The sequence below is a fragment of the Somniosus microcephalus genome, chromosome 19 (genome assembly GCF_052327205.1).
Source record: "Somniosus microcephalus isolate GS21.2 chromosome 19, FLI_Smic_1.0, whole genome shotgun sequence".
NCBI classification, from domain to species: Eukaryota; Metazoa; Chordata; class Chondrichthyes; order Squaliformes; family Somniosidae; genus Somniosus; species Somniosus microcephalus.
This window is the reverse complement of record NC_141005.1, coordinates 73,599,728-73,743,906: the sequence shown is the minus strand read 5'-3', so window position 1 is coordinate 73,743,906 and position 144,179 is coordinate 73,599,728. Positions and strand designations below refer to the sequence as shown.

At 46.5% G+C, this 144,179-nt stretch overlaps 2 protein-coding genes across 2 annotated transcripts; one reads left to right on the top strand and one right to left on the bottom strand.

Annotated features, from left to right (window-relative positions):
• Positions 1–44,688: 44,688 nt before the first annotated feature.
• LOC147104906 (uncharacterized) lies at positions 44,689–126,518 on the top strand (the record flags this gene model as incomplete). The annotated part of the gene is made up of 3 exons (XM_085962194.1): positions 44,689–44,884; positions 50,737–51,106; positions 126,476–126,518. Coding segments are annotated over 3 exons (609 nt in total), but the record flags the coding sequence as incomplete, so codon positions are not given.
• Positions 126,519–127,901: 1,383 nt separating this feature from the next.
• On the bottom strand, positions 127,902–130,009 carry LOC147104905 (glutathione S-transferase theta-1-like). Its single transcript, XM_085962193.1, has 2 exons — positions 129,878–130,009; positions 127,902–128,105 (listed from the first exon to the last, which is right to left on the bottom strand). Exons 1-2 carry the CDS (start codon positions 130,007–130,009, stop codon positions 127,902–127,904), a joined length of 336 nt encoding a protein of 111 aa, XP_085818319.1.
• Positions 130,010–144,179: the final 14,170 nt, after the last annotated feature.

Below are 144,179 nucleotides of genomic sequence, written 5' to 3'. Positions count from 1 at the left end.
GAGTGTGTGTGTGTGAGGAGTGTGTGTGTGTGTGAGGAGTGTGTGTGTGAGTGTGTCTGAGGAGTGTGTGTGAGTGTGAGGAGTGTGTGTGTGTGTGAGGGGTGTGTGTGTGTGAGGGGTGTGTGTGTGTGAGGAGTGTGTGTGTGTGAGGAGTGTGTGTGTGTGAGGAGTGTGTGTGTGTGTGAGGAGTGTGTGTGTGTGAGGAGTGTGTGTGTGTGTGTGAGGAGTGTGTGTGTGTGTGAGGAGTGTGTGTGTGTGTGGGGGTGTGTGTGTGTGAGGGGTGTGTGTGTGTGAGGAGTGTGTGTGTGTGTGAGGATGTGTGTGTGAGTGTGAGGAGTGTGTGTGTGTGTGAGGAGTGTGTGTGTGTGAGGAGTGTGTGTGAGTGTGAGGAGTGTGTGTGTGTGTGAGGGGTGTGTGTGTGTGAGGGGTGTGTGTGTGTGAGGAGTGTGTGTGTGTGTGAGGAATGTGTGTGTGAGTGTGAGGAGTGTGTGTGTGTGTGAGGGGTGTGTGTGTGTGAGGAGTGTGTGTGTGTGAGGAGTGTGTGTGAGTGTGAGGAGTGTGTGTGTGTGTGAGGGGTGTGTGTGTGTGAGGGGTGTGTGTGTGTGAGGAGTGTGTGTGTGTGTGAGGAGTGTGTGTGTGAGTGTGAGGAGTGTGTGTGTGTGTGAGGGGTGTGTGTGTGTGAGGAGTGTGTGTGTGAGGAGTGTGTGTGTGTGGTGAGGAGGTGTGTGTGTGTGAGGAGTGTGTGTGTGTGTGAGGAGTGTGTGTGTGTGAGGAGTGTGTGTGTGTGTGTGAGGAGTGTGTGTGTGTGAGGAGTGTGTGTGTGTGTGAGGAGTGTGTGTGTGATTGTGAGGAGTGTGTGTGTGTGTGAGGGGTGTGTGTGTGTGAGGGGTGTGTGTGTGTGTGAGGAGTGTGTGTGTGTGAGGAGTGTGTGTGTGTGTGAGGAGTGTGTGTGTGAGTGTGTCTGAGGAGTGTGTGTGTGTGTGAGGAGTGTGTGTGTGTGTGAGGAGTGTGTGTGTGTGTGAGGGGTGTGTGTGAGTGTGGGGTGTGTGTGTGTGAGGAGTGTGTGTGTGTGAGGAGTGTGTGTGTGTGTGAGGAGTGTGTGTGTGAGTGTGTATGAGGAGTGTGTGTGATTGTGAGGAGTGGGTGTGAGTGTGAGGAGTGTGTGTGTGAGTGTGAGGGGTGTGTGTGTGAGGGGTGTGTGTGTGTGTGAGGAGTGTGTGTGTGTGTGAGGAGTGTGTGTGTGTGTGAGGAGTGTGTGTGTGTGTGAGGGGTGTGTGTGTGTGTGAGGGGTGTGTGTGTGTGTGAGGTGTGTGTGTGTGTGTGAGGAGTGTGTGTGTGTGTGAGGAGTGTGTGTGTGTGTGTGTGAGGAGTGTGTGTGTGTGTGAGGAGTGTGTGTGTGTGTGAGGAGTGTGTGTGTGTGTGAGGAGTGTGTGTGTGTGTGAGGGGTGTGTGTGTGTGAGGAGTGTGTGTGTGTGTGAGGAGTGTGTGTGTGTGTGAGGAGTGTGTGTGTGTGTGAGGAGTGTGTGTGTGTGTGAGGGGTGTGTGTGTGTGTGAGGGGTGTGTGTGTGTGTGAGGAGTGTGTGTGTGTGTGAGGGGTGTGTGTGTGTGTGAGGGGTGTGTGTGTGTGTGAGGAGTGTGTGTGTGTGTGAGGAGTGTGTGTGTGTGTGAGGAGTGTGTGTGTGTGTGAGGAGTGTGTGTGTGTGAGGAGTGTGTGTGTGTGTGAGGAGTGTGTGTGTGTGTGAGGAGTGTGTGTGTGTGAGGAGTGTGTGTGTGTGAGGAGTGTGTGTGTGTGAGGGGTGTGTGTGTGTGTGAGGAGTGTGTGTGTGTGAGGAGTGTGTGTGAGTGTGAGGAGTGTGTGTGTGTGAGGGGTGTGTGTGTGTGAGGAGTGTGTGTGTGTGTGAGGAGTGTGTGTGAGTGTGAGGAGTGTGTGTGTGTGTGAGGGGTGTGTGTGTGTGAGGGGTGTGTGTGTGTGAGGAGTGTGTGTGTGTGAGGAGTGTGTGTGTGTGTGAGGAGTGTGTGTGTGAGTGTGTCTGAGGAGTGTGTGTGAGTGTGAGGAGTGTGTGTGTGTGTGAGGGGTGTGTGTGTGTGAGGGGTGTGTGTGTGTGAGGAGTGTGTGTGTGTGAGGAGTGTGTGTGTGTGTGAGGAGTGTGTGTGTGTGTGAGGAGTGTGTGTGTGTGAGGAGTGTGTGTGTGTGTGTGAGGAGTGTGTGTGTGTGAGGAGTGTGTGTGTGTGTGAGGAGTGTGTGTGTGAGTGTGAGGAGTGTGTGTGTGTGTGAGGGGTGTGTGTGTGTGAGGAGTGTGTGTGTGTGTGAGGAATGTGTGTGTGAGTGTGAGGAGTGTGTGTGTGTGTGAGGGGTGTGTGTGTGTGAGGAGTGTGTGTGTGTGAGGAGTGTGTGTGTGTGTGTGAGGAGTGTGTGTGTGTGAGGAGTGTGTGTGTGTGTGAGGAGTGTGTGTGTGTGAGGAGTGTGTGTGTGTGTGTGAGGAGTGTGTGTGTGTGAGGAGTGTGTGTGTGTGTGAGGAGTGTGTGTGTGAGTGTGAGGAGTGTGTGTGTGTGTGAGGGGTGTGTGTGTGAGTGTGAGGAGTGTGTGTGTGTGTGAGGGGTGTGTGTGTGTGAGGGGTGTGTGTGTGTGTGAGGAGTGTGTGTGTGTGTGAGGAGTGTGTGTGTGAGTGTGAGGAGTGTGTGTGTGTGTGAGGGGTGTGTGTGTGTGAGGGGTGTGTGTGTGTGAGGAGTGTGTGTGTGTGAGGAGTGTGTGTGTGTGTGAGGAGTGTGTGTGTGAGTGTGTATGAGGAGTGTGTGTGATTGTGAGGAGTGGGTGTGAGTGTGAGGAGTGTGTGTGTGAGTGTGAGGAGTGTGTGTGAGTAGTGTGTGTGTGTGAGGAGTGTGTGTGTGTGAGGAGTGTGTGTGTGCGAGGAGCCATTGAGTCATACGGCACAGAAGGAGGCCAATCAGCCCATCGAGTCCGTGCCGGCTCTCTGTAGAGCAATCCAGTCAGCCCCATTCCCCCGCTCTATCCCCGTAGCCCTGCAAGTTTATTTCCCTCGAGTGCCTATCCAGTCTCCCCTTGAAAACATTGAGTGTCTCCGCTTCCACCACTTCCGTCGGCAGCGAGTTCCAGGTCCTCACCACTCGCTACATAAAAAAGTTTTTCCTCACATCCCCCCTGTATCTCTTGCCCAAAACCTTAAATCTGTGTCTCCTAGTCCTTGTACCATCAACTAATGGGAACAACCTTTCCCCGTCTAGCCTAGCCAAAGCCGTCATAATCTTGTACAACTCGATCAAATCACCCCTCAACCTCCTTTGCTCTAATGAAAACAAATCCAGCTTCTCCAACCTGTCCTTGTAGCTAAGATCCCCATCCCCGGAACCATTCTGGTAAATCTCCTCTGCACCCTCTCAAGGTGCAGCACGGTGGCATAGTGGTTAGCACTGTTGCCTCACAACGCCAGGGACCCGGGTTCGAATCCGGCCTGGGGCGACTGTCTGTGTGGAGTTTGCACATTCTCCCCGTGTTTGCGTGGGTTTCCTCCGGGTGCTCCGGTTTCCTCCCACAGTCCAAAGATGTGCAGGTTAGGTTGATTGGCTATGATAAATTGACCCTTAGTGTTAGGGGGGTTAAATACGTGGGGTTACGGGGATAGAGTGCGATATGTGTTGGTGTAGGGGTTACGGGGATCAGGTGGGATATGTGTCGGTGCAGGCTCGATGGGCCGAAATGGCCTCTATCTGCACTGTGGGGATTCTGTGATTCTGTGATTCTGTGAAGGGCCTTCACATCCTTCCTAAAGTGTAGTGACCAGAACTGGATGCAATACTCCAGTTGTGGCCTAACCAGAGCTTTATAAAGGTTCAGCATAACTGTGAGTGACAGGATTGGCCCCCCCCATGAGTGACAGGATTGAGCCACTCCCCCTCTGACAGAATTGAGCCCCTCCCCCTGAGTGACAGGATTGGCCCCTCCCCCTCTGACAGAATTGAGCCCCTCCCCCTGTGTGTGACAGGATTGGGCCCTCCCCCTGTGAGTGACAGGATTGGCCCCTCCCCCTATGAGTGACAGGATTGGCCCCTCCCCCTGTGAGTGACAGGATTGGCCCCACCCCCTGTGAGTGACAGGATTGGCCCCGCCCCCTGTGAGTGACAGGATTGGCCTCTCCCCTGTGAGTGACAGGATTGGCCCTCCCCCTGTGAGTGACAGGATTGGCCCCGCCCCCTGTGAGTGACAGGATTGGCCCCTCCCCCTGTGAGTGACAGGATTGGCCCTCCCCCTGTGAGTGACAGGATTGGCCCCGCCCCCTGTGAGTGACAGGATTGGCTCCGCCCCCTGTGAGTGACAGGATTGGCCCCTCCCCTGTGAGTGACAGGATTGGCCCCTCCCCTGTGAGTGACAGGATTGGCCCCTCCCCTGTGAGTGACAGGATTGGCCTCAGTCCCTCACTGAGCTCCTGTGTAACGCCTCGAATGGAGTCACTATGTGAGGCCCTCAGTCTAACCACAATGTGACCTGTGATGGAGTGTCTGTTCCAGCTGGGGCCTGAGAGAGTGTGGAAACTACATCAGAGAACAGAGATGGCAACAGAAAATGATGGAAAAACTCAGCAGGTCAGGCAACATCCGTGGAGAGAAACTTGAGTTGACGTTTCGGGTCGAACCCTTCAGAGAACAGATATTGGACAACCAAGGTGAACAGGGAGTCTGCATCTCCCTCTAGTGAGCAGACTCTGCTTTACAGCTGCTCCTGGTCATTGCAGGTCAGTCAGCGAACTCAGGGCCGGAATTTTCTGTACCTGGGTGGGTCGGGTGTGGGCGGGTCACGACCCTGTTGTCGCTTTCATCCCGCTGCAGAAATCAACTTCGCGCTAATGGGGCCTATTAAGCCCACCCTGCGCTTTACCCGGCCCTATTAAATGGTGCAGGTTTGATGACGTCATTGATGATATGTTTTCATCTGGGACATTTAAAGGAGCCACTGTGAGGGTGCCGGTTAGTTCTCCTAGTAACCCCTAGGTGGCACCTTCATGAGTGGTTACCCCTCTCTTTTAATCAACCAAAAACAAGTTCACCAATAAACTGACAAAAAACCAATGACCCTTTTAAACAACCCTCCACCAATCAAATTAAAATTTGGTTGTCCAGATTAATTATGCACTCCAGTCCCCGCGGCGCCCACCGGTCACGAAAAAGCTCGAGCGTGCCGGCGGACACCGCGTGCTCCATCTCTAGGGCCACCCGGGCGCGAACATGGCCACGGAAGAGGGGGAGGCAATCCGGTCGGACGACCCATGAGTGGTTACCCCTGTGTTAATCCTTAATTGCTTCTTTGTGTTAAACAAACAACAAATTAACAAAATAAACTAACTAAAATCCAGTACCCCTTTAAATAAAACCTTAACCCCTCAAATTAAAATTTGATTATTTAAACTAATTATGCACTCCAGTCCCCGCGGCGCCCACCGGTCACGCAAAAGCTCGAGCGCGCCGGCGGACACCGCGTGCTCCATCTCTAGGGCCACCCGGGCGCGAACATGGCCACGGAAGAGGGGGAGGCAATCTGGTCGGACGACCCATGAGTGGTTACCCCTCTCTTTTCATTGGACCCAAATAAAAAAGAAACAATTTCACAAATAAGGTGACAACAACCCAATTACCCTTTTAAATAACCCTCCACCAATCAAATTAAAATTTGGTTGTCCCGATTAACAATGCACTCCAGTCCCCGCGGCGCCCACCGGTCACGAAAGAGCTCGAGCGTGCCGGCGGACACCGCGTGCTCCATCTCTAGGGCCACCCGGGCGCGAACATGGCCACGGAAGAGGGGGAGGCAATCCGGTCGGACGACCCCCTCGCTCGCCCGCTGCCAGGACCAATTGATGGCTTTCTTGGCCAGGCCCAGGAGCAGGCCCACGAGGAGGTCCTCCGACCCGCCCGCTCCCCTCCGCACAGGGTGACCGTAGATCAGGAGCGTGGGACTGAAGTGCAACCAAAATTTGAGGAGCAGCCCCCTCAAAAAATGGAAGAGGGGCTGCAACCTCTCACACCCCGTGTAGACGTGAAAGACGGACTCCTCCAGACCGCAAAACAAACAGGCGGTCTGGGAGTCCGTAAACCTATTTAAAAATCTATTGCACGGAACTGCTCTGTGCAACACCCTCCAGGCCAAATCCCCGATAGAACAAGGGAGGACTCCCGCATAGAGAGCCCCCCATTGGGGACCTCCGCCTCCGTCCGGAGGTAAAACGGCACGCCACGGCGTGTCCGGACGGCAGGCGAAGATATGAGTGGTTACCCCTGTGTTAATCCTTAATTGACTGTTATTGGGCTTATGAGTTTCACCTGTGATTTGTAGTATATAAGTTCTGTTTTCCCCCTTCTCTGCGCTCAGTCTTGACAAGGCTTTGGGTCAAGTGGTTGCTTGTCAGAGCTTCTAAAGTGTAATTGTCTCTTTGTGTTTATTAAGTAAAGTACTTTGTTTGAACTTTATACCTGCCTCTAGCCTTGTCTTTGCACTTGGGTCCAGAACCAGCCTCGCCCTGACAGCAAGACTGAGCCATTATGGACCCAGCAGTGATGGAGGAGCTTCGTTCTATTCTCTCCCATCAAGGTGCTTTCCTCGGCTGCCTTGAGCAACTTCTCCAAAGCATTTCGGACAAGGTAGATACGTGGACTCCGACCATTCAACACCTAGCTGCTGTGGCTTCTGCTCAGGATGTTCCTCGTCAGTCAGTTCCTTTGGGTGCTACCCCACCGGTCGCCGATCGCCGGACTTACCGAGAGCCTCGCCTACCTGCGCCAGAGTGCTATGATGGTGATCCAGGCAAGTGTCGTGGTTTCCTGACCCAGTGCTTCCTGGTTTTTGAACTTCAACCTTCCATGTTCCATTCACCTCGCTCTAAGGTAGAATTCATTATTTCACTACTCTCGGGAAAAGCTCTCGCCTAGGCTACCGCTATCTGGGAGCAGCAATCTTCGGTCTGCTTTGACGTTGTCGATTTCACCAAAGAGATGGGCAAGGTCTTTGACCATCCTGTGAGTGGACGGGTGGCAGCTAAGAGACTTTTGAATCTCTGCCAGGGCGGCTGCAGCGTAGCCGACTTCGCCATTGAGTTCCGCACACTCGCTGTGGAGAGTCGCTGGAACACCGAGGCCCTTCTTTCCATGTTTTTTTATGGCCTTTCCGGAACTATCAAGGATGAACTAGCGTCCAGAGAGATCCCGGAGGACCTTGACCCGCTCATCTCCCTTGCTGTCAGAGTGGATAACTGCCTCCGGGAGCATGCTAGAGAGAGGAGATTCACTACTTCCACAGGGGTGAGATTGTCCGGTGTTCCGGATCTGACCAGGAGTTTCCAAGTACCCCCGAGTCCACCTGTTAGCACGGAAGAGACACCTATGCAACTCGGCAGAACTTGGCTCTCCCAGGTTGAGAGAGGGGTGTTGTCTTTACTGTGGCCTGTCTGGTCATTTCAGAGCCACATGCCCAGAGCTCCAGGAACAAGCCAGGAGGATTGGGGAGATACGGACTGATCAAACCCCTTCTCCCACCTGTGGAAGTACAGTTTCTCACTTAGACACAAAATGGCTTCCTAGGCATAGAATAAAAACTCAAATGGCCGACAGCATGATTCACTAAAGGCAAGGGGATGAGACATACATAGTCCTTATCTGTGACAAGCTTAACAAGGAGCCTCAGTTACCAAACAAACAGCCAAGGACATGATAAGGTAAACATCGGCCCACAGGTCCAGTTGGTACAGTGAGAGAACAGAGGGAACAGAGAGATCCCATAATAAAGGATTAGTTAATCTTATCCAAAGGTATTTCTGTTCGTTATTCTAACGCAGCCCGGAATACGTTGTTTCAATAATTCGCAAGGTCTGTGCCTTTGTAATCAGTTATGATTCAATACTATGTCATGTGGCATAGAAAGCCTGTTTTGCTTTTTACTGTATAAATATGTTACAATTTCTGTATTACTTTGAAGAGGTCTGATGTAGCCCTTGTCTACACAACTCTTCCCTTGCAAGCAAATAAAGCCTGTCTTTAACGATACTTTGTGTTTAAGAGTCTTACTAGGGAGTCGAGACTTCGACAGTTACTTGGAGGTTCCACCGAGATCGCTTGCTGCCTTTCGGTAAGTCACGGACAAGGACATCGTGAATCTCTAATGACAGATCCTGAATGGCCACAGTGATGCTTTATCACATAAAAGGATTTCTCATTAGATATTAAGTTGGTGTGGTCTGTTTCTTCTGACGGGAGTACTGCGATCTAGTTAAGACTCATGTTTTAGACTTGAGTTGAATCCTGTAACTTTTGCTTCTTTTATTGTTGACCACTGAAAGGAGGAGAATACTGACAACTCAAGTCTTTAAAGAAAAAAGTATCGGGCAAAGAAGGCAAGAGGAAAGTCGACAGGGCTGAGTCCCATAAGGTACCAAGTTCAAACTGCAGTATCAAGGGTGGGTCCCTTGATCAAGGGTGGGTCCCTTGAGCCGGGGCTGAGTCCCGTGGCAGAAAGTATCGTTTGAGAATTGTCACTAATTTTTTTAAGATCTGTATTATCAGGTCCAGGATTATTCTCCGTTGAGATACCTTCTACGAGGGTTCAAGCCCCTTGCATTAAAGCATAAGGATTTTATATGACTATAGAGGTTAAGAATTATTGCAACCATTGTTTTCCGTTTTGTTTGTTGATTATTGACAACGTTAAGACAGAAGACTCTCACATAAAGTATAAGTTAAATGTTAAGGACTCAGCTTGTAGTGGCGTACAACGCAAACTGAGAATTGATTATTTGTTTAGTTTAGAGTATAGAGAATGTCTGAATATTTGGTCTGTTTGCCTGTTTTGGCAGCTGCATTGCTTATCATTTTTTTGACTTGTTATTACTTGTTATTTTTCATCACTTGTGGTCCTTTGGACAGTCAGTAATAATCGTAAGGGGGTAAGGGGTGAAACTTGCGATCTAGAAGAAGAGAGACTAGTTTAAAAAAAAAACAAAAAAAGACATACAAACTAAGATGGGAGCTACACAGAGCAAGATCCCAGGAAAAAACAGGAACTCCCGCTTCTTATGTCTTTACCTACTATGGTCAGATATCTACAAATGATTTACCTAAGTGGGCTAAATGGACAAAGAAAGACAGACACCCTTTCCCCTTGGATGGTACATTCAATCTAGATAGAATCACGTGTCTAGAAAACTGCCTAGCAGGCAGAGACCCACATAGAAGGGGTGCAAAATCAGTAAATTGGTCTGCCTTCTCAGACTGGAAAAGGGAAGCAGAAAAACGTAAGGAACGCAGCATATTAACTAGCAAAATTGAGAACAAAAATAAGAAAAGAGATCTGATGAATAAATTGATTAAACAAGAAAAGGTTACGCTAATGCCTTTAAGACAAAACCCGAAGCCTACCGCTCCTCCCTGTGAATATCCTCCCATGCCCACGACTCATTCCAGTGATGACGAGGATCAGGGATGGTTCAGAAGACCAGCCCCGCCTCCTGAATACGAAGTGCAACAACAAGGCGCAGCAGGTGGTGAATCACCCGACCCCAGTGCTGTAAGTCAGGAGAATATAATCAACACTAGATAAGATAATTGAGACAATTCAGAAAAGGGATGAAGACGTTGAGGATTATATAGAAAGAATGGAAACAGTTATGGGACAGCATTCGGGTATGACAAAAGAAAATTACCAAATCCCTTTAATTAACGCCCTTGTAAACGGCCTGAGAACAGAACTTAAGGAACCGTTGACTTTAGTTTGCCTTGACTGGAGACATAAAACCATTCCTGAATTGACACAAATCTTGAAATGAATACAGGAAAGGAATAAAGATCAAAAGAGTAAAATTTCTTTGTTAATGGAGCAGGCAGCTTCTCCAGCCCCGACCGCCCAGACTACTATTTACTACCAGGGTCAAAACAGGGTACGAGGTAGAGGATATAACAGAGGCAGATTCAGAGGCAGGAGTAGAGGAGGTGGTGGCAGGGGCCAGTGGAACGGAGGAGGAAATACAAGCTCATGTGTTAATTGTGGTCTGATCGGCCACTGGAAAGCCAATTGCCCTTACCCAAAACCGCACAATCAAGGTTGGGAAGGTGCACCCAACAATGCAAATACCCAAGCCCAGGTTCACACTCGTCCACAAGCAGGCTTTACAACAGGGGATCCTTGGGGAGGTCAGATTACGGAAGGACAATCCGGAATGCCAGTGCAAAATTATTCAGCATGACGCAGAGACGCAGCCTCCGACGTTACCCACCTCCTGCAGTTACCCTTAGTATCACTAAATTCTAGAGATGAGCCGTATCTATCCATAAATATGCAAGGCAAGAAAGTCCCTTTTCTCGTTGACACAGGAGCCACAACCTCACTATTGACAAAACAATACGCTACAGGAATTCCATGCACTGACAAGGATGTTACCTGCATAGGACTTTCTGGTGTCTCACAGACTCTGACATGGTCACAACCGTTACAAATACGAGCAGATAATTTTTCTGGCCAACATGCTTTTTTGTTATCAGACGACGCCCCCATGAACCTTTTAGGGAGAGACTTGTTGTGCAAAATGCAGGCAACAATAATTTGTTCAGAAAAGGGACTGCAGATACACGTTCCGACCGATAGATGTACTATGTGCCTTTTACAAGAACAGCTGGCACATGAATCTGCATTGCACTGCTTTTTTATGAAGGCACGGGAAAAGACACGACTATAAAAGACAGTTACTCAATTGGATCCCGTTGCATGCGGCCTGCCTGGATGCCTGCCAATTCTAACTGCTGCCTATTACGCTGTACAACAGGCTCAAGGCATCACGCTTAATCACCGAACTGTTTTGTTTGTACCACATTCAGTGGAAGTTCTGTTATCAAAATACGCCACTCAGCATCTAACGTCAGCCCGTAGCAGTAAATATGAGGTTGAGTTATTATCCAACTCTAATCTTCTAATTCAAAGATGTTCGGCCTTGAATCCAGCCACGCTGCTACCCACAGAAGAAGACGGAACTCCACATTGCTGCGAAATGATCACCCAATTGGTGACTAAGCCCCGAACAAATTTATCAGAAACTCCTATCTCCAATAGTGACTTAGCGTACTACGTAGACAGGTCAGCCCTTAGGGATGACAAGGGATCACCTAGGGCTGGATATGCCATATCAGATGATCACTCGATTGTGGAGGCACTCTCTCACTACCTCAATCCTTTTCAGCGCAACAAGCAGAACTCTTCGCTCTTACCAGAGCTTGTATATTGGCTACTGATCAAACTGTTAACATTTATACTGACTCCAGGTATGCTTTTGGAGTTGCTCATGATTATGGACAGATCTGGAAATTAAGGGGGTTTCTAACTTCCTCAGGATCAACTATTGAGAATGCTGAGCAAATCAATAATCTTTTAAAGGCTCTAGTGTGTCCCACTAAGATTTCAGTTATTAAATGTCAGGCTCATATAGGTAGTCAGGATCAGATATCCTTGGGTAACGAGCGATCAGATAGAGCTGCTAAATCAGCTGCTCTGTCAGATACAGGGCCAATGGTCTCAGCCTTTGTTTTGCGTCAACAAAAATCAGATAATGACCCACCTTCTATTAATGATGTTTTAGCCTTTCAGTCACAGGCTAACCCGGACGAAGTGTTAGCTTGGGCAAGGGATTCTTGCTTTAAAACGCCTGAAGGGGTATGGGTTCACCATGACGGCCGCATGGTGGCGCCTAAATCTTTACTCCCATGGATTGCCCGATGCGTTCATGTGTTCACGCATGTGGGCAAAGGGGGGATGGCAGACTATATTAATCAAACATGGTATGCACCAGGTATTTCGGCAATTGCAAAACAAATTAGTGAAAGGTGCACCATTTGCCAGGAAATGAATCCAGGCAAGACCAAGAAAGTACAGGCTGCCTCCCACCCGAATCCATCAGGCCCTTTCGTACATTTACAAATGGATTTTATTGAATTACCTCCATGTTTAGGATTTAAGTATGTGTTAGTAATTATAGATATGTTTTCAAGATGGGTTGAAGCTTTCCCATGTAAAAAGAATGATGCTGTAACAGTAGCAAAGTGCTTGTTAAAAGAAATCATACCAAGGTTTGGAATACCTATGCCGCTTTCAAGCGACAGAGGATCGCATTTCACTGGAGCAATTATAAAAGAACTATGTAAAGCTTTGCAGATTAACCAGCATCTTCACTGCAGTTATCAGCCACAATCTGCAGGACTGGTGGAAAGACATAATGGAGTGCTGAAGAATAAACTTTCTAAACTTTGCAGTGAAACTGGACTTAAATGGGTCGAACTATTACCCTTAGCATTGATGATAATGCGAGCAGCAACTAACAGGACCAATGGACTGTCTCCACATGAGATTGTTATGGGACGACCCCTAAGACTGCCATTCTCAGCACCATTTACGGTGAAACAAATGGACATTCATAAAATGGACGAGGCTATGCTAAACTATTGCATTGCATTAACTAAATGTATTTCCAGCTTTCACCAACAGGTAAAGGAAGCTCTAACGAGTCCAGCAGAGGGAAAGTGCCACGACTTGGAACCAGGAGATGACGTCTACGTGAAGGTTTTTAAAAAGAACGGTCTACAACCACGCTTCGAAGGACCATATCAAGTGCTCCTAACAACAAACACAGCCGTAAAAGTCAAGGAAAGATCTTCCTGGATTCACGCAGCCCACTGCAAGAAGGCACCGAATAGAGACAATTGAATTTTGAAAGACTCTAACAATGAAGACGTTACTTATATTTTGTATACTAATCAGACTACTGAGTCTAATATGCCAAGGAGATGGGGAAAGATCCCGAAAGAAACGAGAATTACACGTGAATACTTTTTTGTACATGTCTTACGAATATGCTAGACGCAGTAAGTCAGTATGAAAACCCAAAGAACCAAGGCTGGGCTGACTGGATATTGGGAGGATGGCTGGGATCAGTAGGACAAATATTATTGCATGGACTGTAGTAGTAATAGCCCTGATTGTATGCATTGCTCTGTTTGTCACAACGATTAAGTGTTGTTGCAATAGGTTGGGCAAGGCAGTCTTGCCTGCGATGAATATGATGATACAGAGAGAAGTAAAGTCAGTAGAGGAAAAGAATGGTCCCCTGGATGAGGAACTGAAACGATTGAATAAAATACAATTATAGGGATTAGAAAACTTAGACAAATATATACATATATATATATATATATATTCCACATGCTCTCCTCTTTCTGCAAAACACATTTTCCATTTCAAATGGGAACTGCAGGCTAGGAAAAAGAGAGAGGACTCCCTTCAACAACAAGCCAGTGTCGTCGACTTTGTATATCACTTGGTCCGCACTTTGGGGGCTTACATAGAAGCACTTGTGCTTAGGAGAACCCCACAGGTTAGTTATAAACTGTGTGGGCCATGAATTAGTCCTCCTCTATAAGCTGCTGTTCCCTGTCTTTTAGAAAGTGCATAGTGGCACTAGAACTGCAGGCTAATATAAGCTGCAGGGAAATATAAGCTGCAGGGAAATTAGAACACTGCAGGCTAATATAAGCTGCAGGGAAATTAGAACACTGCAGGCTAATATAAGCTGCAGGGAAATTAGAACACTGCAGGCTAATATAAGCTGCAGAAATACAAAGACATAAACCTGAAATCAAATCAAACATAATTAAACCCTACAAAAACACACGCCCAAACACTAAGAATAGACAGAGAAGAAAGACGATCTTAAACAAGGTCAACCATCAATACAGGTAAATCCCGGGGATGGTTCCAAACGGAAAAGAAGTCGGTATCCTTGGCTAAAATTTAAATTTAGTACGAGGACCGATAAGAAGAGGTTAATTTCAGTTATGTTGTCCTAGTAAGGACAAAAGGGAAGAATGTGGAAGTACAGTTTCTCACTTAGACACAAAATGGCTTCCTAGGCATAGAATAAAAACTCAAATGGCCGACAGCATGATTCACTAAAGGCAAGGGGATGAGACATACATACTCCTTATCTGTGACAAGCTTAACAAGGAGCCTCAGTTACCAAACAAACAGCCAAGGACATGATAAGGTAAATATTGGCCCACGGGTCCAGTTGGTACAGTGAGAGAACAGAGGGAACAGAGAGATCCCATAATAAAGGATTAGTTAATCTTATCCAAAGGTATTTCTGTTCGTTATTCTAACGCAGCCCGGAATACGTTGTTTCAATAATTCACAAGGTCTGTGCCTTTGTAATCAGTTATGATTCAATACTATGTCATGTGGCATAGAAAGCCTGTTTTGCTTTTTACTGTATAAATATGTTACAATTTCTGTATTACTTTGAAGAGGTCTGATGTAGCCCTTGTCTACACAACTCTTCCCTTGCAAGCAAATAAAGCCTGTCTTTAACGATACTTTGTGTTTAAGAGTCTTACTAGGGAGTCGAGACTTCGACACACCCCTTCAATCTTCCAAACCCTGATTCCTGCTCGTCTCTCTTGGGAGGGAAAGCAGTTCAATCTGCAGGCGTTCATTGACTCCGGGGCCGCGGGTTGTTTTATTGACCGTACCCTGGTGCACAGGCTGAAAATTCCTTTCTCCCGCCTGGACAAGCCTTTACAAGTCACCACCCTCGATGGCAGGCCCCTTGGTTCTGGGCACGTTCATCATATCACGAGTGTTACAGGTCCAAGTGGGGGAGAGACATCAAGAGTTGTTGCAGTTTCACCTGATAGATTCCCCTGAGCTCCCTCTCGTTCTTGGACACCCGTGGCTCTTTCTCCACAACCCTCATATTGACTGGACTACTGGGACGGTGCTGGAGTGGGGCCCTTCATGTTCAACTAACTGTCTCAAGGTCTTCCCTAGTCTGCCTCGTCCTTCCTCTCCCGAGCCAGCCGATCAGCTGGACCTTGCTCGTGTGCCTCCTGAGTATTCGGACCTCCATGCGGTATTTAGTAAAGGGCGGTCCTCTACACTCCCCCCACACCGGCCCTACGACTGTGCGATTGATCTCCTGCCTGGCACTAGCCCCCCTCGGGGTCGGCTCTACACTCTCTCTGGCCCTGAGAATGTTTCGATGGAGGAATATATCAAAGAAGCCCTCGCCACAGGTTTCATTCGTCCTTCCACCTCCCCAGCGAGTGCAGGTTTCTTTTTTTGTAAAAAAGAAGGATGGTGGTCTCGGACCTTGTATAGGACTATCGGGGGCTTAACAAAATTACGATTAAGAACCGCTATCCTCTCCCTTTGATGTCTTCAGCGTTTGAGCAGCTACAGGGAGCTACCATCTTCTCCAAACTTGACCTCCGCAACGCATATAACCTGGTCCGCATTAGGGAGGGGGATGAATGGAAAACTGCCTTTATCACCCCGAGCAGTCACTAGGAATACCTTGCCATGCCCTTTGGTCTCACTAAAGCTCCTGCTGTCTTCCAGGCTCTGGTCAATGACGTGCTCCGGGACCTGCTGAATCAGTTCGTGTTTGTTTATTTGGATGACATTCTCATCTTCTCGAAGTCCCCCCAGCAGCATGTCCAACACGTCAGGCGGGTGTTGCAGAGGCTCTTGGAGAGCCGTCTCTTTGTCAAACCCGAGAAGTGTGAATTCCACGTCACTAAGGTCACCTTCCTGGGCTACGTTATCTCTGGTGGAAGCGTCCAGATGGATCCGAGTAAGGTTCAAGCCGTCCTGAACTGGCCGAGTCCCACGTCGGTTAAGCCGATTCAGCGGTTCCTGGGATTCGCCAACTTTTACAGACGCTTCATCCGTAACTTCAGCTCCCTTGCCGCTCCCCTCTCTGCATTGACCAAGGGCTCGCCTGTACGGTTCAGCTGGTGTTCTGAAGCAGAACGGGCATTCCAGGAGCTCAAACAGCGCTTCACCTCCGCCCCCATTCTGATGCATCCCGATCCCACCCTGCCCTTCATCATAGAGGTGGATGCCTTGGATATTGGAGTTGGGGCTGTCCTGTCCCAGCGCTCCCCCAAGGACCAAAAACTTCATCCCTGTGCCGCCTTCTCCTGTCACCTGAAGCCAGCTGAGTGTAACTATGATGTCGGCAACAGGGAGCTTTTGGCAGTTAAGTTGGCCTTGGAGGAGTGGAGACACTGGTTGGAGGGAGCGGAACATCCTTTTGTCGTCTGGACCGACCATAAGAACCTGATATATATTCAGGACGCTAAGCGCCTCAACCCCTGGCAGGCCAGGTGGGCACTCTTCTTTAACCGGTTCAACTTTCTCCTGTCGTACCGCCCAGGGTCTAAGAACCTCAAACCGGATGCCCTTTCTCGCCAGTTTGACCCCTCGGAAAAGGACCGGATTCCGGAACCTATCGTCCCTAGTTCCTGCATCGTGGCTCCCGTCGCGTGGGAGATTGAGACTGTGGTGCGAAGGGCCCAACGTCAGGAGGCCGATCCCGGAGGAGGCCCTCCTAATAAACTATATGTTCCCAGTCGAGTGCGCGCCCAGGTCCTTCAATGGGGCCATTCTTCTCGATTGACGGGTCATCCTGGGATCCATCAGACTCTCGAGTTTCTTAAAAGGAGGTTCTGGTGGCCCGCTATGGAAGCCGACACCCGGGCCTTTGTCTCCGCTTGTCCTGTCTGTGCCCAGAACAAGACATCCCGACAACTTCCGCTTGGTCTCCTGCATCCCTTGCCTATTCCCAGCCGTCCCTGGTCTCACATCGCCCTGGATTTCATCGCCGGGCTACCTCCATCTGAAGGATTCACCACCATCCTAGTTGTGGTTGATCGCTTTTCAAAGGCTGCTCACTTCGTTCCTCTTATCAAGCTTCCCTCTGCCAGGGAGACCGCCCAGCTGGTTGTCCAACACGTCTTCCGCCTCCATGGCTTGCCCCTGGATGTTGTCTCTGACCGGGGTCCTCAGTTATCATATCGGTTTTGGAAGTCCTTTTGTTCCCTCCTGGGGGCTTCCGGCAGTCTCTCTTCGGGGTTCCACCCTCAATCTAACGGCCAGACTGAGAGAACTAATCAGGATCTGGAGAGGGTGCTACGAAGCTTTGTGTCCTCCAATCCTTCCTCCTGGAGCAAGTACCTGGTCTGGGCAGAGTATGCACATAATACCCTTCAGAGCTCCTCCACTGGTCTTTCGCCTTTTGAGTGCCAATATGGCTTCCAACCGCCACTCTTCCCGGAACAGGAGAGGGAGGTAGGAGTGCCGGCTGCCCAGGGGTTAGTCCAACGCTGCCGTCGTACCTGGAGGAGGGTCCGATCCGCCTTGCAGCTTGCCTCATCTCGGCAGAAGGTACAAGCCGACCGTCACCGTCGCCCAGCTCCTCGGTTCCGGACCGGACAGAAGGTCTGGCTGTCTACCAAGAATCTTCTGCTCCATGTGGAGTCCCGCAAGTTGGCTCCCGGGTTCATAGGACCTTTTAGGATTTTGGAGCAAGTAAACCCTGTGGCCTACCGGCTCTTCCTTCCTCGATCGATGAGGATACATCCCACATTTCATGTCTCTCACCTCAAGCTGGTACTTACTAGTCCCTTGGTTCCTGCGGCTAGACCCCCTCCCCCCGCCCCGTATGATCGACGGCCAGCAAGCCTTCACGGTCCGTCGCCTCCTTGATTGTCGCCGGGTCAGGAGGAGCATCCAATACCTGGTTGACTGGGAGGGTTTCGGTCCTGAAGAGCATTCCTGGGTTCCGGCCTGGGGCATTTTGGATCCGGAACTCATAAGGGATTTTCGCCGTCGCCACCCGGCTCGTCCAGGAGGAACGTCGGGAGCCGTTCCTAGGGGAGGGGGTCCTGTGAGGGTGCCGGTTAGTTCTCCTAGTAACCCCTGGGTGGCACCTTCATGAGTGGTTACCCCTGTGTTAATCCTTAATTGACTGTTATTGGGCTTATGAGTTTCACCTGTGATTTGTAGTATATAAGTTCTGTTTTCCCCCTTCTCTGTGCTCAGTCTTGACAAGCCTTTGTGCCAAGTGGTTGCTTGTCAGAGCTTCTAAAGTGTAATTGTATCTTTGTGTTTATTAAGTAAAGTACTTTGTTTGAACTTTATACCTGCCTCTAGCCTCGTCTCTCCACTTGGGTCCAGAACCAGCCTCGCCCTGACAGCCACATTGCATTTGAAGGTTCATCTAGGAGTGTGCACTGGAGGCTTTGATTGCTCCAAACAGTTGGAGAGATGACTGTGTGGCGGAGCCACCAAAGGACTCGGATCGTTTGTATATAATTCCTTTAACAACATGTTAGCTACAGTCTGAGTCTGTACCTTTATTTATGCTGTTTAACTGTACAGAGCGTGGTTACTTTAACAGCGTGGCTAAAACGTAATGACGTCACGCCGTTCATCACATGATCCCCCACTGGCAGGAAAAACGTGATGACGTCATGACAGCCTCCAAAGAGAGCAGATCTACATTCGATGTTATCCTGCAGTTTTTTGTTAAAACCTGTTTGTTTCATTAAAGTTCGTTTTGTTTGATCGCCTGAGTAGAACTCAGTCTTTTAGTTAGGAACCCACATTCCTACATTGGTGACCCCAACTTTCGCGAACGGTTTTCGCGGAAGATCTTCAGCATGGACACGAACGCCGTGACTCTGAAACTGCCACAGTTCTGGGAGCAACCAGCCGCGTGGTTCATCCAGGCTGAAGCCTGGTTCGCCATCAGGAACATCGTCGCGGATCAGACCCGTTATTACTACGTGGTCTCCGCCCTCAATAGTGGCACTGCCTCGCGGATCGTCAGCCTACTCGGTAGTCCACATACTGACCGCAAGTATGATACGTTAAAGGCGCGGTTGCTACAAGTCTTCGGGCTCTCTAAGTCAGAACGCGCTCGCCGGCTTCTCGCTATGCCCGGCCTCGGGGACTCCAAACCGTCCGAGCTCATGAGCCAAATGCTCACGCTCTTAGGTGCCGAACCGGAATACTTCCTCTTCCGGGAGCTTTTCCTCTGCCAACTGCTGGAGCAGGTGTAGGCTGCCCTAGCCAGGGCCAAGGTCACAGACTGCGCAGAGCTTGCTGCCGAAGCAGATAAGATTTTCACAGTAACCCAGCAGTGCTGCGCTGCCACGAGATGCCCTTCCCCCACAGACGCGGCTCCAGCTCCTCTTGCAGCGGGCTGGTGCTCCTACCACGCCCGTTTTGGCACGAAAGCACAACACTGCCGCTCTCCCTGCAGCTTTTCGCCCCAAAAAAAACAAAGCTCCTGCAGCGTTCCTGGCGAAGGAGGACCAGGTCTAATGGGCGCTCCGCGGCTGCGATGGCCATCGGATCTTCGGGGAAACTTCTTTTCACCACCGACTCCCTATCGGGTCGGCGTTTCCTTTGCGACACCGGGGCGCAGTGTAGCATCCTACCTGCGTCGAATCTCGATATTCAAGCTGGGGGCCACGGCCTTTCCCTCAAGGCGACTAATGGCGCAGCCATTCGAATTTTCGGAAAACGGCGGGTCCAGTTGTGTTTCGGCGGTCAGCGCTTCCACTGGGAATTCGTCACGGCCAAAGTCTCGCAGGCCATCCTAGGGGCGGATTTTCTGTGTGCCAACGGCCTCCTCGTCTATGTCCGGCACCGCCGGTTGATCAACGCGGCCACGTTCCACTCGATTCCATGCCACCGCAGTAACGCCGTGTCGCGCTCTATCGCCTGTGCGTTCCCATCTCCGGATGACTTCACTCGGCTCCTCAGAGTTCCTGGAGCTGACCGGCCCACTTTCTCCTCCTCGGCCACGAAGCATGGTGTTGAACATCATATCACCACTGCTGGCTTCCCGGTTTATGCATGGGCTCGAAGGCTTGAACGGGGAAGCTCGCGGCTGCGAAAGCGGAGTTCGACACGATGGAGAGGCTGGGGATTATTCGCCGGTCGAATAGTCCCTGGTCTTCGCCTCTCCACATTGTTCAGAAACCGGGCGGCGGCTGGCGGCCATGCGGCGACTACCGACGCCTGAACGACGCCACTACTCCTGATCGGTACCCGATCCCGCATATTCAGGATTTCTCGGCCCAGTTGGCGGGAAATTCCATCTTTTCAAAAGTCGACCTCGTCCGTGGGTATCACCAGGTTCCCGTGCACCCACAAGACGTCCCAAAAACTGCAGTCATCACCCCGTTCGGCCTTTTTGAGTACCTACGGATGCCGTTTGGCTTCAAGAACACGGCACAGGCTTTCCAGCGCTTGATGGACTCCGTGCTCCGAGACCTAAACACATTCACTCCCACTTTCTCACAGACTCACTTTCACATGATTACTCACACTTTCACATGCTCACTCACGCTTTCTCACACACTCACACTTTCACTCACTCACACTTTCACACACACTCTCACTTTCTCACATTCACTCACACTTTCACATACACTCACTTTCACACACTCATGCACACTTTCTCACACACACACACACACATGCTCCTTCACACTTTCACACTTTCTTTCACTTTCACACTCGCTTACTTTCACACACACTCACTTTCACACACTCGCTCACACATTCTCACGCTCACTCACACTTTCTCACTCTCAATTTCACACTCATGCACACTTTCTCACACACACACTTTCAATTACTCACTTTCACACACACTCACACTTTCTCACATTCTCAATTTCACTCTCTCTTTCACATGCTCACTCTCTCTTTCACACACACTCTCACTTTCACACTCACTCACACTTTCATACACACTCTCTCTTTCTCTCTCACACTTTCACATACAATCACTTTCACACACTCGCACGCTTTCTCACACACTCTCTTTCTCACACACATGCGCACTCACACTTTGACACACACTCTCTCTTTCACACACTCGCTCACTCACTCACTCTCTTTCACACACGCACACTTTCACACACTCTCTTTCACACACTCACTCAAACTTTCACACTCACTTTCACACACTTGTGCACACTTTTGCACACTTTCACACACGCACGTTCACACACACTCACTCGTGCTTTCACACACTCACACTTTCACACACTCACACTTATACACTCAAACTCACTCACACACTCACTCTCACTTTCACAAATGCACTCACACTTTCACACACACTCACTTCCACACATTCACTCACACTTTCACATGCACACTCTCACTTTCATGCACACTCACACTTTCACACACTCAAGCACACTTTTGCACACTCACACTTTCACACACTCACACTTTCACACACACTTTTTCACACACTCTCTCACACACACTTTCACACACTCACACTTTCACATACACACATGCTCCTTCACACTTTCACACATTCACACATTCACACATTCACACACTCACACACTCACACACTCACACTCACTTACTTTCACACGCTCACTCACACTTTCACACACTCACACGCTCACTCACACTCTCTCACTCTCTCACTCTCTCACTCTCACTCAATTTCACACACTCACTTACACTTTCACATACACTCACTTTCACACACTCATGCACTTTCACACACACTCACACTTTCACACACACACTCACATTCACAGACTCACGCAAACTTCCACACACTCACACTTTCACACACACACTCACGCTTTCACACTCACTCACTTTCACATGCTCACTCACGCTTTCACACACTCACTCACGCTTTCACACACTCACTTTCACAAACATATGCACACTTTCATGCACTCACACTTTCACACTCATGCACTCTTTCACACACACGCTCACACTTTCACACACTTACACTTCCACACACTCACTCACACTTTCACACACTCATGCACACTTTCACAAACATATGCACACGTTCATGCACTCACACTTTCACACACTCACATTCACACACACACTCAGTTACACACTCACTCACACTCACTTTCACACACACTCACTTTCACACTCATGCACACTTTCACACACTCACTCTCACTTTCACACTCTCACTCTCTCACTTTCACACACTCACGCACACTTTCACACGCTCACTTTCACACGCTCACTTTCACACGCTCCTTCACACTTTCACACTATCACACTCATTCACATGTTCACACTCACTTACTTTCACACACACTCACCCACACTTTCTCACACACACACTCACACATTCACTCACTCACACTTTCACACACTCACTTTCACACACACTCACTTTCTCACACTCATGCGCACATTCACACACACACTCACACACTCACACACTCACACACACACTCACACTCACACACACTCACACACTCACACACTTACTTTCATATGAACACACTCACACACTGACTCACACACTCACACTTTCATACACACACACACACACACTGACTCACACACTTTCATACACTCATGCACACTTTCACATGCACACCTTCTCACACTCACTCACACTTTCACACATACATTCACACTTTCACACACACTCACTTTCACACACTCATGCACCCTTCCACACACACTCCCTTTCACACACTCACTCACGCTTTCACAAATGCACTAACACTTTCACACACTCACTTTCACACACTCACACACTCATGCACACTTTCTCACAAACTCACTTTCAAACACTCATGCACACTTTCACATGCACACTCACACTTTCACACACACTCACCCACAGGTTCACACACACTCACCCTTTCACTCACCAACTCACACTTTCACAAACATACGCACACTTTCACACTCACTCTTTCATACATTCACCTTCACACACTCATGCACACTTTCACACATGCACTCTCACTTTCACTCACTCGCACTTTCACACACACGCACTCAATTTCACACACTCACACTCACTCAATTTCACACACTCACACTCACTCACACTTTCAACACACACATTCACATGCTCACTCACACTTTCACACTCACTTTCACTCACTCACACTTTAACCACACTCACTTTCACACACACACACTTTCACACACACTCACTCACACTTTCACACACACTCACTCACACTTTCACAGACACTCACTCACACTTTCACACACACTCCCTTTCACATACTCACTCATGCTTTTACACACTCACTTTCACACACACCCACACTTTCACAAATGCACTAACACTTTCACACACACTCTCACATACTCACTTTCACACACTCACGCACACGTTCACACACTCTCTTTCTCACACTCTCACACTTTCACATGCTCACTCACACTTTCTCACACTTTCACACAGCCTCACTTTCACATGATCACTCACCCTTTCACACTCACTTTCACATGCTCACTCACACTTTCACGCACACTCACACTTTCACACTCGCTCACACTTTCACACACTCACTCACGCTTTCACACTCACTCGCTTTCACAAACATACGCACACTTTCATGCACTCACACTTTCACACACACTCACTTTCACACACTCATGCACACTTTCACACTCACATTTACACACTCACGCGCACTTGCACACTCACTTTCACTCACACACTCTCACTCACACTTTCACATGCACACGCACACTCACGCTCACTTTCACACATATGCTCACACTTTCACACACTCACTTTCACACACTCACTCACAATTTCACACTCACTTACACTTTCACACACCCACTCACTTTCACACACCCACTTTCACATGCTCCTTCACACTTTCACACATTCACACTATCACACGTTCACTCACTTACTTTCACACACACTCACTTTCACACACTCACCCACACATTCACACAATTGCACTCTCTTTCACACACTCACTCACACTTTCACATACACTCACTTTCACACACTCATGCACATTTTCACACACACACTCACACTTTCACTCACTCACACTTTCTCACACTCACTCATACTTTCACACACTCACATTCACACACTCATGCACACTTTTGCATGCTCACTTTCTCACACTCTCTCACACTTCCACACTCACTCTCTCTTTCACACGCTCACTCACACTTTCACACACACATTCAGTCTTTCACACACTCACACTTTCACACACTCATGCACTTTCACACACACACTTTCACACATTCAAACTATTACTCATTCAAACATTCACACTCATTTTCTCACAAACTCACTTTCACACACTCACTCACACATTCACACGCTCACTCACACTTTCAAACACTCACTCACACTTACACTCTCTCTCTTTCACACACTCACTTTCACACACGCACACTTACTCACTCACTCACACTCACTTTCTCACACACACTCGCACTTTCACACACACTCACTCACACTTTCAAACACTCACTCACACTTACACTCTCTCTCTCTCTTTCACACACTCACTTTCACACACGCACACTTACTCACTCACTCACACTCACTTTCACACACGCACTCGCACTTTCACACACACTCACTTTCACACACTCATGCACACTTTCTCACACTCACAATTTCACACACTCACTTACACTTTCTCACACACGCTCACTCACTTTCACACACTCACGCGCACTTTCACACACTTTCACACTCACTTTCACATGCTCCTTCACACTTTCACACTATCACACTCGTTCACACTCTCTTTCACACGCACTCAATTTCACACACTCATCCACACATTCACACAATTACTCACACTTTCACACACTCACTCCCACTTTCACACAGACTCACTTTCACACAATTACTCACACTTTCACACTCTCTTTCACATGCTCACTCACGCTTTCACACACTCACACTTTCACACATGCACACTTTCACACACACACACACACTTTCACTCACTCATGCTTTCACACACACTCACACTATCACACGTTCACTCACACTTTCACATTCACTTTGGCATGCTCACTCACACACACTTTCACACTCACTCACACTTTCATACACACTCACACTTTCACACACATTCACATGTTCACACACTCACACACTCACTCTCACTTTCACACTCACTCACTTTCACATGCCCTTTCACACACCCACTCACACTTTCACACATACATTCACACTTCCACACACACTCCCTTTCACACACTTACTCACACTTTCACACACACTCACTTTCACATGCTCATTCACACTTTCGCACACACACTCAAACACATTCACCTTCTTACACTTTCACACACTCACACTTTCACACACTCACTCACACTTTCACACACTCATGCGCACTTTCACACAAACTCACTTTCAAACACTCATGCACACTTTCACATACACACACACTCAATTTCACACACACCCACTCACACTTTTACACACACTCACCCTTTCACACACCCACTCACACTTTCACAAACATACGCACACTTTCATGCACTCACACTTTCATACATTCACTTTCACACACTCATGCACACTTTCGCACCTGCACTCACACTTTCACTCACTCGCACTTTCACACACTCACACGTTCACACACTCACTCACACTTTCAACACACACACATTCACATGCTCACTCACACACTCACTCACACTTTCTCACACACTCCCTTTCACACACTCACTCATGCTTTCACACACTCACTTTCACACTCACTCTCACTTTCACAAATGCACTAACACTTTCACACACACTCTCACACAATCACTTTCACACACTCATGCACACTTTCACACTCTCTTGCACACGTTCACACACTCACACTTTCACACACTCACTGTCACACACACACTTTCACACACACTCACATATTCACATGCTCACACACACTTTCACACACACATTCACACTTTCACACAGCCTCACTTTCACATGATCACTCACTTTCACACTCACTTTCACATGCTCACTCACACTTTCACACACTCTCATACTTTCACACTCACTCTCACTTTCATGCACACTCACTTTCATACACTCATGCACACTTTTTCACACACACTTTCACACACTCACTCTTTCACACACTCACTCATACTTTCACACACACTCACATTCACACACTCATGCACACTTTCACACACTCACACTTTCACACACACTCACACTTTTACACTCACACCTTCATACACTCACGCACTTTCACACACTCACACACTTTCACACGCTCACACTTTCACATGCTCCTTCACACTTTCACACATTCACACTATCACACTATCACACTCTTTCACATATTCACACTCACTTACTTTCACACACACTCTCTTTCACACACACGCTCACACATTCACACGCTCACTCACACTTTCAATTACTCACACTTTCACACACACTCACACTTTCACACATTCTCAATTTCACACTCACTTTCACATGCTCACTCACTTTCACACACTCACGCTTTCACACTCTCTCTCACTTTCATACACACTCACACTTTCTCACACTCACTCACACTTTCACACACTCATGCACACTTTCACGCACACTTTCACATACAATCACTTTCACACACTCGCACGCTTTCTCACTCACTTTCACACTCACTCTTTCACACTCACTCACACTTTCACACACTCACGCACACTTTCTCACACTCTCACTTTCACACACATGCACATTTTCACACACTCACTCAAACTTTCGCACAAACTCACTTTCACTCACTTGTGCACTTTCACACACTTGTGCACACTTTCACACACACTTACATTCACACACTCACGCACGTTCACACACTCACTCACGCTTTCACACACTCACACTTTCACACACTCACACTTATACACTCAAACTCACTTTCACACACTCACACTTTCACAAATGCACGCACACTTTCACACACACTCACTTTCACATGCTCACTCACACTTTCAGACACTCACACTTTCACACACTCATGCACACATTCACACACACTCACTTCCACACATTCACTCACACTTTCACATGCACACTCGCACTTTCACACACACTCACACTTTCACACGTACACTCACACCTTCACACACTCAAGCACACTTTTGCACACTCACACTTTCACACACTCACACTTTCACACACTCACACCTTCTCACACACTCACACTCACTTACTTTCACACACACTCACTTTCACACACTCACTCACACATTCACACGCTCACTCACACTTTCACACGCTCACTCACACTTTCACACGCTCACTCACACTTTAACACACACACACACACTTTCACTCACTCTCACTTTCACACACACTCACATTCACACACTCGCTCACACTTTCACACCCACTCACTTTCACACACTCATGCACACTTTCACACACACTCACTTTCACATGCTCACTCATGCTTTCACACTCACTCTCTTTCACATGCTCACTCACGCTTTCACACACACTCACTTTCACAAACTCACTCTCTTTCACACACTCACACTCACTTTCACAAACATACGCACACGTTCATGCACTCACACTTTCACACACATTCACTTTCACACACTCATGCACTCTTTCACACATGCACTCACACTTTCACTCACACTCATGCACACTTTCACGCACACACTTTCACATGTACACTCACACTTCCACACACACTCTATCAAGCACCCACTCACACACTCACACTTTCACACTCACTCACTCACTCACTCACACTTTCACACTCACTTTCACACACTCACTCACACTTTCACACATACATTCACACTTTCTCACACACTCACTTTCACACACTCATGTACCCTTCTTCACACTCACTCACACTTTCACAAATGCACTAACACTTTCACACACACTCACTCACACACATTTTCACACACTCATGCACACTTTCACATGCACACTCGCACTTTCACACACACTCACACTTTCACACGTACACTCACACCTTCACACTCAAGCACACTTTTGCACACTCACACTTTCACACACTCACACTTTCACACACTCACACCTTCTCACACACTCACACTCACTTACTTTCACACACTCACTCACACATTCACACGCTCACTCACACTTTCACACGCTCACTCACACTTTAACACACACACACACACTTTCACTCACTCTCACTTTCACACACACTCACATTCACACACTCGCTCACACTTTCACACCCACCCACTTTCACACACTCATGCACACTTTCACACACACTCACTTTCACATGCTCACTCACGCTTTCACACACACTCACTTTCACAAACTCACTCTCTTTCACACACTCACACTTTCACACACTCACTCACACTTTCACACACTCATGCGCACTTTCACACAAACTCACTTTCAAACACTCATGCACACTTTCACATACACACACACTCAATTTCACACACACCCACTCACACTTTTACACACACTCACCCTTTCACACACCCACTCACACTTTCACAAACATACGCACACTTTCATGCACTCACACTTTCATACATTCAGTTTCACACACTCATGCACACTTTCGCACCTGCACTCACACTTTCACTCACTCGCACTTTCACACACTCACACTCACTCACACTTTCAACACACACATTCACATGCTCACTCACACTTTCACACTCACTTTCACTCACTCACACTTTAACCACACTCACTTTCACACACACACACTTTCACACACACTCACTCACACTTTCACACACACTCACTCACACTTTCACAGACACTCACTCACACTTTCACACACACTCCCTTTCACATACTCACTCATGCTTTTACACACTCACTTTCACACACACCCACACTTTCACAAATGCACTAACACTTTCACACACACTCTCACATACTCACTTTCACACACTCACGCACACGTTCACACACTCTCTTTCTCACACTCTCACACTTTCACATGCTCACTCACACTTTCTCACACTTTCACACAGCCTCACTTTCACATGATCACTCACCCTTTCACACTCACTTTCACATGCTCACTCACACTTTCACGCACACTCACACTTTCACACTCGCTCACACTTTCACACACTCACTCACGCTTTCACACTCACTCGCTTTCACAAACATACGCACACTTTCATGCACTCACACTTTCACACACACTCACTTTCACACACTCATGCACACTTTCACACTCACATTTACACACTCACGCGCACTTGCACACTCACTTTCACTCACACACTCTCACTCACACTTTCACATGCACACGCACACTCACGCTCACTTTCACACATATGCTCACACTTTCACACACTCACTTTCACACACTCACTCACAATTTCACACTCACTTACACTTTCACACACCCACTCACTTTCACACACCCACTTTCACATGCTCCTTCACACTTTCACACATTCACACTATCACACGTTCACTCACTTACTTTCACACACACTCACTTTCACACACTCACCCACACATTCACACAATTGCACTCTCTTTCACACACTCACTCACACTTTCACATACACTCACTTTCACACACTCATGCACATTTTCACACACACACTCACACTTTCACTCACTCACACTTTCTCACACTCACTCATACTTTCACACACTCACATTCACACACTCATGCACACTTTTGCATGCTCACTTTCTCACACTCTCTCACACTTCCACACCCACTCTCTCTTTCACACGCTCACTCACACTTTCACACACACATTCAGTCTTTCACACACTCACACTTTCACACACTCATGCACTTTCACACACACACTTTCACATGCTCCTTCACACTTTCACACATTCAAACTATTACTCATTCAAACATTCACACTCATTTTCTCACAAACTCACTTTCACACACTCACTCACACATTCACACGCTCACTCACACTTTCAAACACTCACTCACACTTACACTCTCTCTCTCTCTCTTTCACACACTCACTTTCACACACGCACACTTACTCACTCACTCACACTCACTTTCTCACACACACTCGCAGTTTCACACACACTCACTCACACTTTCAAACACTCACTCACACTTACACTCTCTCTCTCTCTTTCACACACTCACTTTCACACACGCACACTTACTCACTCACTCACACTCACTTTCACACACGCACTCGCACTTTCACACACACTCACTTTCACACACTCATGCACACTTTCTCACACTCACAATTTCACACACTCACACTTATACACTCAAACTCACTTTCACACACTCACACTTTCACAAATGCACGCACACTTTCACACACACTCACTTTCACATGCTCACTCACACTTTCAGACACTCACACTTTCACACACTCATGCACACATTCACACACACTCACTTCCACACATTCACTCACACTTTCACATGCACACTCGCACTTTCACACACACTCACACTTTCACACGTACACTCACACCTTCACACACTCAAGCACACTTTTGCACACTCACACTTTCACACACTCACACTTTCACACACTCACACCTTCTCACACACTCACACTCACTTACTTTCACACACACTCACTTTCACACACTCACTCACACATTCACACGCTCACTCACACTTTCACACGCTCACTCACACTTTCACACGCTCACTCACACTTTAACACACACACACACACTTTCACTCACTCTCACTTTCACACACACTCACATTCACACACTCGCTCACACTTTCACACCCACTCACTTTCACACACTCATGCACACTTTCACACACACTCACTTTCACATGCTCACTCATGCTTTCACACTCACTCTCTTTCACATGCTCACTCACGCTTTCACACACACTCACTTTCACAAACTCACTCTCTTTCACACACTCACACTCACTTTCACAAACATACGCACACGTTCATGCACTCACACTTTCACACACATTCACTTTCACACACTCATGCACTCTTTCACACATGCACTCACACTTTCACTCACACTCATGCACACTTTCACGCACACACTTTCACATGTACACTCACACTTCCACACACACTCTATCAAGCACCCACTCACACACTCACACTTTCACACTCACTCACTCACTCACTCACACTTTCACACTCACTTTCACACACTCACTCACACTTTCACACATACATTCACACTTTCTCACACACTCACTTTCACACACTCATGTACCCTTCTTCACACTCACTCACACTTTCACAAATGCACTAACACTTTCACACACACTCACTCACACACATTTTCACACACTCATGCACACTTTCACATGCACACTCGCACTTTCACACACACTCACACTTTCACACGTACACTCACACCTTCACACTCAAGCACACTTTTGCACACTCACACTTTCACACACTCACACTTTCACACACTCACACCTTCTCACACACTCACACTCACTTACTTTCACACACTCACTCACACATTCACACGCTCACTCACACTTTCACACGCTCACTCACACTTTAACACACACACACACACTTTCACTCACTCTCACTTTCACACACACTCACATTCACACACTCGCTCACACTTTCACACCCACCCACTTTCACACACTCATGCACACTTTCACACACACTCACTTTCACATGCTCACTCACGCTTTCACACACACTCACTTTCACAAACTCACTCTCTTTCACACACTCACACTTTCACACACTCACTCACACTTTCACACACTCATGCGCACTTTCACACAAACTCACTTTCAAACACTCATGCACACTTTCACATACACACACACTCAATTTCACACACACCCACTCACACTTTTACACACACTCACCCTTTCACACACCCACTCACACTTTCACAAACATACGCACACTTTCATGCACTCACACTTTCATACATTCAGTTTCACACACTCATGCACACTTTCGCACCTGCACTCACACTTTCACTCACTCGCACTTTCACACACTCACACTCACTCACACTTTCAACACACACATTCACATGCTCACTCACACTTTCACACTCACTTTCACTCACTCACACTTTAACCACACTCACTTTCACACACACACACTTTCACACACACTCACTCACACTTTCACACACACTCACTCACACTTTCACAGACACTCACTCACACTTTCACACACACTCCCTTTCACATACTCACTCATGCTTTTACACACTCACTTTCACACACACCCACACTTTCACAAATGCACTAACACTTTCACACACACTCTCACATACTCACTTTCACACACTCACGCACACGTTCACACACTCTCTTTCTCACACTCTCACACTTTCACATGCTCACTCACACTTTCTCACACTTTCACACAGCCTCACTTTCACATGATCACTCACCCTTTCACACTCACTTTCACATGCTCACTCACACTTTCACGCACACTCACACTTTCACACTCGCTCACACTTTCACACACTCACTCACGCTTTCACACTCACTCGCTTTCACAAACATACGCACACTTTCATGCACTCACACTTTCACACACACTCACTTTCACACACTCATGCACACTTTCACACTCACATTTACACACTCACGCGCACTTGCACACTCACTTTCACTCACACACTCTCACTCACACTTTCACATGCACACGCACACTCACGCTCACTTTCACACATATGCTCACACTTTCACACACTCACTTTCACACACTCACTCACAATTTCACACTCACTTACACTTTCACACACCCACTCACTTTCACACACCCACTTTCACATGCTCCTTCACACTTTCACACATTCACACTATCACACGTTCACTCACTTACTTTCACACACACTCACTTTCACACACTCACCCACACATTCACACAATTGCACTCTCTTTCACACACTCACTCACACTTTCACATACACTCACTTTCACACACTCATGCACATTTTCACACACACACTCACACTTTCACTCACTCACACTTTCTCACACTCACTCATACTTTCACACACTCACATTCACACACTCATGCACACTTTTGCATGCTCACTTTCTCACACTCTCTCACACTTCCACACCCACTCTCTCTTTCACACGCTCACTCACACTTTCACACACACATTCAGTCTTTCACACACTCACACTTTCACACACTCATGCACTTTCACACACACACTTTCACATGCTCCTTCACACTTTCACACATTCAAACTATTACTCATTCAAACATTCACACTCATTTTCTCACAAACTCACTTTCACACACTCACTCACACATTCACACGCTCACTCACACTTTCAAACACTCACTCACACTTACACTCTCTCTCTCTCTCTTTCACACACTCACTTTCACACACGCACACTTACTCACTCACTCACACTCACTTTCTCACACACACTCGCAGTTTCACACACACTCACTCACACTTTCAAACACTCACTCACACTTACACTCTCTCTCTCTCTTTCACACACTCACTTTCACACACGCACACTTACTCACTCACTCACACTCACTTTCACACACGCACTCGCACTTTCACACACACTCACTTTCACACACTCATGCACACTTTCTCACACTCACAATTTCACACACTCACTTACACTTTCTCACACACGCTCACTCACTTTCACACACTCACGCGCACTTTCACACACTTTCACACTCACTTTCACATGCTCCTTCACACTTTCACACTATCACACTCGTTCACACTCTCTTTCACACGCACTCAATTTCACACACTCATCCACACATTCACACAATTACTCACACTTTCACACACTCACTCCCACTTTCACACAGACTCACTTTCACACAATTACTCACACTTTCACACTCTCTTTCACATGCTCACTCACGCTTTCACACACTCACACTTTCACACATGCACACTTTCACACACACACACACACTTTCACTCACTCATGCTTTCACACACACTCACACTATCACACGTTCACTCACACTTTCACATTCACTTTGGCATGCTCACTCACACACACTTTCACACTCACTCACACTTTCATACACACTCACACTTTCACACACATTCACATGTTCACACACTCACACACTCACTCTCACTTTCACACTCACTCACTTTCACATGCCCTTTCACACACCCACTCACACTTTCACACATACATTCACACTTCCACACACACTCCCTTTCACACACTTACTCACACTTTCACACACACTCACTTTCACATGCTCATTCACACTTTCGCACACACACTCAAACACATTCACCTTCTTACACTTTCACACACTCACACTTTCACACACTCACTCACACTTTCACACACTCATGCGCACTTTCACACAAACTCACTTTCAAACACTCATGCACACTTTCACATACACACACACTCAATTTCACACACACCCACTCACACTTTTACACACACTCACCCTTTCACACACCCACTCACACTTTCACAAACATACGCACACTTTCATGCACTCACACTTTCATACATTCACTTTCACACACTCATGCACACTTTCGCACCTGCACTCACACTTTCACTCACTCGCACTTTCACACACTCACACGTTCACACACTCACTCACACTTTCAACACACACACATTCACATGCTCACTCACACACTCACTCACACTTTCTCACACACTCCCTTTCACACACTCACTCATGCTTTCACACACTCACTTTCACACTCACTCTCACTTTCACAAATGCACTAACACTTTCACACACACTCTCACACAATCACTTTCACACACTCATGCACACTTTCACACTCTCTTGCACACGTTCACACACTCACACTTTCACACACTCACTGTCACACACACACTTTCACACACACTCACATATTCACATGCTCACTCACACTTTCACACACACATTCACACTTTCACACAGCCTCACTTTCACATGATCACTCACTTTCACACTCACTTTCACATGCTCACTCACACTTTCACACACACTCATACTTTCACACTCACTCTCACTTTCATGCACACTCACTTTCATACACTCATGCACACTTTTTCACACACACTTTCACACACTCACTCTTTCACACACTCACTCATACTTTCACACACACTCACATTCACACACTCATGCACACTTTCACACACTCACACTTTCACACACTCACACTTTTACACTCACACCTTCATACACTCACGCACTTTCACACACTCACACACTTTCACACGCTCACACTTTCACATGCTCCTTCACACTTTCACACATTCACACTATCACACTATCACACTCTTTCACATATTCACACTCACTTACTTTCACACACACTCTCTTTCACACACACGCTCACACATTCACACGCTCACTCACACTTTCAATTACTCACACTTTCACACACACTCACACTTTCACACATTCTCAATTTCACACTCACTTTCACATGCTCACTCACTTTCACACACTCACGCTTTCACACTCTCTCTCACTTTCATACACACTCACACTTTCTCACACTCACTCACACTTTCACACACTCATGCACACTTTCACGCACACTTTCACATACAATCACTTTCACACACTCGCACGCTTTCTCACTCACTTTCACACTCACTCTTTCACACTCACTCACACTTTCACACACTCACGCACACTTTCTCACACTCTCACTTTCACACACATGCACATTTTCACACACTCACTCAAACTTTCGCACAAACTCACTTTCACTCACTTGTGCACTTTCACACACTTGTGCACACTTTCACACACACTTACATTCACACACTCACGCACGTTCACACACTCACTCACGCTTTCACACACTCACACTTTCACACACTCACACTTATACACTCAAACTCACTTTCACACACTCACACTTTCACAAATGCACGCACACTTTCACACACACTCACTTTCACATGCTCACTCACACTTTCAGACACTCACACTTTCACACACTCATGCACACATTCACACACACTCACTTCCACACATTCACTCACACTTTCACATGCACACTCGCACTTTCACACACACTCACACTTTCACACGTACACTCACACCTTCACACACTCAAGCACACTTTTGCACACTCACACTTTCACACACTCACACTTTCACACACTCACACCTTCTCACACACTCACACTCACTTACTTTCACACACACTCACTTTCACACACTCACTCACACATTCACACGCTCACTCACACTTTCACACGCTCACTCACACTTTCACATGCTCACTCACACTTTAACACACACACACACACTTTCACTCACTCTCACTTTCACACACACTCACATTCACACACTCGCTCACACTTTCACACCCACTCACTTTCACACACTCATGCACACTTTCACACACACTCACTTTCACATGCTCACTCATGCTTTCACACTCACTCTCTTTCACATGCTCACTCACGCTTTCACACACACTCACTTTCACAAACTCACTCTCTTTCACACACTCACACTCACTTTCACAAACATACGCACACGTTCATGCACTCACACTTTCACACACATTCACTTTCACACACTCATGCACTCTTTCACACATGCACTCACACTTTCACTCACACTCATGCACACTTTCACGCACACACTTTCACATGTACACTCACACTTCCACACACACTCTATCAAACACCCACTCACACACTCACACTTTCACACTCACTCACTCACTCACTCACACTTTCACACTCACTTTCACACACTCACTCACACTTTCACACATACATTCACACTTTCTCACACACTCACTTTCACACACTCATGTACCCTTCTTCACACTCACTCACACTTTCACAAATGCACTAACACTTTCACACACACTCACTCACACACATTTTCACACACTCATGCACACTTTCACATGCACACTCGCACTTTCACACACACTCACACTTTCACACGTACACTCACACCTTCACACTCAAGCACACTTTTGCACACTCACACTTTCACACACTCACACTTTCACACACTCACACCTTCTCACACACTCACACTCACTTACTTTCACACACTCACTTTCACACACTCACTCACACATTCACACGCTCACTCACACTTTCACACGCTCACTCACACTTTAACACACACACACACACTTTCACTCACTCTCACTTTCACACACACTCACATTCACACACTCGCTCACACTTTCACACCCACTCACTTTCACACACTCATGCACACTTTCACACACACTCACTTTCACATGCTCACTCACGCTTTCACACACACTCACTTTCACAAACTCACTCTCTTTCACACACTCACACTTTCACACACTCACTCACACTTTCACACACTCATGCGCACTTTCACACAAACTCACTTTCAAACACTCATGCACACTTTCACATACACACACACTCAATTTCACACACACCCACTCACACTTTTACACACACTCACCCTTTCACACACCCACTCACACTTTCACAAACATACGCACACTTTCATGCACTCACACTTTCATACATTCACTTTCACGCACTCATGCACACTTTCGCACCTGCACTCACACTTTCACTCACTCGCACTTTCACACACTCACACGTTCACACACTCACTCACACTTTCAACACACACACATTCACATGCTCACTCACACACTCACTCACACTTTCTCACACACTCCCTTTCACACACTCACTCATGCTTTCACACACTCACTTTCACACTCACTCTCACTTTCACAAATGCACTAACACTTTCACACACACTCTCACACAATCACTTTCACACACTCATGCACACTTTCACACTCTCTTGCACACGTTCACACACTCACACTTTCACACACTCACTGTCACACACACACTTTCACACACACTCACATATTCACATGCTCACTCACACTTTCACACACACATTCACACTTTCACACAGCCTCACTTTCACATGATCACTCACTTTCACACTCACTTTCACATGCTCACTCACACTTTCACACACACTCATACTTTCACACTCACTCTCACTTTCATGCACACTCACTTTCATACACTCATGCACACTTTTTCACACACACTTTCACACACTCACTCTTTCACACACTCACTCATACTTTCACACACACTCACATTCACACACTCATGCACACTTTCACACACTCACACTTTCACACACACTCACACTTTTACACTCACACCTTCATACACTCACGCACTTTCACACACTCACACACTTTCACACGCTCACACTTTCACATGCTCCTTCACACTTTCACACATTCACACTATCACACTATCACACTCTTTCACATATTCACACTCACTTACTTTCACACACACTCTCTTTCACACACACGCTCACACATTCACACGCTCACTCACACTTTCAATTACTCACACTTTCACACACACTCACACTTTCACACATTCTCAATTTCACACTCACTTTCACATGCTCACTCACTTTCACACACTCACGCTTTCACACTCTCTCTCACTTTCATACACACTCACACTTTCTCACACTCACTCACACTTTCACACACTCATGCACACTTTCACGCACACTTTCACATACAATCACTTTCACACACTCGCACGCTTTCTCACTCACTTTCACACTCACTCTTTCACACTCACTCACACTTTCACACACTCACGCACACTTTCTCACACTCTCACTTTCACACACATGCACATTTTCACACACTCACTCAAACTTTCGCACAAACTCACTTTCACTCACTTGTGCACTTTCACACACTTGTGCACACTTTCACACACACTTACATTCACACACTCACGCACGTTCACACACTCACTCACGCTTTCACACACTCACACTTTCACACACTCACACTTATACACTCAAACTCACTTTCACACACTCACACTTTCACAAATGCACGCACACTTTCACACACACTCACTTTCACATGCTCACTCACACTTTCAGACACTCACACTTTCACACACTCATGCACACATTCACACACACTCACTTCCACACATTCACTCACACTTTCACATGCACACTCGCACTTTCACACACACTCACACTTTCACACGTACACTCACACCTTCACACACTCAAGCACACTTTTGCACACTCACACTTTCACACACTCACACCTTCTCACACACTCACACTCACTTACTTTCACACACACTCACTTTCACACACTCACTCACACATTCACACGCTCACTCACACTTTCACACGCTCACTCACACTTTCACACGCTCACTCACACTTTAACACACACACACACACTTTCACTCACTCTCACTTTCACACACACTCACATTCACACACTCGCTCACACTTTCACACCCACTCACTTTCACACACTCATGCACACTTTCACACACACTCACTTTCACATGCTCACTCATGCTTTCACACTCACTCTCTTTCACATGCTCACTCACGCTTTCACACACACTCACTTTCACAAACTCACTCTCTTTCACACACTCACACTCACTTTCACAAACATACGCACACGTTCATGCACTCACACTTTCACACACATTCACTTTCACACACTCATGCACTCTTTCACACATGCACTCACACTTTCACTCACACTCATGCACACTTTCACGCACACACTTTCACATGTACACTCACACTTCCACACACACTCTATCAAACACCCACTCACACACTCACACTTTCACACTCACTCACTCACTCACTCACACTTTCACACTCACTTTCACACACTCACTCACACTTTCACACATACATTCACACTTTCTCACACACTCACTTTCACACACTCATGTACCCTTCTTCACACTCACTCACACTTTCACAAATGCACTAACACTTTCACACACACTCACTCACACACATTTTCACACACTCATGCACACTTTCACATGCACACTCGCACTTTCACACACACTCACACTTTCACACGTACACTCACACCTTCACACTCAAGCACACTTTTGCACACTCACACTTTCACACACTCACACTTTCACACACTCACACCTTCTCACACACTCACACTCACTTACTTTCACACACTCACTCACACATTCACACGCTCACTCACACTTTCACACGCTCACTCACACTTTAACACACACACACACACTTTCACTCACTCTCACTTTCACACACACTCACATTCACACACTCGCTCACACTTTCACACCCACTCACTTTCACACACTCATGCACACTTTCACACACACTCACTTTCACATGCTCACTCACGCTTTCACACACACTCACTTTCACAAACTCACTCTCTTTCACACACTCACACTTTCACACACTCACTCACACTTTCACACACTCATGCGCACTTTCACACAAACTCACTTTCAAACACTCATGCACACTTTCACATACACACACACTCAATTTCACACACACCCACTCACACTTTTACACACACTCACCCTTTCACACACCCACTCACACTTTCACAAACATACGCACACTTTCATGCACTCACACTTTCATACATTCACTTTCACGCACTCATGCACACTTTCGCACCTGCACTCACACTTTCACTCACTCGCACTTTCACACACTCACACGTTCACACACTCACTCACACTTTCAACACACACACATTCACATGCTCACTCACACACTCACTCACACTTTCTCACACACTCCCTTTCACACACTCACTCATGCTTTCACACACTCACTTTCACACTCACTCTCACTTTCACAAATGCACTAACACTTTCACACACACTCTCACACAATCACTTTCACACACTCATGCACACTTTCACACTCTCTTGCACACGTTCACACACTCACACTTTCACACACTCACTGTCACACACACACTTTCACACACACTCACATATTCACATGCTCACTCACACTTTCACACACACATTCACACTTTCACACAGCCTCACTTTCACATGATCACTCACTTTCACACTCACTTTCACATGCTCACTCACACTTTCACACACACTCATACTTTCACACTCACTCTCACTTTCATGCACACTCACTTTCATACACTCATGCACACTTTTTCACACACACTTTCACACACTCACTCTTTCACACACTCACTCATACTTTCACACACACTCACATTCACACACTCATGCACACTTTCACACACTCACACTTTCACACACACTCACACTTTTACACTCACACCTTCATACACTCACGCACTTTCACACACTCACACACTTTCACACGCTCACACTTTCACATGCTCCTTCACACTTTCACACATTCACACTATCACACTATCACACTCTTTCACATATTCACACTCACTTACTTTCACACACACTCTCTTTCACACACACGCTCACACATTCACACGCTCACTCACACTTTCAATTACTCACACTTTCACACACACTCACACTTTCACACATTCTCAATTTCACACTCACTTTCACATGCTCACTCACTTTCACACACTCACGCTTTCACACTCTCTCTCACTTTCATACACACTCACACTTTCTCACACTCACTCACACTTTCACACACTCATGCACACTTTCACGCACACTTTCACATACAATCACTTTCACACACTCGCACGCTTTCTCACTCACTTTCACACTCACTCTTTCACACTCACTCACACTTTCACACACTCACGCACACTTTCTCACACTCTCACTTTCACACACATGCACATTTTCACACACTCACTCAAACTTTCGCACAAACTCACTTTCACTCACTTGTGCACTTTCACACACTTGTGCACACTTTCACACACACTTACATTCACACACTCACGCACGTTCACACACTCACTCACGCTTTCACACACTCACACTTTCACACACTCACACTTATACACTCAAACTCACTTTCACACACTCACACTTTCACAAATGCACGCACACTTTCACACACACTCACTTTCACATGCTCACTCACACTTTCAGACACTCACACTTTCACACACTCATGCACACATTCACACACACTCACTTCCACACATTCACTCACACTTTCACATGCACACTCGCACTTTCACACACACTCACACTTTCACACGTACACTCACACCTTCACACACTCAAGCACACTTTTGCACACTCACACTTTCACACACTCACACCTTCTCACACACTCACACTCACTTACTTTCACACACACTCACTTTCACACACTCACTCACACATTCACACGCTCACTCACACTTTCACATGCTCACTCACACTTTCACACGCTCACTCACACTTTAACACACACACACACACTTTCACTCACTCTCACTTTCACACACACTCACATTCACACACTCGCTCACACTTTCACACCCACTCACTTTCACACACTCATGCACACTTTCACACACACTCACTTTCACATGCTCACTCATGCTTTCACACTCACTCTCTTTCACATGCTCACTCACGCTTTCACACACACTCACTTTCACAAACTCACTCTCTTTCACACACTCACACTCACTTTCACAAACATACGCACACGTTCATGCACTCACACTTTCACACACATTCACTTTCACACACTCATGCACTCTTTCACACATGCACTCACACTTTCACTCACACTCATGCACACTTTCACGCACACACTTTCACATGTACACTCACACTTCCACACACTCTATCAAACACCCACTCACACACTCACACTTTCACACTCACTCACTCACTCACTCACACTTTCACACTCACTTTCACACACTCACTCACACTTTCACACATACATTCACACTTTCTCACACACTCACTTTCACACACTCATGTACCCTTCTTCACACTCACTCACACTTTCACAAATGCACTAACACTTTCACACACACTCACTCACACACATTTTCACACACTCATGCACACTTTCACATGCACACTCGCACTTTCACACACACTCACACTTTCACACGTACACTCACACCTTCACACTCAAGCACACTTTTGCACACTCACACTTTCACACACTCACACTTTCACACACTCACACCTTCTCACACACTCACACTCACTTACTTTCACACACTCACTTTCACACACTCACTCACACATTCACACGCTCACTCACACTTTCACACGCTCACTCACACTTTAACACACACACACACACTTTCACTCACTCTCACTTTCACACACACTCACATTCACACACTCGCTCACACTTTCACACCCACTCACTTTCACACACTCATGCACACTTTCACACACACTCACTTTCACATGCTCACTCACGCTTTCACACACACTCACTTTCACAAACTCACTCTCTTTCACACACTCACACTTTCACACACTCACTCACACTTTCACACACTCATGCGCACTTTCACACAAACTCACTTTCAAACACTCATGCACACTTTCACATACACACACACTCAATTTCACACACACCCACTCACACTTTTACACACACTCACCCTTTCACACACCCACTCACACTTTCACAAACATACGCACACTTTCATGCACTCACACTTTCATACATTCACTTTCACGCACTCATGCACACTTTCGCACCTGCACTCACACTTTCACTCACTCGCACTTTCACACACTCACACGTTCACACACTCACTCACACTTTCAACACACACACATTCACATGCTCACTCACACACTCACTCACACTTTCTCACACACTCCCTTTCACACACTCACTCATGCTTTCACACACTCACTTTCACACTCACTCTCACTTTCACAAATGCACTAACACTTTCACACACACTCTCACACAATCACTTTCACACACTCATGCACACTTTCACACTCTCTTGCACACGTTCACACACTCACACTTTCACACACTCACTGTCACACACACACTTTCACACACACTCACATATTCACATGCTCACTCACACTTTCACACACACATTCACACTTTCACACAGCCTCACTTTCACATGATCACTCACTTTCACACTCACTTTCACATGCTCACTCACACTTTCACACACACTCATACTTTCACACTCACTCTCACTTTCATGCACACTCACTTTCATACACTCATGCACACTTTTTCACACACACTTTCACACACTCACTCTTTCACACACTCACTCATACTTTCACACACACTCACATTCACACACTCATGCACACTTTCACACACTCACACTTTCACACACACTCACACTTTTACACTCACACCTTCATACACTCACGCACTTTCACACACTCACACACTTTCACACGCTCACACTTTCACATGCTCCTTCACACTTTCACACATTCACACTATCACACTATCACACTCTTTCACATATTCACACTCACTTACTTTCACACACACTCTCTTTCACACACACGCTCACACATTCACACGCTCACTCACACTTTCAATTACTCACACTTTCACACACACTCACACTTTCACACATTCTCAATTTCACACTCACTTTCACATGCTCACTCACTTTCACACACTCACGCTTTCACACTCTCTCTCACTTTCATACACACTCACACTTTCTCACACTCACTCACACTTTCACACACTCATGCACACTTTCACGCACACTTTCACATACAATCACTTTCACACACTTGCACGCTTTCTCACTCACTTTCACACTCACTCTTTCACACTCACTCACACTTTCACACACTCACGCACACTTTCTCACACTCTCACTTTCACACACATGCACATTTTCACACACTCACTCAAACTTTCGCACAAACTCACTTTCACTCACTTGTGCACTTTCACACACTTGTGCACACTTTCACACACACTTACATTCACACACTCACGCACGTTCACACACTCACTCACGCTTTCACACACTCACACTTTCACACACTCACACTTATACACTCAAACTCACTTTCACACACTCACACTTTCACAAATGCACGCACACTTTCACACACACTCACTTTCACATGCTCACTCACACTTTCAGACACTCACACTTTCACACACTCATGCACACATTCACACACACTCACTTCCACACATTCACTCACACTTTCACATGCACACTCGCACTTTCACACACACTCACACTTTCACACGTACACTCACACCTTCACACACTCAAGCACACTTTTGCACACTCACACTTTCACACACTCACACTTTCACACACTCACACCTTCTCACACACTCACACTCACTTACTTTCACACACACTCACTTTCACACACTCACTCACACATTCACACGCTCACTCACACTTTCACACGCTCACTCACACTTTAACACACACACACACTTTCACTCACTCTCACTTTCACACACACTCACATTCACACACTCGCTCACACTTTCACACCCACTCACTTTCACACACTCATGCACACTTTCACACACACTCACTTTCACATGCTCACTCATGCTTTCACACTCACTCTCTTTCACATGCTCACTCACGCTTTCACACACACTCACTTTCACAAACTCACTCTCTTTCACACACTCACACTCACTTTCACAAACATACGCACACGTTCATGCACTCACACTTTCACACACATTCACTTTCACACACTCATGCACTCTTTCACACATGCACTCACACTTTCACTCACACTCATGCACACTTTCACGCACACACTTTCACATGTACACTCACACTTCCACACACACTCTATCAAACACCCACTCACACACTCACACTTTCACACTCACTCACTCACTCACTCACACTTTCACACTCACTTTCACACACTCACTCACACTTTCACACATACATTCACACTTTCTCACACACTCACTTTCACACACTCATGTACCCTTCTTCACACTCACTCACACTTTCACAAATGCACTAACACTTTCACACACACTCACTCACACACATTTTCACACACTCATGCACACTTTCACATGCACACTCGCACTTTCACACACACTCACACTTTCACACGTACACTCACACCTTCACACTCAAGCACACTTTTGCACACTCACACTTTCACACACTCACACTTTCACACACTCACACCTTCTCACACACTCACACTCACTTACTTTCACACACTCACTCACACATTCACACGCTCACTCACACTTTCACACGCTCACTCACACTTTAACACACACACACACACTTTCACTCACTCTCACTTTCACACACACTCACATTCACACACTCGCTCACACTTTCACACCCACTCACTTTCACACACTCATGCACACTTTCACACACACTCACTTTCACATGCTCACTCACGCTTTCACACACACTCACTTTCACAAACTCACTCTCTTTCACACACTCACACTTTCACACACTCACTCACACTTTCACACACTCATGCGCACTTTCACACAAACTCACTTTCAAACACTCATGCACACTTTCACATACACACACACTCAATTTCACACACACCCACTCACACTTTTACACACACTCACCCTTTCACACACCCACTCACACTTTCACAAACATACGCACACTTTCATGCACTCACACTTTCATACATTCACTTTCACACACTCATGCACACTTTCGCACCTGCACTCACACTTTCACTCACTCGCACTTTCACACACTCACACGTTCACACACTCACTCACACTTTCAACACACACACATTCACATGCTCACTCACACACTCACTCACACTTTCTCACACACTCCCTTTCACACACTCACTCATGCTTTCACACACTCACTTTCACACTCACTCTCACTTTCACAAATGCACTAACACTTTCACACACACTCTCACACAATCACTTTCACACACTCATGCACACTTTCACACTCTCTTGCACACGTTCACACACTCACACTTTCACACACTCACTGTCACACACACACTTTCACACACACTCACATATTCACATGCTCACTCACACTTTCACACACACATTCACACTTTCACACAGCCTCACTTTCACATGATCACTCACTTTCACACTCACTTTCACATGCTCACTCACACTTTCACACACACTCATACTTTCACACTCACTCTCACTTTCATGCACACTCACTTTCATACACTCATGCACACTTTTTCACACACACTTTCACACACTCACTCTTTCACACACTCACTCATACTTTCACACACACTCACATTCACACACTCATGCACACTTTCACACACTCACACTTTCACACACACTCACACTTTTACACTCACACCTTCATACACTCACGCACTTTCACACACTCACACACTTTCACACGCTCACACTTTCACATGCTCCTTCACACTTTCACACATTCACACTATCACACTATCACACTCTTTCACATATTCACACTCACTTACTTTCACACACACTCTCTTTCACACACACGCTCACACATTCACACGCTCACTCACACTTTCAATTACTCACACTTTCACACACACTCACACTTTCACACATTCTCAATTTCACACTCACTTTCACATGCTCACTCACTTTCACACACTCACGCTCACACTTTCACACACACTCACTCACACTTTCACAGACACTCACTCACACTTTCACACACACTCCCTTTCACATACTCACTCATGCTTTTACACACTCACTTTCACACACACCCACACTTTCACAAATGCACTAACACTTTCACACACACTCTCACATACTCACTTTCACACACTCACGCACACGTTCACACACTCTCTTTCTCACACTCTCACACTTTCACATGCTCACTCACACTTTCTCACACTTTCACACAGCCTCACTTTCACATGATCACTCACCCTTTCACACTCACTTTCACATGCTCACTCACACTTTCACGCACACTCACACTTTCACACTCGCTCACACTTTCACACACTCACTCACGCTTTCACACTCACTCGCTTTCACAAACATACGCACACTTTCATGCACTCACACTTTCACACACACTCACTTTCACACACTCATGCACACTTTCACACTCACATTTACACACTCACGCGCACTTGCACACTCACTTTCACTCACACACTCTCACTCACACTTTCACATGCACACGCACACTCACGCTCACTTTCACACATATGCTCACACTTTCACACACTCACTTTCACACACTCACTCACAATTTCACACTCACTTACACTTTCACACACCCACTCACTTTCACACACCCACTTTCACATGCTCCTTCACACTTTCACACATTCACACTATCACACGTTCACTCACTTACTTTCACACACACTCACTTTCACACACTCACCCACACATTCACACAATTGCACTCTCTTTCACACACTCACTCACACTTTCACATACACTCACTTTCACACACTCATGCACATTTTCACACACACACTCACACTTTCACTCACTCACACTTTCTCACACTCACTCATACTTTCACACACTCACATTCACACACTCATGCACACTTTTGCATGCTCACTTTCTCACACTCTCTCACACTTCCACACTCACTCTCTCTTTCACACGCTCACTCACACTTTCACACACACATTCAGTCTTTCACACACTCACACTTTCACACACTCATGCACTTTCACACACACACTTTCACATGCTCCTTCACACTTTCACACATTCAAACTATTACTCATTCAAACATTCACACTCATTTTCTCACAAACTCACTTTCACACACTCACTCACACATTCACACGCTCACTCACACTTTCAAACACTCACTCACACTTACACTCTCTCTCTCTCTCTTTCACACACTCACTTTCACACACGCACACTTACTCACTCACTCACACTCACTTTCTCACACACACTCGCACTTTCACACACACTCACTCACACTTTCAAACACTCACTCACACTTACACTCTCTCTCTCTCTTTCACACACTCACTTTCACACACGCACACTTACTCACTCACTCACACTCACTTTCACACACGCACTCGCACTTTCACACACACTCACTTTCACACACTCATGCACACTTTCTCACACTCACAATTTCACACACTCACTTACACTTTCTCACACATGCTCACTCACTTTCACACACTCACGCGCACTTTCACACACTTTCACACTCACTTTCACATGCTCCTTCACACTTTCACACTATCACACTCGTTCACACTCTCTTTCACACGCACTCAATTTCACACACTCATCCACACATTCACACAATTACTCACACTTTCACACACTCACTCCCACTTTCACACAGACTCACTTTCACACAATTACTCACACTTTCACACTCTCTTTCACATGCTCACTCACGCTTTCACACACTCACACTTTCACACATGCACACTTTCACACACACACACACACTTTCACTCACTCATGCTTTCACACACACTCACACTATCACACGTTCACTCACACTTTCACATTCACTTTGGCATGCTCACTCACACACACTTTCACACTCACTCACACTTTCATACACACTCACACTTTCACACACATTCACATGTTCACACACTCACACACTCACTCTCACTTTCACACTCACTCACTTTCACATGCCCTTTCACACACCCACTCACACTTTCACACATACATTCACACTTCCACACACACTCCCTTTCACACACTTACTCACACTTTCACACACACTCACTTTCACATGCTCATTCACACTTTCGCACACACACTCAAACACATTCACCTTCTTACACTTTCACACACTCACACTTTCACACACTCACTCACACTTTCACACACGCATGCGCACTTTCACACAAACTCACTTTCAAACACTCATGCACACTTTCACATACACACACTCAATTTCACACACACCCACTCACACTTTTACACACACTCACCCTTTCACACACCCACTCACACTTTCACAAACATACGCACACTTTCATGCACTCACACTTTCATACATTCACTTTCACACACTCATGCACACTTTCGCACCTGCACTCACACTTTCACTCACTCGCACTTTCACACACTCACACGTTCACACACTCACTCACACTTTCAACACACACACATTCACATGCTCACTCACACACTCACTCACACTTTCTCACACACTCCCTTTCACACACTCACTCATGCTTTCACACACTCACTTTCACACTCACTCTCACTTTCACAAATGCACTAACACTTTCACACACACTCTCACACAATCACTTTCACACACTCATGCACACTTTCACACTCTCTTGCACACGTTCACACACTCACACTTTCACACACTCACTGTCACACACACACTTTCACACACACTCACATATTCACATGCTCACTCACACTTTCACACACACATTCACACTTTCACACAGCCTCACTTTCACATGATCACTCACTTTCACACTCACTTTCACATGCTCACTCACACTTTCACACACACTCATACTTTCACACTCACTCTCACTTTCATGCACACTCACTTTCATACACTCATGCACACTTTTTCACACACACTTTCACACACTCACTCTTTCACACACTCACTCATACTTTCACACACACTCACATTCACACACTCATGCACACTTTCACACACTCACACTTTCACACACACTCACACTTTTACACTCACACCTTCATACACTCACGCACTTTCACACACTCACACACTTTCACACGCTCACACTTTCACATGCTCCTTCACACTTTCACACATTCACACTATCACACTATCACACTCTTTCACATATTCACACTCACTTACTTTCACACACACTCTCTTTCACACACACGCTCACACATTCACACGCTCACTCACACTTTCAATTACTCACACTTTCACACACACTCACACTTTCACACATTCTCAATTTCACACTCACTTTCACATGCTCACTCACTTTCACACACTCATGCTTTCACACTCTCTCTCACTTTCATACACACTCACACTTTCTCACACTCACTCACACTTTCACACACTCATGCACACTTTCACGCACACTTTCACATACAATCACTTTCACACACTTGCACGCTTTCTCACTCACTTTCACACTCACTCTTTCACACTCACTCACACTTTCACACACTCACGCACACTTTCTCACACTCTCACTTTCACACACATGCACATTTTCACACACTCACTCAAACTTTCGCACAAACTCACTTTCACTCACTTGTGCACTTTCACACACTTGTGCACACTTTCACACACACTTACATTCACACACTCACGCACGTTCACACACTCACTCACGCTTTCACACACTCACACTTTCACACACTCACACTTATACACTCAAACTCACTTTCACACACTCACACTTTCACAAATGCACGCACACTTTCACACACACTCACTTTCACATGCTCACTCACACTTTCAGACACTCACACTTTCACACACTCATGCACACATTCACACACACTCACTTCCACACATTCACTCACACTTTCACATGCACACTCGCACTTTCACACACACTCACACTTTCACACGTACACTCACACCTTCACACACTCAAGCACACTTTTGCACACTCACACTTTCACACACTCACACCTTCTCACACACTCACACTCACTTACTTTCACACACACTCACTTTCACACACTCACTCACACATTCACACGCTCACTCACACTTTCACATGCTCACTCACACTTTCACACGCTCACTCACACTTTAACACACACACACACACTTTCACTCACTCTCACTTTCACACACACTCACATTCACACACTCGCTCACACGTTCACACCCACTCACTTTCACACACTCATGCACACTTTCACACACACTCACTTTCACATGCTCACTCATGCTTTCACACTCACTCTCTTTCACATGCTCACTCACGCTTTCACACACACTCACTTTCACAAACTCACTCTCTTTCACACACTCACACTCACTTTCACAAACATACGCACACGTTCATGCACTCACACTTTCACACACATTCACTTTCACACACTCATGCACTCTTTCACACATGCACTCACACTTTCACTCACACTCATGCACACTTTCACGCACACACTTTCACATGTACACTCACACTTCCACACACACTCTATCAAACACCCACTCACACACTCACACTTTCACACTCACTCACTCACTCACTCACACTTTCACACTCACTTTCACACACTCACTCACACTTTCACACATACATTCACACTTTCTCACACACTCACTTTCACACACTCATGTACCCTTCTTCACACTCACTCACACTTTCACAAATGCACTAACACTTTCACACACACTCACTCACACACATTTTCACACACTCATGCACACTTTCACATGCACACTCGCACTTTCACACACACTCACACTTTCACACGTACACTCACACCTTCACACTCAAGCACACTTTTGCACACTCACACTTTCACACACTCACACTTTCACACACTCACACCTTCTCACACACTCACACTCACTTACTTTCACACACTCACTCACACATTCACACGCTCACTCACACTTTCACACGCTCACTCACACTTTAACACACACACACACACTTTCACTCACTCTCACTTTCACACACACTCACATTCACACACTCGCTCACACTTTCACACCCACTCACTTTCACACACTCATGCACACTTTCACACACACTCACTTTCACATGCTCACTCACGCTTTCACACACACTCACTTTCACAAACTCACTCTCTTTCACACACTCACACTTTCACACACTCACTCACACTTTCACACACTCATGCGCACTTTCACACAAACTCACTTTCAAACACTCATGCACACTTTCACATACACACACACTCAATTTCACACACACCCACTCACACTTTTACACACACTCACCCTTTCACACACCCACTCACACTTTCACAAACATACGCACACTTTCATGCACTCACACTTTCATACATTCACTTTCACGCACTCATGCACACTTTCGCACCTGCACTCACACTTTCACTCACTCGCACTTTCACACACTCACACGTTCACACACTCACTCACACTTTCAACACACACACATTCACATGCTCACTCACACACTCACTCACACTTTCTCACACACTCCCTTTCACACACTCACTCATGCTTTCACACACTCACTTTCACACTCACTCTCACTTTCACAAATGCACTAACACTTTCACACACACTCTCACACAATCACTTTCACACACTCATGCACACTTTCACACTCTCTTGCACACGTTCACACACTCACACTTTCACACACTCACTGTCACACACACACTTTCACACACACTCACATATTCACATGCTCACTCACACTTTCACACACACATTCACACTTTCACACAGCCTCACTTTCACATGATCACTCACTTTCACACTCACTTTCACATGCTCACTCACACTTTCACACACACTCATACTTTCACACTCACTCTCACTTTCATGCACACTCACTTTCATACACTCATGCACACTTTTTCACACACACTTTCACACACTCACTCTTTCACACACTCACTCATACTTTCACACACACTCACATTCACACACTCATGCACACTTTCACACACTCACACTTTCACACACACTCACACTTTTACACTCACACCTTCATACACTCACGCACTTTCACACACTCACACACTTTCACACGCTCACACTTTCACATGCTCCTTCACACTTTCACACATTCACACTATCACACTATCACACTCTTTCACATATTCACACTCACTTACTTTCACACACACTCTCTTTCACACACACGCTCACACATTCACACGCTCACTCACACGTTCAATTACTCACACTTTCACACACACTCACACTTTCACACATTCTCAATTTCACACTCACTTTCACATGCTCACTCACTTTCACACACTCACGCTTTCACACTCTCTCTCACTTTCATACACACTCACACTTTCTCACACTCACTCACACTTTCACACACTCATGCACACTTTCACGCACACTTTCACATACAATCACTTTCACACACTCGCACGCTTTCTCACTCACTTTCACACTCACTCTTTCACACTCACTCACACTTTCACACACTCACGCACACTTTCTCACACTCTCACTTTCACACACATGCACATTTTCACACACTCACTCAAACTTTCGCACAAACTCACTTTCACTCACTTGTGCACTTTCACACACTTGTGCACACTTTCACACACACTTACATTCACACACTCACGCACGTTCACACACTCACTCACGCTTTCACACACTCACACTTTCACACACTCACACTTATACACTCAAACTCACTTTCACACACTCACACTTTCACAAATGCACGCACACTTTCACACACACTCACTTTCACATGCTCACTCACACTTTCACACACTCATGCACACATTCACACACACTCACTTCCACACATTCACTCACACTTTCACATGCACACTCGCACTTTCACACACACTCACACTTTCACACGTACACTCACACCTTCACACACTCAAGCACACTTTTGCACACTCACACTTTCACACACTCACACCTTCTCACACACTCACACTCACTTACTTTCACACACACTCACTTTCACACACTCACTCACACATTCACACGCTCACTCACACTTTCACATGCTCACTCACACTTTCACACGCTCACTCACACTTTAACACACACACACACACTTTCACTCACTCTCACTTTCACACACACTCACATTCACACACTCGCTCACACTTTCACACCCACTCACTTTCACACACTCATGCACACTTTCACACACACTCACTTTCACATGCTCACTCATGCTTTCACACTCACTCTCTTTCACATGCTCACTCACGCTTTCACACACACTCACTTTCACAAACTCACTCTCTTTCACACACTCACACTCACTTTCACAAACATACGCACACGTTCATGCACTCACACTTTCACACACATTCACTTTCACACACTCATGCACTCTTTCACACATGCACTCACACTTTCACTCACACTCATGCACACTTTCACGCACACACTTTCACATGTACACTCACACTTCCACACACACTCTATCAAACACCCACTCACACACTCACACTTTCACACTCACTCACTCACTCACTCACACTTTCACACTCACTTTCACACACTCACTCACACTTTCACACATACATTCACACTTTCTCACACACTCACTTTCACACACTCATGTACCCTTCTTCACACTCACTCACACTTTCACAAATGCACTAACACTTTCACACACACTCACTCACACACATTTTCACACACTCATGCACACTTTCACATGCACACTCGCACTTTCACACACACTCACACTTTCACACGTACACTCACACCTTCACACTCAAGCACACTTTTGCACACTCACACTTTCACACACTCACACTTTCACACACTCACACCTTCTCACACACTCACACTCACTTACTTTCACACACTCACTCACACATTCACACGCTCACTCACACTTTCACACGCTCACTCACACTTTAACACACACACACACACTTTCACTCACTCTCACTTTCACACACACTCACATTCACACACTCGCTCACACTTTCACACCCACTCACTTTCACACACTCATGCACACTTTCACACACACTCACTTTCACATGCTCACTCACGCTTTCACACACACTCACTTTCACAAACTCACTCTCTTTCACACACTCACACTTTCACACACTCACTCACACTTTCACACACTCATGCGCACTTTCACACAAACTCACTTTCAAACACTCATGCACACTTTCACATACACACACACTCAATTTCACACACACCCACTCACACTTTTACACACACTCACCCTTTCACACACCCACTCACACTTTCACAAACATACGCACACTTTCATGCACTCACACTTTCATACATTCACTTTCACGCACTCATGCACACTTTCGCACCTGCACTCACACTTTCACTCACTCGCACTTTCACACACTCACACGTTCACACACTCACTCACACTTTCAACACACACACATTCACATGCTCACTCACACACTCACTCACACTTTCTCACACACTCCCTTTCACACACTCACTCATGCTTTCACACACTCACTTTCACACTCACTCTCACTTTCACAAATGCACTAACACTTTCACACACACTCTCACACAATCACTTTCACACACTCATGCACACTTTCACACTCTCTTGCACACGTTCACACACTCACACTTTCACACACTCACTGTCACACACACACTTTCACACACACTCACATATTCACATGCTCACTCACACTTTCACACACACATTCACACTTTCACACAGCCTCACTTTCACATGATCACTCACTTTCACACTCACTTTCACATGCTCACTCACACTTTCACACACACTCATACTTTCACACTCACTCTCACTTTCATGCACACTCACTTTCATACACTCATGCACACTTTTTCACACACACTTTCACACACTCACTCTTTCACACACTCACTCATACTTTCACACACACTCACATTCACACACTCATGCACACTTTCACACACTCACACTTTCACACACACTCACACTTTTACACTCACACCTTCATACACTCACGCACTTTCACACACTCACACACTTTCACACGCTCACACTTTCACATGCTCCTTCACACTTTCACACATTCACACTATCACACTATCACACTCTTTCACATATTCACACTCACTTACTTTCACACACACTCTCTTTCACACACACGCTCACACATTCACACGCTCACTCACACTTTCAATTACTCACACTTTCACACACACTCACACTTTCACACATTCTCAATTTCACACTCACTTTCACATGCTCACTCACTTTCACACACTCACGCTTTCACACTCTCTCTCACTTTCATACACACTCACACTTTCTCACACTCACTCACACTTTCACACACTCATGCACACTTTCACGCACACTTTCACATACAATCACTTTCACACACTTGCACGCTTTCTCACTCACTTTCACACTCACTCTTTCACACTCACTCACACTTTCACACACTCACGCACACTTTCTCACACTCTCACTTTCACACACATGCACATTTTCACACACTCACTCAAACTTTCGCACAAACTCACTTTCACTCACTTGTGCACTTTCACACACTTGTGCACACTTTCACACACACTTACATTCACACACTCACGCACGTTCACACACTCACTCACGCTTTCACACACTCACACTTTCACACACTCACACTTATACACTCAAACTCACTTTCACACACTCACACTTTCACAAATGCACGCACACTTTCACACACACTCACTTTCACATGCTCACTCACACTTTCACACACTCATGCACACATTCACACACACTCACTTCCACACATTCACTCACACTTTCACATGCACACTCGCACTTTCACACACACTCACACTTTCACACGTACACTCACACCTTCACACACTCAAGCACACTTTTGCACACTCACACTTTCACACACTCACACCTTCTCACACACTCACACTCACTTACTTTCACACACACTCACTTTCACACACTCACTCACACATTCACACGCTCACTCACACTTTCACATGCTCACTCACACTTTCACACGCTCACTCACACTTTAACACACACACACACACTTTCACTCACTCTCACTTTCACACACACTCACATTCACACACTCGCTCACACTTTCACACCCACTCACTTTCACACACTCATGCACACTTTCACACACACTCACTTTCACATGCTCACTCATGCTTTCACACTCACTCTCTTTCACATGCTCACTCACGCTTTCACACACACTCACTTTCACAAACTCACTCTCTTTCACACACTCACACTCACTTTCACAAACATACGCACACGTTCATGCACTCACACTTTCACACACATTCACTTTCACACACTCATGCACTCTTTCACACATGCACTCACACTTTCACTCACACTCATGCACACTTTCACGCACACACTTTCACATGTACACTCACACTTCCACACACACTCTATCAAACACCCACTCACACACTCACACTTTCACACTCACTCACTCACTCACTCACACTTTCACACTCACTTTCACACACTCACTCACACTTTCACACATACATTCACACTTTCTCACACACTCACTTTCACACACTCATGTACCCTTCTTCACACTCACTCACACTTTCACAAATGCACTAACACTTTCACACACACTCACTCACACACATTTTCACACACTCATGCACACTTTCACATGCACACTCACACTTTCACACACACTCACACTTTCACACGTACACTCACACCTTCACACTCAAGCACACTTTTGCACACTCACACTTTCACACACTCACACTTTCACACACTCACACCTTCTCACACACTCACACTCACTTACTTTCACACACTCACTTTCACACACTCACTCACACATTCACACGCTCACTCACACTTTCACACGCTCACTCACACTTTAACACACACACACACACTTTCACTCACTCTCACTTTCACACACACTCACATTCACACACTCGCTCACACTTTCACACCCACTCACTTTCACACACTCATGCACACTTTCACACACACTCACTTTCACATGCTCACTCACGCTTTCACACACACTCACTTTCACAAACTCACTCTCTTTCACACACACACTCACTTTCACAAACATACGCACACGTTCATGCACTCACACTTTCACACACATTCACTTTCACACACTCATGCACTCTTTCACACATGCACTCACACTTTCACTCACACTCATGCACACTTTCACGCACACACTTTCACATGTACACTCACACTTCCACACACACTCTATCAAACACTCACTCACACACTCACACTTTCACACTCACTCACTCACTCACTCACACTTTCACACTCACTTTCACACACTCACTCACACTTTCACACATACATTCACACTTTCACACACACTCACTTTCACACACTCATGTACCCTTCTTCACACACTCACTCACACTTTCACAAATGCACTAACACTTTCACACACACTCACTCACACACATTTTCACACACTCATGCACACTTTCACATGCACACTCACACTTTCACACACACTCACTCACACTTTCACACACACTCACTCACACTTTCACACACACTCACTCACACTTTCACACACCAACTCACACTTTCACAAACATATGCACACTTTCACACTCACTCTTTCATACATTCACTTTCACACACTCATGCACACTTTCACACATGCACTCACACTTTCACTCACTCGCACTTTCACACACACTCACTCAATTTCACACACTCACACGTTCACACACTCACTCACACTTTCAACACACACACTTTCACATGCTCACTCTCTCTTTCACACTCACTTTCACACACACACACTCACACACTTTCACACACACTCCCTTTCACATACTCACTCATGCTTTTACACACTCACTTTCACACACTCACTCACTCTTTCACAAATGCACTAACACTTTCACACTCTCTCTCATACTCACTTTCACACACTCACGCACACTTTCACACACTCACTTTCACATGCTCCTTCACACTTTCATACATTCACACTCACTTACTTTCACACACACTCACTTTCACACACTCACCCACACATTCTCACAATTACTCTCACTTTCACACACTCACTCACACTTTCATACACACACACACACTCACACTTTCACACACTCACTTTCACACACTCATGCGCACTTTCTCACACACTCCCTTTCACACATTCACTCATGCTTTCACACACTCACTTTCACACTCACTCACACACACACACTCACTTTCACACACCCACGCACACTTTCACGTGGTCACTCACACTTTCTCACATACATTCACACTTTCACACAGCCTCACTTTCACATGATCACTCACACTTTCACACTCACTTCCACATGCTCACTCACACTTTCACACACACTCACACTTTCACACACTCACTCACACTTTCACACACACTCACTTTCATACACTCATGCACACTTTTTCACACACTCGCTCTTTCACACACACTCTCACTTTCACACTCTCTCTCACACTTTCACATACACTCACTTTCACACACTCATGCACATTTTCACACATTCACTTTCACACTCACTCACACTTCCACACTCACTCTCTTTCACACACTCATTCAGTCTTTCACACACTCACACTTTCACACAATCATGCACTTTCTCACACACACTTTCACATGCTCCTTCACATTTTCACACATTCACACTATTACACTCATTCAAACATTCACACTCACTTATTTTCACAGACTCACTTTCACACCATCACTCTCACTTTCACACTCATTTTCACATGCTCACTCACTCTTTCACACACACTCACACTTTCACTCATTCACACACTCATGCACACTTTCGCACACTCACTTTCACACACTCACTCACATTCACACACCCCTTCAGTCTTTCACACACTCATGCACACCTTCACACATACACTTTCACATGCACAATCACACTTTCACACTCACTCACTCACACATTCACACGCTCACTCACACTTTCACACACTCACTTACTCACCCTTTCACACACACTCACTGTTTCACACTCACTCACACTTTCATACTCACTCTCTTTCCCTAACTCACTCACACTTTCACACACCCATTCAGTCTTTTACACACTCACACTTTCACACACTCTCTTTCACACACTCACTCACACACTCACACTTTCTCACACTCACTTTCACATACACTCACACTCATGCACACTTTCTCACACTCACTCACACTTTCACACACCCATTCAGTCTTTCACACTCACACTTTCACACATGCATGCACACTTTCACACACACTTTTACATGCACACTCTCACTTTCTCACACACACACACACACTTTCACACACACTCACACTTTCACACACTCACTTTCACACTCTCACTTTCACACACTCACACTTTCACACACACTCACTTTCACACACTCATGCACACTTCCACACACACTCCCTTTCACACACTCACTCACGCTTTCACAAATGCACTAACACTTTCAAACACACTCACTTTCACACGCTCATTCACACTTTCGCACACACTCAAACACGCACACTTTCTCACACTCATGCACACTTTCACACAAACTCACTTTCAAACACGCATGCACACTTTCACATGAACACTCACACTTTCACACACTCTCACTTTCACACACACACATTCACATGCTCACTCACACATTCACACTCTCTTTCACACACTCCTTCACACTTTCACACACACTCACTTTCAAACACGCATGCACACTTTCTCACAAACTCACTTTCAAACACTCATGCATGCTTTCACTCACTCACACTTCACACACACACACACCCACATGTTCACACACACTCACCCTTTCACACACTCACTCACACTTTCGTGCACTCACACTTTCACACATTCACTTTCACACACTCATGCACACATTCACACATGCACTCACACTTTCACTCACTCACACTTTCACTCACTCACACTTTCACTCACTCACACTTTCACTCACTCACACGTTCACACACTCACTCACACTTTCAACACTCACACACATTCACACACTCACTCACACTCTCACACTCACACTCACTTTCACACACTCATGCACACTTTCACACACTCACACTTTCACACACTCACTTTCACATGCTCCTTCACACTTTCACACATTCACACTATCAAACGCATTCACACGATCACACCCACTTACTTTCACACACACTCACTTTCATACACTCACTGACACATTCAGACGCTCACTCACACTTTCTCACACACTCACACTTTCACACACTCACTCACACTTCCACACACACTCACATTCACACACTCATGCACACTTTCTCACTCACTTTCACACACTCACTCACATTTCCACACTCGCTCACTTTCACACGCTCACTCACACTTTCACACGCTCACTCACATTTCACACACACTCTCATTCACACACTCATGCACACTTCCACACACACTCCCTTTCACACACTCACTCACGCTTTCACACACTCACTTTCACACAGTCACTCACACTTTCACAAATGCACTAACACTTTCAAACACACTCTCTTTCACACGCTCATTCACACTTTCGCACACACACTCAAACACACTCACTTTCACACACTCACGCACACTTTCACACAAACTCACTTTCAAACGCTCATGCACACTTTCTCACATGCACAATCTCACTTTCACTCACTCTCACTTTCACTCACACACTCACACTTTCACACACTCATGCACACTTTCACACACTCATGCTCACATTCACATGCACACTCACACTTTCACACTCACTCACACTTTCACACACACTCACCCTTTCACACACTCACTCTCAATTTCACACACTCACACTCACTTTCACAAACATTTGCACAATTTCATGCACTCACACTTTCACCCACATTCACTTTCATGCACTCATGCACACTTTCACACACACTCACTGTGGTAAACCACTGTTATACCTGCCTGTGTGGGTGTTTGTATTCCACTGTGTACATGTCTGTACATGCCTCGGCTGACTCCTCCCACGAGTCCAGGTACAAAGGTGACTGCTCCACAGTCCCTCGGTATTCTGGACTGGTCGACCACTCGAGTCACACCTTCATTCTCTTGCTAATAAAAGCCTGTTAGTTACTCGCTTAACCTCAGTCTTTTGAGTAATTGATAGCGCATCAATTTTATTACCAAGATTTTTTTATAATGGAGAAGAGCCTCACACCAGCATGCCTGGACTTAGACCATCGGGAGGCGGACGCATCCACCAAGTTTGCTCACTGGCTTAGGTGCTTTGAAAGATTCCTGATCGCCTCCGCTGCAACGGTCAAATTGGATGTGGACAAACTGGATGTCCTGACCTCCAAAGTGAACCACCGAGCGTACTCGGTCATCCAGGATGCGACCTCGTACACGGCTGCTCTCAAGCTCCTCAAGGACCAGTACACGCGCCCAGTGAATGAGGTGTACGCCAGGCACCTCCTGGGGAGTCGTAAACAACAACCTGGGGAATCGACCGAGGAATACCTTCAGGCACTGTCTGTGCTTGGCCGGGCCTGTGGTTGTAAGGATGTAAAGGCCGCCGTGTACACAGAGGAACTTATCCGGGACGCTTTTGTAGCAGGCCACAGGTCCAATTACACCCAACAGCGACTGTTGGAGCAGAGTGACCTCGACCTCAACAAGGCCTCTGAACTCGCACTATCATTGGATGCAGCCTACCGGGGCATGGATGCCTACTCCTCTGCACCGTGGACGCCGCGGGGAATGACAGCCTGGGACACGGTAGGACCGTCTCATAGCGCCGTGCCACCCCAGCCACATCCCAGCAACGGCCCAACTACCGCAGCAGTGTCCCAAGGCCAGAAATGCTACTTCTGTGGCCAGGCCAAACACCCCAGAGCGCGCTGCCCGGTGAAAAATGCGATCTGCTCGGGCTGCGGGAAGAAGGGACACTACGCCAGCGTCTGCAGGGCCAAAGCCACCCCGAACCCCAGCAGCGCTGCATGTGGGCCGTGCGGGCCGTCATCTTGGGCCTCCCCAGCCATGTGTGAACCACCGGAACAGCAGCCATTTTGGACGCCTCCAGCCACATGGGGATCATGGACGCTGCCATCTTGGACGCAGCAGGCCCCCAACACCACCTCATCTGATACAAGCAGCGACAAACCGACCCCTACGCTGGCCTCCGTTATGCTGGACCAAGCGAGACCGCACCAACTGGCCCGGTCCACAATGGACATTAAGGTAAATGGTCACGAAACAACCTGCCTTTTTGACTCTGGGAGCACGGAGAGCTTCATCCACCCCGACATGGTGCGGCGTTGCTCTCTCCCAGTCCTGCCTGCGCACCAGCGGATTTCTATGGCCTCCGAGACCCAGTCGGCGGACATTGGCGGCTACTGCGTGGTGACACTCTTAGTAGACGGGACTGTGTACGATAATTTTAAACTTCTGGTCCTGCCCCACCTCTGCGCTGCCGTTCTACTGGGGTTAGATTTTCAGTGCCACCTTAAAAGTGTTACGATGGCGTACGGTGGACCCCTCCCCCCACTCATAGTCCGCAGCCAGCAGCTTCCAAACTGCCCACCGCGCACCAGGTGCAACCTCTCCACACTCAGAGTTACCCCCCCCCACTGTTTGCTAACCTCACCCCCGACTGTAAGCCCATCGCCACAAAGAGCAGGCGATACAGTGCCGGGGACAGGGTTTTCATTAAAACCGAAGTGGAGCGGCTCCTGAAGGAAGGGATTATTGAGGGCAGCACCAGCCCCTGGCGAGCCCAGGTTGTGGTCGTTAAGACCGGCGAGAAGCAGTGCCTGGTCATCGACTACAGCCAGACAATAAATCGCTACACCCTGCTGGGCACTTACCCACTCCCCCGCATAGCTGATATGGTCAACCAGATCGCGCAGTACCGCGTCTTCTCGACCATTGACCTGAAATCAGCATACTACCAGCTCCCTATCCGCCCTGAGGACCGCCAGTATACTGCCTTTGAGGCAAACGGCCGCCTCTATCACTTCCTTAGGGTTCCCTTTGGCGTCACCAACGGGGTCTCCGTCTTCCAAAGGGAGATGGACCGGATGGTCGATCAAAATGCGTTGCAGGCCACTTTCCCATATCTGGACAATGTGATTGTTGTGTATGTAATATGTGTGCTACTTTGAACCTATGGACAGGACTGCACTACTTGTAGGGCGTAGTGATACGCAGTACCACTCCTGGCCATAGGGGTATAAATAGTACTGTGGGTACTGATCTCCCCTCAGTTCCCGCCTGTGGGCATGAAGTAAAGACCTACGTATAGTCCCTACCTCCAACCAGTAAAGACCTGTTTGAGTTATACGTTTAAGTCTTTGTGTTAATTGTTCAATACAATACACATACTTAACACTGGCGATGAGTCAGGTTCTTACCCTGCAGCAGTTGAAGAGAGGTTTCAAACATCACCACCCCACTAGAAGCGACAGGCTTTAGGACTCTGAAGCCTCCATCAGCGACTGAGCACTGGAGTGCAGCAGCCATCCTGACAGCTTCCAGCGACTGACAGAAGTCTTTCTGCAGTTTCCTTGTTCAACCTAGGTGGTGGGGTAAGCCGTGCAGCGTTGGCTGCAAAGACAGGGCTGGGGAAGTTGGAGAAGATAAGGGCGATCGCAATCCCTGATAAGAGCCGCGGTGAAACGCGCGAGCGGGTAAGCCAGAGCCCGGGAGGGAGCGAGCAAGAGCCGCTTCGGTCGGGAGCCACTTTGCGATCCAGCGATCGCATCCTCTGATAAGGGCCGCACTCGGGCGATCGCGGCGAAGATAAGGGCCGCACTCGGGGGCTGAAGGGAGACGGCGTCGGGGGACGGGTGAAGACCGCCAAGCGCGGGAAAACCGCCATTTTGTGGGCGGAGGACGACGGCAAGAGCGGGAAGCCGCCATCTTTGATAACAAGTAAACAAAATAAAATCTGAGAAATTGCAAATCTACAATGCCTAAACACGGGAATATTAGTACCTTTGATAGTGACCTCGAAGATTGGGCCATATATGTTGAAAGAGTAAAAAATTATTGTAAGGCCAATAAAATTCGTGACCAAGATAAAGCTCTAACATTATTAAATTTAATGGGTGCGAAGACATACGGGCATTTGAAACACCTGTTATCACCAGATGAACCGGCGGATAAGACGTTCGATGAGATTGTTACTGTCCTGAAAGATCATCTAAACCCCACGCCGCTGATGCTAGCGGAACGATTTAAATTTTACGACAGAAGGCAGCTACAGCATGAAAGCAATGCTGAATATTTGCTGGAATTGCGTAAATTAGCGAAATATTGCCAGTTTGGAACGGGACTGACAGATGCACTACGAGACAAATTTGTGTGTGGTTTATTTAAACAGGATACACAAAAGCGACTGCTCAAGGAGAATGAGCTGACGCTTGAGAAGGTGGTCACTATGGCAGCAGCACACAAAGCCGCAGCGAGAGGCACGGCAGTAATGCAGCTATGGTCACCGGAGCTCAGTGCACACAAATTGGGTGTGAGTTCTGGCAAATGTTATCGTTGTGGAAAGACAACGCATGATCAGAACCAGTGTTGGTTTAAAAACCAAGAATGTAGAACTTGTGGTAGGCTTGGACATATAGCTAGAGTATGCAGGTCAGGGAAGAAGACCAGCAACAAGAAGTCACCGCAAGGAAAATACGCAAAGGTACACAAGGTGACCGAACAGGAGTCCGATTCAGACGCTAGCAGTAATGAACTGGCTAGCTTAAGCTGTAATGAACTGGCTAGCTTAAGAGTACTCAACGCTGGTAAGGGTGCAGACCTCCAGACAATTTGGGTCACTCTTCAGATAGAAGGAGTCCAAGTAAAACTGGAATTGGACACTGGATCGGCATTGACGGTCATAAATAAGAAAGATTACGGAAAGTTATTCCAACATATTCCCCTACAGGATACGGGGATTATATTGAAAACATACACGGGGCAAAGAGTGTACCCCATCGGGAAAATAGAGGTTGCAGTGGTCCACAAGGGCGAAGACAGTCAAATAATGGACTTATATGTGATATCTGAAGGAGGTTCTCCACTACTAGGACGGGAGTGGATTAGGAAAATGAATATGGACTGGCATTTCCTACAAACAATAACGAGTGAGAACTCGGTGAAGATAGTCGGCCCAGACTCTGGAACGGATGATGGTAAGCCCAACTCAGGTGCAAAAGACAAAGTTTCAGCACAGAATTCCACTGAGCAACAACAACATAGTTTAACTGTGGATTCTGAGTCTGGCAAGTCTACTGATGTGCCCATTTCTGAGGGACACCGGGCTCAAACTCAACTCCATTTCAAACTACAACAGCAATTAGAACAAATGCTTCGCCGTTTTGAGCAAGAGTTGAATGCAACGAAAGAGTTCTTTGATATAGAGTTGGAGAATCTGGAAAGACAACAGAAGCAGCTGATGGAGAAAATGGAGCAGGAGCACACAAAACGTCTGATGTCAGAGGAGTTAACGGTCAGCCAACTCCTGCATATGCTGAAGGACAGGACTCTGAAATGGGAAAAACTTGAACACGAACTTCAATATTCAAACGAAAGGGGTTCGGAGCTCTCAAAGGTTATTGGAAGAGCTGAGGTGGCAACACAGACTGAGATGACTGCAACAGAGCAGCCCTTGGATGCCAAAAGTACGCTGACTCACGTCAACGTAGAACAACAGACCGCTGAAACAGCTGCTCCGGTAGAGGGATTGAATAGTCCGATCAATCAATCTCCAAAAGAAGTTGAAGTAGTAAAATCTCAAATGAGGTCATTAGTAAACGACTTGCTGAAAGCCCAGAAAAAGCTGGATGAAGAGGTACGCATGAAGAAGTCTCTTCAGGAAAGATGTCTGGACTTGGAACAAAAGCTGGCTAACGCCCAGCTGGGTATGGAGGAAATAGAAGACCCTCTCGCTGGCCTAGATCAGGACGACACCGAATATTACTATGTCCTGTCCTGCCCAACTTGTAACTTCGACTCCCACCATACAGAAATCATGGAGGAGCACCGAAAGTCTACGGAACATCGGGAGAAGGTGGCTCTACTACGGAAAAAGGAGGAAGAGAAGGAGGAACTGCGCATGCAGCTGGCAGCTGACAGTGGAGCCCAGAGAGTCTCCAAGAAGCAGAAAAGGAAAAGTCGAAACAGAAGATGACCCATCTGAACCATTATTACCTCTACCAGATCACACACGTGGTCCCTCCGAACGGAGCCAATTCAGTTCGGAAGTTCAAACTGTTAAATCCATGGAAGGACTATTGAATGAGTCACTCCAGCAACGTGAACCGACTACACCACAGAGATTGAATCTGTGAACTGTTTTCCGCAGAGACTGAATCTGTGATCTGTTTTGACATGAAGTTATCTATGTATCTATGTTATTCTGTTATGTAAGCCTGAAGTTATATATGTATATATGTTATTACGTTATGTTAAATGGGGAGATGACTGTAAAGCTAGGAAGGGAGGAATGTTGTGTATGTAATATGTGTGCTACTTTGAACCTATGGACAGGACTGCACTACTTGTAGGGCGTAGCGATACGCAGTACCACTCCTGGCCATAGGGGTATAAATAGTACTGTGGGTACTGATCTCCCCTCAGTTCCTGCCTGTGGGCATGAAGTAAAGACCTACGTATAGTCCCTACCTCCAACCAGTAAAGACCTGTTTGAGTTATACGTTTAAGTCTTTGTGTTAATTGTTCAATACAATACACATACTTAACAGTGACCATCTGCGGCCATGACTTGCAGGACCAAGACGCAAACCTCGAAAAATTCCTCTGCACCGCCCAACTCCTGAACCTGACGTGTAACGAGGAGAAGTGCATATTCCGCACAACCCGCCTCGCCATCCTTGGCTGTGTTGTGGAACACGGAGTCATCGGTCCCGACCCCGACCGGATGCGTCCCCTTATGGAACTCCCACTGCCTCAAGGCCCTGAAGAGGTGCCTAGGGTTTTTCTCCTATTACGCCCAGTGGGTCCCCTACTATGCGGACAAGGCCCGTCCGCTGATCAAGTCCACCTCTTTTTTTTCCCTTGACGGCAGAGGCCCGCTTAGCCTTCCACCGTATCAAGGAAGACATTGCCAAAGCCACCATGCACGCAGTGGACGAATCCATCCCCTTCCAGGTGGAAAGCGACGTGTCCGACTTTGCCCTGGCTGCTACCCTTAATCAGGCGGGGAGACCCGTGGCCTTCTTTTCACGAACCCTCCAGGGCCCGGAGACCAGACACTCCGCTGTTGAGAAGGAGGCCCAGGCTATTGTGGAGGCTGTGCGTCATTGGAGGCACTACCTGGCCGGAAAACGATTTACCCTGCTCACTGACCAGCGTTCAGTTGCTTTTATGTTTAACAACAAGCAGAGGGGCAAAATCAAAAACGACAAGATCTTGAGGTGGAGAATCGAACTTTCCACCTACAATTACGAGATCTTGTACCGGCCCGGGAAGCTCAATGAACCCCCGGATGCTCTATCGCGTGGCACCTGCGCCAGCACGCAGATCGATAGACTGCGGGCCCTCCACAATGACCTCTGCCACCTGGGGGTCACCAGGTTCTTCCACTTCATCAAGGCCCGCAACCTGCCTTACTCCATTGAGGAGGTCAGGACCATGACCAGGAACTGCCAAGTCTGCACTGAGTGCAAACCGCACTTTTATAGACCAGACAGGGCTCACCTGATAAAAGCCACTCGCCCCTTCGAGCGCCTGAGCGTTGATTTTAAAGGTCCTCTCCCCTCCTCCGACCGCAATGTGTACTTCCTCAACATTATTGATGAGTACTCTCGTTTCCCGTTCGCCATTCCCTGCCTGGACATGACCAGTACCACGGTCATTAAATGTCTGAACGACCTCTTCACCCTGTTCGGTTTCCCCAGCTATATCCATAGCGACCGGGGCTCATCGTTTATGAGCGACGAACTCCGCCAGTACCTGCTCGCTAGGGGTATTGCCACAAGCAGGACTACCAGTTACAACCCCCGGGGGAACGGACAGGTGGAAAGAGAGAATGCGACAGTTTGGAAGGCCGCCCTGCTAGCCTTAAAGTCAAGGGGCCTTCCGACCTCCCGCTGGCAGGATGTGCTCCCCGATGCGCTCCACTCTATTCGGTCACTGCTCTGCACTGCCACTAACGCCACCCCTCATGAGAAAATGTTTGTCTTCCCAAGGAAGTCCACATCGGGGATGTTAAGTCTGTGTGTTATATTGAGAATTACTACACAGACCACAAGAGTAAAAATTAACAGGTCTTTACTAGTCGAAGGTCAGGGCGGAACTGCCCAATAAATCATTACACAGCACTTATATACTGGTGTGGTCACCACCGGTATTACAGTATACAGCAGCCAAGATAAAGTAGTGCAACTCTTAAAATAGTTCTCTTAAAGGTGGAACGGTTCTCTTAAAGGTGGAACGGTTACATACACTACAATCCTCCCTTTTTAGCTTAACAGTATATGTTTCCCATTAAACATAACATCATAACATATATACACAACTTCATGTAAAAACAGTTCACAGATTCAGTCTCTGCGGTGGCGCCTCCTGCGCTTCCTGACTTGGTCCGGATAACGCCTCGGTGGTGTAGTAGTTTTCGATGGTGTAGTAGGTTCTTGTTGCTGGGGTGACTCATCTAATAGTCCTTCACTGGACTTAACAGCTTGAACTTCCGTAGCTTCAGAACCAGCTTGAACTTCCGTAACTTCAGAACCAGCATTGCTGACTTCTAAAAGCTCGAGTACCTTGGGAAGTTTTTCTACTTCCAGACTGATTTGACTCAGTTTGGAGGGACCACGTGCATGACCTGGCAGGGGTGATAATAGTTCAGATGAGTCATCATCTTCTGCTTCTTTTCTATTGTCTTTTATTTCCTCCATGCCCAGCTGGACGTTAGCCAGCTTTTGTTCCCAATCCAGACATCTCTCCTGAAGAGACTTCTTCATGTGTTCAGCTTCATCCAGCTTTTTCTGGGCTTCCTGCAAGTCTTTTACTAATGACATCACTTGTGATTTCAATACTTCAACTTCATTCGGAGATTGATTGTTCGGACTATTCAATCCCTCTACTGGAGCAGCTGTTTCAGCGTTCTGTTGTTCTACATTGACGTGAGTCAGCGTACTCTTGGCATCCAAGGGCTGCTCTGCTGCAATCTTCTCAGTCTGTGTTGCAACCTCAGCTGTTTCAATAACTTTTGAGAGCTCCGAAACCCTTTCCTTGGAAGATTGAAGCTCGTGTTCAAGTTTTTCCAATTTCAGAGTCTTGTCCCTCAGCATATGAAGGAGTTGGCTGACCGTTAACTCTTCTGACATCAGACGTTTCCCAGTATCGTCGTCATGTGTTTTTGACGTATAGGCTGCAGGGCTGTTTGTAACCTTGCACTTTGTTGCTTTTAATTCGCCATCATCCGCAGCCTCCACCGTTCGAATTTCAACAAATGAATCGTCCGGTGATGCTGCACCCAACTTCAGTAGGAGCTCGGAATTCATGGCAACCACATCAGCCTTTCCTGCCTGCAACCTGCTAACAAGCGCCTTCAGTTGCTGAACATCCTGCTCCACCAGATTAGAGCACGCACCTTCAGCAACTGAATCAGCTTTGATTCGTTTGGCCTCCTCGCGCAGACGGTTTGTGTGTTCCTGCTCCATTTTCTCCATCAGCTGCTTCTGCTGTCTTCCCAGATTCTCCAACTCTGTGTCAAAGAACTTTTTCTTTGCATTCATCTCTTGCTCAAAACGGCGAATCATTTGTTCTAATTGCTGTTGTAGTTTGAGATTGAGTTGAGTTCGAGCCCCGGGTTCCTCAGAAATGTGCATGTCTGTAGACTGGACAGACTCAGAATTCTCTGTCAAACTATGTTGTTGTTCAGTGGAATTCTGTTCTGATACTTTGTTCTCTCCTGAAGCATTTATACACTCCTTTGTTTTTCCATCATTAGTCTGCAAGTCCATTTTAGACTTGTCTTTTGCACATGGGCTGGTCTTACCATCATCAGTTCCAGGGTCTGAGCTGATTGTCTTCCCCGAGTTCTCACTCTCTGCTTTGTCACTGTCACTGCTGCATATGCCCTCATCCAATATTCTGGACAATCGTGCAGGTTTGACATCTTTTCTTTTTCCGGAATCTCCCGTTATTGCTTTTAGGGAGTGCCAGTCCATCTTTATTTTCCTGATCCACTCCCGTCCCAGAAGTGGTGGACCTCCCTCAGGTAGTACATATAAGTCCATTCCTTGGTGTTCTTTGCCCTTGTGTCTCACCTTGACTTTTATCTTTCCGATGGGGTATACTCTTTGCCCCGTGTATGTCTTCAAGACAATCTCGGTATCTCTCAAGGGTATATGTGAGAATAGCCGCTTGTAGTCCCTTCGGTTTATGACTGTTAGGGCTGATCCTGTGTCCAATTCCATTTTCACTTGGACTCCGGCTATCTTGAGCGTGACCCAGATAGTTTGTAGGTCAGCTTCCTTACTCACATTGTGAATTCTCAGACTACCCAGTTCCTGGTTGTTGGAGTCTGAATCCGAATTCTGTTCATCCGAACTCTTCTCAGCCACCTTATGTACCTTTCTGCACTTTTCCTGCGGTGACTTTTTGTTGTTGGTCTTCTTTCCTGACCGGCATACTTTAGCTATGTGACCAAGCTTGCCACATTTTCTACATTCCTGGTTTTTAAACCAGCATTGGTTCTGATCGTGTGTTGTCTTCCCACAACGATAACATTTCGTTGTACCCGAAGCCATTTGATCTACGCTGAGTACCGCTGCTTTCAGCTGCATTTCCGCAGTGCCTCTCGCTGCGGCTTCGTGCGATGCTGCAATAGTGACAGCCTTATCAAGTGTAAGATCATTCTCTTCAAGTAGCCGCTTTTGTGTTCCTTCTTTCGACAACCCACACACGAATTTGTCTCTCAGTGCCTCTGTCAGATTTTCCCCAAACTGACAGTATTTCGCTAGCTTACGCAGTTCAATTAAGTACTCCGCGTTGCTTTCCTCTTTCAGTTGCGTTCTCGCATAAAATTTAAATAGTTCCGCTAACATCAGCGGTGTAGGGTTCAAATGATCCTTCAGGACAGCAACAATATTAGCGAAAGTCTGATCCGCCGGTTTAGCTGGTGATAGAAGATGCTTCAATAGCCCGTATGTCTTTGCACCCATTGAGTTTAGTAAGGTTAGTGCTTTATCTTCATTTGATATTTTATTTGCCTTACAATATATCTCTATGCGTTCTACATACGTGGCCCAATCTTCAACATCGGGATCGAAATCGTTGATGTTACCACGCTTAGGCATCCTCGCAATCTTCTTGAGAACAAAAAGAAATTTTTCTTTAACTTTTTTTTTAAATGGCGGTTTCCCGCGCTTGTCTTCTTCCCCGCCTACTTTCAAAATGGTGGTTTCCCACGCTTGTCTTCTTCCCCGCCTCTGAAAATGGCGGCTTCCCGCGTTTGCCTTTCTCCCCCGCTGGCTGTCTCTTGTCACTCCCGCTCGCTCGGTCTCGGTCTCCCTCGCTCGGTCTCATTCTCCCTCGCTCGGTCTCATTCTCCCTCGCTCGGTCTCATTCTCCCTCGCTCGGTCTCATTCTCCCTCGCTCGGTCTCCCTCGCTCGCACGGTCTCCCTCGCTCGCTCGGTCTCGTTCCCCCTCGCTCGCTCGGTCTCCCTCGCTCGGTCTCGGTCTCCCTCGCTCGCTCGCTCGGTCTCTTCTCTCTCCCGCTCGCTCGCTCGCTCGGGCTCTGTCTCTCCCGCTCGCTCGGCTCTGTCTCTCCCGCTCGCTCGGGCTCTGTCTCTCCCGCTGGCTGTAACGGCGATTGCCGTATTGCAGTGTTCGCCCTCCCCAGCGGTTTTCAATCGTGCCTCCCAGCCCCTCTTGCAGTCCGGCCCTTTCCCCCCCGGCTGCGGCTGAGTTCTCCGCGGTTTTTAAAAAAAATTTTTTTTATTTTCTCCCGCGCCTTGCTGTCCCGGTCACTGCGCCTCGCGGCCTCGGTAGCTGCCCGGCCTTTTTCACCAGTCGCGGTCGAGCTCTCTCTCGACGCTGTTGCGTCTCCCAGCCCGCTTGCAGCCCGGTCTCTCACACCTGCTGCGTTTGCATTCGCTGCGGTCTCTCACACCGGCTGCGTTTGCATTCACCGCAGCTTCCGTGCCTTACGCTGCCCCAGTCTCAGCGCCTCTGGCCCCGACTTCTGTCCGGCTCTTTTCCCCGGCCGTGGTCGAGTTCTCCGCCCTTATATCCTCCGATCTTCCCTCCCCTACTTCACAGTCAATGTGGCCGACTCGCTGTTCGTCGCTGATTGGCTTACCCACCACCGTGATAGAAGGGATGACCCTGCCTGTTGCTGATGGAAGGCTTCGTGTTAGAATTCTTCCGTTGCTCTGCAGACTCGAGTCTTTTCTCAGCAGAATGATGAGGGCGGATGCCTCTTCTCGATGCCCGTTAAACTGCCTTGGATAATCTCTGCCGCAGGGTAAGATCGTACTCGTCGCCACTGTTAAGTCTGTGTGTTATATTGAGAATTACTACACAGACCACAAGAGTAAAAATTAACAGGTCTTTACTAGTCGAAGGTCAATAAATCATTACACAGCACTTATATACTGGTGTGGTCACCACCGGTATTACAGTATACAGCAGCCAAGATAAAGTAGTGCAACTCTTAAAATAGTTCTCTTAAAGGTGGAACGGTTACATACACTACAGGGGACATCGCTACCGCCATGGCTGATGTCCCCAGGGCCGGTCCTACTGAGAAGACACGTGAGGACCCATAAAATGGACCCCCTGGTCGAGAGGGTCGACCTCCTCCACGCCAACCCCCAGTATGCTTAAATTGCGTACCTGGACAGGCGGGAGGACACAGTCTCCATACGAGACCTCGCACCCTCGGGGGCCCCAGTTACCCACTACCACCCCCCCCCCCACGATCCAATATCCAACCCCAGCAGACGGCACGCCTGGGCCCCGGGCCCCGCGACCCGCTCGACACCCACGAGGACTACACACCAGTGCCCCAGCCTACGCGGGACTCGACGCCGGAAGCTTCACTACCCCTGCCGTCGCCACGTCGATCACAGCGGCAGACAAGACCTCCGGAGAGACTCCAATACATAAACTTTTAGTACACTTCACCCCGCCGGACTCATTTTTAAACAAGGGGTGAATGTGGTAAACCACTGTTATACCTGCCTGTGTGGGTGTTTGTATTCCACTGTGTACATGTCTGTACATGCCTCGGCTGACTCCTCCCACGAGTCCAGGTATAAAGGTGACTGCTCCACAGTCCCTCGGTATTCTGGACTGGTCGACCACTCGAGGCACACCTTCATTCTCTTGTTAATAAAAGCCTGTTAGTTACTCGCTTAACCTCAGTCTTTTGAGTAATTGATAGCGCATCACTCACATTCACACACTCATGCACACTTTCACACTTTCACTTTCACACACTCACTCACACTTTCACACATGCACTCACACTTTTACTCACTCGCACTTTCACACACTCACTCACTTTCACACACACACACATTCACACACTCACGCTTTCACAAATGCACTAACACTTTCACACACACACTCACTTTCACATGCTCATTCACACTTTCACACACACACTCAAACACACTCACTTTCTTACACTCACACACACTTTCACACACTCATGCACACTTTCTCACAAACTCACTTTCAAACACTCATGCACACTTTCACATGCACGCTCACACTTTCACACACACTCACCCACAGGTTCACACACACTCACCCTTTCACACACCCACTCACACTTTCACAAACAAACGCACACTTTCGTGCACTCACACTTTCATACATTCACTTTCACACACTCATGCACACTTTCACACATGCACTCACACATTTACTCACTCGCACTTTCACACACTCACTCACTTTCTCACACACACACGTTCACACACTCACTCACACTTTCAACGCACACATTCACATGCTCACTCACACTTTCACACACTCACTCACACTTTCACACACACTCGCTTTCACACACACTTTTACACACTCACACTTTCACACACACTCACTCACACTTTCACACACTCACTCACACTTTCACACATACACTCACACTTTCACACACTCACTTTCACACACTCATGCACACTTTCACACACACTCTCTTTCACACACTCACTCATGCTTTCACACTCACTTTCACACACTCACTCACACTTTCACAAATGCACTAACACTTTTACACACACTCACACACACACACACGTTCACACTCACGCACACGTTCACACACTCTCGCACACGTTCACACACTCACGCACACTTTCACACGCACACACACTTTCACACACTCACTCACACTTTCACACACACACTTTCACACACACACACTCACACATTCACATGCTCACTCACACTTTCACACACACTCACTTTCACACTCATGCACACTTTTACACACACACTTTCACACACTCACTCACACTTCCACACTCACTCTCTTTCACATGCTCACTCTCACTTTCACACACCCAGTCTTTCACACACTCATGCACTTTCACACACACACTTTCACATGCTCCTTCACACTTTCACACATTCACACTATTACACTCATTCACACATTCACACTCACTTATTTCCACACAAACTCACTTTCACACACTCACTCACACATTCACATGCTCACTCACACTTTCACACACTCACTCACACTTTCACACAGACTCACTTTCACACCATCACTCACACTTTCACACTCATTTTCACATGCTCACTCACACTTTCACACTCACTCACTTTCACACACTCATGCACACGTTCACACACACACTCACACTTTCACTCACTCACACTTTCACACACACTCACATTCACACACTCATGCACACTTTCACACACTCACTTTCACACACTCACTCACATTCACACACTCACTCTCTTTCACACGCTCACTCACACTTTCACACACCCAGTCTTTCACACACTCATGCACACCTTCACACACACACTTTCACATGCACAATCACACTTTCACACACTCTCTTTCACACACTCACACACACACTCACACTTTCACACACTCACTCACACTTACACACTCACTCACACGTTTACACACACACTCACACATTAACACACTCACTTTCACACTCACGCACACTTTCACACACTCACACTTTCACACACTCACTTTCACATGCTCCTTCACACTTTCACACATTCACACTATCAAACTCATTCACACGTTCACACTCACTTACTTTCACACACACTCACTTTCATACACTCACTCACACATTCACACGCTCACTCACACTTTCACACACTCACTTACTCACACTTTCACACTCACACTTTCACACACTCACTCACACTTTCACACACTCATGCACACTTTCACACACACACTCACACTTTCACCCACTCACACTTTCACACACACTCACCCTTTCACACATTCACTCACACTTTCACACTGACGTTCACATGCTCACTCACATTTTCACACTCACCCTTTCACACTCAATCACACTTCCATACACACTCACACTTTCACACACTCACTCACACTTTCACACACACTCACTTTCACACACTCATGCACACTTTCATACACACTCACACTTTCACACACTCACTCACACTTTCACACACACTCACTTTCACACACTCATGCACACTTTCATACACACTCACACTTTCACACACTGACTCACACTTCCACACTCTCTCTCTTTCACAAGCTCACTCACACATTCACACACACTCTCTTTCACACACTCACTCACACACTCACACTTTCACTCACTCACACTTTCACACACACACTCACTCACACTTTCACACACTCACTTTCACATACACACTCACACTTTCACACATACACTCACACTTTCACACATACACTCACACATTCACACACTCATGCACACTTTCACACACTCACTTTCACACACTCACTCACACTTTCACACACCCATTCAGTCTTTCACACACACACAATTTCACACACGCATGCACACTTTCACACACGCACTTTTACATGCACACTCACACTTTCACACACACACTCTTTCACTCACTCACTCACACTTTCACACACTCACTTTCACACACTCACTCACACTTTCACACATACACTCACACTTTCACACACACTCACTTTCACACACTCATGCACACTTCCACACACACTCCCTTTCACAGACTCACTCACGCTTTCACAAATGCACTAACACTTTCAAACACACTCACTTTCACACACTCTTTCACACTTTCGCACACACACTCAAACACACTCACTGTCACACACTCACGCACACTTTCACACACTCACTCACACACTTTCACACACTCATGCACACTTTCACATGCACACTCACACTTTCACCCATACACATTCACATGCTCACTCACACTTTCACACTCTCTTTCACACACTCATTCACACTTCCACACACACTCACTTTCACACACTCATTCACACTTTCTCACACACTCTCACTTTCACACATTCGCTCACACTTTCACACTGACGTTCACATGCTCACTCACACTTTCACACACACTCACCGTTTCACACTCACTCACACTATCATACACACTCTCACTTTCACACAATCACTTACACTTTCACACGCACTCATTTTCACACACTCACACTTTCACACACACTCACATTCACACACTCATGCACACTTTTACACACTCACTTTCACACACTCACTCACACTTCCATACTCACTCTCTTTCACAAGCTAACTCACACTTTCACACACCCATTCAGTCTTTTACACACTCACACTTTCACACACACACTTTCACATGCACACTCACACTTTCACACACACTCTCTCACACACTCACACACTCACACTTTCACACACACACTCACTCGCACTTTCACACACTCACTTTCACATACACACTCACACTTTCACACACACTCACATTCACACACTCATGCACACTTTCACACACTCACTCACACTTTCACACACCCATTCAGTCTTTCACACACTCACACTTTCACACACGCATGCACACTTTCACACACACACTTTTACATGCACACTTTCACACATACACTCTCACTTTCCCACACACTCACTGTCACACACTCATGCACACTTTCACACACTCACACTTTCACACATTCACACTTTCACACATTCACTCACACTTTCACACACTCATGCACACTTTCACATGCACACTCACACTTTCACACACACTCACTCACACTTTCACACATACACATTCACATGCTCACTCACACTTTCACTCACTTTCACACACTCATTCACACTTCCACACACACTCACACTTTGACACACTCACTTTGAAACACTCACTCACACTTTGACACACTCACTTTGAAACACTCACTCACACTTTGACACATACACTCACACTTTCACACACACTCACTGTCACACACTCATGCAAACTTTCACACACTCACACTTTCACACATTCACTCACACTTTCACACACTCATGCACACTTTCACACAAACTCACTTTCAAACACTCATGCACACTTTCACATGCACACTCACACTTTCACACACACTCACTCACACTTTCACAAACATACACACACTTTCATGCACTCACACTTTCACACATTCACTTTCACACACTCATGCACACTTTCACACATGCACTCACTTTCACTCACTCACACTTTCACACACACTCTCACTTTCACACACTCGCTCACACTTTCACACACTCACTTTCACACACTCATGCACACTTACACACACACACACACATTCACACTCACACACACTTTAACACACTCATACTTTCACACACTCACTCACACTTTCACACTTACTCACTTTCACATGCTCACTCACACTTTCACACACTCACACTTTCACACACTCACTTTCACAAATACACTCACACTTTCACACACTCACTCACACTTTCACACTCACTCACATTCACACACTCATGCACACTTCCACACACACTCCCTTTCACAGACTCACTCACGCTTTCACACACTCACTTTCACACACTCACTCACACTTTCACAAATGCACTAACACTTTCAAACACACTCACTTTCACACACTCATTCACACTTTTGCACACACACTCAAACACACTCACTTTCACACACTCACGCACACTTTCACACACTCACACTTTCACACACTCACTCACAATTTCACACACTCATGCACACTTTCACATGCACACTCACACATTCACACACACTCACTCACACTTTCACACATACACATTCACATGCTCACTCACACTTTCACACTCACTTTCACACACACATTCACACTTCCACACACACTCACTTTCACACACACACTTTTACACACTCACTCACACTTTCTCACACACTCACACTTTGACACACTCACTTTGAAACACTCACTCACACTTTCACACATACACTCACACTTTCACACACACTCACTCACACTTCCACACTCACTCTCTTTCACAAGCTCACTCACACTTTCACACACCCATTAAGTCTTTTACACAGTCACACTTTCACACACACACTTTCACATGCACACTCACACTTTCACACACTCACTCACACTTACACACTCACTCACACTTTCACACACTCACTCACACTTTCACACACTCACGCACACTTTCACACACTCACGCACACTTTCACACACTCACACTTTCACACACTCACTTTCACATGCTCCTTCACACATTCACACATTCACACTATCAAACTCATTCACACGTTCACACTCACTTACTTTCACACACACTCACTTTCATCCACTCACACTCACTTTCACATGCTCACTCCCACTTTCACACACACACACTTTCACACTTACTCACGCTTTCATACACACTCACTTTCACACACTCATGCACACTTTCACACACACACTCACACTTTCACTCACTCACACTTTCACACACACATTCACACATTCACTCACACTTTCACACTGACGTTCACATGCTCACTCACACTTTCACACACACACTCTTTCACTCACTCACTCACACTTTCACACATACACTCACATTTCACACACACTCACTTTCACACACTCATGCACACTTCCACACACACTCCCTTTCACACACTCTCACTTTCACACACTCACTTTCACACACTCATTCACACTTTCACAAATGCACTAACACGTTCAAACACACTCACTTTCACACGCTCATTCATACTTTCGTGCACACACTCAAACACACTCACTTTCACACACTCATGCACTCTTTCACACACTCACACTTTCACACTCTCACTCACACTTTCACACACTCATGCACACTTTCACACAAACTCGCTTTCAAAGACTCATGCACACTTTCACATGCACACTCACTTTCACACACATTCACTCACACTTTTACACACTCACACACACTCTCACTCACACGTTGACACACTCACTTTGACACACTCACTTTGACACACTCACTCACACCTTCACACATACACTCACACTTTCACACACACACACTGTCTCACACTCATGCACACTTTCACACTCACACTTTCACACATTCACTCACACTTTCACACACTCATGCACACTTACACACAAACTCACTTTCAAACACTCATGCACACTTTCACATGCACACTCACACTTTCACACACACTCACTCACACTTTCACACACACACATTCACACACTAACTCACACATTCACTTTCACACACTCATGCACACTTTCACACATGCACTCACACTTTCACTCACTCACACTTTCACAGACACACTCACTTTCACACACTCGCACGTTCACACACTCACTCACACGTTCAACACTCACACTTTCACACACTCACTCACACTTTCACACACTCACTCACACTTTCACACACTCACTCACACTTTCACACACACTCACTTTCACACACTCATGCACACTTTCACATGCTCACTCACACTTTCACATACCCATTCAGTCTTTCACACACTCACTTACACTTTCACACACTCACACTTTCACACACTCACTCACTCTTTCACACACACTCACTTTCACACACTCATGCACACTTCCACACACTCACTTTCACATGCTCACTCACACTTTCACACACTCATGCACACTTTCACACGCTCACTCTCACTTTCACACACCCATTCAGTCTTTCTCACACTCACTTACACTTTCACACACACTCACTTTCGCACACTCATGCACACTTTCTGACACACACTCACATTTTCACTCACTCACTCACACTTTCACACTCACTCGCTTTCACATGCTCACTCACACTTTAACACACTCACTCAAACTTTCTCACACTCACACTTCCACAAGCTCACTCACATTTTCACACACTCATGCACTCTTTCACACATACTCACTTTCACACACTCATGCTCACATTCACATGCACACTCACACTTTCACACACACTCACCCTTTCACACACTCACTCATAATTTCACACACTCACACTCACTTTCACAAACATTTGCACAATTTCATGCACTCACACTTTCACCCACATTCACTTTCATGCACTCATGCACACTTTCACACACTCATGCACACTTTCACACTCACTCACTTTCACAAGCACACTCATACTTTCACACATTCACTGTCTTTCAAACACTCACACTTTCACACACTCACACTTTCACACACTCACTCACACTTTCACACACACTCACTTTAACACACTCACTCACACTGTCACACACTCACACTTCCACACACTCACTCACATTTTCACACACTCATGCACATGTTCACACACACTCACTTTCACACACTCATGCTCACATTCACATGCAGCCTCACACTTTCACTCACTCACACTTTCACACACACTCACCCTTTCACACACTCACTCACACTTTCACACACTCACACTCACTTTCACAAACATTGCACAAATTCATGCACTCTCACTTTCACCCACATTCACTTTCATGCACTCATGCACACTTTCACACACACTCACATTCACACGCACACTCATTCTTTCACACACTCACTCAGTCTTTCAAACACTCACACTTTCACACACTCACCCACACTTTCACACACACACTCACTTTAACACACTCATTCACACGTTCACACACTCACACTTTCACATGCTCACTCACACTTTCACACACTCACACTTCCACACACTCACTCACACTTTCACACACTCATGCACATGTTCACACACACTCACTTTCACACACATGCACACTTTCACATGCATACTCACACTTTTGCACACTCACCCTTTCACACACTCACTCACACTTTCACACACTCACACTCACTTTCACAAACATTTGCACACCTTCATGTATGCACACTTTCACACACATTCACTTTTACACAGACATGCACACTTTCACACACTCACTTTCACACACACACACTCACACTTTCACCCACTCACTCACACTTTCACACACACTCACTTTCACACACTCATGCACACTTTCACACACACACACTCACACTTTCACACACTCCCTTTCACACACACTCACTCACACTTTCACACACTCACTTTCACACACTCACTTTCACATGCTCACTGACACTTCCACACACTCACTCACACCTTCACACACGTTCACACACACTCACTTTCACACACTAATGCACACTTTCACATGCACACTCACACTTTCACACACTCACTCACACTTTCACACACACTCACCCTTTCACACACACACTCACACTTACACATACTCACACTCACTTTCACAAACATTTGCACACCTTCATGCACTCACACTTTCACACAGTCACTTTCACACAGGCATGCACACTTTCACACATTCACTTTCACACGCACATTCACACTTTTACACACTCACTTAGTCTTTCACATACTCACTTGCACACACTCACGCACACTTTCACACACTCACTTTCACACACTCATGCACACTTTCACACACACTCTCTTTCACGCACTCTTTTACACACTCACTCAAACTTTCACACACACTCACTTTCACACTCGTGCACACATTCACACACACTCACATTCACACACTCATGCGCTTTCACACACTCACGCTTTCACACACTCACGCTTTCACACACTCACGCTTTCACACACGCTCACTATCACACTCAAACTCCCTTTCACACACTCACTTTCACAAACTCACTCACACTTTCACACACTCACTTTCACACACTCACTCATACTTTCACACATACACTCACACTTAAACACTCACTTTCACACACACGCTCCCTTTTACAAACTCACTCACACTTTCACACACTCACTTTCACACACTCACTCACACTCACACTTTCACAAATGCAGTCACACTTTCACACACACTCACTTTCCCATGCTCACTCACACTTTTGCAAACTTTCACACACACTCACTTTCACAAACTCATGCACACTTTCACACAAACTCACTTCCACACATTCACTCACACTTTCACATGCACACTCACACTTTCACACACACTCACTCACTTTAACACACTCATTCACACGTTCACACACACACACTTTCACACTCACTCACTTTCACATCCTCACTCACACTTTCACACACTCATTCACACTTTCACACACTCATGCACATGTTCACACACACCCACTTTCACACACTCATGCACTCTTTCACACACACTCACTTTCACACACTCATGCTCACATTCACATGCACCCTCACACTTTCACACACTCACTCACTCTTTCGCGCATACACTCACTCACACTTTCACACATACACTCACACTTTCACACACACTCACTTACAAACACTTTCACACTCACTCACTTTCTCACACTCACTCACACTTTCACACACCCATTCAGTCTTTCACACACTCACACTTTCACACACGCATGCACACTTTCACACACACACTTTTACATGCACACTCACACTTTCACATGCACACTCTTTCACGCACTCACTCACTCACTCACACACTCACTCACTCACACTTTCACACACTCACTTTCACACACTCACTCACACTTTCACACATACACTCACATTTCACACACACTCACTTTAACACACTCATGCACACTTCCACACACACTCCCTTTCACACACTCACTCATGCTTTCACACACTCACTTTCACACACTCACTCACACTTTCACAAATGCACTAACACTTTCAAACACACTCACTTTCACATGCTCATTCACACTTTCACACACACACTTTCACACAGTCACTCACACTTTCACACACACACATTCAACATGCTCACTCACACTTTCACACTCACTTTCACACACTCATTCACACTTTCACACACTCTCTTTCACACACTCACTCTTTTACACACTCACTCAAACTTTCAAACACACTCACTTTCACACACTCGTGCACACTTTCACACACACTCATATTCACACACGCATGCACTTTCACACACACTCACTCACGCTTTCACACACTCACACTTTCACACACTCACACTTTCTCACAAACTCCCTTTCACACACTCACTTTCACACACTCACTCACACTGTCACACACTCACTTTCACACTCACTCATACTTTCACACATACACTCACACTTACACACTCACTTTCACACACACGCTCCCTTTCACACACTCACTCACACTTTCACATACTCACTTTCACACACTCACTCACACTTTCACAAATGCACTCACACTTTCACACACACTCACTTTCACATGCTCACTCACACTTTCACACTCACTCAGTTTCACATGCACACTCACACATTCATACACTCATGCACACTTTCACACACTCACACTTTCACACACTCACTTTCACTTTCACACAGCCTCACTTTCACATGATCACTCACACTTTCACACACACTCACACTTTCACACTCACTCACACTTTCATACACACTCACACTTTCACACACTCACTGACACTTTCACATACACTCACTTTCACACACACACACTTTCACACTCACTCACACTTTCATACACACTCACACTTTCACACACTCACTGACACTTTCACATACACTCACTTTCACACACACACACTTTCACACACACACTTTCACTCACTCACACTTTCACACACTCACTCACACTTCCACACTCACTCTCTTTCACACGCTCACTTACACTTTCTCACACCCATTCAGTCTTTCACACACTCACACTTTCAGACACTCATGCACAATTTCACACACACACTCACTTTCACTCACTCACACTTTCACTCACTCACACTTTCACACACTCACACTTTCACACATTCACTCATACTTTCACACTGACATTCACATGCTCACTCACACTTTCACACACACACTCACACTTTCACACGCTCACTCACACTTTCACACACTCACATTCACACTCTCATGCACACTTTCACACCCTCACTTTCTCACACTCACTCACACTTCCACACTCACTCTCTTTCACAAGCTCACTCACACTTTCACACACCCATTCAGTCTTTTACACACTCACACTTTCACACACACTTTCACATGCACACTCACACTTTCACACACTTTCTTTCACACACTCACTCACACACTCACACTTTCACACACTCACACTTTCACACACACACTCTCTCTTTCATACTCACTTTCACATGCTCACTCACACTTTCACACACTCACATTCACACTCTCATGCACACTTTCACACCCTCACTTTCTCACACTCACTCACACTTCCACACTCACTCTCTTTCACAAGCTCACTCACACTTTCACACACCCATTCAGTCTTTTACACACTCACACTTTCACACACACTTTCACATGCACACTCACACTTTCACACACACTTTCTTTCACACACTCACTCACACACTCACACTTTCACACACTCACACTTTCACACACACACTCTCTCTTTCGAACTCACTTTCACATGCTCACTCACACTTTCACACACCCATTCAGTCTTTCACACACACACTTTTACATGCACACTCACACTTTCACACACTCACTTTCACACACTCACTCACACTTTCACACACACACTCACACTTTCACACTCACTCACTTTCACACACTCACTCATACTTTCACACATACACTCACACTTACACATTTACTTTCACACACATGCTCCCTTTCACACACTCACTCACACGTTCACACACTCACTTTCTCACACTCACTCACACTCACACTTTCACAAATGCACTCACACTTTCACACACACTCAGTTTCACATGCACACTCACACACTCGTGCACACTTTCACACACACTCACTTTCACAAACTCATGCACACTTTCACACACACTCACTTCCACACACTCACTCACACATTCACATGCTCACTCACACTTTCACACACTCATTCACACTTTCACAAAGCCTCACTTTCACATGATCACTCACACTTTCACACTCTCTTTCACATGCTCACTCACACTGTCACACACACTCACACTTTCACACTCACTCAAACTTTCACACACACACACTTTCACACATACCTTTACACACACACTTTCACACACTCACTCTTTCACACACACACTCACACTTTCACACACACACTCACACTTTCACTCACTGACACTTTCACATACACTCACTTTCACACACATGCACACTTTCACACACACACTCACACTTTCACTCACTCACACTTTCACATACTCACTCATACTTTCACACACACTCACATTCACACACTCATGCACACTTTCACACACTCACGTTCACACACACTCACACTTCCACACTCACTCTCTTTCACACACTCAATCACACTTTCACACACCCATTCAGTCTTTCACACATTCAGACTTTCAGACACTCATGCACTTTCACACACACACTTTCACATGCTCCTTCACACTTTCACACATTCACACTATTACACTCATTCACACTCACTTATTTTCACACAAACTCACTTTCACACACTCACGCACACTTTCACGCACTCACACTTTCACACACTCACTTTCACATGCTCCTTCACACTTTCACACATTCACACTATCAAACTCATTCACACGTTCACACTCACTTACTTTCACACACAATCACTTTCATACACTCACTCACACATTCACACGCTCACTCACACTTTCACACACTCACTTACTTACACTTTCACACTCACTTTCACATGCTCACTCACTTTCACACACTCACCCTTTCACACTCACTCACACTTTCACACTCTCACTCACACTTTCACACACACTCACTTTCACACACTCATGCACACTTTCACACACACACTCACACTTTCACTCACTCACACTTTCACACACACTCACACTTTCACACATTCACTCACACTTTCACACTGACATTCACATGCTCACTCACACTTTCACACACACTCACACTTTCACTCACTCACACTTTCACACACACTCACACTTTCACACGCTCACGCACACTTTCACACACTCACTTTCACACACTCACTCACACTTCCACACTCACTCTCTTTCACAAGCTCACTCACACTTTCACACACCCATTCAGTCTTTTACACACTCACACTTTCACATGCACAGTCACACTTTCACACACACACTCACTTTCACTCACTCACACTTTCACACACACTCACTTTCACACACTCATGCGCACTTTCACACACTCACATTCACACACTCATGCACACGTTCACAGACTCACTTTCAAACACTCACTCACACTTTCACACTCTCTCCCTTCCACACGCTCACTCACACTCTCACACACTCACTCACACTTTCATACACACTCTTTCACATGCACACTCACACTTTCACACACACTCTTTCACACACTCACTCAGACACTCACTCACTTTCACATGCTCACTCACACTTTCACACATTCACTCACACTTTCACACACTCACTCACATTTTCACACACACTCACTTTCACACACTCGTGCACACTTTCACACACACTCACGCATAATTTCACACACATTCATTCATGCTTTCCAACACTCTCACTTTCACACACACTCACACTTTCACACACTCACATTCACACACTCACGCACACTTTCACACACTCACTTTCACACACACACACACTTTCACACACTCACACTTTCACACACTCACTTTCACTTTCACACAGCCTCACTTTCACATGATCACTCACACTTTCACACACACTCACACTTTCACACTCACTCACACTTTCATACACACTTACACTTTCACACACTCACTGACACTTTCACATACACTCACTTTCACACACGCACACTTTCACACACACACTCATACTTTCACTCACTCACACTTTCACACACTCACTCACACTTCCACACTCACTCTCTTTCACACGCTCACTTACACTTTCACACACCCATTCAGTCTTTCACACACTCACACTTTCAGACACTCATGCACAATTTCACACACACACTCACTTTCACTCACTCACACTTTCACTCACTCACACTTTCACACACTCACACTTTCACACATTCACTCATACTTTCACACTGACATTCACATGCTCACTCACACTTTCACACACACACTCACACTTTCACACACTCACTCACACTTTCACACACACTCACACTTTCACACGCTCACTCACACTTTCACACACTCACATTCACACTCTCATGCACACTTTCACACCCTCACTTTCTCACACTCACTCACACTTCCACACTCACTCTCTTTCACAAGCTCACTCACACTTTCACACACCCATTCAGTCTTTTACACACTCACACTTTCACACACACTTTCACATGCACACTCACACTTTCACACACACTTTCTTTCACACACTCACTCACACACTCACACTTTCACACACTCACACTTTCACACACACACTCTCTCTTTCGTACTCACTTTCACATGCTCACTCACACTTTCACACACCCATTCAGTCTTTCACACACACACTTTTACATGCACACTCACACTTTCACACACTCACTTTCACACACTCACTCACACTTTCACACACACACTCACACTTTCACACACACTCACTTTCACACACTCACTCATACTTTCACACATACACTCACACTTACACATTTACTTTCACACACATGCTCCCTTTCACACACTCACTCACACGTTCACACACTCACTTTCTCACACTCACTCACACTCACACTTTCACAAATGCACTCACACTTTCACACACACTCAGTTTCACATGCACACTCACACATTCACACACTCGTGCACACTTTCACACACACTCACTTTCACAAACTCATGCACACTTTCACACACACTCACTTCCACACACTCACTCACACATTCACATGCTCACTCACACTTTCACACACTCATTCACACTTTCACACAGCCTCACTTTCACATGATCACTCACACTTTCACACTCTCTTTCACATGCTCACTCACACTGTCACACACACTCACACTTTCACACACACACACTTTCACACATACCTTTACACACACACTTTCACACACTCACTCTTTCACACACACACTCACACTTTCACACACACACTCACACTTTCACTCACTGACACTTTCACATACACTCACTTTCACACACATGCACACTTTCACACACACACTCACACTTTCACTCACTCACACTTTCACATACTCACTCATACTTTCACACACACTCACATTCACACACTCATGCACACTTTCACACACTCACGTTCACACACACTCACACTTCCACACTCACTCTCTTTCACACACTCAATCACACTTTCACACACCCATTCAGTCTTTCACACATTCAGACTTTCAGACACTCATGCACTTTCACACACACACTTTCACATGCTCCTTCACACTTTCACACATTCACACTATTACACTCATTCACACTCACTTATTTTCACACAAACTCACTTTCACACACTCACTCACACATTCACATGCTCACTCACACTTTCACACACTCACTCACACTCACACACTCACTTTCACACACTCACTCACACTTTCACACACTCACACTTTCACACACTCACTCACACTTTCACACACTCATGCACACTTTCTCACAAACTCACTTTCAAACACTCATGCACACTTTCACATGCACACTCACACTTTCACACACACTCACTCACTTTCTCACACACACATTCACCTGCTCACTCACACTATCACATTCACTTTCACACACTCATTCACACTTTCACACACACTCTCTTTCACACACTCACTCTTTTACACACTCACTCAAACTTTCACACACACTCACACTTTCACACACTCACTCACACTTTCACATGCACTCACTTTCACAAACACACTCACACTTTCACACACTCACACTTTCACACACTCATGCACAATTTTACACACACACTCACACTTTCAAACTCACTCACTTTCACACACTCACTCACAATTTCACACACTCATGCACACTTTCACACACTCATGTTCACACACACACTTTCACACACTCACACTCACTTTCACACACTCACACTTTCACACACTCACACTTTCACATGTACATTCACACCTTCACACACTCACTTTCACATACTCATGCACACATTCACACACACACTCAAACTTTCACACCCACTCACACTTGCACACACACTCAGTTTCACACACTCATTCACACTTTTGCACTCACTCACTTTCACAAACACACTCACACTTTCACACACTCACGCTTTCACACACACACACTTTCACATGCTCATGCACAATTTCACACACTCTCACATTCACACACTCACACACTTTCACACACATACTCACACTTTCAAACTCACTCACTTTCACAAACTCACTCACAATTTCACACACTCATGCACACTTTCACACACACTCACTTTCACACACACACTCACAATTTCACACGCACACTCACACTTTCTCACACACTCAAACTGTCACACACTCACTCACACTTTCACACACTCATGCACTTTCACACACACTCATACTTTCACACACTCATGTACACTTTCAGCCACTCATATTCACACACTCACTCATGCTTTCACACAAACTCACTTGCACACACTCACTCACACTTTCACACACTCACTTTCACATCCTCACTTTCACACACTCATGCACACTTTCACACCCACTCACACGTGCACACTCACTCACTTTCACACACACTCACTTTCACACACTCATTCACACTTTTGCACTCACTCACTTTCACAAACACACTCACACTTTCACACACACTCACATTCACACACTCACAGACACTTTCACTCTCACACTCACACTTTCAAACTCACTCACTTTCACACGCTCACTCACAATTTCACACACTCATGCACACTTTCACACACACTCATGCGCACTTTCACACACACTCACTTTCACACACATACTCACACTTTCACATGCACACTCACACTTTCACACACACTCTCACTTTCACACACTCATGAACACTTTCACCCACTCATATTCACACACTCACTCACACTTTCACACACACTCACTTTCACACACTCACACTTTCACTCACTCACACTTTCACACACACTCACACTTTCACACGCTCACGCACACTTTCACACACTCACTTTCACACACTCACTCACACTTCCACACTCACTCTCTTTCACAAGCTCACTCACACTTTCACACACCCATTCAGTCTTTTACACACTCACACTTTCACATGCACAGTCACACTTTCACACACACACTCACTTCCACTCACTCACACTTTCACACACACTCACATTCACACACTCATGCACACTTTCACAGACTCACTTTCAAACACTCACTCACACTTTCACACTCTCTCCCTTCCACACGCTCACTCACACTCTCACACACTCACTCACACTTTCATACACACTCTTTCACATGCACACTCACACTTTCACACATTCACTCACATTTTCACACACTCACTCACACTTTCACACACTCACACTTTCACACACACTCACTTTCACTCACACACTCACACTTTCACTCACTCACACTTTCACACACTCATGCACACTTTCACACACTCACTTTCACACACTCACTCACACTTCCACACTCTCTCACTTTCACACGGTCACTCACACTTTCACACACCCATTCAATCTTTCACACACTCACACTTTCAGACACTCATGCACTTTCACATGCTCCTTCACACAGTCACACACACTCATACTTTCAAACTCACTCACACGTTCACACACTCACTCACACTTTCACACACACACTCATACTTTCAAACTCACTCACTTTCACACACTCACTCACAATTTCACACACTCATGCACACTTTCACATGCACTCACTTTCACACACACACTCACAATTTCACACACACTCACACTTTCACACACTCATGCACTTTCACACACTCATGAACACTTTCACCCACTCATATTCACACACTCACTCACACTTTCACACACACTCACTTTCACACACTCACGCACACTTTCACACACACTCACTTTCACACACACTCACTTTCACACACTCACTCACTATTTCACACCCACTCACACGTGCACACTCACTTTCACACACACTCACTTTCACACACTCATTCACTCTTTTGCACTCACTCACTTTCACAAACACACACACTTTCACACACTCACTTTCACACACTCACTCACACTTTCACAAACACTCACACTTTCACACACACTCACATTCACACACTCACACACACTTTCACTCACACACTCATATTTTCAAACTCACTCACTTTCACATGCTCACTCACAATTTCACACACTCATGCACACTTTCACACACACTCATGCACACTTTCACACACACTCACTTTCACACACATACTCACACTTTCACATGCACACTCACACTTTCACGCACACTCACACTTTCACACACACTCACACTTTCACACACTCACTCACACTTTCACACACTCACGCACACTTTCACACACACTCACTCACACTTTCACACACGCACACTTTCACACACACTCACTTTCACACACCCACTCACACTTTCACACTCACTCACTTTCACACACTCACTCACACTTTCACACACACGCTTTCACACACTCACTCACTTTCACACGCACACTCATACTTTCACACACTCACTCACACTTTCACACACTCACACTTTCACACTCACTCACACTCATGCACACTTTCACACACACTCACTTTCATACACTCATTCACACTTTTGCACTCACTCACTTTCACAAACACAATCACACTTTCACACACTCACACTTTCCCACACTCACTCACACTTTCACACACACTCACACTTTCACACTCACTCTCACTTTCACATGCACTCACTTTCACAAACACACTCACACTTTCACACACTCACACTTTCACACACTCATGCACAATTTCACACACACTCACATTCACACACTCACACAAACTTTCACACACACACTCATACTTTCAAACTCACTCACTTTCACACACTCACTCACAATTTCACACACTCATGCACACATTCACATGCACTCACTTTCACACACACACTCACAATTTCACACACACTCACACTTTCACACACTCATGCACTTTCACACACTCACTCACACTTTCACACACACTCACTTTCACACACTCACGCACACTTTCACACACGCTCACTTTCACACACTCACGCACACTTTCATACACACTCACTTTCACACACACTCACTTTCACACACTCACTCACAATTTCACATCCACTCACACGTGCACACTCACTTTCACACACACTCACTTTCACACACTCATGCACTTTCACACACTCATGAACACTTTCACCCACTCATATTCACACACTCACTCACACTTTCACACACACTCACTTTCACACACTCACGCACACTTTCACACACACTCACTTTCACACACACTCACTTTCACATACTCACTCACAATTTCACACCCACTCACACGTGCACACTCACTTTCACACACACTCACTTTCACACACTCATTCACTCTTTTGCACTCACTCACTTTCACAAACACACACACTTTCACACACTCACTTTCACACACTCACTCACACTTTCACAAACACTCACACTTTCACACACACTCACATTCACACACTCACACACACTTTCACTCACACACTCATATTTTCAAACTCACTCACTTTCACATGCTCACTCACAATTTCACACACTCATGCACACTTTCACACACACTCATGCACACTTTCACACACACTCACTTTCACACACATACTCACACTTTCACATGCACACTCACACTTTCACGCACACTCACACTTTCACACACACTCACACTTTCACACACTCACTCACACTTTCACACACTCACACACACTTTCACACACACTCACTCACACTTTCACACACGCACACTTTCACACACACTCACTTTCACACACTCACTCACACTTTCACACTCACTCACTTTCACACACTCACTCACACTTTCACACACACACTTTCACACACTCACTCACTTTCACATGCACACTCATACTTTCACACACTCACTCACACTTTCACACACTCACACTTTCACACTCACTCACACTCATGCACACTTTCACACACACTCACTTTGATACACTCATTCACACTTTTGCACTCACTCACTTTCACAAACACAATCACACTTTCACACACTCACACATTCCCACACTCACTCACACTTTCACACACACTCACACTTTCACACTCACTCTCACTTTCACATGCACTCACTTTCACAATCACAATCACACTTTCACACACTCACACTTTCCCACACTCACTCACACTTTCACACACACTCACACTTTCACACTCACTCTCACTTTCACATGAACTCACTTTCACAAACACACTCACACTTTCACACACTCACACTTTCACACACTCATGCACAATTTCACACACACTCACATTCACACACTCACACAAACTTTCACACACACACTCATACTTTCAAACTCACTCACTTTCACACACTCACTCACAATTTCACACACTCATGCACACATTCACATGCACTCACTTTCACACACACACTCACAATTTCACACACACTCACACTTTCACACACTCATGCACTTTCACACACTCACTCACACTTTCACACACACTCACTTTCACACACTCACTCACACTTTCACACACACTCACTTTCACACACTCACGCACACTTTCACACACACTCACTTTCACACACACTCACTTTCACACACTCACTCACAATTTCACACCCACTCACACGTGCACACTCACTTTCACACACACTCACTTTCGCACACTCATGCACTTTCACACACTCATGAACACTTTCACCCACTCATATTCACACACTCACTCACACTTTCACACACACTCACTTTCACACACTCACGCACACTTTCACACACACTCACTTTCACACACACTCACTTTCACACACTCACTCACAATTTCACACCCACTCACACGTGCACACTCACTTTCACACACACTCACTTTCACACACTCATTCACACTTTTGCACTCACTCACTTTCACAAACACACACACTTTCACACACTCACTCACACTTTCACAAACACTCACACTTTCACACACACTCACATTCACACACTCCCACACACTTTCACTCACACACTCATATTTTCAAACTCACTCACTTTCACATGCTCACTCACAATTTCACACACTCATGCACACTTTCACACACACTCATGCACACTTTCACACACACTCACTTTCACACACATACTCACACTTTCACATGCACACTCACACTTTCACGCACACTCACACTTTCACACACACTCACACTTTCACACACTCACTCACACTTTCACACACTCACGCACACTTTCACACACACTCACTCACACTTTCACACATGCACACTTTCACACACACTCACTTTCACACACTCACTCACACTTTCACACTCACTCACTTTCACACACTCACTCACACTTTCACACACACGCTTTCACACACTCACTCACTTTCACACGCACACTCATACTTTCACACACTCACTCACACTTTCACACACTCACACTTTCACACTCACTCACACTCATGCACACTTTCACACACACTCACTTTCATACACTCATTCACACTTTTGCACTCACTCACTTTCACAAACACAATCACACTTTCACACACTCACACTTTCCCACACTCACTCACACTTTCACACACACTCACACTTTCACACTCACTCTCACTTTCACATGCACTCACTTTCACAAACACACTCACACTTTCACACACTCACACTTTCACACACTCATGCACAATTTCACACACACTCACATTCACACACTCACACAAACTTTCACACACACACTCATACTTTCAAACTCACTCACTTTCACACACTCACTCACAATTTCACACACTCATGCACACATTCACATGCACTCACTTTCACACACACACTCACAATTTCACACACGCTCACACTTTCACACACTCATGCACTTTCACACACTCACTCACACTTTCACACACACTCACTTTCACACACTCACGCACACTTTCACACACACTCACTTTCACACACACTCACTTTCACACACTCACTCACACTTTCACATGCACTCACTTTCAAAAACGCTTACACTTTCACACACTCACACTTTCACACACTCACTCACACTTTCACATGCACTCACTTTCAAAAACACTCACACTTTCACACACACACACTTTCACACTCACACTTTCACACATTCACTTTCACACACTCATGCACACTTTCACACACTCACATTCACACACTCACACACTTTCACACACACTCACACTTTCAAACTCACTCACTTTCACACGCTCACTCACAATTTCACACATTCATGCACACTTTCACACACACTCATGCACACTTTCACACACACTCACTTTCACACACTCACTCTCACTTTCACACACTCACTCTCACACCCTCACTTTCACACACTCACACACACTTTCACACATACACTCACTTTCACCCACACTCACTTTCACACACTCATGCACACTTTCACACACACGCTTTCACACACTCACTCACACTTTCACATGCACTCACTTTCAAAAACACTCACACTTTCACACACACACACTTTCACACTCACACTTTCACACATTCACTTTCACACACTCATGCACACTTTCACACACTCACATTCACACTCTCACACACTTTCACACACACTCACACTTTCAAACTCACTCACTTTCACACGCTCACTCACAATTTCACACATTCATGCACACTTTCACACACACTCATGCACACTTTCTCACACCCTCACTTTCAGACACTCACACACACTTTCACACATACACTCACTTTCACCCACACTCACTTTCACACACTCACGCACACTTTCACACACACGCTTTCACACACTCACTCACACTTTCACACACACTCACACTTTCACATGCACACTCACACACTCACACACTCACACACTCACACTTTCACACACTCACACTTTCACACTCACTCACACTTTCACACACTCGTGCACACTTTCACACACTCATGCACACACTCACTCACTCACACTTTCACTTGCACACTCACACTTTCATACTCATTTTCACACACTCACACTTTCACCCACACTCACTTTCACACACTCATGCACACTTTCACACACTCACATTCACACACTCACTCACACTTTCACACACTCACTCACACTTTCACACACACTCACCCTCTCACTCACACTTTCACACACACACACTTTCACACACTCTCTTTCATACACTCACACTTTCACACATACACTCACACTTTCACATGCACACTCATACTTTCACACACTCATGCACACACTGTCACACACACTCACACTTTCAAACTCACTCACTTTCACATGCTCATGCACACTTTCACACACTCATGCACACTTTCACACACACTCAGGCACACTTTCACACACACTCACTTTCACACGCACACTCACACTTTCACACACACTCACACTTTCACACACTCACTCACACTTTCAGACACTCATGCACACTTTCACACACACTCACTTTCACACACTCATGCACATTTTCACCCACTCTCATTCACACACTCACTCACACTTTCACACACACTCACTTTCACACTCTCAGTCACACTTTCACACACTCACTTTCACCCACTCACTCACTTTCACACGCTCACGCACACTTTCACACACACTCAGGCACACTTTCACACACACTCACTTTCACACGCACACTCACACTTTCACACACACTCACACTTTCACACACTCACTCACACTTTCACACACTCATGCACACTTTCACACACACTCACTTTCACACACTCATGCACATTTTCACCCACTCTCATTCACACACTCACTCACACTTTCACACACACTCACTTTCACACTCTCAGTCACACTTTCACACACTCACTTTCACCCACTCACTCACTTTCACACACTCATGCACACTTTCACACACACTCACTTTCACACACTCATGCACACTTTTACACACTCACTTTCACACATTTACTCACACTTTCACTTGCACACACACTTTCATGCACACCCATTTTCACACACTCACACTTTCTCACACACACTTTCACACACTCTCTTTCATACACTCACTCACACTTTCACACATACACTCACACTTTCACACACACTCACTCACACTTTCACACACGCACTCACACTTTCACATGCACACTCATACTTTCACACACTGGCATAGTGGTTAGCACTGTTGCCTCACAGCGCCAGGGACCCGGGTTCGAATCCGGCCTCGGGTGACTCTGTGTGGAGTTTGCACATTCTCCCCGTGTTTGCGTGGGTTTCCTCCGGGTGCTCCGGTTTCCTCCCACAGTCCAAAGATGTGCAGGTTAGGTTGATTGGCTATGATAAATTGACCCTTAGTGTTAGGGGGATTAAATACGTGGGGTTACGGGGATAGGGTGGGACATGTGTTGGTGTAGGGGTTACGGGGATCAGGTGGGATATGTGTCGGTGCAGGCTCGATGGGCCAAAATGGCCTCTATCTGCACTGTGGGGTTTCTGTGATTCATGCACACACACTGTCACACACACTCACTTTCAAACTCGCACACTTTCACACACACTCAGGCACACTTTCACACACACTCAGACACACTTTCACGCACACTCACTTTCACACACACTCACACACTTTCACACACTCGCTCACACTTTCACACACTCATGCACATTTTCACCCACTCTCATTCACACACTCCTCACACTTTCACACACACTCACTTTCACACTCTCAGTCACACTTACCCACACTCACTTTCACTTTCACACACTCATGCACACTTTTACACACACTCACTTTCACACACTCACTCACACTTTCACTTGCACACTCACACTTTCATGCACACCCATTTTCACACACTCACTTTCACACACACTCACACTTTTCACACGCACACTCACACTTTCACACACTCACTCGCACTTTCACACACTCATGCACACTTTCACACACACTCACTTTCACACACTCATGCACACTTTCACACACTCACATTCACACACTCACTCACACTTTCACGCACACTCACTTTCAGACACTCACTCACACTTTCACACACTCACTTTCACACTCACTTTCACATACACACTCACCCTTTCACACACACTCACTTTCACACACTCACACACACTTTCACACACACTCACTTTCATCCACTCACTCTCACTTTCACACACACTCACTTTCACACACTCACACGTTCACACACTCTCTTTCACACACTCACTCACACTTTCACACATACACTCACACACTCACTCACACTTTCACTTGCACACTCACACTTTCATGCACACCCATTTTCACACACTCACTTTCACACACACTCACACTTTTCACACGCACACTCACACTTTCACACACTCACTCGCACTTTCACACACTCATGCACACTTTCACACACACTCACTTTCACACACTCATGCACACTTTCACACACTCACATTCACACACTCACTCACACTTTCACGCACACTCACTTTCAGACACTCACTCACACTTTCACACACTCACTTTCACACTCACTTTCACATACACACTCACCCTTTCACACACACTCACTTTCACACACTCACACACACTTTCACACACACTCACTTTCATCCACTCACTCTCACTTTCACACACACTCACTTTCACACACTCACACGTTCACACACTCTCTTTCACACACTCACTCACACTTTCACACATACACTCACACTTTCAGACACACTCTCTCACACTTTCACACACACTCACACTTTCACATGCACACTCATACTTGCACACACTCATGCACACACACACACACTTTCACACACACTCACTTTCGCACACACACTTTCACATGCACACTCACTCCTTCACACACTCATGCACACTTTCACACACACTCACACTTTCACTCACTCACACTTTCACACACACTCGCACTTTCACATACACTCACTTTCACACACTCACTCACACTTTTACACACACACTCACACTTTCACAGCCTCCCTGTTAAAAAGAACACACTCAGATAAAGTTTACCTGGTTAAAGCTTTTAAAGTCTGTATGTTGATTAGTGGACAGGAATCAAAGAGTTAGAGTAAATGAACATTGCTCAGATTGGAGAACATTTGTAAGTGATCACAGGGGTCAGTGTGGGTTCTAGTGTTTGTCTCAGTACATAAACATGATTGATCTTGAGCATAGACAACAAAACGTTTATTCCAACATGGAAATACCAGAAGAAAATCAACTCTGCTCCATCAAATCGAGGATGTCCAGATGCAGCCCTTGGCCAGATCTAGTCCCTGGTAAATCACCTGGTGAAGCCCAGACAGTTCAGTCCAACCTGTGATGTTATTTCTTATTCACTTGTTGGTCCTGTTTGAACTCTGTCGGCCCGCGGGTTTGCAAAGGGCTACTTTTAGCGTTGTTGCCTCATTGATGGTTATATCTTCATTCATAATCTGTTAGTCTCAGCATTTTGAGACATATGCACATTAATAGACTGTAGTGAATGTGGTTAGAACAAAGGAAGAACAGTTACAGGATGAGTTGCTAGTCAATGTGCTTGCTTTTTCAGCCAGAATGAACTGAGCATGCTCATACTAAACCAGATGATAAACCATGTGACAAACAATACATCACATAGACCATGGATTTAAACTTCATCTATGGAGCGGAGTTCCGGTGGGCAGAACTTCCCCCAGCCTCTCCGTATTCACCTCCGCCCCAACATTCTGGGTCAGGGCTCAGTACTTATGCGTGGTAGATGCCCAGCAAGATTCCTACTGTTCGGAGGGTGCCTGCCAGAGAATCCCGGCCGTATTGCAGTAGGGACACTGTTGGGGCAGCAGGAGTGGTGGCGAGGGACCGTAAAGGGGCAGAAGAGCTTTGAGTATCGGATTTAAGGCTCCCACTGATGGCCTCGGCTGAGACTTAGAAAGAGAAAGAGGGAGCGTAACAGAGAGGAGACAAAAGGGAGAGTAACAAAGACAGAGAGGGAGAGTTTTTTTATTCATTCATGGGATGTGGGCACGCTGGCAAGGCCAGCATTTATTGCCCATCCATAATTGCCCTTGAGAAGGTGGTGGTGAGTCCGTGAGGTGAAGGTACTCCCACAGAGCTGTCAGGAAGGGATTTTTAGGATTTTGACCCAGTGACGATGAAGGAACAGCGATTATATTTCTAAGTCAGGATGGTGTGTGATTTGGAGAGGAGCTTGCAGGTGATGGTGTTCCCATGCACCTGCTGCCCTTGTCCTTTTAGGTGATAGAGATTGCGGGTTAGGGAGGTGCTGCCGAAGAACCCTTGGTGAGTTGCTGCAGTGCATCTTTTAGGTGGTGGAGGGTGTGATTGCTTAAGGTGGCGGATGGGGTGCCAATCAAGCGGGCTGCTTTGTCCTGGATGGTGTTGAGCTTCTTGAGTGTTGTTGGAGCTGCATTCATCCAGGCAAGTGGAGAGTATTCCATCACACTCCTGACTTGTGCCTTGTAGATAGTGGAAAGGCTTTGGGGAGTCAGGAGGTGAGTCACTCACCGCAGTGCCTCTGACCTGCTCTGGTAGCCACAGTATCTATTTGGCTGGTCCAGTTAAGTTTCTGGTCAATGGTGACCCCCAGGATGTTGATGGCGGGAGATTCGGCGATGGTAGTCCAGTTGAATGTCAAGGGGAGGTGGTTAGACTGTCTCATGTTGGAGATGGTCATTGCCTGGCACTTGTGTGTCGTGAACATTACTTGCCACTTATCAGCCCAAGCCTGAATTTTGTCCAGGATTACATAGGATTACATAAGATATACGGCACAGAAACAGGCTATTCGGCCCAACCAGTCCATGCCAGCATTTATGCTCCACTCGAGCCTCCTCCCATCTTTCCTCATCTAACTCTATCAGCATAACCCACTATTCCCTTCTCCCTCAGATGTTTGTCCAGCCTCCCCTTAAATGCATCTATACTATTCGCTTCAACCACTCCCTGTGGAGCGAGTTCCACATTCTCACCACTCTCTGGGTAAAGAGGTTTCTTCTGAATTCCCTATTGGATTTCTTGGTGACTATCTTATATTGATGGCCTCTAGTTATGTTCTTCCCCACAAGTGGAAATACTCTCTCTGTATCCACTCTATCAAAACCTTTCATAATTTTAAAGACCTCTATTAGGTCTCCCCTCAGCCTTCTTTTTTCAAGAGAAAAGAGACCCAGCCTGTTCATCCTTTGCTGATATGTATACCCTCGCATTTCTGGTATCATCCTTGTAAATCTTCTCTGCGCCCTCTCCAGTGCCTCTATATCCTTTTTATAATATGGTGACCAGAACTGTACACAGTACTCTAAGTGTGGTCTAACCAAGGTTTGATACAGGATTAGCATAACTTCACTACTTTTCAATTCTATCCCTCTAGAAATAAACCCTAGTGCTTGGTTTGCTTTTTTTATAGCCTTGCTAACCTGTGTCGCAACTTTCAGTGATTTGTGTATTTTTACTCCGAGATCCCTTTGTTCCTCTACCCCACCTAGACTTGCACCCTCCACGTAATATGTGATGTAAGAAAAAGGAGTCTTACCATCAAGTAACTTTAAAGTAAGCTTTAAGTAACTTATAAACACTATATACAAGAGGTCTTTACCATGCCTCTGGTAGAAGCCTCTTACAATACTGAACAGACCAGTATTTATACCAGTCCAACAGGAAGTGACATATGACAGGAAGTGAGGTATGTACACAGTTCATAGTTCACAGTTCACAGGAAGTGATGACATAACTTCCCGGAAGTAGTTATTATTATCACATTCTTCCCTCCTGCAGGATTAGGAGGCTGTGGTCTACCTTTTGGCCCGCAGCCGCCGAACAAGGAAGAGTCGCACCCGTTTGGATTCCCGTCATAGAGGGTCGCTGGTCCGCTTACATGCGGTTGGCCATTGGTCAGAGTCTGTGTGGCCTGGATTGCCCTGTGAAGGGTCGGGGAGATCATGGCTTCGAGTACGAGCCCCAATAGGTTCAAAGTCGGACTGCCTCTGTTCAGAGGGAGGTGCAGAGCTGGTCTGTGGCGGATCAGTACTTTCATGCGCGGTACTGGGAGGGTCGCAACCTTGAGTACGGGGTTCTACCGGCACCAAGCTAGTTGGTGTCCGATCAGGATCCTGGAGAGGGGTACCCGATAGGTCCCAAGAGTTTCCTGGTGAAATGCCATCACCCGATGTCCCACTAGGTCCTGGTGGGCAGGGAGCCAGATCCCGTAATGGTACGGTAGATTCTCGGCCGTCGGAATATCGTATGTTTGCATAGGTGGGGTTGGCATCGGTTAGTTCGACCTCGTCTATGAGAGGGTCATTTTTAGACGTCCGAACGTATCTTCGGAGTAATACAGGTCCAGGAGTAGTTAGCCATGATGGGAGTGATGTCCCATGAGATGAGCGACGCTGGAATCCAAAGAACCACTCATGAGGTGTAGTATTTGTGGCTGTAGAAAGCAGGGACCGTATAGAGTGCAATGCATCCGGAAGCACTGTTTCCCATTGCTGGTCTGGTAGGCCCCGAGATCTTAAAGCGAGACGTACGGAATTCCAGATGATACCGTTATACCTCTCTACCTGCCCATTTCCGATGGGATGGTATGGTGTTGTTTTGCTTGTAGCAATTCCCCGTTCTGAGAGGTAGTCCTTGAGTTCCCTTGACATAAAGGATGGACCCCGATCTGAGTGAATATAAGCCGGCATGCCACAGAGAGAAGATACCTGCTCAAGGCAGCAGATTATGGTGGACGCCAGCATATTGGAGCAGGGGAAGGCAAACGGAAAACGTGAATATTCGTCGATCATGGTGAGCAAATATGTGTTCCGAGTTGAAGAGGGCACTGGGCCCTTAAAATCGATGCTAAGTCATTGCATCAGTTGGGTTGCATGTATGAGTATACCATCTGAAGGGCGGAAGAACTGAGGCTTTAATTCCGCACAAAGCCGGCATTCTGAGCATATTTTCTTTACATCTCCAGTGGAAAAAGGGAGATTCCGTGATCGTACGAAATGTAGCATGCGTGTAACGCCAGGATGACACAATCCATTGTGGACACCCATGAGAGTAGAGGATGACATAGTGGAGCAGAATGCCCGTGTGAGGGTGTCCGGGGCCACATTCTCCTTGCCAGGCCGATAGAGAATGGTATAACCAAAAGAGGCCAGTTCCATCCTCCAAAGTTGTATTTTATTATTCTTAATTTTGGTTCGTTTTCGATTATCGAGCATGAAGGCGACTGATCGTTGGTCCGTGATCAATGTAAAGTGCTGGCGAGCTAGAAAATGGTTCCACTTCCGTACTGCCTCTATGATGGCTGTGGCTTCTTTCTCAACCGGAGGATAATGTAGCTCGGCACCTTGTAAGGTCCTGGACATAAATGCTACAGGACGACCTTCCTGATTCAGAGTAGCCGAGATCGCCACCTCCGAGGCATCACATTCAACCATGAAAGGGAGATTCTCATCGATGGAGTGAAGAGCCGCTTTCTCCAACTGTTTTTTGAGAAGGTTAAAGGCTGCAACAGCCGCTGTTCCCAGTGGAAATGATCTAGCATGCAGCAAGGGTTGGATTTTGTCCAAAAAATGAGGAATCCATTTAGCGTAGTATGCAAACAGGCCGAGGGCCCGACGTAAAGAAGCCGGATTCTTAGGTGACGGGAGCTCTTGGAGCGGGCGAAGTCTTTCTGGGTCTGGCTTAATGATACCATTGCCTACGCAGTAGCCAAGGATGTTGATGGTCGGTTGCGACTCAACAGATTTGGATTCATTCAGGGTCAAATTACGGCGATGGAGGGCATCCCGAAATTTTTGGAGGTTGGCGTCGTGTTCCTGTTGATCGTGACCTGCAATGGTAATGTTATCAAGATAGGGAAAAGTGTCCCTTAGGTTTTCCTGCTTAACCAGGCCATCCATTGCCCGTTGGAAGACAGCCACTCCATTAGTAACCCCGAATGGGAGGCGACGAAATTGGTACAGCCGTCCATTAGCCTCAAAGGCCGTGTACTGCTTATCTGAGACCTTCAAGGGTACCTGATGATAGGCACTTTTTAAATCGTAAGTTGAGAACACTTTGTATTCAGCCAGTTTATTAACCATATCATCAATGGGTAGGCGTCCAAGTCGGTATATTGATTGATGGTTTGCGAATAATCAATGCATAGTCGCTGTTTGTGAGGTTTTAGAGGGTTCTTGACAATGATGACTTGAGCCCGCCAGGGCGACGAACATGGTTCGATGATATCCTCTGCTAGAAGTCGAGAGATTTCAGCCGCAATAAAAGATTGGTCTTCCTGATTAAAGCGCCGCGATTTCGTTATTATTGGTTTGCATCGAGGCGGAATACTGGCAAATAATGAGGGTTCACCAAGTGAAGCTGCTGACAATGCACAAAACGGTAATTTAGACGGTATATTAGAAATAGTAAGTCCGGGTTTGGATCCACCAAACTCAATGGTGAGTTTCTTATGCTGTTTTTGGAAGTCCAGCCCTAAGAGGAGATCACTACATAAGTCCTTGAGCACCGAAAGTCGGGTGGAGGGATACATACGACCATGAAGTGTCATATCAACAACACAAAAGCCGGAGATTCTGGTATTAAGTGATGACTGAGCCATCGCAATTGCCTGGTCCGATGGGAAGACATGTAGTTTCAATTTCGCAACAATCTGTTCCTTAATGAAACTATCAGTACTTCCTGAGTCAATTAAGGCATCTAAGGTATGCCCTTTAATTGAAATTTTTGTGGCTGCATGAGACAGGTTCTGTGGGCAAGCAGCTGTAATTGGTGTCGTTGCACAGAGAGTGGCTAAAACTCTCGGTGTGCTTCTTCGGGAGAGAGCTCGAGAGGAAGCTTGATAGGTCCTAGCTGGAGCATCTTGATAGGCCCTAATTGGGGCAGTTCGGTAGGCCTTGGCTGGATTGGCCCTCGTAGAGGCCCTTGATAGGCAAACTTTAGCAAAGTGTCCTTTTTTTTTTGCAATAACTGCAGATTGCATTGCGAGCAGGGCAGGTTTTCCTAGGGTGAAAAGCATCTCCACAAAAGAAGCATTCCTTCCTAGATTGCCAAGAGGCTGCTAAAGTGGGGTCATCCTCCTCTTCTTCATCAGAATTATCAGAATTAGATTCCCCCATGATAGGGTTCACCTGAGACCGCTTGAATTGTCTGGTTGCAGCTACAGCAGCAGATCGAGATCTGGGCAGCTGATAGAGGTCTGCATTTCTCTTTGCCAAATCCAGAGAACAAGCTAGGTCAAAAGCTTTTTGTAGCTCAAGTGTTTTACTTTCTAGTAGACGCTGGCGTATAAATGGAGAGGCAATCCCGCAGATGAAAGCATCACGAATCATTTCTTCACGGTACAGCTCAGCTGAGGCTGCCTGAAAGTTACAATCTATGCTGAGCCTGCGAAGTTCTTGCAGGAATTCGTTAATTGATTCCCCTGGCCCTTGTTGGGCTGTGGCCAGTAGATGTCTAGCATAGACCTCATTTGGGGTCTTGGCATAAAGTTTCTTAAGTGCCCGAATCACCTCGTCGTAATGATCCCATTCATCAACATATTCGAACACTTTTGGGGTCACATAATTGATAAGTATCCTCAATCTAGCAGGAGCATCCGCTTTACATTCATCCAGAAAATTCTCAAAAGTACGGTACCAATGCTTCCATACCCTGCCAGCTGCTGGTGTATTCGGGTCCAAGTCCAGACGAATAGGTCTAAGGATTCTTTCCATGATGGGTGGTTCCCTGGATCCTTAACTCCGAATTTGTCCGAAGGTCTAGTATTTGTGAGTGTAAATACTAAGTTACTTAAATTGATGTAAGAAAAAGGAGTCTTACCATCAAGTAACTTTAAAGTAAGCTTTAAGTAACTTATAAACACACTATATACAAGAGAGGTCTTTACCATGCCTCTGGTAGAAGCCTCTTACAATACTGAACAGACCAGTATTTATACCAGTCCAACAGGAAGTGACATATGACAGGAAGTGAGGTATGTACACAGTTCATAGTTCATAGTTCACAGTTCACAGGAAGTGATGACATAACTTCCCGGAAGTTATTATTATTATCACAATATGTGACCTCCTTAATCTTCCTACCAAAATGTAATACCTCACATTTATTTGTGTTGAACTTCATTTGCCCATTCTGCAAGTTTATTAATGTCCTCCTGTAATTTGTTGCAGTCCTCCTCCCTATTGACTATCCCCCCTAATTTGGTATCATCCGCAAATTTAGTGAGGGTGCCGGTCAGTTCCTTCAGTAACCCCTAGATGGCACCTTCACTTGTTTGTTTCCCTTTGTTAATTGTTACTAATTTCTCCTGTGTTTATTACTTAACTGCCTTTTATTAGGTTTATTGGTTTCACCTGTTTTTGCTTGTATTTAAGTTCTGTGGTTTTTTCCCTCTGTGCTCAGTCTTGACAAGCCGGTTGCCCTGTGGTAGCTTGTCTTGAGCTCAGTCTTGACAAGCCGGTTGCCTCATGGCAGCTTGTCTTGAGTTCCTATCTTGACAAGCCGTTTGCCTGTGGTAGCTTGTCTTGAGCTCAGTCTTGACAAGCCGTTTGCCTATGTGGTAGCCTGTCTTGAGCTCCTATGTTTGTAACTGTTTACCTGTGTGATTCTAGTAAAGTACTGTTATTTAAGACTGCATACCTGCTTCTCGCCTCGTCTGTCTGCACTTGGGTCCAGAACCAGCCTCACCCTGACGGCAAGACTGAGCCAGTATGGACCCAGCAGCGATGGAGGAATTTTGTTCTATTCTCGTCCGTTAAGGTGCTTTCCTTGCCCTTCTTGCGTCCCTTTGGAAAATAATCCACTGAGCGTGCTAACTCTGGAAAATGATGGCTCCAGCACTTACAAAGAGTATGATCATATGATCGCCACGACATGTACCTGCCGCTAGTGGATGAGGAGGATGATTTTGTCTTAAGATTTCTGAACATCTGCAGTTCGTGATCAGTCGGAATGGGAAATATCATTGCTTGAAAATCCAAGAAGATCGCCATGTGTACTAATACAGACTTTTTCATTTTTATTTATTTCTCTGCTATTTAATCGTTGACTTCTAGTTCTAAATGCCCAGGAGGGTGCATGGCTGGCTATTGTTGTACATGTGTGACTGTGACTTCGGATTTATCAAGCTTGAGTTTTTTGTTTTGCTAAATGTGCTTTGGTAGTTCTGTCTTGAGTAATTGATCTCGTGGTATTTTTTTAATGTTTGAAGCTGAGTGTTTAAAGGTAGAGGCAATGACTGTGCTAAATGACGCTTTTTTGGCCGTACAGGTATGGAGTTTTGTACACCAGGACCACGAGTACTGCCTTATCAGCCCTTTGGTTCCTGTTTCCAGACATCTCCCCCCCCCCCGCCCCGCATGATTGAAGGTCAGCAAGCCTACACTGTCCATCGGCTCCTTGATAGTCGCCGGGTTAGGAGGAGCATTCTATACCTGGTCGACTGGGAGGGTTATGGTCCTGAAGAGCATGCCTGGGTTTCGGCCCAGGACATTTTGGATCCTGAACTCATCAGGGATTTTCGCCGTCGCCACCCTGATCGTCCAGGAGGAACGTCAGGAGCCGTTCCTAGGGGAGGGGGTCCTGTGAGGGTGCCGGTCACTTCCTTCAGTAACCCCTAGATGGCACCTTCACTTGTTTGTTTCCCTTTGTTAATTGTTACTAGTTTCTCCTGTGTTTATTACTTAACTGCCTTTTATTAGGTTTATTGGTTTCACCTGTTTTTGCTTGTATTTAAGTTCTGTGGTTTTTTCCCTCTGTGCTCAGTCTTGACAAGGTGCTCAGTCTTGACAAGCCGGTTGCCTCGTGGTAGCTTGTCTTGAGTTCCTATCTTGACAAGCCGTTTGCCTGTGGTAGCTTGTCTTGAGCTCCTATGTTTGTAACTGTTTACCTGTGTGATTCTGGTAAAGTACTGTTATTTAAGACTGCATACCTGCTTCTCGCCTCGTCTGTCTGCACTTGGGTACAGGACCAGCCTGGCTCTGACAATTTAGAAATTGTGTTTTTGTGTCCAAAATCTAAATCGTTAATATAAATTGTGAACAACAGTAGTCCCAGCACTGATTCTTGTGGAACACCACTACCCACCTTCTGCCACTGTGAATAGCTACCTTTTACCCCTACTTTCAGCTTTCTGTCTTGAAGCCAGCCAGCTATCCATTCTGCTACTTGTCCCCTGACTCTGCATTCTCTGACCTTGTTCATCTATTATGTGGTACCGTATCGTAGGCCTTTTGAAAATCTAGATAAATTACATCTACTACATTACCATTGTCTACTCTCTCTCTCTGTTACCTCTTCAAAAAATTCAGTGCGGTTGGTCAAGCAAGACTTTCCCTTTTGAAATCCATGCTGACTATTCATTACTATGTTTTTGGTTTCTAGGTGTTCTTCTATTTTCTCCTTTAGTAGGGATTCCATTAGTTTTCCTACCACCAATGTTAAGCTGACTGGTCTATAGTTCCCTCAACATGTTCTATCTCCCTCCTTAAATATCAGTATTACGTTAGCTGTCCGCCAGTCCTCTGGCATTACACCTTTTTCTAATGAATTATTAAATATGTGTAGTAATGCCCCTGCTATCTCTTCCATAGATTCTTTTAAAATAAGTGGATGCAATCCATCTGGACATGGGGGGAGAAATTCAGTATCGCCCTGTTTGGGGCGCCATTATCAGCCGTACGCAAAGTTTAGCGCCTGGCGCTAATTATCGCTCCGGACGGCAAACTTGGCTTTTATCACCCCTGGAGGTGATTGGAGTGCTAAATCAGGCACTACACACCTGTCTTAAGGCGCAAAGGCTGAAGAGTGAGGTGCTACCTCAAAGCGCGGGCGCAGCGCAGGTGCTGTCAGTTAGCGATTGAACATAGACACACTGGCGCCGGTCAGTTCTTACAGGGGAGGGTTGATCTTGCTCTCCAGCCACACCCTGCTCATTGGAGCCTTGAATCTCGGCATGGACAGACCTGTGGCTAAATCTTGCAGGCAAGGACTATGGAGAGGGCCAGGGATCGAGCACAGCGCTTCAGTGAGCGGGCCTTGGAGGCTGTGGTTGGCGCAGTGAAGCGCAGAAGATCTATACTGTACCCAGAGAGTGACAGGAGGCCTTTGCCACGCGAGTACAGAAGAGTGTGGAGGGAGGTGGCTCAGAGCATCTCCTCAAGGAGCATGGTGCCCAGGACCCATATCCAATGTAGAAAAAAGTTCAACGACCTCACTCGGGTCGTCAGGGTGAGTGGCTTTTTTTCAATACCCCTCGATCCCTCCATCTCAACCTCACTCTATGGCCAGAGGGTCTTAAAACCCCAATGCCCAACACTCATCCAACACCTCTGGCCCTTTCATCAAACACATACGCACATTCCACACTTTGCATACAGTAAGAGCTATTCAACTATGGGAGGCACATCAGGCAAGACCATAGCTGCATACAGTAAGGGCTATTCACCTATGGGAGGCACATCAGGCAAGACCATGGCTGTATATTTACTCAGACGCCGTCCTTTTTCTTGCAGGCCAAGCTATCTCATAATAGGAGACAGCAGCAACGGATGGGTGGAGGGCAGCCTCAGCTGCAACCCCTCAGCGATCTTGAGGTGCGCGTCCACAGGATTGTGGCAAGCCGGGTGAATGGTCCCGTTGCCACTGGAGACGCCGACCCCGTTCTGGCCAGCAATGGTAAGGTCGTCACCTTTTTGTCCTCTCTCCTTCCACTTGTCCCTCACAACACCAGCCTTTGACACTTTCAATCCAATTTATAAATCGCTGCGCTCATTCCTCCCTAACTGCCACCTTGTCCTCATGCTAAAGCCACTCTTGTACCTCCCTGCTTTCAGATGGTGATTCACCAGCTGAGGAGACGGGCCCTCAAGCTACCAGTGGGAGTGAAGCTGCAGGCGAGGATGAAGAGGAAGCCGGAGCATCAGTGCCACCCTCTCCCGAGGAAGCTCATGCCCACACTGGGAACATGCCTTCCCTGGATGGGAGCAGGGGGGAAGGGTCTGATGAGGGTGAAGCTCCAGGACCCAGCGGGCTGCAGCAACACAATGGGGGTAGGGAAGCTTGAGGGCCTTCTCCCCAGAACGAGAGTATGCCAGCGAGTCCTGCTGCACTGGACGCAGAGGAGGAGCGGCTCATCGCTGAAATGAACACCCAGGCGGTGGGCATGCACACTGAGCTCATGGGTGCAGTGGGAAACGTGCCCGAATCCATTGAATCACTGGCAAGGAGTGTGAAGCACTTCGCTGTAGCACAGGCAGATGTCATGCAAATGCTTAGTGCTGCAATTCAGTCACTGGCTGCCATGACCCCATCTCAGTCTGCTCTCATGCAGACTCAGATTGAGGCCACGCGAGCACTGACTGCTGTCATCCTCACTGGTTCGGACACATTTCCCCGGGGCTCTCACCCCGCCGCAGCAGGTCAGCAATCTGTGCTCCAGCAGATTATTCTGGATGCTGAAGTGCTGCCCCATGGGACTGCCAGTGTGTCGGTCGAGCAGGGAGTTGCTGTCCTCTCTCAAGATGACAGCATTCCTGCTGCCACCACTGTCACTTCTCCACTGCACTTGCCACTGCCTGTAGGACACACTGCTGCCGCCGATGCAGAGTTGGTGCAGTCTGCAGCCGGCCCTCCAGGCCCAGAGCTGGTCGAGGCCGTCCTTCAAGGGCATCTGCAGTCTCAGGTTGTGACAATCAGCAGCTTTCCACCGGCCTTGCTGCAGCTACTGGGGTCCCATTACAGAGGAGCAGTAGGGTGGGAATGGGGGAAGTGCACAAGGGAAGGAGATCACCCTCGAAGGGCAAAAAGTAGGAGGTGTGACAAAATGTTGTTCATTTTTTATTAAAGGCCGAGGTTCGTGGTCTTATTTTTTTTTAGTGTTTTGGACATTATCGCCAGGTTGTGAGAACCAGTTACGTTAATGACTTTTTTTTGTGTTTCTTTCTATTAGTTTGTCATGCGGAAATGACACACACAGAGTTTGTAAAATAAATAAGTTTTTTTATTCAAAATGTATATGTTTGGCCTTTGCAACCATTGTTGCCTTGGCCGGCTTAGGTTTGCGGGTTGATTTCATTCATGTTGTTCTCAATGGCAGATGCCATTTCCTCAGCAGGGGCCTAGAAGCGGCTTGCTATCAGCCGTTGACGGACGGCCCTTCCAGTTTCTACATTGTGGGCCTCCCTCCCGCCTTGGTGCTGCTGATGATCATTCTCCTCCTCTTCCTCCTCCTCTTCCTCCTCCTCCTCTGGTGGTTGTAAGGGGATTTGGTGGTTTTGGGGTATTTGCCTGGTCAGTCAGCCGTGTGTCTGAGCTGTTCCAGCACCGTGCAGTTCGAATCGCTTCCCCTTTGGTTCTGACCGCCGGACTTATTTCAGTAGCGATATAAACAAAAACGAGACCAGTGGTTTGGTGCAAAGAGAACCAATGTTTTATTGAAATAAAGAATAAATGCTATACGGTGAAAATGATTATGAATACGGCACACTTTTACTTAACGGGGAGGAGAAGAAGAAGACGGACACATCGAGGGAAAATGGACTAAAATTACAATTTAACAAAATTCCCCTTTAGTTCCCACCCCTTATACCTATCTAGGTTGCCTTGTAATGGGCCAGGAAGTTTATGCTCACCAATCTACGATGTTGAAATGCCTGCTCCATGCCCTGCAGTCTGCCTTGGATTTTTCACTGCCTGAAGTAGAGATACCCCAGTAATTCAAAAGTAACTGCTGGTATTCCACTTCTTTGGGCGGGCTGTGATGACCCTCTTGAAGGCAGGGCACCAGAGGTGAGGCGGTAGAGAGAGAGCGTGGCTTCCTGAGGGGCTACCTTTATACCCCATTGGGAGCCCTTATCTTCGTGCCCAAATCCGGACGTATCTGGGTTACACAAAAGGGACCGATCTGTCCCCATTGACCGTAATGGGTTTGAATGCATTTCCCATTCGTTTAACTGGTTGGTGAATGGAGCTGTCCCAGTTTGAAAAATGTCCCGCTGGTTCCTTGAGTGCTCGGTAAACAGTACTTGAGTGTTCGTGTAAACAATCCTTTGTTCAGTGGTTACAGCCTAACTGCAACTAGATTGACAGCAATCACTTAAGCCCTTGAGTCAACACTGCTGAGGGCTTGTAAACAGAGTCCTTTGTTCCGTGTTGAAACTTCCTAACCACAGTTGATTGACAGTTTCAAGTACTTAAATACTCAGACAGGCTGTTTTTCTCTTTTGCTACGAGGCCGGCTACAGCCATCTTTAATGTCCTGGGTTTTTAAAGAACATTCCAACCAGGTTTTCTATAATCAAATAATCTTCGGGGGCTGCCGAAATTTTGTGAACCTTACAGCCCCCCCCTTGGATACGAAAACTTGCTTGCAGTATCCTATTAAAGGTAAGCAAAAATTTCTGACCCCCCCGCAAACAACCTTCCCTTATACTTATCTATATCTATCTCTGATCCCTCGACACCTCCACCCCCCTTACCCAGAGAGAATCGCAGTGCACGGTAGGCATCTACCGATAGAAAAACATGATTATTTACAATAATTCAAGCACGGAGGGGCCCAATACCCCTGCACCACTTGTGACATCATAGAGCTTTATCACGATACAACATCTTTAATGAAATTAACACCAAGCCAAAACATATTTGTTAAAAATACAAATGGAAGAAAACAAGCTTCCCCTTTTTTTTCAAAAAGAGCCAAGCCAAAACATATTTGTTTAAAATACAAATGGAAGAAAACAAGCTTCCCCTTTTTTTTTCAAAAAGAGCCAAGCCAAAACATATTTGTTAAAAATACAAATGGAAGAAAACGAGCTTCCCTTTTTTTTAAAGAAAAAAAATGAATCTGCTATCACTCATGATTAGTTACAATTCGGTCTTATTGACCTCCAAAAAGTCTAATTTACAGAATTTCCAAAACATCTTTTCCTTGGGGTGATGATTCGTATCCTCGGGCACTGGAGGGAGGCCTCCCCATACGTGAAGCCGGTCTCTCTAGAATACTGGGTTGAATTGGATCCCAGTCATCCTGGCCAGCTCCCCTCGTGGGCATCTGCCTCCCGCAGACCCCTCCCATTGTGGGCTAGGAGTGCTCCCTTCCCCGAGCATCCAAAAACACGATGGTCCTCTGCACCTTTCGAAACTCTGAAAAAGACTTTAAAAAAAACATCTAGCCAGGTTCCCTGGCTCGGGGGAATGTGATCGGGTCCCGCGACCTTGGCTCACATAGACAACACTCTGGAATGGTTCCATACTTAAAACTTATACTTTAATACTTAAAACTACCGATTGCAATATAAAATTAAAATTAACACATTCTAACTTACTTGTACACATTATTAAACTTAAACAAAGCTATGTACAAGCGCCACCCATCTCCGGGCGGCTAGCCTAATCTCTGTTAGGACTGTTGCAGGCTACTGCCTGCAGTGAAGCTAGTCTGATCCCAACTTCTAGTCCCTCATAGCTTATGGCTGCTGGTTGGGGACCTCTGTCTTTTGGCTTCTCCCTGACTCGGGAGTCCGCCCTTTTTAACTGGAAAGCTGGTGACCATACTTTCCTGGGCTGGGGTACCCAAAGAGACCTCCTAGGGAGTGTCGCTGGTGGGGCTACCCTGGCGAGCGGACCCTTAGCTCGGTTCACAGTCCTTGCTGGCTGGGGACCTTCTCCTTCGGGTCCCTCCCTTCCCAAACCTGGGCTGGGGACGGGCAATCCCTTGCCACCGACTGCCGGTGGCTGAGAGTCTCCCCCTTCAGGTTTAAAACCTGGTTCAGGCTCTTCCCCGGAGTCCCATAAGAGAGGGGGAATCGCTCGGGCCGAGTGCTGGGGAACTTCTCCTTTCATGCACGCGACTGCGCCTGCGTGTGCAGTCTGTGTGAGTGTACCCGCTGCAGGCTGAGGATTTCTAACCTCAGGTTGAATCCCAGCTGCCTGTTTCCCTGCCTCCGGCTTAAACAACTTACATTGTTTAATATAACTAGCAGCCTGCCAGTAACCCTGTTCTAAATTCTTTCACCTTACCAGGGCGGCCTTAAAGGTGGGATCTTGGGCTTGGACCTGCTTTTGGTCTGGGGCCAAAGCTACCCCCTGTGTGCCTCCCTTGTCCTGGATGGATTGCTGCTACCGGGCCTGTTCTACAGGGGTCCCAGAACTCTCCTTCCCTGTCCCCCTGCTTGGCCACCTCATCGGTCTTTTGGTTACCCTCCCACGTGGTATGGAGGGATCCTAAACCTATGGCCAAAGGTTTTGACCTTTCCCCAGCCTGTTCGTTCCCTGTGGATCCCATTAAGCTAAATGGGACCTTGTTAGACCGGGGTGAATTGGTCAGGTCTTCTGAATGGACCACCGTGCTGGAAGCTCCAGTGTCCACCGAATATCTCCCCTGCAACGTCTTCACCCCCATCTTAACATAGGGCCTGCTCCCCTCAGCATTTTCGCGGGGACACAGGTCGACAGGCTGCGCTGGCTCTAGTCATTGTTGGGAGTGGGATGGGGCAGACGGGGTCAAAGCACGGGTGGTGGCTGCTATTCTCCCCTGGCTAGTCAGAAGAGACCGCATTGCCTCCAATAGTAACTCGACCGAGGCGGGAGGAATATCTGGCCCTGCCTTTTGGGCTGGGGCTGTTGGGTTCTTTGCTTTATTGTCCTTCCAAGGATTTCTACAATCCTTGCGCCAGTGGCCATCCTTCCCACACCCGTAACAGTTTAACTTAGTCTGGGAGGGACGCTTCCCCTCCTGGTGCCACTCTTTCTTATTCGGGCCCCCAGGTTTAACCTCATGGACTTTTCCCTTGGGTTGGTGCATCTCGGTACCCCTCATGTTTCTAAATGTTACTGTGAGCTGGTGGATCACCACTTCTTTGGTGGTCTGGGGGTTTTGGGGGTCAAACCAAGCCATGGCCTGGGCTTGGATCTGGGGTAGGCTGTTTGTCATAAGACAACGGAGCCAGTGAGTCAATTGGGCTGGGTTCAGTGCTGCCCGCCCTGGCATTCCTGGGCATGCGCTCTAGTAGACTGGCCACAGCCTGTCTGCGAACTCCTGCGGGGACTCCCCTGGGAGCTGTACCGTTCTTTCTACACGGGCGAACGGACTACCATCATTGAGTCTCATGGCCTCCAATATCTCGTTCCTCAAATCCTCGTATTCTTTCTGCCCCCTTTTGCATTCACCAGATAGGGTCTGGAGGAGATCACCTCCCAGGGAAAACAGCAGCATTTTAGCTTGCTCTGCATCATCGCAGTCATTAACACAAGCTGCTTGTTCTATCTCCCTGAAGTGCAGAGAGGGGTCTCCCTTTTTAGTGAGCTTGGGGATGTGGCTAACCATGGCCCTGAGCTGTTGGGTGCCATACGGCACCACAAACTGATTCTGGATGGCCCCTGGGTCATCGTCATCAACGGGCGGACCGTACCTCCGTTGTCGGAGGGGATACACTGGTCCTGGTCCCGGCCTCTCTAGCGGGGCCTGCTGTGCTTCCTCTACCACCTCGTCCTCCAACCCCCTTGCTGCCAGAGCTGCTGAAAGCTCGGAGCTATGGGTGGCGGTCGTGGGACCTCTGATTCCCTAACCAACTTTGTTCTGGGTGCTGCCTGTGGGACGGTTCTATTTGGGTTGCCGGTAAAGTCCAACTGGCCTATCTTTGGACTGATAAGACATATCATCCCCTTTGCCCTCTTTAAAGCCATATTCAAGCTTTCTATCTCTTCCCTACAGGGGCCATGATCTGCTTCCTCGAACCCTTGGTGGCAGGCCAGCTTATACGCTGCCTTTACCTCCCTAGCCTTTTCCTCCTGCTCTCTTACTTCTTGTATGAGGCGGGCGTTCTCCTCCTGCACCCTCATCTTATTACTCTTGGCCTCTGTAACTAGGCACTTCAGGTACTCTAACTAGTGCCTCGTGTGGCTTTTGTCCTCACTAAACTGGTCCACCAGGCGCTCTATCTTGGCCTGGTATTCTTCAATCTCCATTTCCTTATCCCAACTCTCTGCATTAACTTCCCTAAGCTTGCGGGTACCTAACCACAAACAGATCAGTGGTGTGATAAAAAGAAAACCAATAACTGCTGCTCTCTCCAGACCCAGACCACCGTCTGCTACATCGCATACTGTCGCCGATGGTCCTGCCGTGGTTGCCATTTTGTAAGGGGATTTGGTGGTTTGGGGGTATTTGCCTGGTCAGTCAACCATGTGTCTGAGCTGTTCCAGCCCCGTGCGGTTCGAGTCGCTTCCCCTTTGGTTCTGACCGCTGGACTTATTTCAGTAGCGATATAGATAAAAACAAGACCAGTTGTTGGGTGCAAAGAGAACCAATGTTTTATTGAAATAAAGAATAAATTGCTATACAGTGAAAATGATTATGAATACAGCACACTTTTACTTAACGGGGAGGAGAAGAAGAAGACGGACACATCGAGGGAAAATGGACTAAAATTACAATTTAACAAAATTCCCCTTTAGTTCCCACCCCTTATACCTATCTAGGTTGCCTTGTAATGGGCCAGGAAGTTTATGCTCACCAGTCTACAATGTTGAAATGCCTGCTCCATGCCCTGCAGTCTGCCTTGGATTTTTCACTGCCCGAAGTAGAGATATCTTAGCAATTCAAAAGTAACTGCTGGTATTCCACTTCTTTGGGCGGGCTGTGATGACCCTCTTGAAGGCAGGGCACCAGAGGCGAGGTGGGAGAGAGAGAGTGTGGCTTCCTGAGGGGCTAACTTTATACCCCATTGGGAGCCCTTATCTTCGCGCCCAAATCTGGACGTATCTGGGTTACACAAAAGGGACCGATCTGTCCCCATTGACCATGTTGGTACCAACGACATAGATAGGACAAGGAAGGAGGTTCTGCTGAGGGAGTTTGAGCAGCTAGGGGCCAAATTAAAAAGCAGAACCACAAGGGTAATAATCTCTGGATTACTACCTGAGCCACGTGCAAATTTGGCTAGGGTAAATAAAATTAGAGAGTTAAATGCGTGGCTCAAAGACTGGTGTGGGAGAAATGGGTTTTGCTTCCTGGGACACTGGCATCAGTACTGGGACAGGAGAGAGCTGTTCCGTTGGGACGGACTTCACTTGGCCAGTGCTGGGACTAGAATCCTGGCGAATTGAATAACTAGGGCTGTAGAGAGGGCTTTAAACTCATTAGTGGGGGGGAGGTTTTAAGAGAGCGAAAAATAAAAATGACAGCGGAGAAGGCAATAGAGCAAGGTAGCAGTGGGGGAATTAAAAACCAGAGCGTGTCAAGAAGGGACAGAATGTATAATGATAAAGGTAAAGTAGTAAAAGGGGTAAAAGCAGGAATAAATTGTCAGAAAACATATTTGAAAGTTCTTTATCTGAATGCACGCAGCATTCATAACAAAATTGACGAGTTGACGGTGCAAATAACTACACATGGGTATGATCTGGTGGCCATTACGGAAACATGGCTGCAAGATAATCATGACTGGGAACTAAACATACAAGGGTATTTGACAATTAGGAAGGACAGACAGGAAAGAAAGGGAGGTGGGGTTGCTATGTTAATCAAGGATGGAATCACTGCAATAGTCAGAAATGATATTGGGCCAAAGGATCAGGATAGTGAAACAGTTTGGGTGGAGATAAGGAATAATAAGGGGAAAAAGTCACAATGGGCGTAGTCTATAGGCCTCCTAACAGTTGCAACTCTGTTGGTCAGAGTATAAATCAGGAAATAGTTGGGGCTTGTAATAAAGGAACAGCTATAATCATGGGGGATTTTAACTTTCATATTGACTGGACTAATCAAATTGGGCATGGCAGCATTGAGGAAGAGTTCATAGAGTGTATTAGGGACGGGTTCCTTGAGCAGTATGTAACTGAACCAACCAGGGGGCAGGCAATCTTAGATCTGGTCCTGTGTAATGAGACAGAATTAATAAAAAATGTCCTAGTAAAGGATCCCCTTGGAATGAGTGACCATAATATTGTTGAATTCCAAATTCAGTTTGAGGGTGAGAGAGTTGGATCTCAAACCAGTGTACTAAGCTTAAATAAAGGAGACTATGAAGGTATGAGAGTAGAATTGACTAAAGTGGACTGGGAAAACAGATTAAAGTGTAAGACGGTACAAGAGCAGTGGTCTACATTCAAGGAGATATTTCACATCTTTCAAGATAAATATATTCCACTGAGGAAAAAGGGGAGTAAAAGAAAAGACAGCCATCCGTGGCTTAGTAAAGTAATAAAGGATAGTATTTGACTGAAAACAAGGGCATATAAAGTAGCCAAATCTAGTGGGAGGATAGAAGATTGGGAAGCATTTAAAAGCCAGCAAACAATAACTAAAAGATTAATTAAGAAAGGGAAGATAGATTATGAAAGTAAACTAGCAAAAAATATAAAAACAGATAGCAAGAGTTTCTACAGCTATATAAAAAGAAAAAGGGTGGCTAAAGTGAATGTTGGTCCCTTAGAGGATGGGACTGGGAAACTAGTGGTGGGGAACATGGAGATGGCAAAGACGCTGAACAAATATTTTGTATCAGTCTTTAGAGTTGAGGACACTAAAAATATCCCAACACTGGACAAACAGGGGGCTATAGGGGGGGGAGGAGCTAAACATGATTAAAATCACTAAGGAGATGGTACTCAGTAAAATAATGGGACTTAAGGCGGATAAATCCCCCGGACCTGATGGCCTACATCCTAGGGTCTTGAGAGAAGTGGCGGTAGGGATTGTGGATGCATTGGTGATCATTTTCCAGAACTCCCTGGACTCAGGAAAGGTCCCGGCAGATTGGAAAACTGCTAATGTAACACCCTTATTAAAGAAGGGAAGTAGACAAAAAGCTGGAAACTATAGACCAGTTAGCCTAACATCTGTGGTTGGCAAAATGTTGGAGTCCATTATTAAGGAAACAGTAACAGAGCATTTGGATAAACATAATTTAATCGGACAGAGTCAGCATGGTTTTACGAAGGGGAAGTCATGTTTGACAAATTTGTTCGAATTCTTTGAGGATGTAACATACAGGGTGGATAAAGGGGAACCAGTGGATGTAGTGTATTTGGACTTCCAAAAGGCATTTGACAAGGTTCCACACAAAAGATTACTGATCAAGATAAAAAATCACGGGATTGGGGGTAATATACTGGCATGGGTGGAAGATTGGCTATCTAACAGAAAACAAAGAGTTGGGATAAATGGTTCGTTCTCGGGCTGGCAATCAGTAACTAGTGGTGTTCCGCAGGGGTCAGTGCTGGACCCCAACTCTTTACAATCTATATTAACGATTTGGAGGAAGGGACCGAGTGCAACATATCCAAGTTTGCCGACGATACAAAGATGGGAGGGAAAGCAGTGAGTGAGGAGGACATAAAAAACCTGCAAAAGGACATAGACAGGCTAAGTGAGTGGGCAGAGATTTGGCAGATGCAATATAATGTTGGAAAGTGTGAGGTTATGCACTTTGGCAGAAAAAATCAAAGATTATCTAAATGGAGAGAAACTGCAAAGTGCTACAGTACAAAGGGATCTGGGGGTCCTGGTGCATGAAACACAAAAAGTTAGTATGCAGGTGATCAGGAAGGCCAATGGAATCTTGGCTTTTATTGCAAGGGGGATGGAGTATAAAACAGGGAAGTCTTGCTGCAGTTATACAGGGTATTGGTGAGGCCACACCTGGAATACTGCGTGCAGTTTTGGTTTCCATATTTAAGAAAAGATATACTTGCTCTCGAGGCGGTTCAGAGAAGGTTTACTCGGTTGATTCCAGAGATGAGGGGGTTGACGTATGAGGAAAGGTTGAGTAGGTTGGGACTCTACTCATTGGAGTTCAGAAGAATGAGAGGCGATCTTATCGAAACATATAAGATTGTGAGGGGGCTTGATCGGGTGGATGCGGTGAGGATGTTTCCACTGATTGGTGAGACTAGAACAAATCGAAGACCTAACGAAGAGCTGCTTAGGATGCCAGAAGGTCCAAAATGCACCACCACATGCCCCTCTACACCCATGGGAGTGGCCCTCCTCTCCATGGCAACGGGTGCACATTGATTTCGCTGGTCCATTCATGGACTCAATGTTCTTAATAGCAGTGGATGCTCATTCAAAGTGGCCTGAGGTGATAAAGATGTCTTCAACCACTACAGAGAAAACGATTGCAGTCCTACGGACCATATTTGCCAGAAACGGTTTGCCAGAGCAGATCTGCTCTGATAATGGACCACAGTTTGTGTCCGACGAGTTCCAAAAATTCATGAAAAGGAATGGGGTAAAGCATTACACATCCACCCCGTATCATCCAGCCACCAATGGATTGGCTGAGAGGTTCGTATAAACCTTTAAGAAGGCGATAAAGGCCATGTGCGATGAGGAAATTCCACTACAGCATAAGATGGACAATTTCTTATTAGCTTACCGAAACGCGACACATGCAGCTACCAACCAGACCCCGGCCATGATGTTCTTTAACCGAAGGTTGAGATCTCGTCTGGACTTGCTCAGACTAAATGTGCGAAGAAATGTTGAGGACAAACAATTCCAGCACATTAACGAGAAGCCGACAAGGAGCTTCAATGTAGGGCAACCAGTCTTGGCCCGGGACTATCGAACAGAGAAGTGGCAACCCGGAACGATATGTACAAGGCAGGGGCCATTAATGTACACAGTGGATGTCGGGGAGAACATTGTGAGATGCCATGTCGATCAGATCTTAGCGTCACAGGAATGCGTCAACGCCATGTCTCGAGTACCTGGGGATGAACCCGGCATACCGGTAGCATCTACTTCAGACCCAGTAGCAGTGGAACCCGATGAACTACCCGATGAAAAGGGGTCAGAATCGCCTCTGCACCAAGAACAAGAACCTCTGGAAAGGCACTATCCCGAAAGGGTCAGGAAGCCGCCCCAAAGACTGAATCTATAAATGGACTTTTGTTATTGAATGTACATGTAAAAATGTAATTGTTATTTGAATATTAAGGGGGTATTATTAATCTAAAAAGGGAGGAATTGTAGTGTATGTGCCTTTAAGTCAGAACTACTTTTTACAGCTCCTGTATACTGTAGTACCGGCAGTGACCACACCGGTATATAAGCTTTGCGCATGCCTCTGTACCCCAGTCTAGAGATTACCCTCCTCCAGTAAAGACCTGTTATTTGTTAATGTACAGCATCCGTGTGGTTATTTATCCACTGAACCACGGATCTAACAGTGCCCTCCGAATCTGCAGGCGCAGGACGACGCCCCCAATCAGTGCAGCCCCCATAGTATCTTGGCAATCAAAGTAATGAAGGTCAAAAACCAAAGTACCTGCAAAGTTATGGTCAGAAGCCAAAACTACTTCACACAGCGTTGACTCAATGCAGAAGTCTCTCTCTCTCTCTCTCAAAATCTCTCTCTCTCAGAACAAGTGGTGCAAAAATGTCTACCACGCAAAAAGCCAGGAAGAGGCCCCCTTTAAATAGCGCCCACCTGCCCCCCACACCCCCCCAGCGACTGGGAAGCATTCCAGTCTACCTGTTGTTGCTTACGCCAGGCGGAAAGGAGGAGGGCGCCACTCAATTTCCGTTCCGGGGCGCCACAAGGTCGTTGCACGCTTGAATGACGTCAAGATCTGCGTGTGCAGGAGATCGGGCGGTATTGCTTAGCGCCGCCGCAAAATGTCCGGTCAATTTCGCGAGAGGCGCAGATATTGCCGCGCCCGGGCGCTAGTTGCTTTGTGCTCCATTAGCGCCCTCTTAAGGTGCTAACGGGAGGCGCAAACCAACTGAATTTTTCCCCCATGGGGTTTTATCCTCTTTGAGCTTAATTAGTTTATTTAATATATCCCCTTTTTATTTTAAATGCACTTATCTCATTACTAATTTCATCATCCAATGTCATGGCCACCTGTTCTATCTCCCTGGTAAATACTGAAGCAAAATAATGATTTAATATTTCTGCCATATCTCTATCGTTACCTGTGGTATTATCCTGTCTATCCCTTAATGGCCCTATTTCCATCCCAACCTTCCTTCTTTTATTGATGTGCCCGTAAAATATTTTACTATTTAGTTTTATGTTCCTTGATAATTTAATTTCATAGTTCCACTTTGCCTTCCTAACTATTTTTTTGACTTCTCTCCTAATCGCTTCATATTCTCCCTTATCATGCACTCCCCTGCTGTCTATGTACTTAATGTATGCCTCTTTCCATATCCTCAATTTTTCCCTTATGGCTTTATTCATCCATGGAGTCTCATTAGTGTTTAGTTGGTTCTTTCCTTTTAGCGGAATATATTTTTCCTGCACTCTGTTGAACACCATTTTAAATGTTTGCCATTGCTGTTCTACATCATTGTTTACCAATATTGTTGCCCATTTTATTTTCCCAAGTTCTATTCTCAGCCCCATCAAAATCAGCTTTTCTCCAATCTATTAACCTGGTCTTCGTCATACTTATGTACTTCTCAGTTATCATCTTAAAGCGTATTATATTATGGTCACTATTGCCTAGATGTTCCCCTACTTTTACTTCTCTTATTTCCTCTGGTTCATTCCCCATTACTGGATCCAATAGCGAATCCTTCCTTGTTGGGCTTTTTACATATTGTGTTAGAAAGGAGTCCTGTACACATTGTAGGAACTCCATTCCCTTATCCCCTTTACCTACCTCTTCTGTCCAATTAATATCGGGGTAGTTGAAATCCCCCATTATTATTATTCTATGTTTTTTACTCATTTCCCTAATTTGATGCATATTTCTTCCTCCACCTCCCTTCCACTATTAGGTGGTCTGTAGACTATGCCTATTAGTGTGTTTGATCCTTTTTTATCTTTTATCTCTATCCATATGGATTCTATTTTTGTCTTGCTGATAGCTGCGTCACCTTTTTCTACTGCCATTATGTTATCCCTAATAGGTACAGCTACTCCACCTCCCCCTTTTCCCCCTCTATCTTTTCTAAATATATTATACCTTGCAATGTTCAATTTCCAGTCTTGATTTTTCTGTAGCCATGTCTCAGTAATGTCTGGTTCCTCGCAATGCATGATTTCCTCCAGCTCCCCTGTTTTATTACAGACACTGGGGGAGAAATTGGGTGGAGCCGCAAACGGGGCACCAAGCTCGCCTGGGCGCTGGATTTAGCGCAGCGTTTGGAGCCGTAGCGACCGCCGGAAATTCAGCTTGAGCGCCCCAAGAGGGACACGGGATGAGGCTCGAGGTGCTCCGCGTCCCTCTTAGGGCGCTGAAACGGAATATCACAGCGCAACGTGCCGCAGCGCCACACGCTGCGGCACGGCGCGCTGCGGTACTGCAGGCCTTCCTCCCATTCCTAAGGGGGAGGGGCCTGCACCAGCGCGATCGGAGATTGCGAGTGCCAGCAAAAGAGCCCGGCACTGAGGAGAAGTGCCGGGCTCTCGCGACACAGGCGGCACTGCCCGGGGGGGGGGGGGGGGGGGGGCGGATCAGGAGGCCGGGGACGGAGGTGCTGGCAGGCGGCCGCTGAAAAAAACGGCCGCCCTGCACCTCCACCTTAATTTGCGCCACTGCCGCCACAGGTAGGCCCCGTGAACCGGGCGCCATTTGCGAACGGCGCTACAGAGGCGGTCGCTGCCAAATATCGAGATCGGGGCGGTAGCGGGGCGCTGCGCACATCGATGACGTCATCGGAGGCGGCGCAGTGCAACAGGTTAACGCTGCCATTAGCGCCCCAGCTAAATATCGCGGGAGGCGCGGCCAGTGGTGCTAAAGCCACTGAGTGCCCTCTTTAGGCGCTAACTGGTGGCGCAGCCCACCGAATTTCTAGGCCATTGTGTGCATTGCTGTATCGACAGTTTAACTCATTTTTAATAGGATTTCCTCTCACTTTACATTTAACCATCTTTTTAGACTCCTGGGGGGGGAAATATTCGGTTGGCTGCGCCACCCATTAGCGCCTAAAGAGGTCGAGTAGTGGGGCGCTAACCAACTAGCGCCCGGGCGCAGTGAACCCTGCGCCTCTTCCCAAATTGAGCAGACATTTAGCTCACCGGCGCACGCAGATCATGACGTCATTTCATTCTGCAACGCTTTTGGGGCACCCCGGACCGGAAATTCAGTGGCGCCCCCCTCCGTTCCGCCTGGCGCTAACAAGGACAGGTTACCTTGAACATTTCCCAGTCGCTGTCGGGCTTGGGGGGGCACTATTTAAAGGGGACTCTTCCTGGATTGTTAGTGGTAGCCATTTTTGGACCACACCTTCTGTGAGAGAGAGAGAGAGAGAGAGTTGCTCAGAGAGAAACGGAGAGCCATTTCTGCAGTGAGCCCGTGCTGGCTGCAAGAGAAAGGACGGGGTGTGATGAAACCTGCAGCCCTGATCTGGCATGACATGCCTCCCATGGTCGATTAGCCCTTACATTATGCAGCCCTGATCTGGCATGACATGCCTCCCATGGTCGATTAGCCCTTACATTATGCACAGAGCTGAATGTGCGTGTGTGTTTCCAGAAAGGGCCATGGGTGCTGGATGACAGCTGGCCATTGGGGCTTTGCACACCCTCTGGCCATAAAGTGAGGTGCAGATGGAGGGATGAAAATGATTCTGAAAAAGGCACTCACCCCGACGACCCAAGTGCGGTCGTTGAACTTCTTCTTGCGTTGCACAGGAGTCCTGGGAACCATGCTGCTGGAGGTGACTCTGTGGGAAACCTCCCTCCAAGCTCTGCGGTAGTCGCTGTGTTGAGGCCTCCTGCCATTCTCTGGGTAGAGCACAGATCGCCTGCGCTCCACCGCGCCAACCAGAGCATCCAATGTCCCCTCGCTGAGGCGCTGCGCTCTCTCCCTGGCCCTCTCCATATTGATGCAATTGTCGACACCACAGGTAGGTTACCGGCGAGTTTGAAGCCTACGAGGCGCAGGGTGCGGCTGGAGATGATAATCAATCCGCCCCTTTAAGAGCTGGCCGGCACTAGTGTGTCTGGCTGAAATCGATAATTGACAGCATCTGCGCTGCGCGCGCCCGTGGAGAAATTGCGTCGCGCCGCCGGGTTAGCGCCTTAAGACTATCGTGCAGTGCCTGATTTAGCGCCGCAATGACCTTCAGGGGCGCAGCTACCCAATATTGCTCGAGGTGGCGATAAATTGCGCCTGGCGCTAAACTTTGCGCATCGCCAATACTAGCGCCCCAAACGGGGCGATACCGAATTTCTCCCCCCTGTTCTATAACTCTATTTATTCCCTTGCCAACAATGTCCTCCCTTATTTTATTCTTTCCTATGCTCTCTTTTCCTGTTTTGTTTATAATTAGGCAGATCTTACTGCATATGGGCATGCACGGCTTCATTATCTGAAGAGTTGCGAATGGAACTGAATCATCAGAGAACATCCCCACTTCTGACCTTATATGGAGGGAAAGTCATTGATGAAGCAGCTGAAGATGGTTGGGCCTAGGACACTGCCCTGAGGAACTCCTGCAGCGATGTCCTGGGGCTGAGATGATTGGCCTCCAACAACCATCTTCCTTTGTGCTAGATATGACTCCAGCCAGTGGAGAGTATTTCCCTATTCCCATTGACTTCAATTTTACTAGGACTCCTTGATGCCACACTTGGTCAAATGCTGCCTTGATGCCAAAAGCTGTTACTCTCACCTCACCTCCAGAATTCAGTACTTCAGTCCATGTTTGGACCAAGGCTGTAATGAGGTCTGGAGTCGAGTGGTCCTGACGGAACCTAAACTGGGCATCAGTGAGCAGGTTATTGGTGAGTAGCACTGTCGACGACACCTTCCATCACTTTGCTGATGATTGAGATTAGACTGATGGGGCAGTAATTGACCAGATTGGATTTGTCCAGCTTTTTGTAGACAGGACATATTTGGGCAGTTTTCCACATTGTCGGATAGATGCCAGTGTTGTGCCTGTACTGGAACAGCTTGGCTTAGAGGCATGACTAGTTCTGGAGCACAAGTCTTCAACACTACAGCTGGGATGTTGTCGGGGTCCATAGCCTTTGCTGTATCCAGTGCGCTCAGCCGTTTCTTGATATCACGTGGAGTGAATCGAATTGGCTGAAGACTGGCTTCTGTGATGGTGGGGACCTCGGGAGTAGGCCGATATGGATCATCCACTTGGTACTTCTGGCTGAAGATGGTTACAAATGCTTTAGCCTTGTCTTTTGCACTCATGTGCTGGGCTCCACCATCATTGAGGATGGGGATGGGGATCAGCTATAGAGCAACTCCTGTATTGGATCCTCAAACCCCTTGACTAATAAAACCCAGAAAGGATGCAAGGAAACCCCCAGTGGTGGAGAGCTTTGGGTCCCTACCATGTTACAATTACCACATGTCATGTCTCAAATTACTCATATACTGGATCCCAATATTTTCTGAAAGAAATCTAATTTGCATTTGCATGAATCAATACTGCTTCCACCATCTCCCGAGGGAGCCTGTCCCATAGATTGACTTTGTATAGCCTAGCCCACGCATGAACACTAGGCCTGTGGGCAAGGTATTAACGGTGCTCGGATAGGTTAACCCATCAAGAGTTGGCATCGTCAGAGAAGATAGAAATAATGAGGACAAAAATATGTGAAGGGAAAACAAATCAGCAAAACATGGGAGCGGAGGTTCTCTCAGTAGTTTATTTGATTGCAGGAGATATTGGAGGACAGCAGGACCAACTGCAGTTAGCATGCACCCCAGGTGCTCGGGCTTGCTGACTCATCCCTTTACTTGAATATTCTCTGCAGCTTTTTTGCATGAAGCTGTAATACAGGAGATTTGCAGTCAAAAGCACTTAACAATTCCGTACTCTTCATCAACAACTCATGGGCCTCATCGAATAACTCCTTGCCCACATCACCCTTGACTCGCTCACGCCATTCGATGAGTTTGGGTCGACCTTCCAACGGATCGTGTCCAGCACCTAGTGGCTGCAGCGGAAGAAAAAAAGAGATGAAAGAGTGAGAGACTGGGACTGAGAAATGAAATTGGGATTGGGACTGAGAAATGAGATTGAGCAATGAGGGAGTCAGACTGGGATTGAAAAATAACAGAGAGTGAGACGGACTGAGAAATGAGAGCGTGAAATAACAACAGAAAATGCTGGAAAAACTCAGCAAGTCAGGCAACATCCGTGGAGAGAAATTTGAGTTAACGTTTCGGGTTTGACCCTTCTTCAAAACTGGAGAGAAAAGGAACTAGATCGAGATGAGAGCGTGATATTGGGACTGAGGAATGAGAGAGAGTGAGTCTGGGACTGAGAGAGAGTGGGGGTGAAATTCAATTGGGCCCAAAAATGGGCGCGGCGATCTTGAAGCGTGATCTGCCCACACCCGTTCAAAGTGGACTAGGCAGCACGCAAAATTCGCTCATTTATATTGGAGTGCCGAGCTCAGCGCTAAACTTGCTGCTGGTCGGCTCAGTGCTCAAGACGGCGGCCAATACCGGGTGCAGTCTACTGGCCAATAAAATTTTGCCTAGGCTCTCTGTACTTCTTAAAGGGGATGTGCTTTGTTGCAGAAGAACCTCATTGTCACTCTGCATCCACTGTCCCTTTTATTCCATGGGCTTCAACTTTGCTGGCAAGCCTATTATGTGGCACTTTATCAAACGCCTTTTGGAAGTCCATATACACCACGTCAACCGCATTGCCCTCATCAACCTTCTCTGTTACCTCATCAAAAAACTCAATCAAGGTAGTTAAACACAATTTGCCTTTAACACATCCGTGCTGGCTTCCCTTAATTAATCCACACTTGTCCAAGCTCGACACCATCCAAGACAAAGCAGCCCGTTTGATTGGCAGCCCATCCACCACCTTAAACATTCACTCCCTCCACCACTGGCGTACCGTGGCTGCAGTGTGCACCATCTACAAGATGCACTGCAGAAACTCACCAAGACTTCTTCGGCAGCACCTCCCAAACCTGCGACCTCTACCACCTAGAAGGACAAGGGCAGCAGGCGCATGGGAACACCACCACCTCCAAGTTCCCCTCCAAGTCACACACCATCCTGACTTGGAAATATGTCGCTGTTCCTTCATCGTCACTGGGTCAAGATCCTGGAACTCCCTACCTAACAGCACTGTGGGAGTACCTTCACCACACGGACTGCAGCGGTTCAGGAAGGCGGCTCTCCACCACCTTCTCAAGCGCAATTAGGGATGGGCAATAAATGCTGGCCTTGCCAGCGATGCCCACAACCCATTAACGAATTTTTTAAAAAACTTACAAATGAGAGAGATTGAGACTAGGACTGAGTGCGTGAGGGAGTGAGTGAGTGTGGGACTGAGGAATAAGAGTGAGTCTGGGACTCAGAGAGGGAATGTGCGAGTCTGAAAATCAATTGGCCTTAGCATCGCTGACTGGGGAAGGGGAAAAGAGAATCCGTCAGGGAGCCCGCTTTTGATCACTATCCAAGCACCTGGGCTGTGAAGTGTGGATGTCAGGTTTGGAGAAGGCAGAGTCCTTCATAGTCAAATAACCGACGGACAGTCACCAAGTGGCCTCACACGTGGATAATGGTCATTTGAACAACATATGGAGGGCTGCCCAAGCCAATGAAAAGGAGGGGAACAATTTGAGAGGAAAATGTTTAATCCAATTCCCGAAACCGTCTGGATCCATCAGGCCCAATGTCTGGGACTGCGATAGCGCTCTATTGGAGGGAAATGTGACCGACCTGGTTTCACTCCTCTCACCTGCATCAGTTCAACAAGCGCGACCAGGTCTGCCAGAGACACCTGATGTCCCACGATGTACGGTCTGTCCTGAAGGAACTTTTCTTCAAAGCACTGGATCGTTGTATGCATATCCTCTAGGGCCTCGTCCATTCTGTCCTTGGGAATTGGCTGCCCAGTTAAAAAAGGCAACAGGGCCTAGGAGGAAGCACATGCAGAGAGGTCAGCAGCCCAAGGTGCACTCACAGGAGGTAAGACATAGCCTTGAGGAACCGTACCACAGCAGAAGGCTGAACTCCGGCACCTTCCAACTCACTCGCATTTTGCATGAGTCTTCTAGAGTGTAACTGCTAAACACATACCTCCACTATCACCTGTGTGAGTGTCACTCTCCCTGGCCTGCTCCTCCACTCCCACTGGCTGCAGTCTCAACACCCAGCAAATGTCCCCGCCCACTCTATCTCCCCGAGGCCCAGGGCATGTCTGCTCCCTCTCTCTGTAGCTCTGCTGTCCAGAAAGTATTGCCTCCAAAGCCCAGCCAATATCCTCTCTTACTCTCTGAAGCCCTCCCCCAATGAATGACCCCTCCCCCAATGAACAGCCCCTCCCACAATGAACGGCCCCTCCCACAATGAATTGGGGCTCAAGTTGGCTAGCATGGATTGGGGAATGTTACTCAAAGGGTTGACGGTGGATAGGCAATGACAAACTTTTAAAGATCGCATGGATGAACTACAGAATTTGTTCATCCCTGTTTGGCATAAAAATAAAACAAAAAAGGTGACTCAACCGTGTCTAACAAGGGAAATTAGGGATAGCATAAGATCCAAGGAGAGGACATATAAATTGGCCAGAAAAAGCAGCAAACCTGAGGATTGGGAGCAGTTTAGGATTCAACAAAGGAGGACAAAGGGATTAATTAAGAGGGGGGAAATAGAATATGAGAGTAAGCTTGCAGGGAACATAAAAACTGACTGTAAAAGCTTCTATAGATATGTGAAGAGAAAAAGATTGGTGAAGTCAAGCGTAGGTCCCTTGCAGTCAGAATCAGGGGAATTTATCATGGGGAACAAAGAAATGGCAGACCAATGAAATACATACTTTGGTTCTGTCTTCACAAAGGAGGACACAAATAACCTTCCAGAGATGTCAAGGAACACAGGGTCTAATGAGAGGGAGGAATTGAATTAAATCAGTATTTGTAGGGAAATGGTGTTAGGGAAATTAACGGCATTGAAGGCCGATAAGTCCCCAGGGCCTGATAATCTACATCCTAGGGTATTAAGGAAGTGGCCATAGAAATAGTAGATGCATTGCTGGTCATCTTCCAAAATTCTATAGACTCTGGAATAGTTTCAATGGATTGGAGGGTAGCTAATGTAACCCCGCTTTTTAAAAAAGGTGGTAGAGAGAAAACGGAGAATTATAGACCTGACATCGGTAGTGAGGAAAATGCGAGAGTCCATTATAAAAGATGTAATAGCAGAGCACTTGGAAAACAGTGACAGGATCGGACAAAGTCAACATGGATTTGCAAAAGGTAAATCATGCTTGACTAATCTACTGGAATTTTTTGCGGCTGTAACTGGTAGAATAGATAAGGGAGAACCAGTGGATGTGGTGTATTTGGACTTTCAGAAGGCTTTCGATAAGGTCTCGCATAAGAGATTGGCGTGCAAAGTTAAAGCACATGGGATTGGGGGTAAGGTACTGACTTGGATAGAGAACTGGTTGGCAGACAGGAAACAAGAGTTGGAATAAACGGGTCTTTTTCCGAGTGGCAGGCAGTGACTAGTGAGGTACCGCAGGGATCGGTCCTTGGACCGCAGCTATTCACAATATATATTAATTATCTAGGCGAGGGAACTAGATGTAATATCTCCAAGTTTGCAGACGACACAAAGCTGGGTGGGCGTGTGTGCTGTGAAGAGGATGCAGAGAAACTCCAGTATGATTTGGACAAGTTGGGTGATTGGGCAGATGCATGGCAGATGCAGTATAATGTGGATAAATGCGAGGTTATCCACTTTGGTGGCAAAAACAGGAAGGCAGATTATTATCTGAACGGCAATAGATTGGGAAAAGGGGAAGTGCAACGAGACCTGGGTGTCCTTGTGCACCAGTCGCTGAAGGTAAGCATGTAGGTGCAGCAGGCGGTTAAGAAGGCAAATGCTGTATATTGGCCTTCATAGCAAGAGGATTCAAGTACAGGAGCAAGGATGTCTTGCTGCAGTCGTACAGGGCCTTGGTGAGGCCACACCTTGAGTACTGTGTGCAGTTTTGGTCGCCTTATCTGAGGAAGGATGTTCTTGCCATGGAGGGAGTGCAGCGAAGATTCACCAGACTGATACCTGGGATGGCAGGAATGACGTATGAAGAGAGATTGGGTTGATCAGGCTTATATTCACTGGAGTTTAGAAGAATGAGAGGGAATCTCATTGAAACTTATAAAATTCTAACAGGACTAGACAGACTAGATGCAGGAAGGATGTTCTCAATGGTGGGGGAGTCCAGAACCAGGGGTCACAGTCTAAGGATAAGGGGTAAGCCATTTAGGACAGAGATGAGGAGGAATTTCTTCACCCAGAGAGTGGTGAACCTGTGGAATTTTCTACCACAGAAGGCAGTTGAGGCCAACTTATTAAATATATTCAAGAAGGAGTTAGATATATTTCTTAAGGCTAAAGGAATCAAGGGATATGGGGAGAAAACAGGGACAGGGTACTGAGTTTGGATGATCAGCCATGATCTCATTAAATGGCGGAACAGGCTCGGGCCTACTCCTGCTCCTATCTTCTATGTTTCTATGAATGGTCCCTCTCCCAATGATTGGCATCTCACCAGTGAACAGCCCCCTCCCCCATGAATGGCCCCTCCCCCAATGAATGGCCCCTCCCCCAATGAATGGCCCCTCCCCCAATGAATGGCCCCTCCCCCAATGAATGGCCCCTCCCCAATGAACAACCCCCTCCCCCAGTGAAGAGTCCCTCCCCCAGTGAATGTCCCCTCCCCCAATGAACAGCCCCCAATGTACAGCCCCTCTTCCAATGAATGGCCCCTCCCCAATGAACAGCCCCTCCCCTAGTGAAGAGTCCCTCCCCCATGAAGAGCCCCCAATGTACAGCTCCTCCCCAATGAAGAGTCCCTCCCCCAATGAATGGCCCCTCCCCCAATGAACAGCCCCCAATGTACAGCCCCTCTCCCAATGAATGGCCCCTCCCCAATGAACAGCCCCTCCCCCAATTAACAACCCCCTCCCCAATGAACAGCTCCTCCCCAATCAATGGTCCCTCCCCAATGAATGGCCCCTCATTAGCTGCTAGAAACAGTTCAAGATGTCCAGCATGTCCAGAATGACAATTACCTTTTCTTTGTAATTCTCCTCCCTTCTCCGAAGGGCAGGAATACCATACCAATGGGCATAGGCTAAAAGTAAGGATTTATTTACAAGTAAAATTATTACACAGAAGCAGTAAGACACAGCCAGAAACTAAGGGGTCAGTTTTCCAAATGCCCACTCCCAGTGTGGAACCTCAATCCTGGAGCGCAACTCAGGAAATCAAGACAACAACTATCTTACTCTCAAACACCTTGTTTGCCCGATTTGGGGTGGTCCCTGCCAGCAGTGGCCAACTTAGCCACCTTCACAGCCCATTATGTCAGGAAAGGGGAATTCAGCAGCAGATGAGACGAGGAAAGGGCGAAGATGGGCGGTATTACAGAGATGGATGTAAAGGGTTTTGTGATGGAGAGGATATGGGGGTCAGAAGCTCAGTTCAGGGTCAAGTAGGGTGTCGAGGTTGTGAAGTCTGGTTCAGCCTGAGACAGTGCCCAGGGAGAGGGTTGGAGTCAGTGGCTCACGAAGAGTTTGTGGCAGGAGTCGAAGACAATGGCTTTGGTCTTCCCAATGTTTAATTGGAGGAAATTGTAGCTTATCCAGGACTGGATGTAGGACAAGCAGTCTGACAACACAGAAACAGTGGAGGGATCGAGAGAGGTGGTAGAGAGGTAGAGTTAAGTGTCAGCAATGTGCATGTGGAAATTGTTTGCATGTCTTCGGATGATGTTACCAAGGGGCAGCATACAAATGAGGAAGAGGGGGCCAAGGAAAGATCTTTGGGGGATTCCAGAGTAATGGTGCAAGGACGGGAAGAGAAGTCATTGCTGGAGCGGCTCAGCTACGATTGGATAGATAAGAGTGGAATGTAAGAACATAAGAAATAGGAGCAGGAGTAGGCCATTCGCCCCCTCGAGCCTGCTCCGCCATTCAATAAGATCATGGCTGATCTTCTACCTCATCTCCACTTTCCTGCACTATCTCCATATCCCTTGATTCCCTTAATATTCAAAACTCTATCAATCTCTGTCTTGAATATACTCAACGACTGAGCCTCCACAGCCCTCTGGGGTAGAGAATTCCAAAGATTCACCACCCTCTGAGTGTAGAAATTTCTCCTCACCTCAGTCCTAAATGCCCGACCCCTTATTCTGAGACTGTGACCCCTGGTTCTAGACTCCCCAGCCAGGGGAAACATCCTCCCTGCATCTACCCTGTCAAGCCCTGTAAGAATTTTGTATGTTTCAATGCGATCACCTCTCATTCTTTTAAACTCTAGAGAATATAGGCCTAGTCTACTCAATCTCTCCTCATAGGACAATCCCCCATCCCAGGAACCAGCCTGGTGAACCTTTGTTGCACTCCCTCTATGGCAAGTATATCCTTCCTTAGGTAAGGAGCGCAAAACTGTACACAATACTCCAGGTGTGGTTTCACCAGGGCCCCTATATAATTGCAGTAAGACATCTTTAATCGTATACACAAATCCTCTTGTAATAAAGGCCAACATACCATTTGCTTTCCTAATTGCTTGCTGTACCTGCATGTTAACTTTCAGTGATTCGTGTACAAGGACACCCAGGTCCCTCTGAACACCAACATTTCCCAATCTCTCACCATTTAAAAAATACTCTGCTTTTCTATTTTTCCTACCAAAGTGGATAACGTCACATTTCTCCACATTATATTCCATTTGCCATGTTCTTGCCCACTCACTTAGCCTGTCTATATCCCCTTGAAACCTCCTTGCATCCTCCTCACAACTTACATTCCCACCCAGCTTTGTATCATCAGCAAACTTGGATATACAGTAAACTCTTTCGTATCCAGCACCTACGGAACCGGGATGGTGCCGGTTGATGAAAAATTCCGGATAACAGAGGTAGGCAATTTTTAAGACAAACAAAATGAAAACCACTGACTAACTCAGCCACCGCGGGAAATTCGGACTCGGAAAAACAAAAAAATGGATGGATTCGGCAAGATTACCGGTTATCTATTTTGCCAGTTATTAAAGAATTCCAAATGATTAAGTACCGTTTAAACAAGAGTTCGCTGTATTACATTTGGTCCCCTCATCTAAATCATTGATGTAGATTGTGAATAGCTGAGGCCCAAGCACTGATCCTTGTGGTACCCCACTAGTTACAGCCGACCAACCGGAAAATGACCTGTTTATTCCTACTCTCTGTTTTCTGTCCGTTAACCAATCCTCAATCCATGCTAGTGTATTACCCCCAATCCCAGGAGCCCCAATTTTGTTTAATAACCTCTTGTGTGGCACCTTATGATGCCTTTTGAAAATCCAAATACACCACATCCACTGGTTCCCCCTTATCTATTCTGCTAGTTAAAAACTCAAAAAACTCTAACAGATTTGTCAAACACGATTTCCCTTTCATAAATCCATGTTGACTCTGCCCAATCCTATTATTATTTTCTAAGTGCCCTGTTACCACGTCTGACGTAAGAAAACTACTGAGCACTTGGTTTGAGTATAAAACAAGGCTTTAATCCACGAGATTCTAGTTACATCACTAGTTCCTGGTTACAGAAACATCCTGAGCAAGCTGGGCCCACACCCGAGTATTTATACTCCTTGGACAGCGCCACCAGCTGGCCGCACAGTGTTATCTCATGAGTCATTCCTACATGAATGGTAAGATTCATGACAACGTCCTTAATAATAGATTCTACCATTTTCCCTACTACTGATGTCAGGCTAACTGGTCTGTATTTTCCCGTTTTCTCTCTCCCTCCTTTCTTAAATAGTGGGGTTACATTTGCTACCTTCCAATCCGCAGCAGCCATTCTAGAATCTATGGAATTTTGGAAAATGACAACCAATGCATCCACTATCTCTATAGCCACCTCTTTCAAAATCCTAGGATGTAGGCCATCAGGTCCAGGGGATTTATTAGCTTCCAGTTCCATTAATTTCTCCAGTACTATTTTTTTACTAATACTAATTTCTTTCAGATCCTCATTCTTGCTAGACCCTTAGTTCTCCACTATTTCTGGGAGGTTTTTACGTTTTCTTCCGTGAAGACAGACACAAAGTATTTGTTTAATTTCTCTGCCATTTCCTTATTCCCCATTATAATTTCTCCTGTCTCAGCCTGTAAGGGACCCACATTTACTTTCGCTAATCTTTTCCTTTTTACATACCTATAGAAGCTTTTACAGTCGATTTTTATGTCTCTCGCTAGTTTACTCTCATTCTATTTTCCCTTTATCAATTTCTTGATCCTCCTTTGCTGAACTCTAAAATCCTCCCAATCCTCAGGTTTACTCTTTTCGGCAACATTATAAGCCTCTTCCTTTGATCTAATACTATTTTTAACTTCTCTTGTTAGCCACGGTTGGACCACTTTTCCTGTGGGGTTTTTGTGCCTTAAAGGAATGCATATTTCCCCCAAAAAATCCCGGGATATAGGTGTTCCATCGCAAGTCGCGAGAATAGAATTACTGGGTCCCGTTTGTCAACTTTTCAATTATTTAATGGCAAATGCAATCAGTCAGCCCACAGCCACTTGTCTACAGGTCCACGGGCAAGACCCTTCAGTTACAGCAGCTTCATAGAGTACAGGAAACTTCCAAAGGGCAGCACATCCTAGCGATGATTCCATAAACAATGGCTCAATTCAGTGTCCCCGGGGAGTGATTAGAGAGAATAACGGGGGACAGGGAGTGATTACCGAGAATAATGGGGGACGGGAGTGATGACAGAGAATAGTGGGGGACAGGGAGTGATTACAGAGAATAGTGGGGTACAGGGAGTGATTACAGAGAATAGTGGGGGACAGGGAGTGATTACAGAGAATAATGGGGGGCAGGGAGTGATTACAGAGAATAATGGGGTACAGGGAGTGATTACAGAGAATAGTGGGGGACAGGGAGTGATTACAGAGAATAACGGGGGACAGGGAGTGATTACAGAGAATAGTGGGGGACAGGGAGTGATTACAGAGAATAATGGGGGACGGGAGTGATTACAGAGAATAGTGGGGGACGGGAGTGATTACAGAGAATAGTGGGGGACAGGGAGTGATTACAGAGAATAATGGGGGACAGGGAGTGATTACAGAGAATAATGGGGGACGGGAGTGATTACCGAGAATAATGGGGGACGGGAGTGATTACAGAGAATAACGGGGGACAGGGAGTGATTACCGAGAATAATGGGGGACGGGAGTGATTACAGAGAATAGTGGGGGACAGGGAGTGATTACCGAGAATAGTGGGGGACAGGGAGTGATTACAGAGAATAGTGGGGGACAGGGAGTGATTACCGAGAATAGTGGGGTACAGGGAGCGATTACAGAGAATAGTGGGGTACAGGGAGTGATTACAGAGAATAGTGGGGGACAGGGAGTGATTACAGAGAATAGTGGGGGACAGGGAGTGATTACAGAGAATAATGGGGTACAGGGAGTGATTACAGAGAATAGTGGGGGACAGGGAGTGATTACAGAGAATAATGGGGGACAGGGAGTGATTACAGAGAATAGTGGGGTACAGGGAGTGATTACATAGAATAGTGGGGGACAGGGAGTGATGACAGAGAATAGTGGGGGACAGGGAGTGATTACAGAGAATAGTGGGGTACAGGGAGCGATTACAGAGAATAATGGGGTACAGGGAGTGATTACAGAGAATAATGGGGTACAGGGAGTGATTACAGAGAATAGTGGGGTACAGGGAGTGATTACAGAGAATAGTGGGGGACAGGGAGTGATGACAGAGAATAGTGGGGGACAGGGAGTGATTACAGAGAATAGTGGGGGGACAGGGAGTGATTACAGAGAATAGTGGGGGACAGGGAGTGATTACCGAGAATAGTGGGGTACAGGGAGCGATTACAGAGAATAGTGGGGTACAGGGAGTGATTACAGAGAATAGTGGGGGACAGGGAGTGATTACAGAGAATAGTGGGGGACAGGGAGTGATTACAGAGAATAATGGGGTACAGGGAGTGATTACAGAGAATAGTGGGGGACAGGGAGTGATTACAGAGAATAATGGGGGACAGGGAGTGATTACAGAGAATAGTGGGGTACAGGGAGTGATTACAGAGAATAGTGGGGGACAGGGAGTGATTACAGAGAATAATGGGGGACAGGGAGTGATTACAGAGAATAGTGGGGGACGGGAGTGATTACAGAGAATAGTGGGGTACAGGGAGTGATTACAGAGAATAATGGGGGACAGGGAGTGATTACCGAGAATAGTGGGGTACAGGGAGCGATTACAGAGAATAGTGGGTTACAGGGAGTGATTACAGAGAATAATGGGGTACAGGGAGTGATTACAGAGAATAGTGGGGTACAGGGAGTGATTACAGAGAATAATGGGGGACAGGGAGTGATTACAGAGAATAGTGGGGGACAGGGAGTGATTACAGAGAATAATGGGGTACAGGGAGTGATTACCGAGAATAGTGGGGTACAGGGAGCGATTACAGAGAATAGTGGGGTACAGGGAGTGATTACAGAGAATAATGGGGGACAGGGAGTAATTACAGAGAATAATGGGGTACAGGGAGTGATTACAGAGAATAGTGGGGGACAGGGAGTAATTACAGAGAATAATGGGGTACAGGGAGTGATTACAGAGAATAGTGGGGGACAGGGAGTAATTACAGAGAATAATGGGGGACAGGGAGTAATTACAGAGAATAATGGGGTACAGGGAGTGATTACAGAGAATAATGGGGGACAGGGAGTAATTACAGAGAATAATGGGGTAGAGGGAGTGATTACAGAGAATAGTGGGGGACAGGGAGTAATTACAGAGAATAATGGGGGACAGGGAGTAATTACAGAGAATAATGGGGTACAGGGAGTGATTACAGAGAATAATGGGGGACAGGGAGTGATTACAGAGAATAATGGGGGACAGGGAGTGATTACAGAGAATAATGGGGGACAGGGAGTAATTACAGAGAATAATGGGGTACAGGGAGTGATTACAGAGAATAGTGGGGGACAGGGAGTGATTACCGAGAATAGTGGGGTACAGGGAGCGATTACAGAGAATAATGGGGTACAGGGAGTGATTACAGAGAATAGTGGGGGACAGGGAGTGATTACAGAGAATAATGGGGGACAGGGAGTGATTACAGAGAATAGTGGGGTACAGGGAGTGATTACATAGAATAGTGGGGGACAGGGAGTGATGACAGAGAATAGTGGGGGACAGGGAGTGATTACAGAGAATAGTGGGGTACAGGGAGCGATTACAGAGAATAATGGGGTACAGGGAGTGATTACAGAGAATAATGGGGTACAGGGAGTGATTACAGAGAATAGTGGGGTACAGGGAGTGATTACAGAGAATAGTGGGGGACAGGGAGTGATGACAGAGAATAGTGGGGACAGGGAGTGATTACAGAGAATAGTGGGGGACAGGGAGTGATTACAGAGAATAGTGGGGGACAGGGAGTGATTACCGAGAATAGTGGGGTACAGGGAGCGATTACAGAGAATAGTGGGATACAGGGAGTGATTACAGAGAATAGTGGGGGACAGGGAGTGATTACAGAGAATAGTGGGGGACAGGGAGTGATTACAGAGAATAATGGGGTACAGGGAGTGATTACAGAGAATAGTGGGGGACAGGGAGTGATTACAGAGAATAATGGGGGACAGGGAGTGATTACAGAGAATAGTGGGGTACAGGGAGTGATTACAGAGAATAGTGGGGGACAGGGAGTGATTACAGAGAATAATGGGGGACAGGGAGTGATTACAGAGAATAGTGGGGGACGGGAGTGATTACAGAGAATAGTGGGGTACAGGGAGTGATTACAGAGAATAATGGGGGACAGGGAGTGATTACCGAGAATAGTGGGGTACAGGGAGCGATTACAGAGAATAGTGGGTTACAGGGAGTGATTACAGAGAATAATGGGGTACAGGGAGTGATTACAGAGAATAGTGGGGTACAGGGAGTGATTACAGAGAATAATGGGGGACAGGGAGTGATTACAGAGAATAGTGGGGGACAGGGAGTGATTACAGAGAATAATGGGGTACAGGGAGTGATTACCGAGAATAGTGGGGTACAGGGAGCGATTACAGAGAATAGTGGGGTACAGGGAGTGATTACAGAGAATAATGGGGGACAGGGAGTAATTACAGAGAATAATGGGGTACAGGGAGTGATTACAGAGAATAGTGGGGGACAGGGAGTAATTACAGAGAATAATGGGGTACAGGGAGTGATTACAGAGAATAGTGGGGGACAGGGAGTAATTACAGAGAATAATGGGGACAGGGAGTAATTACAGAGAATAATGGGGTACAGGGAGTGATTACAGAGAATAATGGGGGACAGGGAGTAATTACAGAGAATAATGGGGTAGAGGGAGTGATTACAGAGAATAGTGGGGGACAGGGAGTAATTACAGAGAATAATGGGGGACAGGGAGTAATTACAGAGAATAATGGGGTACAGGGAGTGATTACAGAGAATAATGGGGGACAGGGAGTGATTACAGAGAATAATGGGGGACAGGGAGTGATTACAGAGAATAATGGGGGACAGGGAGTAATTACAGAGAATAATGGGGTACAGGGAGTGATTACAGAGAATAGTGGGGGGACAGGGAGTGATTACAGAGAATAGTGGGGTACAGGGAGTGATTACAGAGAATAATGGGGGACAGGGAGTGATTACAGAGAATAATGGGGGACAGGGAGTGATTACAGAGAATAATGGGGGACAGGGAGTAATTACAGAGAATAATGGGGTACAGGGAGTGATTACAGAGAATAATGGGGTACAGGGAGTGATTACAGAGAATAATGGGGTACAGGAGTGATTACAGAGAATAATGGGGGACAGGGAGTGATTACAGAGAATAATGGGGGACAGGGAGTGATTACAGAGAATAATGGGGGACTGGGAGTAATTACAGAGAATAATGGGGTACAGGGAGTGATTACAGAGAATAGTGGGGGACAGGGAGTGATTACAGAGAATAGTGGGGGACAGGGAGTGATTACAGAGAATAATGGGGGACAGGGAGTGATTACAGAGAATAGTGGGGGACAGGGAGTGATTACAGAGAATAATGGGGGACAGGGAGTGATTACAGAGAATAATGGGGGACAGGGAGTAATTACAGAGAATAATGGGGTACAGGGAGTGATTACAGAGAATAGTGGGGGACAGGGAGTGATTACAGAGAATAGTGGGGGACAGGGAGTGATTACAGAGAATAGTGGGGTACAGGGAGTGATTACAGAGAATAATGGGGGACAGGGAGTGATTACAGAGAATAATGGGGGACAGGGAGTGATTACAGAGAATAATGGGGGACAGGGAGTGATTACAGAGAATAGTGGGGGACAGGGAGTGATTACAGAGAATAATGGGGGACAGGGAGTGATTACAGAGAATAGTGGGGTACAGGGAGTGATTACAGAGAATAGTGGGGTACAGGGAGTGATTACAGAGAATAGTGGGGGACAGGGAGTGATTACAGAGAATAATGGGGTACAGGGAGTGATTACAGAGAATAATGGGGGACAGGGAGTGATTACAGAGAATAATGGGGGACAGGGAGTGATTACAGAGAATAGTGGGGGACAGGGAGTGATTACAGAGAATAATGGGTACAGGGAGTGATTACAGAGAATAATGGGGGGCAGGGAGTGATTACAGAGAATAATGGGGTACAGAGAGTGATTACAGAGAATAATGGGGTACAGGGAGTGATTACAGAGAATAGTGGGGGACAGGGAGTGATTACAGAGAATAATGGGGTACAGGGAGTGATTACAGAGAATAGTGGGGGACGGGAGTGATTACAGAGAATAATGGGGTACAGGGAGTGATTACAGAGAATACTGGGGTACAGGGAGTGATTACAGAGAATAGTGGGGGACAGGGAGTGATTACAGAGAATAGTGGGGTACAGGGAGTGATTACCGAGAATAACGGGGGACAGGGAGTGATTACAGAGAATAGTGGGGGGACAGGGAGTGATTACAGAGAATAATGGGGGACAGGGAGTGATTACAGAGAATAATGGGGTACAGGGAGTGATTACAGAGAATAGTGGGGGACAGGGAGTGATTACAGAGAATAATGGGGTACAGGGAGTGATTACAGAGAATAGTGGGGTACAGGGAGTGATTACAGAGAATAATGTGGTACAGGGAGTGATTACAGAGAATAGTGGGGGACAGGGAGTGATTACAGAGAATAGTGGGGGACAGGGAGTGATTACAGAGAATAGTGGGGGACAGGGAGTGATTACAGAGAATAGTGGGGGACAGGGAGTGATTACAGAGAATAGTGGGGGACAGGGAGTGATTACAGAGAATAATGGGGTACAGGGAGTGATTACCGAGAATAACGGGGGACGGGAGTGATTACAGAGAATAATGGGGTACAGGGAGTGATTACAGAGAATACTGGGGTACAGGGAGTGATTACAGAGAATAGTGGGGTACAGGGAGTGATTACAGAGAATAGTGGGGGACAGGGAGTGATTACAGAGAATAATGGGGGACAGGGAGTGATTACAGAGAATAGTGGGGTACAGGGAGCGATTACAGAGAATAATGGGGTACAGGGAGTGATTACAGAGAATAGTGGGGGACAGGGAGTGATTACAGAGAATAATGGGGTACAGGGAGTGATTACAGAGAATAATGGGGGGCAGGGAGTGATTACAGAGAATAGTGGGGTACAGGGAGTGATTACAGAGAATAGTGGGGGACAGGGAGTAATTACAGAGAATAATGGGGCACAGGGAGTGATTACAGAGAATAGTGGGGTACAGGGAGTGATTACAGAGAATAATGGGGCACAGGGAGTGATTACAGAGAATAGTGGGGTACAGGGAGTGATTACAGAGAATAATGGGGGGCAGGGAGTGATTACAGAGAATAATGGGGCACAGGGAGTGATTACAGAGAATAGTGGGGTACAGGGAGTGATTACAGAGAATAATGGGGCACAGGGAGTGATTACAGAGAATAGTGGGGTACAGGGAGTGATTACAGAGAATAATGGGGGACAGGGAGTGATTACAGAGAATAATGGGGTACAGGGAGTGATTACAGAGAATAATGGGGGGCAGGGAGTGATTACAGAGAATAATGGGGCACAGGGAGTGATTACAGAGAATAGTGGGGTACAGGGAGTGATTACAGAGAATAATGGGGGGCAGGGAGTGATTACAGAGAATAATGGGGCACAGGGAGTGATTACAGAGAATAATGGGGGACAGGGAGTGATTACAGAGAATAATGGGGGGCAGGGAGTGATTACAGAGAATAATGGGGTACAGGGAGTGATTACAGAGAATAATGGGGGGCAGGGAGTGATTACAGAGAATAATGGGGCACAGGGAGTGATTACAGAGAATAGTGGGGCACAGGGAGTGATTACAGAGAATAATGGGGCACAGGGAGTGATTACAGAGAATAGTGGGGTACAGGGAGTGATTACAGAGAATAATGGGGGGCAGGGAGTGATTACAGAGAATAATGGGGCACAGGGAGTGATTACAGAGAATAGTGGGGGACAGGGAGTGATTACAGAGAATAGTGGGGGACGGGAGTGATTACAGAGAATAATGGGGCACAGGGAGTGATTACAGAGAATAGTGGGGTACAGGGAGTGATTACAGAGAATAATGGGGCACAGGGAGTGATTACAGAGAATAGTGGGGTACAGGGAGTGATTACAGAGAATAATGGGGGTCAGGGAGTGATTACAGAGAATAATGGGGTACAGGGAGTGATTACAGAGAATAATGGGGGACAGGGAGTGATTACAGAGAATAGTGGGGTACAGGGAGTGATTACAGAGAATAATGGGGGACAGGGAGTGATTACAGAGAATAGTGGGGCACAGGGAGTGATTACAGAGAATAATGGGGCACAGGGAGTGATTACAGAGAATAGTGGGGTACAGGGAGTGATTACAGAGAATAATGGGGGGCAGGGAGTGATTACAGAGAATAAT

Bases quoted from the DNA above. Each gene is read 5' to 3' on its own strand.
- LOC147104905 (XM_085962193.1), bottom strand. From the start codon at position 130,009: ATGGACGAGGCCCTAGAGGATATGCATACAACGATCCAGTGCTTTGAA. The intron at 128,106-129,877 runs GTGAGAGGAGTG...CTTCCGCTGCAG, and splicing joins CGCTTGTTGAACTGATGCAG to CCACTAGGTGCTGGACACGA.